The following is a 144179-nucleotide window of genomic DNA, read 5'->3' as shown; positions in this document are numbered from 1 at the left end:
AATAAATGTTTACATTCAAAAGAGAAAACATTACAAAATGACCATTTCTGACCATCTGGAGAAAGTTCGACAGTTCCGGGATCATCGTTTTTTCATAAAAAAAAATATTTTTTCAAATGTTGAAAAAATGATGCAAAATGTCAAATGGATTGTGCCTGATGTTGAATAACCACTTTTTAAAGATCCACAGTGACCAAAATTGCCATTTTTACAGACATTTCCTCCTACTCAGAAGCTTCTATTTGACCAATTTCTGGCAGAAAAATGACTCTAAACACATTTATTTTAGTTCCAAAAGTGATCATTCACATTTAATAATTGTTTACAGTCAAAAGAGAAAACATTAAAAAATGACCATTTCTGACCATCTGGAGAAAGTTCGACGTTCTGGGGTCATCGTTTTTCATCAAAAAAAATATTTTTTCAAATGTTGAAAAAATGATGCAAAATGTCAAAAGGATTGTGCCTGAAGTTGAATAACCACTTTTTAAAGCCCCACAGTGACCAAAATTGCAATTTTTACAGACTTTTCCTCCTACTCAGAAGCTTCTATTTTGACCAATTTCTGGCAGAAAAATGACTTCAAACACACTCATTTTAGATCCAAAAGTGATAATTCACATTTAATAGTCAATTACAGGCAAAAGAGAAAACATTAAAAAATGACCATTTCTGACCATCTGGAGAAAGTTCGACAGTTCCGGGGTCATCATTTTTCATCAAAAGAAATATTTTTTCAAAAGTTGAAAAAATGATTCAAAATGTCAAATGGATTGTGCCTGATGTTGAATAACCACTTTTTAAGCCCCACAGTGACCAAAATTGCCATTTTTACAGACATTTCCTCATACTCAGAAGCTTCTATTTGACACATTTCTGGCAGAAAAATGACTCTAAACACACTTATTTTAGTTCCAAAATTGAACATTCACATTTAATAAATGTTTACATTCAAAAGAGAAAACATTACAAAATGACCATTTCTGACCATCTGGAGAAAGTTCGACAGTTCCGGGATCATCGTTTTTTCATAAAAAAAAATATTTTTTCAAATGTTGAAAAAATGATGCAAAATGTCAAATGGATTGTGCCTGATGTTGAATAACCACTTTTTAAAGATCCACAGTGACCAAAATTGCCATTTTTACAGACACTTCCTCCTACTCAGAAACTTCTATTTGACCAATTTCTGGCAGAAAAATGACTCTAAACACATTTATTTTAGTTCCAAAAGTGATCATTCACATTTAATAATTGTTTACAGTCAAAAGAGAAAACATTAAAAAATGACCATTTCTGACCATCTGGAGAAAGTTCGACGTTCTGGGGTCATCGTTTTTCATCAAAAAAATATTTTTTCAAATGTTGAAAAAATGATGCAAAATGTCAAATGGATTGTGCCTGATGTTGAATAACTACTTTTTAAGCCCTACAGTGACCAAAATTGCCATTTTTACAGATATTTCCTCCTACTCAGAAGCTTCTATTTGACCAATTTCTGGCAGAAAAATGGCTCTAAACACACTTATTTTAGTTCCAAAAGTGATCATTCACATTTAATAATTGTTTACAGTCAAAAGAGAAAACATTAAAAAATGACCATTTCTGACCATCTGGAGAAAGTTTGACAGGTCCGGGGTCATCGTTTTTCATCAAAAGAAATATTTTTTCAAATGTTGAAAAAATGATTCAAAATGTCAAATGGATTGTGCCTGATGTTGAATAACCACTTTTTAAGCCCCACAGTGACCAAAATTGCCATTTTTACAGACATTTCCTCATACTCAGAAGCTTCTATTTGACACATTTCTGGCAGAAAAATGACTCTAAACACACTTATTTTAGTTCCAAAATTGAACATTCACATTTAATAATTGTTTACATTCAAAAGAGAAAACATTAAAAAATTACCATTTCTGACCATCTGGAGAAAGTTCGACAGTTCCAGGGTCATCGTTTTTCATTAAAAAAAATATTTTTTCAAATGTTGAAAAAATGATGCAAAATGTCAAATGGATTGTGCCTGATGTTGAATAACCACTTTTTAAAGCTCCACAGTGACCAAAATTGCCATTTTTACAGACATTTCCTCCTACTCAGAAGCTTCTATTTGACCAATTTCTGGCAGAAAATGACTCTAAACACACTTATTTTAGTTCCAAAAGTGATCATTCACATTTAATAATTGTTTACAGTCAAAAGAGAAAACATTAAAAAATGAGAATTTCTGACCATCTGGAGAAAGTTCAACGTTCTGTGGTCATCGTTTTTCATCAAAAAAAATATTTTTTCAAATGTTGAAAAAATTATGCAAAATGTCAAATGGATTATGCCTGATGTTGAATAACTACTTTTTAAGCCCTAATGTGACCAAAATTGCCATTTTTACAGATATTTCCTCCTACTCAGAAGCTTCTATTTGCAATTTCTGGCAGAAAAATGGCTCTAAACACACTTATTTTTGTTCCAAAAGTGATCATTCACATTTAATAGTCATTTACAGTCAAAAGAGAAAACATTAAAAAATGACCATTTCTGACCATCTGGAGAAAGTTCGACAGTTGAAGGGTCCTCGTTTTTCATCAAAAAAATATTTTTTCAAATGTTATAAAAATGATGCAAAATGTCAAATGGATTGTGCCTGATGTTGAATAACTACTTTTTAGGCCCTACAGTGACCAAAATTGCCATTTTTACAGATATTTCCTCCTACTCAGAAGCTTCTATTTGACCAATATCAGGCAGAAAAATGGCTCTAAACGCACTTATTTTAGTTCCAAAAGGGATCATTCACATTTAATAATTGTTTACAGTCAAAAGAGACAACATTAAAAAATGACCATTTCTGACCATCTGGAGAAAGTTTGACAGGTCCGGGGTCATCGTTTTTCATCAAAAAAAATAATTTTTCAAATGTTGAAAAAATTATTCAAAATGTCAAATGTATTGTGCCTGATGTTGAATAATCACTTTTTAAGCCCCACAGTGACCACAATTGCCATTTTTACAGACATTTCCTCCTACTCAGATGCTTCTATTTGACCAATTTCTGGCATAAAAATGACTCTAAACACACTCATTTTAGATCCAAAAGTGATAATTCACATTTAATAGTCATCTACAGGCAAAAGAGATAACATTAAAAAATGACCATTTCTGACCATCTGGAGAAAGTTCGACAGTTCCGGGGTCATCGTTTTTCATCAAAAAAAATATTTTTTCAAATGTTGAAAAAATGATGCAAAGAGAAAACATTAAAAAATGACCATTTCTGACCATCTGGAGAAAGTTTGACAGGTCGGGGGTCATCGTTTTTCATCAAAAAAAATATTTTTTCAAATGTTGAAAAAATGATTCAAAATGTCAAATGGATTGTGCCTGATGTTGTATAACCCTATTTAAGCCCCACAGTGACCAAAATTGCCATTTTTACAGACATTTCCTCCAACTCAGAAGCTTCTATTTGAACAATTTCTGGCAGAAAAATAACTCCAAACACACTTATTTTAGTTCCAAAAGTGATAATTCACATTTAATAGTCATTTACAGGCAAAAGAGAAAACATTAAAAAATGACCGGGGTCATCATTTTTCATGAAAAAAATATTTTTTCGAATGTTGAAAAAATGATGCAAAATGTCAAATGGATTGTGCCTGATGTTGAATAACCAGTTTTAAGCCCCACAGTGACCAAAATTGCCATTTTTACAGACATTTCCTCCTACTCAGAAGCTTCTATTTGACCAATTTCTGGCAGAAAAATTACTCTAAACACACTCATTTTAGTTCCAAAAGTGATAATTCACATTTAATACTCATTTACAGGCAAAAGAGAAAACATTAAAAAATGACCATTTCTGACCATCTGGAGAAAGTTCGACAGTTCCGGGGTCATCGTTTTTCATCCAAAAAAATATTTTTTCAAATGTTGAAAAAATGATGCAAAATGTCAAATGGATTGTGCCTGATGTTGAATAACCACTTTTTAAAGCCCCACAGTGACCAAAATTGCCATTTTTACAGACATTTCCTCCTACTCAGAAGCTTCTATTTGACCAATTTCTGGCAGAAAAATGACTCTAAACACACTTATTTTAGTTCCAAAAGTGAACATTCACATTTAATAATTGTTTACAGTCAAAAGAGAAAACATTAAAAAATGACCATTTCTAACCATCTGGAGAAAGTTCGACAGTTCCGGGGTCATCGTTTTTCATTAAAAAAAATATTTTTTCAAATTTTGAAAAAATGATGCAAAATGTCAAATGGATTGTGCCTGATGTTGAATAACAACTTTTTAAAAACCCACAGTGACCAAAATTGCCATTTTTACAGACATTTCCTCCTACTCAGAAGCTTCTATTTGACCAATTTCTGGCAGAAAAATGACTCCAAACACACTCATATTAGATCCAAAAGTGATAATTCACATTTAATAGTCATTTACTGTCAAAAGAGAAAACATTAAAAAATGACCATTTCTGACCATCTGGAGAAAGTTCGACAGTTCCGGGGTCATCGTTTTTCATCAAAAAAAATATTTTTTTAAATGTTGAAAAAATGATGCAAAATGTCAAAAGGATTGTGCCTGAAGTTGAATAACCACTTTTTAAAGCCCCACAGTGACCAAAATTGCCATTTTTACAGACATTTCCTCCTACTCAGAAGCTTCTATTTGACCAATTTCTGGCAGAAAAATTACTCTAAACACACTCATTTTAGTTCCAAAAGTGATAATTCACATTTAATAGTCATTTACAGGCAAAAGAGAAAACATTAAAAAATGACCATTTCTGACCATCTGGAGAAAGTTCGACAGTTCCGGGGTCATCGTTTTTCATCAAAAAAAATATTTTTTCAAATGTTGAAAAAATGATGCAAAATGTCAAATGGATTGTGCCTGATGTTGAATAACCACTTTTTAAAGCCCCACAGTGACCAAAATTGCCATTTTTACAGACATTTCCTCCTACTCAGAAGCTTCTATTTTCACCAATTTCTGGCAGAAAAATGACTACAAACACACTCATTTTAGATCCAAAAGTGATAATTCACATTTAATAGTCATTTACAGGCAAAAGAGAAAACATTAAAAAATGACCATTTCTGACCATCTGGAGAAAGTTCGACAGTTCCTGGGTCATCGTTTTTCATTAAAAAAAAATATTTTTTCAAATGTTGAAAAAATGATGCAAAATGTCAAAAGGATTGTGCCTGAAGTTGAATAACCACTTTTTAACCCCTTCAACGCTAATGACAAAGCCAGCTCGTCATGGGCGTTACCTGCGCTGCACTCATGACGAGCTGGCTTTGTCATGTAAAGTGTGATTTATGAACATTCAGCACACAGCGGGAAAACCCGCTAGCGCTGTAGTGGTTAAAGCCCCACAGTGACCAAACGTGCCATTTTTACAGACTTTTCCTCCTACTCAGAAGCTTCTATTTTGACCAATTTCTGGCAGAAAAATGACTCCAAACACACTCATTTTAGATCCAAAAGTGATAATTCACATTTAATAGTCATTTACAGTCAAAAGAGAAAACATTAAAAAATGACCATTTCTGACCATCTGGAGAAAGTTCGACAGTTCCGGGGTCATCGTTTTTCATTAAAAAAATATTTTTTCAAATGTTGAAAAAATGATGCAAAATGTCAAATGGATTGTGCCTGATGTTGAATAACCACTTTTTAAAGCCCCACAGTGACCAAAATTGACATTTTTACAGACATTTCCTCCTACTCAGAAGCTTCTATTTTTACCATTTTCTGGCAGAAAAAAGACTACAAACACACTCATTTTAGATCCAAAAGTGATAATTCACATTTAATAGTCATTTACAGGCAAAAGAGAAAACATTAAAAAATGACCATTTCTGACCATCTGGAGAAAGTTCGACAGTTCCGGGGTCATCGTTTTTCATCAAAAAAAATATTTTTTCAAATGTTTTAAAAATGATGCAAAATGTCAAATGGATTGTGCCTGATGTTGAATAACTACTTTTTAAGCCCTACAGTGACCACAATTGCCATTTTTACAGATATTTTCTCCTACTCAGAAGCTTCTATTTGACAAATTTCTGGCAGAAAAATGGCTTTCATCAAAATGGTTTTTCATCAAAAAAAATATTTTTTCAAATGTTGAAAAAATGATGCAAAATGTCAAATGGATTGTGCCTGATGTTTAATAACCACTTTTTAAAGCCCCACAGTGACCAAAATTGCCATTTTTACAGACATTTCCTCCTACTCAGAAGCTTCTATTTTTACCAATTTCTGGCAGAAAAAAGACTACAAACACACTCATTTTAGATCCAAAAGTGATAATTCACATTTAATAGTCATTTACTGTCAAAAGAAAAAACATTAAAAAATGACCATTTCTGACCATCTGGAGAAAGTTCGACAGTTCCGGGGTCATCGTTTTTCATCAAAAAAAATATTTTTTCAAATGTTGAAAAAATGATGCAAAATGTCAAAAGGATTGTGCCTGAAGTTGAATAACCACTTTTTAAAGCCCCACAGTGACCAAAATTGCCATTTTTACAGACATTTCCTCCTACTCAGAAGCTTCTATTTCGACCAATTTCTGGCAGAAAAATGACTCCAAACACACTAATTTTAGTTCCAAAAGTGATAATTCACATTTAATAGTCATTTACAGGCAAAAGAGAAAACATTAAAAAATGACCGGGGTCATCATTTTTCATTTAAAAAAATATTTTTTCAAATGTTGAAAAAATGATGCAAAATGTCAAATGGATTGTGCCTGATGTTGAATAACCACTTTTTAAGCCCCACAGTGACCAAAATTGACATTTTTGCAGACATTTCCTCCTACTCAGAAGCTTCTATTTGACCAATTTCTTGCAGAAAAAGGACTCTAAACACACTTATTTTAGTTCCAAAAGTGATCATTCACATTTAATATTTGTTTACAGTCAAAAGAGAAAACATTAAAAAATGACCATTTCTGACCATCTGGAGAAAGTTCGACAGTTCCGGGGTCATCGTTTTTCATCAAAAAAAATATTTTTTCAAATGTTGAAAAAATGATTCAAAATGTCAAATGGATTGTGCCTGATGTTGAATAACCACTTTTTAAGCCGCACAGTGACCAAAATTGACATTTTTGCAGACATTTTCTCCTACTCAGAAGCTTCTATTTGACCAATTTCTTGCAGAAAAATGACTCTAAACACACTTATTTTAGTTCCAAAAGTGATCATTCACATTTAATATTTGTTTACAGTCAAAAGAGAAAACATTAAAAAATGACCATTTCTGACCATCTGGAGAAAGTTCGACAGTTCCGGGGTCATCGTTTTTCATCAAAAAAAATATTTTTTCAAATGTTGAAAAAATGATGCAAAATGTCAAAAGGATTGTGCCTGAAGTTGAATAACCACTTTTAACCCCTTCCACGCTAATGACAAAGCCAGCTCATCATGGGCGTTACCTGCGCTGCACTCATGACGAGCTGGCTTTGTCATGTAAAGTGTGATTTATGAACATTCAGCACACAGCGGGAAAACCCGCTAGCGCTGTAGTGGTTAAAGCCCCACAGTGACCAAAATTGCCATTTTTACAGACTTTTCCTCCTACTCAGATGCTTCTATTTGACAAATTTCTGGCAGAAAAATGACTCCAAACACACTCATTTTAGATCCAAAAGTGATAATTCACATTTAATAGTCGTTTACAGGCAAAAGAGAAAACATTAAAAAATGACCATTTCTGACCATCTGGAGAAAGTTTGACAGGTCTGGGGTCATCGTTTTTCATCAAAAAAAATATTTTTTCAAATGTTGAAAAAATGATTCAAAATGTCAAATGGATTGTGCCTGATGTTGAATAACCACTATTTAAGCCCCACAGTGACCAAAATTGCCATTTTTACAGACATTTCCTCCTACTCAGAAGCTTCTATTTGACCAATTTCTGGCAGAAAAATGACTCTAAACACACTTATTTTAGTTCCAAAAGTGAACATTCACATTTAATAATTGTTTACAGTCAAAAGAGAAAACATAAAAAAATGACCATTTCTGACCATCTGGAGAAAGTTCGACAGTTCCGGGGTCATCGTTTTTCATTAAAAAAAATATTTTTTCAAATTTTGAAAAAATGATTCAAAATGTCAAATGGATTGTGCCTGATGTTGAATAACAACTTTTTAAAGCCCCACAGTGACCAAAATTGCCATTTTTACAGACATTTCCTCCTACTCAGAAGCTTCTATTTGACCAATTTCTGGCAGAAAAATGACTACAAACACACTCATTTTAGTTCCAAAAGTGAACATTCACATTTAATAATTGTTTACAGTCAAAAGAGAAAACATAAAAAAATGACCATTTCTGACCATCTGGAGAAAGTTCGACAGTTCCGGGGTCATCGTTTTTCATTAAAAAAAATATTTTTTCAAATTTTGAAAAAATGATTCAAAATGTCAAATGGATTGTGCCTGATGTTGAATAACAACTTTTTAAAGCCCCACAGTGACCAAAATTGCCATTTTTACAGACATTTCCTCCTACTCAGAAGCTTCTATTTGACCAATTTCTGGCAGAAAAATGACTACAAACACACTCATTTTAGTTCCAAAAGTGATAATTCACATTTAATAGTCATTTACAGGCAAAAGAGAAAACATTAAAAAATGACCATTTCTGACCATCTGGAGAAAGTTCGACAGTTCCGGGGTCATCGTTTTTCATCAAAAAAAATATTTTTTCAAATGTTGAAAAAATGATGCAAAATGTCAAATGGATTGTGCCTGATGTTGAATAACCACTTTTTAAAGCCCCACAGTGACCAAAATTGCCATTTTTACAGACATTTCCTCCTACTCAGAAGCTACTATTTTTACCAATTTCTGGCAGAAAAAAGACTACAAACACACTCATTTTAGATCCAAAAGTGATAATTCACATTTAATAGTCATACTGTCAAAAGAAAAAACATTAAAAAATGACCATTTCTGACCATCTGGAGAAAGTTCGACAGTTCCGGGGTCATCGTTTTTCATCAAAAAAAATATTTTTTCAAATGTTGAAACAATGATGCAAAATGTCAAAAGGATTGTGCCTGAAGTTGAATAACCACTTTTTAAAGCCCCACAGTGACCAAAATTGCCATTTTTACAGACATTTCCTCCTACTCAGAAGCTTCTATTTCGACCAATTTCTGGCAGAAAAATGACTCCAAACACACTAATTTTAGTTCCAAAAGTGATAATTCACATTTAATAGTCATTTACAGGCAAAAGAGAAAACATTAAAAAATGACCGGGGTCATCATTTTTCATTTAAAAAAATATTTTTTCAAATGTTGAAAAAATGATGCAAAATGTCAAATGGATTGTGCCTGATGTTGAATAACCACTTTTTAAGCCCCACAGTGACCAAAATTGCCATTTTTACAGACATTTCCTCCTACTCAGAAGCTTCTATTTGACCAATTTCTGGCAGAAAAATGGCTCTAAACACACTTATTTTAGTTCCAAAAGTGATCATTCACATTTAATAATTGTTTACAGTCAAAAGAGAAAACATTAAGAAATGACCATTTCTGACCATCTGGAGAAAGTTTGACAGGTCCGGGGTCATCGTTTTTCATCAAAAGAAATATTTTTTCAAAAGTTGAAAAAATGATTCAAAATGTCAAATGGATTGTGCCTGATGTTGAATAACCACTTTTTAAGCCCCACAGTGACCAAAATTGCCATTTTTACAGACATTTCCTCCTACTCAGAAGCTTCTATTTGACCAATTTCTGGCAGAAAAATGACTCTAAACACACTTATTTTAGTTCCAAAAGTGAACATTCACATTTAATTATTGTTTACAGTCAAAAGAGAAAACATAAAAAAATGACCATTTCTGACCATCTGGAGAAAGTTCGACAGTTCCGGGGTCATCGTTTTTCATTAAAAAAAATATTTTTTCAAATTTTGAAAAAATGATTCAAAATGTCAAATGGATTGTGCCTGATGTTGAATAACAACTTTTTAAAGCCCCACAGTGACCAAAATTGCCATTTTTACAGACATTTCCTCCTACTCAGAAGCTTCTATTTGACCAATTTCTGGCAGAAAAATGACTACAAACACACTCATTTTAGTTCCAAAAGTGATAATTCACATTTAATAGTCATTTACAGGCAAAAGAGAAAACATTAAAAAATGACCATTTCTGACCATCTGGAGAAAGTTCGACAGTTCCGGGATCATCGTTTTTTCATAAAAAATAATATTTTTTCAAATGTTGAAAAATGATGCAAAATGTCAAATGGATTGTGCCTGATGTTGAATAACCACTTTTTAAAGATCCACAGTGACCAAAATTGCCATTTTTACAGACATTTCCTCCTACTCAGAAGCTTCTATTTGACCAATTTCTGGCAGAAAAATGACTCTAAACACATTTATTTTAGTTCCAAAAGTGATCATTCACATTTAATAATTGTTTACAGTCAAAAGAGAAAACATTAAAAAATGACCATTTCTGACCATCTGGAGAAAGTTCGACGTTCTGGGGTCATCGTTTTTCATCAAAAAAAATATTTTTTCAAATGTTGAAAAAATGATGCAAAATGTCAAAAGGATTGTGCCTGAAGTTGAATAACCACTTTTTAAAGCCCCACAGTGACCAAAATTGCAATTTTTACAGACTTTTCCTCCTACTCAGAAGCTTCTATTTTGACCAATTTCTGGCAGAAAAATGACTTCAAACACACTCATTTTAGATCCAAAAGTGATAATTCACATTTAATAGTCAATTACAGGCAAAAGAGAAAACATTAAAAAAATGACCATTTCTGACCATCTGGAGAAAGTTCGACAGTTCCGGGGTCATCGTTTTTCATCAAAAGAAATATTTTTTCAAAAGTTGAAAAAATGATTCAAAATGTCAAATGGATTGTGCCTGATGTTGAATAACCACTTTTTAAGCCCCACAGTGACCAAAATTGCCATTTTTACAGACATTTCCTCATACTCAGAAGCTTCTATTTGACACATTTCTGGCAGAAAAATGACTCTAAACACACTTATTTTAGTTCCAAAATTGAACATTCACATTTAATAAATGTTTACATTCAAAAGAGAAAACATTACAAAATGACCATTTCTGACCATCTGGAGAAAGTTCGACAGTTCCGGGATCATCGTTTTTTCATAAAAAAAAATATTTTTTCAAATGTTGAAAAAATGATGCAAAATGTCAAATGGATTGTGCCTGATGTTGAATAACCACTTTTTAAAGATCCACAGTGACCAAAATTGCCATTTTTACAGACATTTCCTCCTACTCAGAAGCTTCTATTTGACCAATTTCTGGCAGAAAAATGACTCTAAACACATTTATTTTAGTTCCAAAAGTGATCATTCACATTTAATAATTGTTTACAGTCAAAAGAGAAAACATTAAAAAATGACCATTTCTGACCATCTGGAGAAAGTTCGACGTTCTGGGGTCATCGTTTTTCATCAAAAAAAATATTTTTTCAAATGTTGAAAAAATGATGCAAAATGTCAAATGGATTGTGCCTGATGTTGAATAACTACTTTTTAAGCCCTACAGTGACCACAATTGCCATTTTTACAGATATTTCCTCCTACTCAGAAGCTTCTATTTGACCAATTTCTGGCAGAAAAATGGCTCTAAACACACTTATTTTAGTTCCAAAAGTGATTATTCACATTTAATAATTGTTTACAGTCAAAAGAGAAAACATTAAAAAATGACCATTTCTGACCATCTGGAGAAAGTTTGACAGGTCCGGGGTCATCGTTTTTCATCAAAAGAAATATTTTTTCAAATGTTGAAAAAATGATTCAAAATGTCAAATGGATTGTGCCTGATGTTGAATAACCACTTTTTAAGCCCCACAGTGACCAAAATTGCCATTTTTACAGACATTTCCTCATACTCAGAAGCTTCTATTTGACACATTTCTGGCAGAAAAATGACTCTAAACACACTTATTTTAGTTCCAAAATTGAACATTCACATTTAATAATTGTTTACATTCAAAAGAGAAAACATTAAAAAAATTACCATTTCTGACCATCTGGAGAAAGTTCGACAGTTCCAGGGTCATCGTTTTTCATTAAAAAAAATATTTTTTCAAATGTTGAAAAAATGATGCAAAATGTCAAATGGATTGTGCCTGATGTTGAATAACCACTTTTTAAAGCTCCACAGTGACCAAAATTGCCAATTCTTACAGACATTTCCTCCTACTCAGAAGCTTCTATTTGACCAATATCTGGCAGAAAAATATCTCTAAACACACTTATTTTAGTTCCAAAAGTGATCATTCACATTTAATAATTGTTTACAGTCAAAAGAGAAAACATTAAAAAATGACCATTTCTGACCATCTGGAGAAAGTTTGACAGGTCCGGGGTCATCGTTTTTAATAAAAAAAAAATATTTTTTCAAATGTTGAAAAAATGATGCAAAATGTCAAATGGATTGTGCCTGATGTTGAATAACCACTTTTTAAAGATCCACAGTGACCAAAATTGCCATTTTTACAGACATTTCCTCCTACTCAGAAGCTTCTATTTGACCAATTTCTGGCAGAAAATGACTCTAAACACACTTATTTTAGTTCCAAAAGTGATCATTCACATTTAATAATTGTTTACAGTCAAAAGAGAAAACATTAAAAAATGAGAATTTCTGACCATCTGGAGAAAGTTCAACGTTCCGTGGTCATCGTTTTTCATCAAAAAAAATATTTTTTCAAATGTTGAAAAAATTATGCAAAATGTCAAATGGATTATGCCTGATGTTGAATAACTACTTTTTAAGCCCTAATGTGACCAAAATTGCCATTTTTACAGATATTTCCTCCTACTCAGAAGCTTCTATTTGCAATTTCTGGCAGAAAAATGGCTCTAAACACACTTATTTTTGTTCCAAAAGTGATCATTCACATTTAATAGTCATTTACAGTCAAAAGAGAAAACATTAAAAAATGACCATTTCTGACCATCTGGAGAAAGTTCGACAGTTGAAGGGTCCTCGTTTTTCATCAAAAAAATATTTTTTCAAATGTTATAAAAATGATGCAAAATGTCAAATGGATTGTGCCTGATGTTGAATAACTACTTTTTAGGCCCTTCAGTGACCAAAATTGCCATTTTTACAGATATTTCCTCCTACTCAGAAGCTTCTATTTGACCAATATCAGGCAGAAAAATGGCTCTAAACGCACTTATTTTAGTTCCAAAAGGGATCATTCACATTTAATAATTGTTTACAGTCAAAAGAGACAACATTAAAAAATGACCATTTCTGACCATCTGGAGAAAGTTTGACAGGTCCGGGGTCATCGTTTTTCATCAAAAAAAATTATTTTTCAAATGTTGAAAAAATTATTCAAAATGTCAAATGTATTGTGCCTGATGTTGAATAATCACTTTTTAAGCCCCACAGTGACCAAAATTGCCATTTTTACAGACATTTCCTCCTACTCAGAAGCTTCTATTTGACCAATTTCTGGCAGAAAAATGACTACAAACACACTCATTTTAGTTCCAAAAGTGATAATTCACATTTAATAGTCATTTACAGGCAAAAGAGAAAACATTAAAAAAATGACCATTTCTGACCATCTGGAGAAAGTTCGACAGTTCTGGGGTCATCGTTTTTCATCAAAAAAAATATTTTTTCAAATGTTGAAAAAATGATTCAAAATGTCAAATGGATTGTGCCTGATGTTGAATAACCACTATTTAAGCCCCACAGTGACCAAAATTGCCATTTTTACAGACATTTCCTCCTACTCAGAAGCTTCTATTTGACCAATTTCTGGCAGAAAAATGACTCTAAACACACTTATTTTAGTTCCAAAAGTGAACATTCACATTTAATAATTGTTTACAGTCAAAAGAGAAAACATAAAAAAAATGACCATTTCTGACCATCTGGAGAAAGTTCGACAGTTCCGGGGTCATCGTTTTTCATTAAAAAAAATATTTTTTCAAATTTTGAAAAAATGATTCAAAATGTCAAATGGATTGTGCCTGATGTTGAATAACAACTTTTTAAAGCCCCACAGTGACCAAAATTGCCATTTTTACAGACATTTCCTCCTACTCAGAAGCTTCTATTTGACCAATTTCTGGCAGAAAAATGACTACAAACACACTCATTTTAGTTCCAAAAGTGATAATTCACATTTAATAGTCATTTACAGGCAAAAGAGAAAACATTAAAAAATGACCATTTCTGACCATCTGGAGAAAGTTCGACAGTTCCGGGGTCATCGTTTTTCATCAAAAAAAATATTTTTTCAAATGTTGAAAAAATGATTCAAAATGTCAAATGGATTGTGCCTGCTGTTGAATAACCACTTTTTAAGCCCCACAGTGACCAAAATTGCCATTTTTACAGACATTTCCTCCTACTCAGAAGCTTCTATTTGACCAATATCTGGCAGAAAAATAACTCTAAACACACTTATTTTAGTTCCAAAAGTGATCATTCACATTTAATAATTGTTTACAGTCAAAAGAGAAAACATTAAGAAATGACCATTTCTGACCATCTGGAGAAAGTTTGACAGGTCCGGGGTCATCGTTTTTCATCAAAAGAAATATTTTTTCAAAAGTTGAAAAAATGATTCAAAATGTCAAATGGATTGTGCCTGATGTTGAATAACCACTTTTTAAGCCCCACAGTGACCAAAATTGCCATTTTTACAGACATTTCCTCATACTCAGAAGCTTCTATTTGACACATTTCTGGCAGAAAAATGACTCTAAACACACTTATTTTAGTTCCAAAATTGAACATTCACATTTAATAAATGTTTACATTCAAAAGAGAAAACATTACAAAATGACCATTTCTGACCATCTGGAGAAAGTTCGACAGTTCCGGGATCATCGTTTTTTCATAAAAAAATATATTTTTTCAAATGTTGAAAAAATGATGCAAAATGTCAAATTGATTGTGCCTGATGTTGAATAACCACTTTTTAAAGATCCACAGTGACCAAAATTGCCATTTTTACAGACATTTCCTCCTACTCAGAAGCTTCTATTTGACCAATTTCTGGCAGAAAAATGACTCTAAACACATTTATTTTAGTTCCAAAAGTGATCATTCACATTTAATAATTGTTTACAGTCAAAAGAGAAAACATTAAAAAATGACCATTTCTGACCATCTGGAGAAAGTTCGACGTTCTGGGGTCATCGTTTTTCATCAAAAAAAATATTTTTTCAAATGTTGAAAAAATGATGCAAAATGTCAAATGGATTGTGCCTGATGTTGAATAACCACTTTTTAAAGCCCCACAGTGACCAAAATTGCCATTTTTACAGACATTTCCTCCTACTCAGAAGCTTCTATGTGACCAATTTCTGGCAGAAAAATGACTCTAAACACACTTATTTTAGTTCCAAAAGTGAACATTCACATTTAATAATTGTTTACAGTCAAAAGAGAAAACATTAAAAAATGACCATTTCTAACCATCTGGAGAAAGTTCGACAGTTCCGGGGTCATCGTTTTTCATTAAAAAAAATATTTTTTCAAATTTTGAAAAAATGATGCAAAATGTCAAATGGATTGTGCCTGATGTTGAATAACAACTTTTTAAAAACCCACAGTGACCAAAATTGCCATTTTTACAGACATTTCCTCCTACTCAGAAGCTTCTATTTGACCAATTTCTGGCAGAAAAATGACTCCAAACACACTCATATTAGATCCAAAAGTGATAATTCACATTTAATAGTCATTTACTGTCAAAAGAGAAAACATTAAAAAATGACCATTTCTGACCATCTGGAGAAAGTTCGACAGTTCCGGGGTCATCGTTTTTCATCAAAAAAAATATTTTTTAAAATGTTGAAAAAATGATGCAAAATGTCAAAAGGATTGTGCCTGAAGTTGAATAACCACTTTTTAAAGCCCCACAGTGACCAAAATTGCCATTTTTACAGACATTTCCTCCTACTCAGAAGCTTCTATTTGACCAATTTCTGGCAGAAAAATTACTCTAAACACACTCATTTTAGTTCCAAAAGTGATAATTCACATTTAATAGTCATTTACAGGCAAAAGAGAAAACATTAAAAAATGACCATTTCTGACCATCTGGAGAAAGTTCGACAGTTCCGGGGTCATCGTTTTTCATCAAAAAAAATATTTTTTCAAATGTTGAAAAAATGATTCAAAATGTCAAATGGATTGTGCCTGATGTTGATTAACCACTTTTTAAGCCCCACAGTGACCAAAATTGTCATTTTTGCAGACATTTCCTCCTACTCAGAAGCTTCTATTTGACCAATTTCTTGCAGAAAAATGACTCTAAACACACTTATTTTAGTTCCAAAAGTGATCATTCACATTTAATATTTGTTTACAGTCAAAAGAGAAAACATTAAAAAATGACCATTTCTGACCATCTGGAGAAAGTTCGACAGTTCCGGGGTCATCGTTTTTCATCAAAAAAAATATTTTTTCAAATGTTGAAAAAATGATGCAAAATGTCAAAAGGATTGTGCCTGAAGTTGAATAACCACTTTTAACCCCTTCCACGCTAATGACAAAGCCAGCTCATCATGGGCGTTACCTGCGCTGCACTCATGACGAGCTGGCTTTGTCATGTAAAGTGTGATTTATGAACATTCAGCACACAGCGGGAAAACCCGCTAGCGCTGTAGTGGTTAAAGCCCCACAGTGACCAAAATTGCCATTTTTACAGACTTTTCCTCCTACTCAGAAGCTTCTATTTGACAAATTTCTGGCAGAAAAATGACTCCAAACACACTCATTTTAGTTCCAAAAGTGATAATTCACATTTAATAGTCATTTACAGGCAAAAGAGAAAACATTAAAAAATGACCATTTCTGACCATCTGGAGAAAGTTCGACAGTTCCGGGGTCATCGTTTTTCATCAAAAAAAATATTTTTTCAAATGTTGAAAAAATGATTCAAAATGTCAAATGGATTGTGCCTGATGTTGAATAATCACTTTTTAAGCCCCACAGTGACCACAATTGCCATTTTTACAGACATTTCCTCCTACTCAAATGCTTCTATTTGACCAATTTCTGGCATAAAAATGACTCTAAACACACTCATTTTAGATCCAAAAGTGATAATTCACATTTAATAGTCATTTACAGGCAAAAGAGATAACATTAAAAAATGACCATTTCTGACCATCTGGAGAAAGTTCGACAGTTCCGGGGTCATCGTTTTTCATCAAAAAAAATATTTTTTCAAATGTTGAAAAAATTATTCAAAATGTCAAATGGATTGTGCCTGATGTTGAATAACCACTTTTTAAGCCCCACAGTGACCAAAATTGCCATTTTTACAGACATTTCCTCCTACTCAGAAGCTTCTATTTGACCAATATCTGGCAGAAAAATAACTCTAAACACACTTATTTTAGTTCCAAAAGTGATCATTCACATTTAATAATTGTTTACAGTCAAAAGAGAAAACATTAAGAAATGACCATTTCTGACCATCTGGAGAAAGTTCGACAGTTCCGGGATCATCGTTTTTTCATAAAAAAAAATATTTTTTCAAATGTTGAAAAAATGATGCAAAATGTCAAATGGATTGTGCCTGATGTTGAATAACCACTTTTTAAAGATCCACAGTGACCAAAATTGCCATTTTTACAGACATTTCCTCCTACTCAGAAGCTTCTATTTGACCAATTTCTGGCAGAAAAATGACTCTAAACACATTTATTTTAGTTCCAAAAGTGATCATTCACATTTAATAATTGTTTACAGTCAAAAGAGAAAACATTAAAAAATGACCATTTCTGACCATCTGGAGAAAGTTCGACGTTCTGGGGTCATCGTTTTTCATCAAAAAAAATATTTTTTCAAATGTTGAAAAAATGATGCAAAATGTCAAAAGGATTGTGCCTGAAGTTGAATAACCACTTTTTAAAGCCCCACAGTGACCAAAATTGCAATTTTTACAGACTTTTCCTCCTACTCAGAAGCTTCTATTTTGACCAATTTCTGGCAGAAAAATGACTTTAAACACACTCATTTTAGATCCAAAAGTGATAATTCACATTTAATAGTCAATTACAGGCAAAAGAGAAAACATTAAAAAATGACCATTTCTGACCATCTGGAGAAAGTTCGACAGTTCCGGGGTCATCGTTTTTCATCAAAAGAAATATTTTTTCAAAAGTTGAAAAAATGATTCAAAATGTCAAATGGATTGTGCCTGATGTTGAATAACCACTTTTTAAGCCCCACAGTGACCAAAATTGCCATTTTTACAGACATTTCCTCATACTCAGAAGCTTCTATTTGACACATTTCTGGCAGAAAAATGACTCTAAACACACTTATTTTAGTTCCAAAATTGAACATTCACATTTAATAATTGTTTACATTCAAAAGAGAAAACATTACAAAATGACCATTTCTGACCATCTGGAGAAAGTTCGACAGTTCCGGGATCATCGTTTTTTCATAAAAAAAAATATTTTTTCAAATGTTGAAACAATGATGCAAAATGTCAAATGGATTGTGCCTGATGTTGAATAACCACTTTTTAAAGCTCCACAGTGACCAAAATTGCCATTTTTACAGACATTTCCTCCTACTCAGAAGCTTCTATTTGACCAATTTCTGGCAGAAAAATGACTCTAAACACATTTATTTTAGTTCCAAAAGTGATCATTCACATTTAATAATTGTTTACAGTCAAAAGAGAAAACATTAAGAAATGACCATTTCTGACCATCTGGAGAAAGTTTGACAGGTCCGGGGTCATCGTTTTTCATCAAAAGAAATATTTTTTCAAAAGTTGAAAAAATGATTCAAAATGTCAAATGGATTGTGCCTGATGTTGAATAATCACTTTTTAAGCCCCACAGTGACCACAATTGCCATTTTTACAGACATTTCCTCCTACTCAGATGCTTCTATTTGACCAATTTCTGGCATAAAAATGACTCTAAACACACTCATTTTAGATCCAAAAGTGATAATTCACATTTAATAGTCATTTACAGGCAAAAGAGATAACATTAAAAAATGACCATTTCTGACCATCTGGAGAAAGTTCGACAGTTCCGGGGTCATCGTTTTTCATCAAAAAAAATATTTTTTCAAATGTTGAAAAAATGATGCAAAATGTCAAATGGATTGTGCCTGATGTTGAATAACCACTTTTTAAAGCTCCACAGTGACCAAAATTGCCATTTTTACAGACATTTCCTCCTACTCAGAAGCTTCTATTTGACCAATTTCTGGCAGAAAAATGACTCTAAACACATTTATTTTAGTTCCAAAAGTGATCATTCACATTTAATAATTGTTTACAGTCAAAAGAGAAAACATTAAAAAATGACCATTTCTGACCATCTGGAGAAAGTTCGACGTTCTGGGGTCATCGTTTTTCATCAAAAAAAATATTTTTTCAAATGTTGAAAAAATGATGCAAAATGTCAAATGGATTGTGCCTGATGTTGAATAACTACTTTTTAAGCCCTACAGTGACCAAAATTGCCATTTTTACAGATATTTCCTCCTACTCAGAAGCTTCTATTTGACCAATTTCAGGCAGAAAAATGGCTCTAAACACACTTATTTTAGTTCCAAAAGTGATCATTCACATTTAATAATTGTTTACAGTCAGAAGAGAAAACAATAAAAAATGACCATTTCTGACCATCTGGAGAAAGTTTGACAGGTCCGGGGTCATCGTTTTTCATCAAAAGAAATATTTTTTCAAATGTTGAAAAAATGATTCAAAATGTCAAATGGATTGTGCCTGATGTTGAATAACCACTTTTTAAGCCCCACAGTGACCAAAATTGCCATTTTTACAGACATTTCCTCATACTCAGAAGCTTCTATTTGACACATTTCTGGCAGAAAAATGACTCTAAACACACTTATTTTAGTTCCAAAATTGAACATTCACATTTAATAATTGTTTACATTCAAAAGAGAAAACATTAAAAAATTACCATTTCTGACCATCTGGAGAAAGTTCGACAGTTCCAGGGTCATCGTTTTTCATTAAAAAAAACATTTTTTCAAATGTTGAAAAAATGATGCAAAATGTCAATGTATTGTGCCTGATGTTGAATAACCACTTTTTAAAGCTCCACAGTGACCAAAATTGCCAATTCTTACAGACATTTCCTCCTACTCAGAAGCTTCTATTTGACCAATATCTGGCAGAAAAATATCTCTAAACACACTTATTTTAGTTCCAAAAGTGATCATTCACATTTAATAATTGTTTACAGTCAAAAGAGAAAACATTAAAAAATGACCATTTCTGACCATCTGGAGAAAGTTTGACAGGTCCGGGGTCATCGTTTTTAATAAAAAAAAATATTTTTTCAAATGTTGAAAAAATGATGCAAAATGTCAAATGGATTGTGCCTGATGTTGAATAACCACTTTTTAAAGATCCACAGTGACCAAAATTGCCATTTTTACAGACATTTCCTCCTACTCAGAAGCTTCTATTTGACCAATTTCTGGCAGAAAATGACTCTAAACACACTTATTTTAGTTCCAAAAGTGATCATTCACGTTTAATAATTGTTTACAGTCAAAAGAGAAAACATTAAAAAATGAGAATTTCTGACCATCTGGAGAAAGTTCAACGTTCCGTGGTCATCGTTTTTCATCAAAAAAAATATTTTTTCAAATGTTGAAAAAATTATGCAAAATGTCAAATGGATTATGCCTGATGTTGAATAACTACTTTTTAAGCCCTAATGTGACCAAAATTGCCATTTTTACAGATATTTCCTCCTACTCAGAAGCTTCTCTTTGCAATTTCTGGCAGAAAAATGGCTCTAAACACACTTATTTTTGTTCCAAAAGTGATCATTCACATTTAATAGTCATTTACAGTCAAAAGAGAAAACATTAAAAAATGACCATTTCTGACCATCTGGAGAAAGTTCGACAGTTGAAGGGTCCTCGTTTTTCATCAAAAAAATATTTTTCAAATGTTATAAAAATGATGCAAAATGTCAAATGGATTGTGCCTGATGTTGAATAACTACTTTTTAGGCCCTACAGTGACCAAAATTGCCATTTTTACAGATATTTCCTCCTACTCAGAAGCTTCTATTTGACACATTTTTGGCAGAAAAATGACTCTAAACACACTTATTTTAGTTCCAAAAGTGAACATTCACATTTAATAATTGTTTACAGTCAAAAGAGAAAACATTAAAAAATGACCATTTCTAACCATCTGGAGAAAGTTCGACAGTTCCGGGGTCATCGTTTTTCATTAAAAAAAATATTTTTTCAAATTTTGAAAAAATGATGCAAAATGTCAAATGGATTGTGCCTGATGTTGAATAACAACTTTTTAAAAACCCACAGTGACCAAAATTGCCATTTTTACAGACATTTCCTCCTACTCAGAAGCTTCTATTTGACCAATTTCTGGCAGAAAAATGACTCCAAACACACTCATATTAGATCCAAAAGTGATAATTCACATTTAATAGTCATTTACTGTCAAAAGAGAAAACATTAAAAAATGACCATTTCTGACCATCTGGAGAAAGTTCGACAGTTCCGGGGTCATCGTTTTTCATCAAAAAAAATATTTTTTAAAATGTTGAAAAAATGATGCAAAATGACAAAAGGATTGTGCCTGAAGTTGAATAACCACTTTTTAAAGCCCCACAGTGACCAAAATTGCCATTTTTACAGACATTTCCTCCTACTCAGAAGCTTCTATTTGACCAATTTCTGGCAGAAAAATTACTCTAAACACACTCATTTTAGTTCCAAAAGTGATAATTCACATTTAATAGTCATTTACAGGCAAAAGAGAAAACATTAAAAAATGACCATTTCTGACCATCTGGAGAAAATTCGACAGTTCCGGGGTCATCGTTTTTCATCAAAAAAAATATTTTTTCAAATGTTGAAAAAATGATGCAAAATGTCAAATGGATTGTGCCTGATGTTGAATAACCACTTTTTAAAGCCCCACAGTGACCAAAATTGCCATTTTTACAGACATTTCCTCCTACTCAGAAGCTTCTATTTTGACCAATTTCTGGCAGAAAAATGACTACAAACACACTCATTTTAGATCCAAAAGTGATAATTCACATTTAATAGTCATTTACAGGCAAAAGAGAAAACATTAAAAAATGACCATTTCTGACCATCTGGAGAAAGTTCGACAGTTCCAGGGTCATCGTTTTTCATTAAAAAAAATATTTTTTCAAATGTTGAAAAAATGATGCAAAATGTCAAATGTATTGTGCCTGATGTTGAATAACCACTTTTTAAAGCTCCACAGTGACCAAAATTGCCAATTCTTACAGACATTTCCTCCTACTCAGAAGCTTCTATTTGACCAATATCTGGCAGAAAAATATCTCTAAACACACTTATTTTAGTTCCAAAAGTGATCATTCACATTTAATAATTGTTTACAGTCAAAAGAGAAAACATTAAAAAATGACCATTTCTGACCATCTGGAGAAAGTTTGACAGGTCCGGGGTCATCGTTTTTAATAAAAAAAAATATTTTTTCAAATGTTGAAAAAATGATGCAAAATGTCAAATGGATTGTGCCTGATGTTGAATAACCACTTTTTAAAGATCCACAGTGACCAAAATTGCCATTTTTACAGACATTTCCTCCTACTCAGAAGCTTCTATTTGACCAATTTCTGGCAGAAAATGACTCTAAACACACTTATTTTAGTTCCAAAAGTGATCATTCACGTTTAATAATTGTTTACAGTCAAAAGAGAAAACATTAAAAAATGAGAATTTCTGACCATCTGGAGAAAGTTCAACGTTCCGTGGTCATCGTTTTTCATCAAAAAAAATATTTTTTCAAATGTTGAAAAAATTATGCAAAATGTCAAATGGATTATGCCTGATGTTGAATAACTACTTTTTAAGCCCTAATGTGACCAAAATTGCCATTTTTACAGATATTTCCTCCTACTCAGAAGCTTCTCTTTGCAATTTCTGGCAGAAAAATGGCTCTAAACACACTTATTTTTGTTCCAAAAGTGATCATTCACATTTAATAGTCATTTACAGTCAAAAGAGAAAACATTAAAAAATGACCATTTCTGACCATCTGGAGAAAGTTCGACAGTTGAAGGGTCCTCGTTTTTCATCAAAAAAATATTTTTTCAAATGTTATAAAAATGATGCAAAATGTCAAATGGATTGTGCCTGATGTTGAATAACTACTTTTTAGGCCCTACAGTGACCAAAATTGCCATTTTTACAGATATTTCCTCCTACTCAGAAGCTTCTATTTGACACATTTCTGGCAGAAAAATGACTCTAAACACACTTATTTTAGTTCCAAAAGTGAACATTCACATTTAATAATTGTTTACAGTCAAAAGAGAAAACATTAAAAAATGACCATTTCTAACCATCTGGAGAAAGTTCGACAGTTCCGGGGTCATCGTTTTTCATTAAAAAAAATATTTTTTCAAATTTTGAAAAAATGATGCAAAATGTCAAATGGATTGTGCCTGATGTTGAATAACAACTTTTTAAAAACCCACAGTGACCAAAATTGCCATTTTTACAGACATTTCCTCCTACTCAGAAGCTTCTATTTGACCAATTTCTGGCAGAAAAATTACTCCAAACACACTCATATTAGATCCAAAAGTGATAATTCACATTTAATAGTCATTTACTGTCAAAAGAGAAAACATTAAAAAATGACCATTTCTGACCATCTGGAGAAAGTTCGACAGTTCCGGGGTCATCGTTTTTCATCAAAAAAAATATTTTTTAAAATGTTGAAAAAATGATGCAAAATGACAAAAGGATTGTGCCTGAAGTTGAATAACCACTTTTTAAAGCCCCACAGTGACCAAAATTGCCATTTTTACAGACATTTCCTCCTACTCAGAAGCTTCTATTTGACCAATTTCTGGCAGAAAAATTACTCTAAACACACTCATTTTAGTTCCAAAAGTGATAATTCACATTTAATAGTCATTTACAGGCAAAAGAGAAAACATTAAAAAATGACCATTTCTGACCATCTGGAGAAAATTCGACAGTTCCGGGGTCATCGTTTTTCATCAAAAAAAATATTTTTTCAAATGTTGAAAAAATGATGCAAAATGTCAAAAGGATTGTGCCTGAAGTTGAATAACCACTTTTTAACCCCTTCAACGCTAATGACAAAGCCAGCTCGTCATGGGCGTTACCTGCGCTGCACTCATGACGAGCTGGCTTTGTCATGTAAAGTGTGATTTATGAACATTCAGCACACAGCGGGAAAACCCGCTAGCGCTGTAGTGGTTAGCCCCACAGTGACCAAACGTGCCATTTTTACAGACTTTTCCTCCTACTCAGAAGCTTCTATTTTGACCAATTTCTGGCAGAAAAATGACTCCAAACACACTCATTTTATATCCAAAAGTGATAATTCACATTTAATAGTCATTTACAGGCAAAAGAGAAAACAATAAAAAATGACTATTTCTGACCATCTGGAGAAAGTTCGACAGTTCCGGGGTCATCGTTTTTCATAAAAAAAATATTTTTTCAAATGTTTTAAAAATGATGCAAAATGTCAAATGGATTGTGCCTGATGTTGAATAACTACTTTTTAAGCCCTACAGTGACCAAAATTGCCATTTTTACAGATATTTCCTCCTACTCATAAGCTTCTATTTGACCAATTTCTGGCAGAAAAATGACTCTAAACACACTTATTTTAGTTCCAAAAGTGAACATTCACATTTAATAATTGTTTACAGTCAAAAGAGAAAACATTAAAAAATGACCATTTCTGACCATCTGGAGAAAGTTCGACAGTTCCGGGGTCATCGTTTTTCATTAAAAAAATATTTTTTCAAATGTTGAAAAAATGATGCAAAATGTCAAATGGATTGTGCCTGATGTTGAATAACCACTTTTTAAAGCCCCACAGTGACCAAAATTGCCATTTTTACAGACATTTCCTCCTACTCAGAAGCTTCTATTTTTACCATTTTCTGGCAGAAAAAAGACTACAAACACACTCATTTTAGATCCAAAAGTGATAATTCGCATTTAATAGTCATTTACAGGCAAAAGAGAAAACATTAAAAAATGACCATTTCTGACCATCTGGAGAAAGTTCGACAGTTCCGGGGTCATCGTTTTTCATCAAAAAAAATATTTTTTCAAATGTTTTAAAAATGATGCAAAATGTCAAATGGATTGTGCCTGATGTTGAATAACTACTTTTTAAGCCCTACAGTGACCACAATTGCCATTTTTACAGATATTTTCTCCTACTCAGAAGCTTCTATTTGACAAATTTCTGGCAGAAAAATGGCTTTCATCAAAATGGTTTTTCATCAAAAAAAATATTTTTTCAAATGTTGAAAAAATGATGCAAAATGTCAAATGGATTGTGCCTGATGTTGAATAACCACTTTTTAAAGCCCCACAGTGACCAAAATTGCCATTTTTACAGACATTTCCTCCTACTCAGAAGCTTCTATTTTTACCAATTTCTGGCAGAAAAAAGACTACAAACACACTCATTTTAGATCCAAAAGTGATAATTCACATTTAATAGTCATTTACTGTCAAAAGAAAAAACATTAAAAAATGACCATTTCTGACCATCTGGAGAAAGTTCGACAGTTCCGGGGTCATCGTTTTTCATCAAAAAAAATATTTTTTCAAATGTTGAAAAAATGATGCAAAATGTCAAAAGGATTGTGCCTGAAGTTGAATAACCACTTTTTAAAGCCCCACAGTGACCAACATTGCCATTTTTACAGACATTTCCTCCTACTCAGAAGCTTCTATCTCGACCAATTTCTGGCAGAAAAATGACTCCAAACACACTAATTTTAGTTCCAAAAGTGATAATTCACATTTAATAGTCATTTACAGGCAAAAGAGAAAACATTAAAAAATGACCGGGGTCATCATTTTTCATTTAAAAAAATATTTTTTCAAATGTTGAAAAAATGATGCAAAATGTCAAATGGATTGTGCCTGATGTTGAATAACCACTTTTTAAGCCCCACAGTGACCAAAATTGACATTTTTGCAGACATTTCCTCCTACTCAGAAGCTTCTATTTGACCAATTTCTTGCAGAAAAAGGACTCTAAACACACTTATTTTAGTTCCAAAAGTGATCATTCACATTTAATATTTGTTTACAGTCATAAGAGAAAACATTAAAAAATGACCATTTCTGACCATCTGGAGAAAGTTCGACAGTTCCGGGGTCATCGTTTTTCATCAAAAAAAATATTTTTTCAAATGTTGAAAAAATGATGCAAAATGTCAAAAGGATTGTGCCTGAAGTTGAATAACCACTTTTAACCCCTTCCACGCTAATGACAAAGCCAGCTCATCATGGGCGTTACCTGCGCTGCACTCATGACGAGCTGGCTTTGTCATGTAAAGTGTGATTTATGAACATTCAGCACACAGCGGGAAAACCCGCTAGCGCTGTAGTGGTTAAAGCCCCACAGTGACCAAAATTGCCATTTTTACAGACTTTTCCTCCTACTCAGAAGCTTCTATTTGACAAATTTCTGGCAGAAAAATGACTCCAAACACACTCATTTTAGATCCAAAAGTGATAATTCACATTTAATAGTCGTTTACAGGCAAAAGAGAAAACATTAAAAAATGACCATTTCTGACCATCTGGAGAAAGTTTGACAGGTCTGGGGTCATCGTTTTTCATCAAAAAAAATATTTTTTAAATGTTGAAATAATGATTCAAAATGTCAAATGGATTGTGCCTGATGTTGAATAACCACTATTTAAGCCCCACAGTGACCAAAATTGCCATTTTTACAGACATTTCCTCCTACTCAGAAGCTTCTATTTGACCAATTTCTGGCAGAAAAATGACTCTAAACACACTTATTTTAGTTCCAAAAGTGAACATTCACATTTAATAATTGTTTACAGTCAAAAGAGAAAACATAAAAAAATGACAATTTCTGACCATCTGGAGAAAGTTCGACAGTTCCGGGGTCATCGTTTTTCATTAAAAAAAATATTTTTTCAAATGTTGAAAAAATGATTCAAAATGTCAAATGGATTGTGCCTGATGTTGAATAACCACTTTTTAAGCCCCACAGTGACCAAAATTGCCATTTTTACAGACATTTCCTCATACTCAGAAGCTTCTATTTGACACATTTCTGGCAGAAAAATGACTCTAAACACACTTATTTTAGTTCCAAAATTGAACATTCACATTTAATAATTGTTTACATTCAAAAGAGAAAACATTAAAAAATTACCATTTCTGACCATCTGGAGAAAGTTCGACAGTTCCAGGGTCATCGTTTTTCATTAAAAAAAATATTTTTTCAAATGTTGAAAAAATGATGCAAAATGTCAAATGTATTGTGCCTGATGTTGAATAACCACTTTTTAAAGCTCCACAGTGACCAAAATTGCCAATTCTTACAGACATTTCCTCCTACTCAGAAGCTTCTATTTGACCAATATCTGGCAGAAAAATATCTCTAAACACACTTATTTTAGTTCCAAAAGTGATCATTCACATTTAATAATTGTTTACAGTCAAAAGAGAAAACATTAAAAAATGACCATTTCTGACCATCTGGAGAAAGTTTGACAGGTCCGGGGTCATCGTTTTTAATAAAAAAAAATATTTTTTCAAATGTTGAAAAAATGATGCAAAATGTCAAATGGATTGTGCCTGATGTTGAATAACCACTTTTTAAAGATCCACAGTGACCAAAATTGCCATTTTTACAGACATTTCCTCCTACTCAGAAGCTTCTATTTGACCAATTTCTGGCAGAAAATGACTCTAAACACACTTATTTTAGTTCCAAAAGTGATCATTCACGTTTAATAATTGTTTACAGTCAAAAGAGAAAACATTAAAAAATGAGAATTTCTGACCATCTGGAGAAAGTTCAACGTTCCGTGGTCATCGTTTTTCATCAAAAAAAATATTTTTTCAAATGTTGAAAAAATTATGCAAAATGTCAAATGGATTATGCCTGATGTTGAATAACTACTTTTTAAGCCCTAATGTGACCAAAATTGCCATTTTTACAGATATTTCCTCCTACTCAGAAGCTTCTCTTTGCAATTTCTGGCAGAAAAATGGCTCTAAACACACTTATTTTTGTTCCAAAAGTGATCATTCACATTTAATAGTCATTTACAGTCAAAAGAGAAAACATTAAAAAATGACCATTTCTGACCATCTGGAGAAAGTTCGACAGTTGAAGGGTCCTCGTTTTTCATCAAAAAAATATTTTTTCAAATGTTATAAAAATGATGCAAAATGTCAAATGGATTGTGCCTGATGTTGAATAACTACTTTTTAGGCCCTACAGTGACCAAAATTGCCATTTTTACAGATATTTCCTCCTACTCAGAAGCTTCTATTTGACACATTTTTGGCAGAAAAATGACTCTAAACACACTTATTTTAGTTCCAAAAGTGAACATTCACATTTAATAATTGTTTACAGTCAAAAGAGAAAACATTAAAAAATGACCATTTCTAACCATCTGGAGAAAGTTCGACAGTTCCGGGGTCATCGTTTTTCATTAAAAAAAATATTTTTTCAAATTTTGAAAAAATGATGCAAAATGTCAAATGGATTGTGCCTGATGTTGAATAACAACTTTTTAAAAACCCACAGTGACCAAAATTGCCATTTTTACAGACATTTCCTCCTACTCAGAAGCTTCTATTTGACCAATTTCTGGCAGAAAAATGACTCCAAACACACTCATATTAGATCCAAAAGTGATAATTCACATTTAATAGTCATTTACTGTCAAAAGAGAAAACATTAAAAAATGACCATTTCTGACCATCTGGAGAAAGTTCGACAGTTCCGGGGTCATCGTTTTTCATCAAAAAAAATATTTTTTAAAATGTTGAAAAAATGATGCAAAATGACAAAAGCATTGTGCCTGAAGTTGAATAACCACTTTTTAAAGCCCCACAGTGACCAAAATTGCCATTTTTACAGACATTTCCTCCTACTCAGAAGCTTCTATTTGACCAATTTCTGGCAGAAAAATTACTCTAAACACACTCATTTTAGTTCCAAAAGTGATAATTCACATTTAATAGTCATTTACAGGCAAAAGAGAAAACATTAAAAAATGACCATTTCTGACCATCTGGAGAAAATTCGACAGTTCCGGGGTCATCGTTTTTCATCAAAAAAAATATTTTTTCAAATGTTGAAAAAATGATGCAAAATGTCAAATGGATTGTGCCTGATGTTGAATAACCACTTTTTAAAGCCCCACAGTGACCAAAATTGCCATTTTTACAGACATTTCCTCCTACTCAGAAGCTTCTATTTTGACCAATTTCTGGCAGAAAAATGACTACAAACACACTCATTTTAGATCCAAAAGTGATAATTCACATTTAATAGTCATTTACAGGCAAAAGAGAAAACATTAAAAAATGACCATTTCTGACCATCTGGAGAAAGTTCGACAGTTCCAGGGTCATCGTTTTTCATTAAAAAAAATATTTTTTCAAATGTTGAAAAAATGATGCAAAATGTCAAATGTATTGTGCCTGATGTTGAATAACCACTTTTTAAAGCTCCACAGTGACCAAAATTGCCAATTCTTACAGACATTTCCTCCTACTCAGAAGCTTCTATTTGACCAATATCTGGCAGAAAAATATCTCTAAACACACTTATTTTAGTTCCAAAAGTGATCATTCACATTTAATAATTGTTTACAGTCAAAAGAGAAAACATTAAAAAATGACCATTTCTGACCATCTGGAGAAAGTTTGACAGGTCCGGGGTCATCGTTTTTAATAAAAAAAAATATTTTTTCAAATGTTGAAAAAATGATGCAAAATGTCAAATGGATTGTGCCTGATGTTGAATAACCACTTTTTAAAGATCCACAGTGACCAAAATTGCCATTTTTACAGACATTTCCTCCTACTCAGAAGCTTCTATTTGACCAATTTCTGGCAGAAAATGACTCTAAACACACTTATTTTAGTTCCAAAAGTGATCATTCACGTTTAATAATTGTTTACAGTCAAAAGAGAAAACATTAAAAAATGAGAATTTCTGACCATCTGGAGAAAGTTCAACGTTCCGTGGTCATCGTTTTTCATCAAAAAAAATATTTTTTCAAATGTTGAAAAAATTATGCAAAATGTCAAATGGATTATGCCTGATGTTGAATAACTACTTTTTAAGCCCTAATGTGACCAAAATTGCCATTTTTACAGATATTTCCTCCTACTCAGAAGCTTCTCTTTGCAATTTCTGGCAGAAAAATGGCTCTAAACACACTTATTTTTGTTCCAAAAGTGATCATTCACATTTAATAGTCATTTACAGTCAAAAGAGAAAACATTAAAAAATGACCATTTCTGACCATCTGGAGAAAGTTCGACAGTTGAAGGGTCCTCGTTTTTCATCAAAAAAATATTTTTTCAAATGTTATAAAAATGATGCAAAATGTCAAATGGATTGTGCCTGATGTTGAATAACTACTTTTTAGGCCCTACAGTGACCAAAATTGCCATTTTTACAGATATTTCCTCCTACTCAGAAGCTTCTATTTGACACATTTCTGGCAGAAAAATGACTCTAAACACACTTATTTTAGTTCCAAAAGTGAACATTCACATTTAATAATTGTTTACAGTCAAAAGAGAAAACATTAAAAAATGACCATTTCTAACCATCTGGAGAAAGTTCGACAGTTCCGGGGTCATCGTTTTTCATTAAAAAAAATATTTTTTCAAATTTTGAAAAAATGATGCAAAATGTCAAATGGATTGTGCCTGATGTTGAATAACAACTTTTTAAAAACCCACAGTGACCAAAATTGCCATTTTTACAGACATTTCCTCCTACTCAGAAGCTTCTATTTGACCAATTTCTGGCAGAAAAATGACTCCAAACACACTCATATTAGATCCAAAAGTGATAATTCACATTTAATAGTCATTTACTGTCAAAAGAGAAAACATTAAAAAATGACCATTTCTGACCATCTGGAGAAAGTTCGACAGTTCCGGGGTCATCGTTTTTCATCAAAAAAAATATTTTTTAAAATGTTGAAAAAATGATGCAAAATGACAAAAGGATTGTGCCTGAAGTTGAATAACCACTTTTTAAAGCCCCACAGTGACCAAAATTGCCATTTTTACAGACATTTCCTCCTACTCAGAAGCTTCTATTTGACCAATTTCTGGCAGAAAAATTACTCTAAACACACTCATTTTAGTTCCAAAAGTGATAATTCACATTTAATAGTCATTTACAGGCAAAAGAGAAAACATTAAAAAATGACCATTTCTGACCATCTGGAGAAAATTCGACAGTTCCGGGGTCATCGTTTTTCATCAAAAAAAATATTTTTTCAAATGTTGAAAAAATGATGCAAAATGTCAAAAGGATTGTGCCTGAAGTTGAATAACCACTTTTTAACCCCTTCAACGCTAATGACAAAGCCAGCTCGTCATGGGCGTTACCTGCGCTGCACTCATGACGAGCTGGCTTTGTCATGTAAAGTGTGATTTATGAACATTCAGCACACAGCGGGAAAACCCGCTAGCGCTGTAGTGGTTAGCCCCACAGTGACCAAACGTGCCATTTTTACAGACTTTTCCTCCTACTCAGAAGCTTCTATTTTGACCAATTTCTGGCAGAAAAATGACTCCAAACACACTCATTTTATATCCAAAAGTGATAATTCACATTTAATAGTCATTTACAGGCAAAAGAGAAAACAATAAAAAATGACTATTTCTGACCATCTGGAGAAAGTTCGACAGTTCCGGGGTCATCGTTTTTCATCAAAAAAATATTTTTTCAAATGTTTTAAAAATGATGCAAAATGTCAAATGGATTGTGCCTGATGTTGAATAACTACTTTTTAAGCCCTACAGTGACCAAAATTGCCATTTTTACAGATATTTCCTCCTACTCATAAGCTTCTATTTGACCAATTTCTGGCAGAAAAATGACTCTAAACACACTTATTTTAGTTCCAAAAGTGAACATTCACATTTAATAATTGTTTACAGTCAAAAGAGAAAACATTAAAAAATGACCATTTCTGACCATCTGGAGAAAGTTCGACAGTTCCGGGGTCATCGTTTTTCATTAAAAAAATATTTTTTCAAATGTTGAAAAAATGATGCAAAATGTCAAATGGATTGTGCCTGATGTTGAATAACCACTTTTTAAAGCCCCACAGTGACCAAAATTGCCATTTTTACAGACATTTCCTCCTACTCAGAAGCTTCTATTTTTACCATTTTCTGGCAGAAAAAAGACTACAAACACACTCATTTTAGATCCAAAAGTGATAATTCGCATTTAATAGTCATTTACAGGCAAAAGAGAAAACATTAAAAAATGACCATTTCTGACCATCTGGAGAAAGTTCGACAGTTCCGGGGTCATCGTTTTTCATCAAAAAAAATATTTTTTCAAATGTTTTAAAAATGATGCAAAATGTCAAATGGATTGTGCCTGATGTTGAATAACTACTTTTTAAGCCCTACAGTGACCACAATTGCCATTTTTACAGATATTTTCTCCTACTCAGAAGCTTCTATTTGACAAATTTCTGGCAGAAAAATGGCTTTCATCAAAATGGTTTTTCATCAAAAAAAATATTTTTTCAAATGTTGAAAAAATGATGCAAAATGTCAAATGGATTGTGCCTGATGTTGAATAACCACTTTTTAAAGCCCCACAGTGACCAAAATTGCCATTTTTACAGACATTTCCTCCTACTCAGAAGCTTCTATTTTTACCAATTTCTGGCAGAAAAAAGACTACAAACACACTCATTTTAGATCCAAAAGTGATAATTCACATTTAATAGTCATTTACTGTCAAAAGAAAAAACATTAAAAAATGACCATTTCTGACCATCTGGAGAAAGTTCGACAGTTCCGGGGTCATCGTTTTTCATCAAAAAAAATATTTTTTCAAATGTTGAAAAAATGATGCAAAATGTCAAAAGGATTGTGCCTGAAGTTGAATAACCACTTTTTAAAGCCCCACAGTGACCAACATTGCCATTTTTACAGACATTTCCTCCTACTCAGAAGCTTCTATTTCGACCAATTTCTGGCAGAAAAATGACTCCAAACACACTAATTTTAGTTCCAAAAGTGATAATTCACATTTAATAGTCATTTACAGGCAAAAGAGAAAACATTAAAAAATGACCGGGGTCATCATTTTTCATTTAAAAAAATATTTTTTCAAATGTTGAAAAAATGATGCAAAATGTCAAATGGATTGTGCCTGATGTTGAATAACCACTTTTTAAGCCCCACAGTGACCAAAATTGACATTTTTGCAGACATTTCCTCCTACTCAGAAGCTTCTATTTGACCAATTTCTTGCAGAAAAAGGACTCTAAACACACTTATTTTAGTTCCAAAAGTGATCATTCACATTTAATATTTGTTTACAGTCATAAGAGAAAACATTAAAAAATGACCATTTCTGACCATCTGGAGAAAGTTCGACAGTTCCGGGGTCATCGTTTTTCATCAAAAAAAATATTTTTTCAAATGTTGAAAAAATGATGCAAAATGTCAAAAGGATTGTGCCTGAAGTTGAATAACCACTTTTAACCCCTTCCACGCTAATGACAAAGCCAGCTCATCATGGGCGTTACCTGCGCTGCACTCATGACGAGCTGGCTTTGTCATGTAAAGTGTGATTTATGAACATTCAGCACACAGCGGGAAAACCCGCTAGCGCTGTAGTGGTTAAAGCCCCACAGTGACCAAAATTGCCATTTTTACAGACTTTTCCTCCTACTCAGAAGCTTCTATTTGACAAATTTCTGGCAGAAAAATGACTCCAAACACACTCATTTTAGATCCAAAAGTGATAATTCACATTTAATAGTCGTTTACAGGCAAAAGAGAAAACATTAAAAAATGACCATTTCTGACCATCTGGAGAAAGTTTGACAGGTCTGGGGTCATCGTTTTTCATCAAAAAAAATATTTTTTAAATGTTGAAAAAATGATTCAAAATGTCAAATGGATTGTGCCTGATGTTGAATAACCACTATTTAAGCCCCACAGTGACCAAAATTGCCATTTTTACAGACATTTCCTCCTACTCAGAAGCTTCTATTTGACCAATTTCTGGCAGAAAAATGACTACAAACACACTCATTTTAGTTCCAAAAGTGATAATTCACATTTAATAGTCATTTACAGGCAAAAGAGAAAACATTAAAAAATGACCATTTCTGACCATCTGGAGAAAGTTCGACAGTTCCGGGGTCATCGTTTTTCATCAAAAAAAATATTTTTTCAAATGTTGAAAAAATGATGCAAAATGTCAAATGGATTGTGCCTGATGTTGAATAACCACTTTTTAAAGCCCCACAGTGACCAAAATTGCCATTTTTACAGACATTTCCTCCTACTCAGAAGCTTCTATTTTTACCAATTTCTGGCAGAAAAAAGACTACAAACACACTCATTTTAGATCCAAAAGTGATAATTCACATTTAATAGTCATTTACTGTCAAAAGAAAAAACATTAAAAAATGACCATTTCTGACCATCTGGAGAAAGTTCGACAGTTCCGGGGTCATCGTTTTTCATCAAAAAAAATATTTTTTCAAATGTTGAAAAAATGATGCAAAATGTCAAAAGGATTGTGCCTGAAGTTGAATAACCACTTTTTAAAGCCCCACAGTGACCAAAATTGCCATTTTTACAGACATTTCCTCCTACTCAGAAGCTTCTATTTCGACCAATTTCTGGCAGAAAAATGACTCCAAACACACTAATTTTAGTTCCAAAAGTGATAATTCACATTTAATAGTCATTTACAGGCAAAAGAGAAAACATTAAAAAATGACCGGGGTCATCATTTTTCATTTAAAAAAATATTTTTTCAAATGTTGAAAAAATGATGCAAAATGTCAAATGGATTGTGCCTGATGTTGAATAACCACTTTTTAAGCCCCACAGTGACCAAAATTGCCATTTTTACAGACATTTCCTCCTACTCAGAAGCTTCTATTTGACCAATTTCTCAGAAAAATGGCTCTAAACACACTTATTTTAGTTCCAAAAGTGATCATTCACATTTAATAATTGTTTACAGTCAAAAGAGAAAACATTAAAAAATGACCATTTCTGACCATCTGGAGAAAGTTCGACAGTTCCGGGTCATCGTTTTTCATCAAAAAAAATTTTTTTTCAAATGTTTTAAAAATGATGCAAAATGTCAAATGGATTGTGCCTGATGTTGAATAACTACTTTTTAAGCACTACAGTGACCACAATTGCCATTTTTACAGATATTTCCTCCTACTCAGAAGCTTCTATTTGACCAATTTCTGGCAGAAAAATGGCTCTAAATACACTTATTTTAGTTCCAAAAGTGATCATTCACATTTAATAATTGTTTACAGTCAAAAGAGAAAACATTAAAAAATGACAATTTCTGACCATCTGGAGAAAGTTCGACAGTTCCGGGGTCATCGTTTTTCATTAAAAAAAATATTTTTTCAAATTTTGAAAAAATGATTCAAAATGTCAAATGGATTGTGCCTGATGTTGAATAACAACTTTTTAAAGCCCCACAGTGACCAAAATTGCCATTTTTACAGACATTTCCTCCTACTCAGAAGCTTCTATTTGACCAATTTCTGGCAGAAAAATGACTACAAACACACTCATTTTAGTTCCAAAAGTGATAATTCACATTTAATAGTCATTTACAGGCAAAAGAGAAAACATAAAAAAATGACCATTTCTGACCATCTGGAGAAAGTTCGACAGTTCCGGGGTCATCGTTTTTCATCAAAAAAAATATTTTTTCAAATGTTGAAAAAATGATTCAAAATGTCAAATGGATTGTGCCTGATGTTGAATAACCACTATTTAAGCCCCACAGTGACCAAAATTGCCATTTTTACAGACATTTCCTCCTACTCAGAAGCTTCTATTTGACCAATTTCTGGCAGAAAAATGACTCTAAACACACTTATTTTAGTTCCAAAAGTGAACATTCACATTTAATAATTGTTTACAGTCAAAAGAGAAAACATAAAAAAATGACAATTTCTGACCATCTGGAGAAAGTTCGACAGTTCCGGGGTCATCGTTTTTCATTAAAAAAAATATTTTTTCAAATTTTGAAAAAATGATTCAAAATGTCAAATGGATTGTGCCTGATGTTGAATAACAACTTTTTAAAGCCCCACAGTGACCAAAATTGCCATTTTTACAGACATTTCCTCCTACTCAGAAGCTTCTATTTGACCAATTTCTGGCAGAAAAATGACTACAAACACACTCATTTTAGTTCCAAAAGTGATAATTCACATTTAATAGTCATTTACAGGCAAAAGAGAAAACATTAAAAAATGACCATTTCTGACCATCTGGAGAAAGTTCGACAGTTCCGGGGTCATCGTTTTTCATCAAAAAAAATATTTTTTCAAATGTTGAAAAAATGATGCAAAATGTCAAATGGATTGTGCCTGATGTTGAATAACCACTTTTTAAAGCCCCACAGTCACCAAAATTGCCATTTTTACAGACATTTCCTCCTACTCAGAAGCTTCTATTTTTACCAATTTCTGGCAGAAAAAAGACTACAAACACACTCATTTTAGATCCAAAAGTGATAATTCACATTTAATAGTCATTTACTGTCAAAAGAAAAAACATTAAAAAATGACCATTTCTGACCATCTGGAGAAAGTTCGACAGTTCCGGGGTCATCGTTTTTCATCAAAAAAAATATTTTTTCAAATGTTGAAAAAATGATGCAAAATGTCAAAAGGATTGTGCCTGAAGTTGAATAACCACTTTTTAAAGCCCCACAGTGACCAAAATTGCCATTTTTACAGACATTTCCTCCTACTCAGAAGCTTCTATTTCGACCAATTTCTGGCAGAAAAATGACTCCAAACACACTAATTTTAGTTCCAAAAGTGATAATTCACATTTAATAGTCATTTACAGGCAAAAGAGAAAACATTAAAAAATGACCGGGGTCATCATTTTTCATTTAAAAAAATATTTTTTCAAATGTTGAAAAAATGATGCAAAATGTCAAATGGATTGTGCCTGATGTTGAATAACCACTTTTTAAGCCCCACAGTGACCAAAATTGCCATTTTTACAGACATTTCCTCCTACTCAGAAGCTTCTATTTGACCAATTTCTCAGAAAAATGGCTCTAAACACACTTATTTTAGTTCCAAAAGTGATCATTCACATTTAATAATTGTTTACAGTCAAAAGAGAAAACATTAAAAAATGACCATTTCTGACCATCTGGAGAAAGTTCGACAGTTCCGGGTCATCGTTTTTCATCAAAAAAAATTTTTTTTCAAATGTTTTAAAAATGATGCAAAATGTCAAATGGATTGTGCCTGATGTTGAATAACTACTTTTTAAGCACTACAGTGACCACAATTGCCATTTTTACAGATATTTCCTCCTACTCAGAAGCTTCTATTTGACCAATTTCTGGCAGAAAAATGGCTCTAAATACACTTATTTTAGTTCCAAAAGTGATCATTCACATTTAATAATTGTTTACAGTCAAAAGAGAAAACATTAAAAAATGACAATTTCTGACCATCTGGAGAAAGTTCGACAGTTCCGGGGTCATCGTTTTTCATTAAAAAAAATATTTTTTCAAATTTTGAAAAAATGATTAAAAATGTCAAATGGATTGTGCCTGATGTTGAATAACAACTTTTTAAAGCCCCACAGTGACCAAAATTGCCATTTTTACAGACATTTCCTCCTACTCAGAAGCTTCTATTTGACCAATTTCTGGCAGAAAAATGACTACAAACACACTCATTTTAGTTCCAAAAGTGATAATTCACATTTAATAGTCATTTACAGGCAAAAGAGAAAACATAAAAAAATGACCATTTCTGACCATCTGGAGAAAGTTCGACAGTTCCGGGGTCATCGTTTTTCATCAAAAAAAATATTTTTTCAAATGTTGAAAAAATGATGCAAAATGTCAAATGGATTGTGCCTGATGTTGAATAACCACTTTTTAAAGCCCCACAGTGACCAAAATTGCCATTTTTACAGACATTTCCTCCTACTCAGAAGCTTCTATTTTTACCAATTTCTGGCAGAAAAAAGACTACAAACACACTCATTTTAGATCCAAAAGTGATAATTCACATTTAATAGTCATTTACTGTCAAAAGAAAAAACATTAAAAAATGACCATTTCTGACCATCTGGAGAAAGTTCGACAGTCATCGTTTTTCATCAAAAAAAATATTTTTTCAAATGTTGAAAAAATGATGCAAAATGTCAAAAGGATTGTGCCTGAAGTTGAATAACCACTTTTTAAAGCCCCACAGTGACCAAAATTGCCATTTTTACAGACATTTCCTCCTACTCAGAAGCTTCTATTTCGACCAATTTCTGGCAGAAAAATGACTCCAAACACACTAATTTTAGTTCCAAAAGTGATAATTCACATTTAATAGTCATTTACAGGCAAAAGAGAAAACATTAAAAAATGACCGGGGTCATCATTTTTCTTTTAAAAAAATATTTTTTCAAATGTTGAAAAAATGATGCAAAATGTCAAATGGATTGTGCCTGATGTTGAATAACCACTTTTTAAGCCCCACAGTGACCAAAATTGCCATTTTTACAGACATTTCCTCCTACTCAGAAGCTTCTATTTGACCAATTTCTGGCAGAAAAATGGCTCTAAACAGACTTATTTTAGTTCCAAAAGTGATCATTCACATTTAATAATTGTTTACAGTCAAAAGAGAAAACATTAAAAAATGACCATTTCTGACCATCTGGAGAAAGTTCGACAGTTCCGGGTCATCGTTTTTCATCCCAAAAATTTTTTTTTCAAATGTTTTAAAAATGATGCAAAATGTCAAATGGATTGTGCCTGATGTTGAATAACTACTTTTTAAGCACTACAGTGACCACAATTGCCATTTTTACAGATATTTCCTCCTACTCAGAAGCTTCTATTTGACCAATTTCTGGCAGAAAAATGGCTCTAAATACACTTATTTTAGTTCCAAAAGTGATCATTCACATTTAATAATTGTTTACAGTCAAAAGAGAAAACATTAAAAAATGACCATTTCTGACCATCTGGAGAAAGTTTGACAGGTCCGGGGTCATCGTTTTTCATCAAAAAAAATATTTTTTCAAATGTTGAAAAAATGATTCAAAATGTCAAATGGATTGTGCCTGATGTTGAATAACCACTTTTTAAGCCCCACAGTGACCAAAATTGACATTTTTGCAGACATTTCCTCCTACTCAGAAGCTTCTATTTGACCAATTTCTTGCAGAAAAATGACTCTAAACACACTTATTTTAGTTCCAAAAGTGATCATTCACATTTAATATTTGTTTACAGTCAAAAGAGAAAACATTAAAAAAATGACCATTTCTGACCATCTGGAGAAAGTTCAACAGTTCCGGGGTCATCGTTTTTCATCAAAAAAAATATTTTTTCAAATGTTGAAAAAATGATGCAAAATGTCAAAAGGATTGTGCCTGAAGTTGAATAACCACTTTTAACCCCTTCCACGCTAATGACAAAGCCAGCTCATCATGGGCGTTACCTGCGCTGCACTCATGACGAGCTGGCTTTGTCATGTAAAGTGTGATTTATGAACATTCAGCACACAGCGGGAAAACCCGCTAGCGCTGTAGTGGTTAAAGCCCCACAGTGACCAAAATTGCCATTTTTACAGACTTTTCCTCCTACTCAGAAGCTTCTATTTGACAAATTTCTGGCAGAAAAATGACTCCAAACACACTCATTTTAGATCCAAAAGTGATAATTCACATTTAATAGTCGTTTACAGGCAAAAGAGAAAACATTAAAAAATGACCATTTCTGACCATCTGGAGAAAAATTGACAGGTCTTCGGTCATCGTTTTTCATCCCAAAATTTTTTTTTTCAAATGTTGAAAAAATGATTCAAAATGTCAAATGGATTGTGCCTGATGTTGAATAACCACTATTTAAGCCCCACAGTGACCAAAATTGCCATTTTTACAGACATTTCCTCCTACTCAGAAGCTTCTATTTGACCAATTTCTGGCAGAAAAATGACTCTAAACACACTTATTTTAGTTCCAAAAGTGAACATTCACATTTAATAATTGTTTACAGTCAAAAGAGAAAACATAAAAAAATGACCATTTCTGACCATCTGGAGAAAGTTCGACAGTTCCGGGGTCATCGTTTTTCATTAAAAAAAATATTTTTTCAAATTTTGAAAAAATGATTCAAAATGTCAAATGGATTGTGCCTGATGTTGAATAACAACTTTTTAAAGCCCCACAGTGACCAAAATTGCCATTTTTACAGACATTTCCTCCTACTCAGAAGCTTCTATTTGACCAATTTCTGGCAGAAAAATGACTCCAAACACACTCATTTTAGATCCAAAAGTGATAATTCACATTTAATAGTCATTTACTGTCAAAAGAGAAAACATTAAAAAATGACAATTTCTGACCATCTGGAGAAAGTTCGACAGTTCCGGGGTCATCGTTTTTCATCAAAACATTTTTTTTTTCAAATGTTGAAAAAATGATACAAAATGTCAAAAGGATTGTGCCTGATGTTGAATAACCACTTTTTAAAGCCCCACAGTGACCAAAATTGCCATTTTTACAGACATTTCCTCCTACTCAGAAGCTTCTATTTTTACCAATTTCTGGCAGAAAAAAGACTACAAACACACTCATTTTAGATCCAAAAGTGATAATTCACATTTAATAGTCATTTACTGTCAAAAGAAAAAACATTAAAAAATGACCATTTCTGACCATCTGGAGAAAGTTCGACAGTCATCGTTTTTCATCAAAAAAAATATTTTTTCAAATGTTGAAAAAATGATGCAAAATGTCAAAAGGATTGTGCCTGAAGTTGAATAACCACTTTTTAAAGCCCCACAGTGACCAAAATTGCCATTTTTACAGACATTTCCTCCTACTCAGAAGCTTCTATTTCGACCAATTTCTGGCAGAAAAATGACTCCAAACACACTAATTTTAGTTCCAAAAGTGATAATTCACATTTAATAGTCATTTACAGGCAAAAGAGAAAACATAAAAAAATGACCATTTCTGACCATCTGGAGAAAGTTCGACAGTTCCGGGGTCATCGTTTTTCATTAAAAAAAATATTTTTTCAAATTTTGAAAAAATGATTCAAAATGTCAAATGGATTGTGCCTGATGTTGAATAACAACTTTTTAAAGCCCCACAGTGACCAAAATTGCCATTTTTACAGACATTTCCTCCTACTCAGAAGCTTCTATTTGACCAATTTCTGGCAGAAAAATGACTACAAACACACTCATTTTAGTTCCAAAAGTGATAATTCACATTTAATAGTCATTTACAGGCAAAAGAGAAAACATAAAAAAATGACCATTTCTGACCATCTGGAGAAAGTTCGACAGTTCCGGGGTCATCGTTTTTCATCAAAAAAAATATTTTTTCAAATGTTGAAAAAATGATGCAAAATGTCAAATGGATTGTGCCTGATGTTGAATAACCACTTTTTAAAGCCCCACAGTGACCAAAATTGCCATTTTTACAGACATTTCCTCCTACTCAGAAGCTTCTATTTTTACCAATTTCTGGCAGAAAAAAGACTACAAACACACTCATTTTAGATCCAAAAGTGATAATTCACATTTAATAGTCATTTACTGTCAAAAGAAAAAACATTAAAAAATGACCATTTCTGACCATCTGGAGAAAGTTCGACAGTCATCGTTTTTCATCAAAAAAAATATTTTTTCAAATGTTGAAAAAATGATGCAAAATGTCAAAAGGATTGTGCCTGAAGTTGAATAACCACTTTTTAAAGCCCCACAGTGACCAAAATTGCCATTTTTACAGACATTTCCTCCTACTCAGAAGCTTCTATTTGACCAATTTCTGGCAGAAAAATGGCTCTAAACAGACTTATTTTAGTTCCAAAAGTGATCATTCACATTTAATAATTGTTTACAGTCAAAAGAGAAAACATTAAAAAATGACCATTTCTGACCATCTGGAGAAAGTTCGACAGTTCCGGGTCATCGTTTTTCATCCCAAAAATTTTTTTTTCAAATGTTTTAAAAATGATGCAAAATGTCAAATGGATTGTGCCTGATGTTGAATAACTACTTTTTAAGCACTACAGTGACCACAATTGCCATTTTTACAGATATTTCCTCCTACTCAGAAGCTTCTATTTGACCAATTTCTGGCAGAAAAATGGCTCTAAATACACTTATTTTAGTTCCAAAAGTGATCATTCACATTTAATAATTGTTTACAGTCAAAAGAGAAAACATTAAAAAATGACCATTTCTGACCATCTGGAGAAAGTTTGACAGGTCCGGGGTCATCGTTTTTCATCAAAAAAAATATTTTTTCAAATGTTGAAAAAATGATTCAAAATGTCAAATGGATTGTGCCTGATGTTGAATAACCACTTTTTAAGCCCCACAGTGACCAAAATTGACATTTTTGCAGACATTTCCTCCTACTCAGAAGCTTCTATTTGACCAATTTCTTGCAGAAAAATGACTCTAAACACACTTATTTTAGTTCCAAAAGTGATCATTCACATTTAATATTTGTTTACAGTCAAAAGAGAAAACATTAAAAAATGACCATTTCTGACCATCTGGAGAAAGTTCAACAGTTCCGGGGTCATCGTTTTTCATCAAAAAAAATATTTTTTCAAATGTTGAAAAAATGATGCAAAATGTCAAAAGGATTGTGCCTGAAGTTGAATAACCACTTTTAACCCCTTCCACGCTAATGACAAAGCCAGCTCATCATGGGCGTTACCTGCGCTGCACTCATGACGAGCTGGCTTTGTCATGTAAAGTGTGATTTATGAACATTCAGCACACAGCGGGAAAACCCGCTAGCGCTGTAGTGGTTAAAGCCCCACAGTGACCAAAATTGCCATTTTTACAGACTTTTCCTCCTACTCAGAAGCTTCTATTTGACAAATTTCTGGCAGAAAAATGACTCCAAACACACTCATTTTAGATCCAAAAGTGATAATTCACATTTAATAGTCGTTTACAGGCAAAAGAGAAAACATTAAAAAATGACCATTTCTGACCATCTGGAGAAAGTTTGACAGGTCTTCGGTCATCGTTTTTCATCCCAAAATTTTTTTTTTTCAAATGTTGAAAAAATGATTCAAAATGTCAAATGGATTGTGCCTGATGTTGAATAACCACTATTTAAGCCCCACAGTGACCAAAATTGCCATTTTTACAGACATTTCCTCCTACTCAGAAGCTTCTATTTGACCAATTTCTGGCAGAAAAATGACTCTAAACACACTTATTTTAGTTCCAAAAGTGAACATTCACATTTAATAATTGTTTACAGTCAAAAGAGAAAACATAAAAAAATGACCATTTCTGACCATCTGGAGAAAGTTCGACAGTTCCGGGGTCATCGTTTTTCATTAAAAAAATATTTTTTCAAATTTTGAAAAAATGATTCAAAATGTCAAATGGATTGTGCCTGATGTTGAATAACAACTTTTTAAAGCCCCACAGTGACCAAAATTGCCATTTTTACAGACATTTCCTCCTACTCAGAAGCTTCTATTTGACCAATTTCTGGCAGAAAAATGACTCCAAACACACTCATTTTAGATCCAAAAGTGATAATTCACATTTAATAGTCATTTACTGTCAAAAGAGAAAACATTAAAAAATGACAATTTCTGACCATCTGGAGAAAGTTCGACAGTTCCGGGGTCATCGTTTTTCATCAAAAAATTTTTTTTTTCAAATGTTGAAAAAATGATGCAAAATGTCAAAAGGATTGTGCTGAAGTTGAATAACCACTTTTTAAAGCCCCACAGTGACCAAAATTGCCATTTTTACAGGCATTTCCTCCTACTCAGAAGCTTCTATTTGACCAATTTCTGGCAGAAAAATGACTACAAACACACTCATTTTAGTTCCAAAAGTGATAATTCACATTTAATAGTCATTTACAGGCAAAAGAGAAAACATTAAAAAATGACCATTTCTGACCATCTGGAGAAAGTTCGACAGTTCCGGGGTCATCGTTTTTCATCAAAAAAAATATTTTTTCAAATGTTGAAAAAATGATGCAAAATGTCAAATGGATTGTGCCTGATGTTGAATAACCACTTTTTAAAGCCCCACAGTGACCAAAATTGCCATTTTTACAGACATTTCCTCCTACTCAGAAGCTTCTATTTTGACCAATTTCTGGCAGAAAAATGACTACAAACACACTCATTTTAGATCCAAAAGTGATAATTCACATTTAATAGTCATTTACAGGCAAAAGAGAAAACATTAAAAAATGACCATTTCTGACCATCTGGAGAAAGTTCGACAGTTCCGGGGTCATCGTTTTTCATCAAAAAAAATATTTTTTCAAATGTTTTAAAAATGATGCAAAATGTCAAATGGATTGTGCCTGATGTTGAATAACTACTTTTTAAGCACTACAGTGACCACAATTGCCATTTTTACAGATATTTCCTCCTACTCAGAAGCTTCTATTTGACCAATTTCTGGCAGAAAAATGGCTCAAACACACTTATTTTAGTTCCAAAAGTGATCATTCATATTTAATAATTGTTTACAGTCAAAAGAGAAAACATTAAAAAATGACCATTTCTGACCATCTGGAGAAAGTTTGACAGGTCCGGGGTCATCGTTTTTCATCAAAAAAAATATTTTTTCAAATGTTGAAAAAATGATTCAAAATGTCAAATGGATTGTGCCTGATGTTGAATAACCACTTTTTAAGCCCCACAGTGACCAAAATTGCCATTTTTGCAGACATTTCCTCCTACTCATAAGCTTCTATTTGACCAATTTCTGGCAGACAAATGACTCTAAACACACTTATTTTAGTTCCAAAAGTGAACATTCACATTTAATAATTGTTTACAGTCAAAAGAGAAAACATTAAAAAATGACCATTTCTGACCATCTGGAGAAAGTACAACAGTTCCTGGGTCATCGTTTTTCATAAAAAAAAAATATTTTTTCAAATGTTGAAAAAATGATGCAAAATGTCAAAAGGATTGTGCCTGAAGTTGAATATCCACTTTTTAACCCCTTCAACGCTAATGACAAAGCCAGCTCGTCATGGGCGTTACCTGCGCTGCACTCATGACGAGCTGGCTTTGTCATGTAAAGTGTGATTTATGAACATTCAGCACACAGCGGGAAAACCCGCTAGCGCTGTAGTGGTTAGCCCCACAGTGACCAAACGTGCCATTTTTACAGACTTTTCCTCCTACTCAGAAGCTTCTATTTTGACCAATTTCTGGCAGAAAAATGACTCCAAACACACTCATTTTAGATCCAAAAGTGATAATTCACATTTAATAGTCATTTACAGGCAAAAGAGAAAACAATAAAAAATGACTATTTCTGACCATCTGGAGAAAGTTCGACAGTTCCGGGGTCATCGTTTTTCATCAAAAAAATATTTTTTCAAATGTTTTAAAAATGATGCAAAATGTCAAATGGATTGTGCCTGATGTTGAATAACTACTTTTTAAGCCCTACAGTGACCAAAATTGCCATTTTTACAGATATTTCCTCCTACTCATAAGCTTCTATTTGACCAATTTCTGGCAGAAAAATTACTCTAAACACACTTATTTTAGTTCCAAAAGTGAACATTCACATTTAATAATTGTTTACAGTCAAAAGAGAAAACATTAAAAAATGACCATTTCTGACCATCTGGAGAAAGTTCGACAGTTCCGGGGTCATCGTTTTTCATCAAAAAATTTTTTTTTCAAATGTTGAAAAAATGATGCAAAATGTCAAAAGGATTGTGCCTGAAGTTGAATAACCACTTTTTAAAGCCCCACAGTGACCAAAATTGCCATTTTTACAGACATTTCCTCCTACTCAGAAGCTTCTATTTGACCAATTTCTGGCAGAAAAATGACTACAAACACACTCATTTTAGTTCCAAAAGTGATAATTCACATTTAATAGTCATTTACAGGCAAAAGAGAAAACATTAAAAAACTGACCATTTCTGACCATCTGGAGAAAGTTCGACAGTTCCGGGGTCATCGTTTTTCATCAAAAAAAATATTTTTTCAAATGTTGAAAAAATGATGCAAAATGTCAAATGGATTGTGCCTGATGTTGAATAACCACTTTTTAAAGCCCCACAGTGACCAAAATTGCCATTTTTACAGACATTTCCTCCTACTCAGAAGCTTCTATTTTGACCAATTTCTGGCAGAAAAATGACTACAAACACACTCATTTTAGATCCAAAAGTGATAATTCACATTTAATAGTCATTTACAGGCAAAAGAGAAAACATTAAAAAATGACCATTTCTGACCATCTGGAGAAAGTTCGACAGTTCCGGGGTCATCGTTTTTCATCAAAAAAAATATTTTTTCAAATGTTTTAAAAATGATGCAAAATGTCAAATGGATTGTGCCTGATGTTGAATAACCACTTTTTAAAGCCCCACAGTGACCAAAATTGCCATTTTTACAGACATTTCCTCCTACTCAGAAGCTTCTCTTTTGACCAATTTCTGGCAGAAAAATGACTACAAACACACTCATTTTAGATCCAAAAGTGATAATTCACATTTAATAGTCATTTACAGGCAAAAGAGAAAACATTAAAAAATGACCATTTCTGACCATCTGGAGAAAGTTCGACAGTTCCGGGGTCATCGTTTTTCATCAAAAAAAATATTTTTTCAAATGTTTTAAAAATGAAGCAAAATGTCAAATGGATTGTGCCTGATGTTGAATAACTACTTTTTAAGCACTACAGTGACCACAATTGCCATTTTTACAGATATTTCCTCCTACTCAGAAGCTTCTATTTGACCAATTTCTGGCAGAAAAATGGCTCAAACACACTTATTTTAGTTCCAAAAGTGATCATTCATATTTAATAATTGTTTACAGTCAAAAGAGAAAACATTAAAAAATGACCATTTCTGACCATCTGGAGAAAGTTTGACAGGTCCGGGGTCATCGTTTTTCATCAAAAAAAATATTTTTTCAAATGTTGAAAAAATGATTCAAAATGTCAAATGGATTGTGCCTGATGTTGAATAACCACTTTTTAAGCCCCACAGTGACCAAAATTGCCATTTTTGCAGACATTTCCTCCTACTCATAAGCTTCTATTTGACCAATTTCTGGCAGACAAATGACTCTAAACACACTTATTTTAGTTCCAAAAGTGAACATTCACATTTAATAATTGTTTACAGTCAAAAGAGAAAACATTAAAAAATGACCATTTCTGACCATCTGGAGAAAGTTCAACAGTTCCTGGGTCATCGTTTTTCATAAAAAAAAAAATATTTTTTCAAATGTTGAAGAAATGATGCAAAATGTCAAAAGGATTGTGCCTGAAGTTGAATATCCACTTTTTAACCCCTTCAACGCTAATGACAAAGCCAGCTCGTCATGGGCGTTACCTGCGCTGCACTCATGACGAGCTGGCTTTGTCATGTAAAGTGTGATTTATGAACATTCAGCACACAGCGGGAAAACCCGCTAGCGCTGTAGTGGTTAGCCCCACAGTGACCAAACGTGCCATTTTTACAGACTTTTCCTCCTACTCAGAAGCTTCTATTTTGACCAATTTCTGGCAGAAAAATGACTCCAAACACACTCATTTTAGATCCAAAAGTGATAATTCACATTTAATAGTCATTTACAGGCAAAAGAGAAAACAATAAAAAATGACTATTTCTGACCATCTGGAGAAAGTTCGACAGTTCCGGGGTCATCGTTTTTCATCAAAAAAATATTTTTTCAAATGTTTTAAAAATGATGCAAAATGTCAAATGGATTGTGCCTGATGTTGAATAACTACTTTTTAAGCCCTACAGTGACCAAAATTGCCATTTTTACAGATATTTCCTCCTACTCATAAGCTTCTATTTGACCAATTTCTGGCAGAAAAATTACTCTAAACACACTTATTTTAGTTCCAAAAGTGAACATTCACATTTAATAATTGTTTACAGTCAAAAGAAAAAACATTAAAAAATGACCATTTCTGACCATCTGGAGAAAGTTCGACAGTTCCGGGGTCATCGTTTTTCATCAAAAATTTTTTTTCAAATGTTGAAAAAATGATGCAAAATGTCAAAAGGATTGTGCCTGAAGTTGAATAACCACTTTTTAAAGCCCCACAGTGACCAAAATTGCCATTTTTACAGACATTTCCTCCTACTCAGAAGCTTCTATTTGACCAATTTCTGGCAGAAAAATGACTACAAACACACTCATTTTAGTTCCAAAAGTGATAATTCACATTTAATAGTCATTTACAGGCAAAAGAGAAAACATTAAAAAACTGACCATTTCTGACCATCTGGAGAAAGTTCGACAGTTCCGGGGTCATCGTTTTTCATCAAAAAAAATATTTTTTCAAATGTTGAAAAAATGATGCAAAATGTCAAATGGATTGTGCCTGATGTTGAATAACCACTTTTTAAAGCCCCACAGTGACCAAAATTGCCATTTTTACAGACATTTCCTCCTACTCAGAAGCTTCTATTTTGACCAATTTCTGGCAGAAAAATGACTACAAACACACTCATTTTAGATCCAAAAGTGATAATTCACATTTAATAGTCATTTACAGGCAAAAGAGAAAACATTAAAAAATGACCATTTCTGACCATCTGGAGAAAGTTCGACAGTTCCGGGGTCATCGTTTTTCATCAAAAAAAATATTTTTTCAAATGTTTTAAAAATGATGCAAAATGTCAAAAGGATTGTGCCTGAAGTTGAATATCCACTTTTTAACCCCTTCAACGCTAATGACAAAGCCAGCTCGTCATGGGCGTTACCTGCGCTGCACTCATGACGAGCTGGCTTTGTCATGTAAAGTGTGATTTATGAACATTCAGCACACAGCGGGAAAACCCGCTAGCGCTGTAGTGGTTAGCCCCACAGTGACCAAACGTGCCATTTTTACAGACTTTTCCTCCTACTCAGAAGCTTCTATTTTGACCAATTTCTGGCAGAAAAATGACTCCAAACACACTCATTTTAGATCCAAAAGTGATAATTCACATTTAATAGTCATTTACAGGCAAAAGAGAAAACAATAAAAAATGACTATTTCTGACCATCTGGAGAAAGTTCGACAGTTCCGGGGTCATCGTTTTTCATCAAAAAAATATTTTTTCAAATGTTTTAAAAATGATGCAAAATGTCAAATGGATTGTGCCTGATGTTGAATAACTACTTTTTAAGCCCTACAGTGACCAAAATTGCCATTTTTACAGATATTTCCTCCTACTCATAAGCTTCTATTTGACCAATTTCTTGCAGAAAAATTACTCTAAACACACTTATTTTAGTTCCAAAAGTGAACATTCACATTTAATAATTGTTTACAGTCAAAAGAAAAAACATTAAAAAATGACCATTTCTGACCATCTGGAGAAAGTTCGACAGTTCCGGGGTCATCGTTTTTCATCAAAAATTTTTTTTTTCAAATGTTGAAAAAATGATGCAAAATGTCAAAAGGATTGTGCCTGAAGTTGAATAACCACTTTTTAAAGCCCCACAGTGACCAAAATTGCCATTTTTACAGACATTTCCTCCTACTCAGAAGCTTCTATTTGACCAATTTCTGGCAGAAAAATGACTACAAACACACTCATTTTAGTTCCAAAAGTGATAATTCACATTTAATAGTCATTTACAGGCAAAAGAGAAAACATTAAAAAACTGACCATTTCTGACCATCTGGAGAAAGTTCGACAGTTCCGGGGTCATCGTTTTTCATCAAAAAAAATATTTTTTCAAATGTTGAAAAAATGATGCAAAATGTCAAATGGATTGTGCCTGATGTTGAATAACCACTTTTTAAAGCCCCACAGTGACCAAAATTGCCATTTTTACAGACATTTCCTCCTACTCAGAAGCTTCTATTTTGACCAATTTCTGGCAGAAAAATGACTACAAACACACTCATTTTAGATCCAAAAGTGATAATTCACATTTAATAGTCATTTACAGGCAAAAGAGAAAACATTAAAAAATGACCATTTCTGACCATCTGGAGAAAGTTCGACAGTTCCGGGGTCATCGTTTTTCATCAAAAAAAATATTTTTTCAAATGTTTTAAAAATGATGCAAAATGTCAAATGGATTGTGCCTGATGTTGAATAACTACTTTTTAAGCACTACAGTGACCACAATTGCCATTTTTACAGATATTTCCTCCTACTCAGAAGCTTCTATTTGACCAATTTCTGGCAGAAAAATGGCTCAAACACACTTATTTTAGTTCCAAAAGTGATCATTCACATTTAATAATTGTTTACAGTCAAAAGAGAAAACATTAAAAAATGACCATTTCTGACCATCTGGAGAAAGTCATCGTTTTTTATCAAAAAAAATATTTTTTCAAATGTTGAAAAAATGATTCAAAATGTCAAATGGATTGTGCCTGATGTTGAATAACCACTTTTTAAGCCCCACAGTGACCAAAATTGCCATTTTTGCAGACATTTCCTCCTACTCAGAAGCTTCTATTTGACCAATTTCTGGCAGAAAAATGACTCTAAACACACTTATTTTAGTTCCAAAAGTGAACATTCACATTTAATAATTGTTTACAGTCAAAAGAGAAAACATGAAAAAATGACCATTTCTGACCAATCGGAGAAAGTTCAACAGTTCCTGGGTCATTGTTTTTCATAAAAAAAAATATTTTTTCAAATGTTGAAAAAATGATGCAAAATGTCAAAAGGATTGTGCCTGAAGTTGAATAACCACTTTTAACCCCTTCCACGCTAATGACAAAGCCAGCTCATCATGGGCGTTACCTGCGCTGCACTCATGACGAGCTGGCTTTGTCATGTAAAGTGTGATTTATGAACATTCAGCACACAGCGGGAAAACCCGCTAGCGCTGTAGTGGTTAAAGCCCCACAGTGACCAAAATTGCCATTTTTACAGACTTTTCCTCCTACTCAGAAGCTTCTATTTGACAAATTTCTGCAGAAAAATGACTCCAAACACACTCATTTTAGATCCAAAAGTGATAATTCACATTTAATAGTCGTTTACAGGCAAAAGAGAAAACATTAAAAAATGACCATTTCTGACCATCTGGAGAAAGTTTGACAGGTCTTCGGTCATCGTTTTTCATCCCAAAATTTTTTTTTTCAAATGTTGAAAAAATGATTCAAAATGTCAAATGGATTGTGCCTGATGTTGAATAACCACTATTTAAGCCCCACAGTGACCAAAATTGCCATTTTTACAGACATTTCCTCCTACTCAGAAGCTTCTATTTGACCAATTTCTGGCAGAAAAATGACTCTAAACACACTTATTTTAGTTCCAAAAGTGAACATTCACATTTAATAATTGTTTACAGTCAAAAGAGAAAACATAAAAAAATGACCATTTCTGACCATCTGGAGAAAGTTCGACAGTTCCGGGGTCATCGTTTTTCATTAAAAAAAATATTTTTTCAAATTTTGAAAAAATGATTCAAAATGTCAAATGGATTGTGCCTGATGTTGAATAACAACTTTTTAAAGCCCCACAGTGACCAAAATTGACATTTTTACAGACATTTCCTCCTACTCAGAAGCTTCTATTTGACCAATTTCTGGCAGAAAAATGACTCCAAACACACTCATTTTAGATCCAAAAGTGATAATTCACATTTAATAGTCATTTACTGTCAAAAGAGAAAACATTAAAAAATGACAATTTCTGACCATCTGGAGAAAGTTCGACAGTTCCGGGGTCATCGTTTTTCATCAAAAATTTTTTTTTTTCAAATGTTGAAAAAATGATGCAAAATGTCAAAAGGATTGTGCTGAAGTTGAATAACCACTTTTTAAAGCCCCACAGTGACCAAAATTGCCATTTTTACAGACATTTCCTCCTACTCAGAAGCTTCTATTTGACCAATTTCTGGCAGAAAAATGACTACAAACACACTCATTTTAGTTCCAAAAGTGATAATTCACATTTAATAGTCATTTACAGGCAAAAGAGAAAACATTAAAAAATGACCATTTCTGACCATCTGGAGAAAGTTCGACAGTTCCGGGGTCATCGTTTTTCATCAAAAAAAATATTTTTTCAAATGTTGAAAAAATGATGCAAAATGTCAAATGGATTGTGCCTGATGTTGAATAACCACTTTTTAAAGCCCCACAGTGACCAAAATTGCCATTTTTACAGACATTTCCTCCTACTCAGAAGCTTCTATTTTGACCAATTTCTGGCAGAAAAATGACTACAAACACACTCATTTTAGATCCAAAAGTGACAATTCACATTTAATAGTCATTTACAGGCAAAAGAGAAAACATTAAAAAATGACCATTTCTGACCATCTGGAGAAAGTTCGACAGTTCCGGGGTCATCGTTTTTCATCAAAAAAAATATTTTTTCAAATGTTTTAAAAATGATGCAAAATGTCAAATGGATTGTGCCTGATGTTGAATAACTACTTTTTAAGCACTACAGTGACCACAATTGCCATTTTTACAGATATTTCCTCCTACTCAGAAGCTTCTATTTGACCAATTTCTGGCAGAAAAATGGCTCAAACACACTTATTTTAGTTCCAAAAGTGATCATTCATATTTAATAATTGTTTACAGTCAAAAGAGAAAACATTAAAAAATGACCATTTCTGACCATCTGGAGAAAGTTTGACAGGTCCGGGGTCATCGTTTTTCATCAAAAAAAATATTTTTTCAAATGTTGAAAAAATGATTCAAAATGTCAAATGGATTGTGCCTGATGTTGAATAACCACTTTTTAAGCCCCACAGTGACCAAAATTGCCATTTTTGCAGACATTTCCTCCTACTCATAAGCTTCTATTTGACCAATTTCTGGCAGACAAATGACTCTAAACACACTTATTTTAGTTCCAAAAGTGAACATTCACATTTAATAATTGTTTACAGTCAAAAGAGAAAACATTAAAAAATGACCATTTCTGACCATCTGGAGAAAGTACAACAGTTCCTGGGTCATCGTTTTTCATAAAAAAAAAAATTTTTTTTCAAATGTTGAAAAAATGATGCAAAATGTCAAAAGGATTGTGCCTGAAGTTGAATATCCACTTTTTAACCCCTTCAACGCTAATGACAAAGCCAGCTCGTCATGGGCGTTACCTGCGCTGCACTCATGACGAGCTGGCTTTGTCATGTAAAGTGTGATTTATGAACATTCAGCACACAGCGGGAAAACCCGCTAGCGCTGTAGTGGTTAGCCCCACAGTGACCAAACGTGCCATTTTTACAGACTTTTCCTCCTACTCAGAAGCTTCTATTTTGACCAATTTCTGGCAGAAAAATGACTCCAAACACACTCATTTTAGATCCAAAAGTGATAATTCACATTTAATAGTCATTTACAGGCAAAAGAGAAAACAATAAAAAATGACTATTTCTGACCATCTGGAGAAAGTTCGACAGTTCCGGGGTCATCGTTTTTCATCAAAAAAATATTTTTTCAAATGTTTTAAAAATGATGCAAAATGTCAAATGGATTGTGCCTGATGTTGAATAACTACTTTTTAAGCCCTACAGTGACCAAAATTGCCATTTTTACAGATATTTCCTCCTACTCATAAGCTTCTATTTGACCAATTTCTGGCAGAAAAATTACTCTAAACACACTTATTTTAGTTCCAAAAGTGAACATTCACATTTAATAATTGTTTACAGTCAAAAGAGAAAACATAAAAAAATGACCATTTCTGACCATCTGGAGAAAGTTCGACAGTTCCGGGGTCATCGTTTTTCATCAAAAAAATTTTTTTTCAAATGTTGAAAAAATTATGCAAAATGTCAAAAGGATTGTGCCTGAAGTTGAATAACCACTTTTTAAAGCCCCACAGTGACCAAAATTGCCATTTTTACAGACATTTCCTCCTACTCAGAAGCTTCTATTTGACCAATTTCTGGCAGAAAAATGACTACAAACACACTCATTTTAGTTCCAAAAGTGATAATTCACATTTAATAGTCATTTACAGGCAAAAGAGAAAACATTAAAAAACTGACCATTTCTGACCATCTGGAGAAAGTTCGACAGTTCCGGGGTCATCGTTTTTCATCAAAAAAAATATTTTTTCAAATGTTGAAAAAATGATGCAAAATGTCAAATGGATTGTGCCTGATGTTGAATAACCACTTTTTAAAGCCCCACAGTGACCAAAATTGCCATTTTTACAGACATTTCCTCCTACTCAGAAGCTTCTATTTTGACCAATTTCTGGCAGAAAAATGACTACAAACACACTCATTTTAGATCCAAAAGTGATAATTCACATTTAATAGTCATTTACAGGCAAAAGAGAAAACATTAAAAAATGACCATTTCTGACCATCTGGAGAAAGTTCGACAGTTCCGGGGTCATCGTTTTTCATCAAAAAAGATATTTTTTCAAATGTTTTAAAAATGATGCAAAATGTCAAATGGATTGTGCCTGATGTTGAATAACCACTTTTTAAAGCCCCACAGTGACCAAAATTGCCATTTTTACAGACATTTCCTCCTACTCAGAAGCTTCTATTTTGACCAATTTCTGGCAGAAAAATGACTACAAACACACTCATTTTAGATCCAAAAGTGATAATTCACATTTAATAGTCATTTACAGGCAAAAGAGAAAACATTAAAAAATGACCATTTCTGACCATCTGGAGAAAGTTCGACAGTTCCGGGGTCATCGTTTTTCATCAAAAAAAATATTTTTTCAAATGTTTTAAAAATGAAGCAAAATGTCAAATGGATTGTGCCTGATGTTGAATAACTACTTTTTAAGCCCCACAGTGACCAAAATTGCCATTTTTGCAGACATTTCCTCCTACTCATAAGCTTCTATTTGACCAATTTCTGGCAGACAAATGACTCTAAACACACTTATTTTAGTTCCAAAAGTGAACATTCACATTTAATAATTGTTTACAGTCAAACGAGAAAACATTAAAAAATGACCATTTCTGACCATCTGGAGAAAGTTCGACAGTTCCGGGGTCATCGTTTTTCATCAAAAATTTTTTTTTTCAAATGTTGAAAAAATGATGCAAAATGTCAAAAGGATTGTGCCTGAAGTTGAATAACCACTTTTTAAAGCCCCACAGTGACCAAAATTGCCATTTTTACAGACATTTCCTCCTACTCAGAAGCTTCTATTTGACCAATTTCTGGCAGAAAAATGACTACAAACACACTCATTTTAGTTCCAAAAGTGATAATTCACATTTAATAGTCATTTACAGGCAAAAGAGAAAACATTAAAAAACTGACCATTTCTGACCATCTGGAGAAAGTTCGACAGTTCCGGGGTCATCGTTTTTCATCAAAAAAAATATTTTTTCAAATGTTGAAAAAATGATGCAAAATGTCAAATGGATTGTGCCTGATGTTGAATAACCACTTTTTAAAGCCCCACAGTGACCAAAATTGCCATTTTTACAGACATTTCCTCCTACTCAGAAGCTTCTATTTTGACCAATTTCTGGCAGAAAAATGACTACAAACACACTCATTTTAGATCCAAAAGTGATAATTCACATTTAATAGTCATTTACAGGCAAAAGAGAAAACATTAAAAAATGACCATTTCTGACCATCTGGAGAAAGTTCGACAGTTCCGGGGTCATCGTTTTTCATCAAAAAACATATTTTTTCAAATGTTTTAAAAATGATGCAAAATGTCAAATGGATTGTGCCTGATGTTGAATAACTACTTTTTAAGCACTACAGTGACCACAATTGCCATTTTTACAGATATTTCCTCCTACTCAGAAGCTTCTATTTGACCAATTTCTGGCAGAAAAATGGCTCAAACACACTTATTTTAGTTCCAAAAGTGATCATTCACATTTAATAATTGTTTACAGTCAAAAGAGAAAACATTAAAAAATGACCATTTCTGACCATCTGGAGAAAGTTTGACAGGTCCGGGGTCATCGTTTTTTATCAAAAAAAATATTTTTTCAAATGTTGAAAAAATGATTCAAAATGTCAAATGGATTGTGCCTGATGTTGAATAACCACTTTTTAAGCCCCACAGTGACCAAAATTGCCATTTTTGCAGACATTTTCTCCTACTCAGAAGCTTCTATTTGACCAATTTCTGGCAGAAAAATGACTCTAAACACACTTATTTTAGTTCCAAAAGTGAACATTCACATTTAATAATTGTTTACAGTCAAAAGAGAAAACATTAAAAAATGACCATTTCTGACCAATCGGAGAAAGTTCAACAGTTCCTGGGTCATCGTTTTTCATAAAAAAAAATATTTTTTCAAATGTTGAAAAAATTATGCAAAATGTCAAAAGGATTGTGCCTGAAGTTGAATATCCACTTTTTAACCCCTTCAACGCTAATGACAAAGCCAGCTCGTCATGGGCGTTACCTGCGCTGCACTCATGACGAGCTGGCTTTGTCATGTAAAGTGTGATTTATGAACATTCAGCACACAGCGGGAAAACCCGCTAGCGCTGTAGTGGTTAAAGCCCGACAGTGACCAAAATTGCCATTTTTACAGACTTTTCCTCCTACTCAGAAGCTTCTATTTTGACCAATTTCTGGCAGAAAAATGACTCCAAACACACTCATTTTAGATCCAAAAGTGATAATTCACATTTAATAGTCATTTACAGGCAAAAGAGAAAACATTAAAAAATGACTATTTCTGACCATCTGGAGAAAGTTCGACAGTTCCGGGGTCATCGTTTTTCATCAAAAAAATATTTTTTCAAATGTTTTAAAAATGATGCAAAATGTCAAATGGATTGTGCCTGATGTTGAATAACCACTTTTTAAGCCCCACAGTGACCAAAATTGCCATTTTTGCAGACATTTCCTCCTACTCAGAAGCTTCTATTTGACCAATTTCTGGCAGAAAAATGACTCTAAACACACTTATTTTAGTTCCAAAAGTGAACATTCACATTTAATAATTGTTTACAGTCAAAAGAGAAAACATTAAAAAATGACCATTTCTGACCAATCGGAGAAAGTTCAACAGTTCCTGGGTCATCGTTTTTCATAAAAAAAAAATATTTTTTCAAATGTTGAAAAAATGATGCAAAATGTCAAAAGGATTGTGCCTGTAGTTGAATATCCACTTTTTAACCCCTTCAACGCTAATGACAAAGCCAGCTCGTCATGGGCGTTACCTGCGCTGCACTCATGACGAGCTGGCTTTGTCATGTAAAGTGTGATTTATGAACATTCAGCACACAGCGGGAAAACCCGCTAGCGCTGTAGTGGTTAAAGCCCCACAGTGACCAAAATTGCCATTTTTACAGACTTTTCCTCCTACTCAGAAGCTTCTATTTTGACCAATTTCTGGCAGAAAAATGACTCCAAACACACTCATTTTAGATCCAAAAGTGATAATTCACATTTAATAGTCATTTACAGGCAAAAGAGAAAACATTAAAAAATGACTATTTCTGACCATCTGGAGAAAGTTCGACAGTTCCGGGGTCATCGTTTTTCATCAAAAAAATATTTTTTCAAATGTTTTAAAAATGATGCAAAATGTCAAATGGATTGTGCCTGATGTTGAATAACTACTTTTTAAGCCCCACAGTGACCAAAATTGCCATTTTTACAGATATTTCCTCCTACTCAGAAGCCTCTTTTTGACCAATATCAGGCAGAAAAATGTCTCTAAACACACCTATTTTAGTTCCAAAAGTGATCATTCACATTTAATAATTGTTTACAGTCAAAAGAGAAAACATTAAAAAATGACCATTTCTGACCATCTGGAGAAAGTTTGACAGGTCCGGTGTCATCATTTTTCATCAAAAAAATATTTTTTCAAATATTGAAAAAATGATTCAAAATGTCAAATGGATTGTGCCTGATGTTGAATAACCACTTTTTAAGACCCACAGTGACCACAATTGCCATTTTTACAGACATTTCCTCCTACTCATAAGCTTCTATTTGACCAATTTCTGGCAGAAAAATGACTCTAAACACACTTATTTTAGTTCCAAAAGTGAACATTCACATTTAATAATTGTTTACAGTCAAAAGAGAAAACATTAAAATATGACCATTTCTGACCATCTGGAGAAAGTTCGACAGTTCCGGGGTCATCGTTTTTCATCAAAAAAAATATTTTTTCAGATGTTGAAAAAATGATGCAAAATGTCAAATGGATTGTGCCTGATGTTGAATAACCACTTTTTAAAGCCCCACAGTGACCAAAATTGCCATTTTTACAGACATTTCCTCCTACTCAGAAGCTTCTATTTTTACCAATTTCTGGCAGAAAAAAGACTACAAACACACTCATTTTAGATCCAAAAGTGATAATTCACATTTAATAGTCATTTACAGGCAAAAGAGAAAACATTAAAAAATGACCATTTCTGACCATCTGGAGAAAGTTCGACAGTTCCGGGGTCATCGTTTTTCATCAAAAAAAATATTTTTTCAAATGTTGAAAAAATGATGCAAAATGTCAAATGGATTGTGCCTGATGTTGAATAACCACTTTTTAAAGCCCCACAGTGACCAAAATTGCCATTTTTACAGACATTTCCTCCTACTCAGAAGCTTCTATTTTGACCAATTTCTGGCAGAAAAATGACTACAAACACACTCATTTTAGATCCAAAAGTGATAATTCACATTTAATAGTCATTTACAGGCAAAAGAGAAAACATTAAAAAATGACCATTTCTGACCATCTGGAGAAAGTTCGACAGTTCCGGGGTCATCGTTTTTCATCAAAAAAAATATTTTTTCAAATGTTTTAAAAATGATGCAAAATGTCAAATGGATTGTGCCTGATGTTGAATAACTACTTTTTAAGCACTACAGTGACCACAATTGCCATTTTTACAGATATTTCCTCCTACTCAGAAGCTTCTATTTGACCAATTTCTGGCAGAAAAATGGCTCAAACACACTTATTTTAGTTCCAAAAGTGATCATTCACATTTAATAATTGTTTACAGTCAAAAGAGAAAACATTAAAAAATGACCATTTCTGACCATCTGGAGAAAGTTTGACAGGTCCGGGGTCATCGTTTTTCATCAAAAAAAATATTTTTTCAAATGTTGAAAAAATGATTCAAAATGTCAAATGGATTGTGCCTGATGTTGAATAACTACTTTTTAAGCCCCACAGTAACCAAAATTGCCATTTTTGCAGACATTTCCTCCTACTCAGAAGCTTCTATTTGACCAATTTCTGGCAGAAAAATGACTCTAAACACACTTATTTTAGTTCCAAAAGTGAACATTCACATTTAATAATTGTTTACAGTCAAAAGAGAAAACATTAAAAAATGACCATTTCTGACCAATCGGAGAAAGTTCAACAGTTCCTGGGTCATCGTTTTTCATTAAAAAAAAATATTTTTTCAAATGTTGAAAAAATGATGCAAAATGTCAAAAGGATTGTGCCTGAAGTTGAATATCCACTTTTTAACCCCTTCAACGCTAATGACAAAGCCAGCTCGTCATGGGCGTTACCTGCGCTGCACTCATGACGAGCTGGCTTTGTCATGTAAAGTGTGATTTATGAACATTCAGCACACAGCGGGAAAACCCGCTAGCGCTGTAGTGGTTAAAGCCCCACAGTGACCAAAATTGCCATTTTTACAGACTTTTCCTCCTACTCAGAAGCTTCTATTTTGACCAATTTCTGGCAGAAAAATGACTCCAAACACACTCATTTTAGATCCAAAAGTGATAATTCACATTTAATAGTCATTTACAGGCAAAAGAGAAAACATTAAAAAATGACTATTTCTGACCATCTGGAGAAAGTTCGACAGTTCCGGGGTCATCGTTTTTCATCAAAAAAATATTTTTTCAAATGTTTTAAAAATGATGCAAAATGTCAAATGGATTGTGCCTGATGTTGAATAACTACTTTTTAAGCCCCACAGTGGCCAAAATTGCCATTTTTACAGATATTTCCTCCTACTCAGAAGCCTCTATTTGACCAATATCAGGCAGAAAAATGTCTCTAAACACACCTATTTTAGTTCCAAAAGTGATCATTCACATTTAATAATTGTTTACAGTCAAAAGAGAAAACATTAAAAATGACCATTTCTGACCATCTGGAGAAAGTTTGACAGGTCCGGTGTCATCGTTTTTCATCAAAAAAATATTTTTTCAAATGTTGAAAAAATGATTCAAAATGTCAAATGGATTGTGCCTGATGTTGAATAACCACTTTTTAAAGCCCCACAGTGACCAAAATTGCCATTTTTACAGACATTTCCTCCTACTCAGAAGCTTCTATTTTTACCAATTTCTGGCAGAAAAAAGACTACAAACACACTCATTTTAGATCCAAAAGTGATAATTCACATTTAATAGTCATTTACAGGCAAAAGAGAAAACATTAAAAAATGACCATTTCTGACCATCTGGAGAAAGTTCGACAGTTCCGGGGTCATCGTTTTTCATCAAAAAAAATATTTTTTCAAATGTTTTAAAAATGATGCAAAATGTCAAAAAGATTGTGCCTGAAGTTGAATAACCACTTTTTAAAGCCCCACAGTGACCAAAATTGCCATTTTTACAGACTTTTCCTCCTACTCAGAAGCTTCTATTTTGACCAATTTCTGACAGAAAAATGACTCCAAACACACTCATTTTAGATCCAAAAGTGATAATTCACATTTAATAGTCATTTACTGTCAAAAGAGAAAACATTAAAAAATGACCGGGGTCATCATTTTTCATTAAAAAAATATTTTTTCAAATGTTGAAAAAATGATGCAAAATGTCAAATGGATTGTGCCTGATGTTGAATAACCACTTTTTAAGCCCCACAGTGACCAAAAATGCCATTTTTACAGACATTTCCTCCTACTCAGAAGCTTCTATTTGACCAATTTCTGGCAGAAAAATGGCTCTAAACACACTTATTTTAGTTCCAAAAGTGATCATTCACATTTAATAATTGTTTACAGTCAAAAGAGAAAACATTAAAAAATGACCATTTCTGACCATCTGGAGAAAGTTCGACAGTTCCGGGGTCATCTTTTTTCATCAAAAGAATTTTTTTTTCAAACGTTTTAAAAATGATGCAAAATGTCAAATGGATTGTGCCTGATGTTGAATAACCACTTTTTAAAGCCCCACAGTGACCAAAATTGCCATTTTTACAGACATTTCCTCCTACTCAGAAGCTTCTATTTTGACCAATTTCTGGCAGAAAAATGACTACAAACACACTCATTTAAGATCCAAAAGTGATAATTCACATTTAATAGTCATTTACAGGCAAAAGAGAAAACATTAAAAAATGACCATTTCTGACCATCTGGAGAAAGTTCGACAGTTCCGGGGTCATCGTTTTTCATCAAAAAAAATATTTTTTCAAATGTTTTAAAAATGATGCAAAATGTCAAATGGATTGTGCCTGATGTTGAATAACTACTTTTTAAGCACTACAGTGACCACAATTGCCATTTTTACAGATATTTCCTCCTACTCAGAAGCTTCTATTTGACCAATTTCTGGCAGAAAAATGGCTCAAACACACTTATTTTAGTTCCAAAAGTGATCATTCATATTTAATAATTGTTTACAGTCAAAAGAGAAAACATTAAAAAATGACCATTTCTGACCATCTGGAGAAAGTTTGACAGGTCCGGGGTCATCGTTTTTCATCAAAAAAAATATTTTTTCAAATGTTGAAAAAATGATTCAAAATGTCAAATGGATTGTGCCTGATGTTGAATAACCACTTTTTAAGCCCCACAGTGACCAAAATTGCCATTTTTGCAGACATTTCCTCCTACTCAGAGGCTTCTATTTGACCAATTTCTGGCAGAAAAATGACTCTAAACACACTTATTTTAGTTCCAAAAGTGAACATTCACATTTAATAATTGTTTACAGTCAAAAGAGAAAACATTAAAAAATGACCATTTCTGACCATCTGGAGAAAGTTCAACAGTTCCTGGGTCATCGTTTTTCATAAAAAAAAAATATTTTTTCATATGTTGAAAAAATGATGCAAAATGTCAAAAGGATTGTGCCTGAAGTTGAATATCCACTTTTTAACCCCTTCAACGCTAATGACAAAGCCAGCTCGTCATGGGCGTTACCTGCGCTGCACTCATGACGAGCTGGCTTTGTCATGTAAAGTGTGATTTATGAACATTCAGCACACAGCGGGAAAACCCGCTAGCGCTGTAGTGGTTAAAGCCCCACAGTGACCAAAATTGCCATTTTTACAGACTTTTCCTCCTACTCAGAAGCTTCTATTTGACACATTTCTGGCAGAAAAATGATTCTAAACACACTTATTTTAGTTCCAAAAGTGAACATTCACATTTAATAATTGTTTACAGTCAAAAGAGAAAACATTAAAAAATGACCATTTCTGACCATCTGGAGAAAGTTCGACAGTTCCGGGGTCATCGTTTTTCATCAAAAAATTTTTTTTTCAAATGTTGAAAAAATGATGCAAAATGTCAAAAGGATTGTGCCTGAAGTTGAATAACCACTTTTTAAAGCCCCACAGTGACCAAAATTGCCATTTTTACAGACATTTCCTCCTACTCAGAAGCTTCTATTTGACCAATTTCTGGCAGAAAAATGACTACAAACACACTCATTTTAGTTCCAAAAGTGATAATTCACATTTAATAGTCATTTACAGGCAAAAGAGAAAACATTAAAAAACTGACCATTTCTGACCATCTGGAGAAAGTTCGACAGTTCCGGGGTCATCGTTTTTCATCAAAAAAAATATTTTTTCAAATGTTGAAAAAATGATGCAAAATGTCAAATGGATTGTGCCTGATGTTGAATAACCACTTTTTAAAGCCCCACAGTGACCAAAATTGCCATTTTTACAGACATTTCCTCCTACTCAGAAGCTTCTATTTTGACCAATTTCTGGCAGAAAAATGACTACAAACACACTCATTTTAGATCCAAAAGTGATAATTCACATTTAATAGTCATTTACAGGCAAAAGAGAAAACATTAAAAAATGACCATTTCTGACCATCTGGAGAAAGTTCGACAGTTCCGGGGTCATCGTTTTTCATCAAAAAAAATATTTTTTCAAATGTTTTAAAAATGATGCAAAATGTCAAATGGATTGTGCCTGATGTTGAATAACTACTTTTTAAGCACTACAGTGACCACAATTGCCATTTTTACAGATATTTCCTCCTACTCAGAAGCTTCTATTTGACCAATTTCTGGCAGAAAAATGGCTCAAACACACTTATTTTAGTTCCAAAAGTGATCATTCACATTTAATAATTGTTTACAGTCAAAAGAGAAAACATTAAAAAATGACCATTTCTGACCATCTGGAGAAAGTTTGACAGGTCCGGGGTCATCGTTTTTTATCAAAAAAAATATTTTTTCAAATGTTGAAAAAATGATTCAAAATGTCAAATGGATTGTGCCTGATGTTGAATAACCACTTTTTAAGCCCCACAGTGACCAAAATTGCCATTTTTGCAGACATTTCCTCCTACTCAGAAGCTTCTATTTGACCAATTTCTGGCAGAAAAATGCCTCTAAACACACTTATTTTAGTTCCAAAAGTGAACATTCACATTTAATAATTGTTTACAGTCAAAAGAGAAAACATTACAAAATGACCATTTCTGACCAATCGGAGAAAGTTCAACAGTTCCTGGGTCATCGTTTTTCATTAAAAAAAAATATTTTTTCAAATGTTGAAAAAATGATGCAAAATGTCAAAAGGATTGTGCCTGTAGTTGAATATCCACTTTTTAACCCCTTCAACGCTAATGACAAAGCCAGCTCGTCATGGGCGTTACCTGCGCTGCACTCATGACGAGCTGGCTTTGTCATGTAAAGTGTGATTTATGAACATTCAGCACACAGCGGGAAAACCCGCTAGCGCTGTAGTGGTTAAAGCCCCACAGTGACCAAAATTGCCATTTTTACAGACTTTTCCTCCTACTCAGAAGCTTCTATTTTGACCAATTTCTGGCAGAAAAATGACTCCAAACACACTCATTTTAGATCCAAAAGTGATAATTCACATTTAATAGTCATTTACAGGCAAAAGAGAAAACATTAAAAAATGACTATTTCTGACCATCTGGAGAAAGTTCGACAGTTCCGGGGTCATCGTTTTTCATCAAAAAAAATATTTTTTCAAATGTTTTAAAAATGATGCAAAATGTCAAATGGATTGTGCCTGATGTTGAATAACTACTTTTTAAGCACTACAGTGACCACAATTGCCATTTTTACAGATATTTCCTCCTACTCAGAAGCTTCTATTTGACCAATTTCTGGCAGAAAAATGGCTCAAACACACTTATTTTAGTTCCAAAAGTGATCATTCATATTTAATAATTGTTTACAGTCAAAAGAGAAAACATTAAAAAATGACCATTTCTGACCATCTGGAGAAAGTTTGACAGGTCCGGGGTCATCGTTTTTCATCAAAAAAAATATTTTTTCAAATGTTGAAAAAATGATTCAAAATGTCAAATGGATTGTGCCTGATGTTGAATAACCACTTTTTAAGCCCCACAGTGACCAAAATTGCCATTTTTGCAGACATTTCCTCCTACTCAGAGGCTTCTATTTGACCAATTTCTGGCAGAAAAATGACTCTAAACACACTTATTTTAGTTCCAAAAGTGAACATTCACATTTAATAATTGTTTACAGTCAAAAGAGAAAACATTAAAAAATGACCATTTCTGACCATCTGGAGAAAGTTCAACAGTTCCTGGGTCATCGTTTTTCATTAAAAAAAAATATTTTTTCATATGTTGAAAAAATGATGCAAAATGTCAAAAGGATTGTGCCTGAAGTTGAATATCCACTTTTTAACCCCTTCAACGCTAATGACAAAGCCAGCTCGTCATGGGCGTTACCTGCGCTGCACTCATGACGAGCTGGCTTTGTCATGTAAAGTGTGATTTATGAACATTCAGCACACAGCGGGAAAACCCGCTAGCACTGTAGTGGTTAAAGCCCCACAGTGACCAAAATTGCCATTTTTACAGACTTTTCCTCCTACTCAGAAGCTTCTATTTGACACATTTCTGGCAGAAAAATGATTCTAAACACACTTATTTTAGTTCCAAAAGTGAACATTCACATTTAATAATTGTTTACAGTCAAAAGAGAAAACATTAAAAAATGACCATTTCTGACCATCTGGAGAAAGTTCGACAGTTCCGGGGTCATCGTTTTTCATCAAAAATTTTTTTTTTCAAATGTTGAAAAAATGATGCAAAATGTCAAAAGGATTGTGCCTGAAGTTGAATAACCACTTTTTAAAGCCCCACAGTGACCAAAATTGCCATTTTTACAGACATTTCCTCCTACTCAGAAGCTTCTATTTGACCAATTTCTGGCAGAAAAATGACTACAAACACACTCATTTTAGTTCCAAAAGTGATAATTCACATTTAATAGTCATTTACAGGCAAAAGAGAAAACATTAAAAAACTGACCATTTCTGACCATCTGGAGAAAGTTCGACAGTTCCGGGGTCATCGTTTTTCATCAAAAAAAATATTTTTTCAAATGTTGAAAAAATGATGCAAAATGTCAAATGGATTGTGCCTGATGTTGAATAACCACTTTTTAAAGCCCCACAGTGACCAAAATTGCCATTTTTACAGACATTTCCTCCTACTCAGAAGCTTCTATTTTGACCAATTTCTGGCAGAAAAATGACTACAAACACACTCATTTTAGATCCAAAAGTGATAATTCACATTTAATAGTCATTTACAGGCAAAAGAGAAAACATTAAAAAATGACCATTTCTGACCATCTGGAGAAAGTTCGACAGTTCCGGGGTCATCGTTTTTCATCAAAAAAAATATTTTTTCAAATGTTTTAAAAATGATGCAAAATGTCAAATGGATTGTGCCTGATGTTGAATAACTACTTTTTAAGCACTACAGTGACCACAATTGCCATTTTTACAGATATTTCCTCCTACTCAGAAGCTTCTATTTGACCAATTTCTGGCAGAAAAATGGCTCAAACACACTTATTTTAGTTCCAAAAGTGATCATTCACATTTAATAATTGTTTACAGTCAAAAGAGAAAACATTAAAAAATGACCATTTCTGACCATCTGGAGAAAGTTTGACAGGTCCGGGGTCATCGTTTTTTATCAAAAAAAATATTTTTTCAAATGTTGAAAAAATGATTCAAAATGTCAAATGGATTGTGCCTGATGTTGAATAACCACTTTTTAAGCCCCACAGTGACCAAAATTGCCATTTTTGCAGACATTTCCTCCTACTCAGAAGCTTCTATTTGACCAATTTCTGGCAGAAAAATGCCTCTAAACACACTTATTTTAGTTCCAAAAGTGAACATTCACATTTAATAATTGTTTACAGTCAAAAGAGAAAACATTACAAAATGACCATTTCTGACCAATCGGAGAAAGTTCAACAGTTCCTGGGTCATCGTTTTTCATTAAAAAAAAATATTTTTTCAAATGTTGAAAAAATGATGCAAAATGTCAAAAGGATTGTGCCTGTAGTTGAATATCCACTTTTTAACCCCTTCAACGCTAATGACAAAGCCAGCTCGTCATGGGCGTTACCTGCGCTGCACTCATGACGAGCTGGCTTTGTCATGTAAAGTGTGATTTATGAACATTCAGCACACAGCGGGAAAACCCGCTAGCGCTGTAGTGGTTAAAGCCCCACAGTGACCAAAATTGCCATTTTTACAGACTTTTCCTCCTACTCAGAAGCTTCTATTTTGACCAATTTCTGGCAGAAAAATAACTCCAAACACACTCATTTTAGATCCAAAAGTGATAATTCACATTTAATAGTCATTTACAGGCAAAAGAGAAAACATTAAAAAATGACTATTTCTGACCATCTGGAGAAAGTTCGACAGTTCCGGGGTCATCGTTTTTCATCAAAAAAATATTTTTTCAAATGTTTTAAAAATGATGCAAAATGTCAAATGGATTGTGCCTGATGTTGAATAACTACTTTTTAAGCCCCACAGTGACCAAAATTGCCATTTTTACAGATATTTCCTCCTACTCAGAAGCCTCTATTTGACCAATATCAGGCAGAAAAATGTCTCTAAACACACCTATTTTAGTTCCAAAAGTGATCATTCACATTTAATAATTGTTTACAGTCAAAAGAGAAAACATTAAAAAATGACCATTTCTGACCATCTGGAGAAAGTTTGACAGGTCCGGTGTCATCGTTTTTCATCAAAAAAATATTTTTTCAAATGTTGAAAAAATGATTCAAAATGTCAAATGGATTGTGCCTGATGTTGAATAACCACTTTTTAAGACCCACAGTGACCACAATTGCCATTTTTACAGACATTTCCTCCTACTCATAAGCTTCTATTTGACCAATTTCTGGCAGAAAAATGACTCTAAACACACTTATTTTAGTTCCAAAAGTGAACATTCACATTTAATAATTGTTTACAGTCAAAAGAGAAAACATTAAAAAATGACCATTTCTGACCATCTGGAGAAAGTTCGACAGTTCCGGGGTCATCGTTTTTCATCAAAAAATTTTTTTTTTCAAATGTTGAAAAAATGATGCAAAATGTCAAATGGATTGTGCCTGATGTTGAATAACCACTTTTTAAAGCCCCACAGTGACCAAAATTGCCATTTCTACAGACATTTCCTCCTACTCAGAAGCTTCTATTTTTACCAATTTCTGGCAGAAAAAAGACTACAAACACACTCATTTTAGATCCAAAAGTGATAATTCACATTTAATAGTCATTTACAGGCAAAAGAGAAAACATTAAAAAATGACCATTTCTGACCATCTGGAGAAAGTTCGACAGTTCCGGAGTCATCGTTTTTCATCAAAAAAAATATTTTTTCAAATGTTGAAAAAATGATGCAAAATGTCAAATGGATTGTGCCTGATGTTGAATAACCACTTTTTAAAGCCCCACAGTGACCAAAATTGCCATTTTTACAGACATTTCCTCCTACTCAGAAGCTTCTATTTTGACCAATTTCTGGCAGAAAAATGACTACAAACACACTCATTTTAGATCCAAAAGTGATAATTCACATTTAATAGTCATTTACAGGCAAAAGAGAAAACATTAAAAAATGACCATTTCTGACCATCTGGAGAAAGTTCGACAGTTCCGGGGTCATCGTTTTTCATCAAAAAAAATATTTTTTCAAATGTTTTAAAAATGATGCAAAATGTCAAATGGATTGTGCCTGATGTTGAATAACTACTTTTTAAGCACTACAGTGACCACAATTGCCATTTTTACAGATATTTCCTCCTACTCAGAAGCTTCTATTTGACCAATTTCTGGCAGAAAAATAGCTCAAACACACTTATTTTAGTTCCAAAAGTGATCATTCACATTTAATAATTGTTTACAGTCAAAAGAGAAAACATTAAAAAATGACCATTTCTGACCATCTGGAGAAAGTTTGACAGGTCCGGGGTCATCGTTTTTCATCAAAAAAAATATTTTTTCAAATGTTGAAAAAATGATTCAAAATGTCAAATGGATTGTGCCTGATGTTGAATAACCACTTTTTAAGCCCCACAGTGACCAAAATTGCCATTTTTGCAGACATTTCCTCCTACTCAGAAGCTTCTATTTGACCAATTTCTGGCAGAAAAATGACTCTAAACACACTTATTTTAGTTCCAAAAGTGAACATTCACATTTAATAATTGTTTACAGTCAAAAGAGAAAACATTAAAAAATGACCATTTCTGACCAATCAGAGAAAGTTCAACAGTTCCTGGGTCATCGTTTTTCATTAAAAAAAAATATTTTTTCAAATGTTGAAAAAATGATGCAAAATGTCAAAAGGATTGTGCCTGAAGTTGAATATCCACTTTTTAACCCCTTCAACGCTAATGACAAAGCCAGCTCGTCATGGGCGTTACCTGCGCTGCACTCATGACGAGCTGGCTTTGTCATGTAAAGTGTGATTTATGAACATTCAGCACACAGCGGGAAAACCCGCTAGCGCTGTAGTGGTTAAAGCCCCACAGTGACCAAAATTGCCATTTTTACAGACTTTTCCTCCTACTCAGAAGCTTCTATTTTGACCAATTTCTGGCAGAAAAATGACTCCAAACACACTCATTTTAGATCCAAAAGTGATAATTCACATTTAATAGTCATTTACAGGCAAAAGAGAAAACATTAAAAAATGACTATTTCTGACCATCTGGAGAAAGTTCGACAGTTCCGGGGTCATCGTTTTTCATCAAAAAAATATTTTTTCAAATGTTTTAAAAATGATGCAAAATGTCAAATGGATTGTGCCTGATGTTGAATAACTACTTTTTAAGCCCCACAGTGGCCAAAATTGCCATTTTTACAGATATTTCCTCCTACTCAGAAGCCTCTATTTGACCAATATCAGGCAGAAAAATGTCTCTAAACACACCTATTTTAGTTCCAAAAGTGATCATTCACATTTAATAATTGTTTACAGTCAAAAGAGAAAACATTAAAAAATGACCATTTCAGACCATCTGGAGAAAGTTCGACAGTTCCGGGGTCATCGTTTTTCATCAAAAAAAATATTTTTTCAAATGTTGAAAAAATGATGCAAAATGTCAAATGGATTGTGCCTGATGTTGAATAACCACTTTTTAAAGCCCCACAGTGACCAAAATTGCCATTTTTACAGACATTTCCTCCTACTCAGAAGCTTCTATTTTTACCAATTTCTGGCAGAAAAATGACTCCAAACACACTAATTTTAGTTCCAAAAGTGATAATTCACATTTAATAGTCATTTACAGGCAAAAGAGAAAACATTAAAAAATGACCGGGGTCATCATTTTTCATTAAAAAAAATATTTTTTCAAATGTTGAAAAAATGATGCAAAATGTCAAATGGATTGTGCCTGATGTTGAATAACCACTTTTTAAGCCCCACAGTGACCAAAATTGCCATTTTTACAGACATTTCCTCCTACTCAGAAGCTTCTATTTGACCAATTTCTGGCAGAAAAATGGCTCTAAACACACTTATTTTAGTTCCAAAAGTGATCATTCACATTTAATAATTGTTTACAGTCAAAAGAGAAAACATTAAAAAATGACCATTTCTGACCATCTGGAGAAAGTTCGACAGTTCCGGGGTCATCGTTTTTCATCAAAAAAAAAATATTTTCAAATGTTTTAAAAATGATGCAAAATGTCAAATGGATTGTGCCTGATGTTGAATAACCACTTTTTAAAGCCCCACAGTGACCAAAATTGCCATTTTTACAGACATTTCCTCCTACTCAGAAGCTTCTATTTTGACCAATTTCTGGCAGAAAAATGACTACAAACACACTCATTTAAGATCCAAAAGTGATAATTCACATTTAATAGTCATTTACAGGCAAAAGAGAAAACATTAAAAAATGACCATTTCTGACCATCTGGAGAAAGTTCGACAGTTCCGGGGTCATCGTTTTTCATCAAAAAAAATATTTTTTCAAATGTTTTAAAAATGATGCAAAATGTCAAATGGATTGTGCCTGATGTTGAATAACTACTTTTTAAGCACTACAGTGACCACAATTGCCATTTTTACAGATATTTCCTCCTACTCAGAAGCTTCTATTTGACCAATTTCTGGCAGAAAAATGGCTCAAACACACTTATTTTAGTTCCAAAAGTGATCATTCACATTTAATAATTGTTTACAGTCAAAAGAGAAAACATTAAAAAATGACCATTTCTGACCATCTGGAGAAAGTTTGACAGGTCCGGGGTCATCGTTTTTTATCAAAAAAAATATTTTTTCAAATGTTGAAAAAATGATTCAAAATGTCAAATGGATTGTGCCTGATGTTGAATAACCACTTTTTAAGCCCCACAGTGACCAAAATTGCCATTTTTGCAGACATTTCCTCCTACTCAGAAGCTTCTATTTGACCAATTTCTGGCAGAAAAATGCCTCTAAACACACTTATTTTAGTTCCAAAAGTGAACATTCACATTTAATAATTGTTTACAGTCAAAAGAGAAAACATTACAAAATGACCATTTCTGACCAATCGGAGAAAGTTCAACAGTTCCTGGGTCATCGTTTTTCATTAAAAAAAAATATTTTTTCAAATGTTGAAAAAATGATGCAAAATGTCAAAAGGATTGTGCCTGTAGTTGAATATCCACTTTTTAACCCCTTCAACGCTAATGACAAAGCCAGCTCGTCATGGGCGTTACCTGCGCTGCACTCATGACGAGCTGGCTTTGTCATGTAAAGTGTGATTTATGAACATTCAGCACACAGCGGGAAAACCCGCTAGCGCTGTAGTGGTTAAAGCCCCACAGTGACCAAAATTGCCATTTTTACAGACTTTTCCTCCTACTCAGAAGCTTCTATTTTGACCAATTTCTGGCAGAAAAATAACTCCAAACACACTCATTTTAGATCCAAAAGTGATAATTCACATTTAATAGTCATTTACAGGCAAAAGAGAAAACATAAAAAAATGACTATTTCTGACCATCTGGAGAAAGTTCGACAGTTCCGGGGTCATCGTTTTTCATCAAAAAAATATTTTTTCAAATGTTTTAAAAATGATGCAAAATGTCAAATGGATTGTGCCTGATGTTGAATAACTACTTTTTAAGCCCCACAGTGACCAAAATTGCCATTTTTACAGATATTTCCTCCTACTCAGAAGCCTCTATTTGACCAATATCAGGCAGAAAAATGTCTCTAAACACACCTATTTTAGTTCCAAAAGTGATCATTCACATTTAATAATTGTTTACAGTCAAAAGAGAAAACATTAAAAAATGACCATTTCTGACCATTTGGAGAAAGTTTGACAGGTCCGGTGTCATCGTTTTTCATCAAAAAAATATTTTTTCAAATGTTGAAAAAATGATTCAAAATGTCAAATGGATTGTGCCTGATGTTGAATAACCACTTTTTAAGACCCACAGTGACCACAATTGCCATTTTTACAGACATTTCCTCCTACTCATAAGCTTCTATTTGACCAATTTCTGGCAGAAAAATGACTCTAAACACACTTATTTTAGTTCCAAAAGTGAACATTCACATTTAATAATTGTTTACAGTCAAAAGAGAAAACATTAAAAAATGACCATTTCTGACCATCTGGAGAAAGTTCGACAGTTCCGGGGTCATCGTTTTTCATCAAAAAAATTTTTTTTTCAAATGTTGAAAAAATGATGCAAAATGTCAAATGGATTGTGCCTGATGTTGAATAACCACTTTTTAAAGCCCCACAGTGACCAAAATTGCCATTTCTACAGACATTTCCTCCTACTCAGAAGCTTCTATTTTTACCAATTTCTGGCAGAAAAAAGACTACAAACACACTCATTTTAGATCCAAAAGTGATAATTCACATTTAATAGTCATTTACAGGCAAAAGAGAAAACATTAAAAAATGACCATTTCTGACCATCTGGAGAAAGTTCGACAGTTCCGGAGTCATCGTTTTTCATCAAAAAAAATATTTTTACAAATGTTGAAAAAATGATGCAAAATGTCAAATGGATTGTGCCTGATGTTGAATAACCACTTTTTAAAGCCCCACAGTGACCAAAATTGCCATTTTTACAGACATTTCCTCCTACTCAGAAGCTTCTATTTTGACCAATTTCTGGCAGAAAAATGACTACAAACACACTCATTTTAGATCCAAAAGTGATAATTCACATTTAATAGTCATTTACAGGCAAAAGAGAAAACATTAAAAAATGACCATTTCTGACCATCTGGAGAAAGTTCGACAGTTCCGGGGTCATCGTTTTTCATCAAAAAAAATATTTTTTCAAATGTTTTAAAAATGATGCAAAATGTCAAATGGATTGTGCCTGATGTTGAATAACTACTTTTTAAGCACTACAGTGACCACAATTGCCATTTTTACAGATATTTCCTCCTACTCAGAAGCTTCTATTTGACCAATTTCTGGCAGAAAAATGGCTCAAACACACTTATTTTAGTTCCAAAAGTGATCATTCACATTTAATAATTGTTTACAGTCAAAAGAGAAAACATTAAAAAATGACCATTTCTGACCATCTGGAGAAAGTTTGACAGGTCCGGGGTCATCGTTTTTCATCAAAAAAAATATTTTTTCAAATGTTGAAAAAATGATTCAAAATGTCAAATGGATTGTGCCTGATGTTGAATAACCACTTTTTAAGCCCCACAGTGACCAAAATTGCCATTTTTGCAGACATTTCCTCCTACTCAGAAGCTTCTATTTGACCAATTTCTGGCAGAAAAATGACTCTAAACACACTTATTTTAGTTCCAAAAGTGAACATTCACATTTAATAATTGTTTACAGTCAAAAGAGAAAACATTAAAAAATGACCATTTCTGACCAATCAGAGAAAGTTCAACAGTTCCTGGGTCATCGTTTTTCATTAAAAAAAAATATTTTTTCAAATGTTGAAAAAATGATGCAAAATGTCAAAAGGATTGTGCCTGAAGTTGAATATCCACTTTTTAACCCCTTCAACGCTAATGACAAAGCCAGCTCGTCATGGGCGTTACCTGCGCTGCACTCATGACGAGCTGGCTTTGTCATGTAAAGTGTGATTTATGAACATTCAGCACACAGCGGGAAAACCCGCTAGCGCTGTAGTGGTTAAAGCCCCACAGTGACCAAAATTGCCATTTTTACAGACTTTTCCTCCTACTCAGAAGCTTCTATTTTGACCAATTTCTGGTAGAAAAATGACTCCAAACACACTCATTTTAGATCCAAAAGTGATAATTCACATTTAATAGTCATTTACAGGCAAAAGAGAAAACATTAAAAAATGACTATTTCTGACCATCTGGAGAAAGTTCGACAGTTCCGGGGTCATCGTTTTTCATCAAAAAAATATTTTTTCAAATGTTTTAAAAATGATGCAAAATGTCAAATGGATTGTGCCTGATGTTGAATAACTACTTTTTAAACCCCACAGTGGCCAAAATTGCCATTTTTACAGATATTTCCTCCTACTCAGAAGCCTCTATTTGACCAATATCAGGCAGAAAAATGTCTCTAAACACACCTATTTTAGTTCCAAAAGTGATCATTCACATTTAATAATTGTTTACAGTCAAAAGAGAAAACATTAAAAAATGACCATTTCAGACCATCTGGAGAAAGTTCGACAGTTCCGGGGTCATCGTTTTTCATCAAAAAAAATATTTTTTCAAATGTTGAAAAAATGATGCAAAATGTCAAATGGATTGTGCCTGATGTTGAATAACCACTTTTTAAAGCCCCACAGTGACCAAAATTGCCATTTTTACAGACATTTCCTCCTACTCAGAAGCTTCTATTTTTACCAATTTCTGGCAGAAAAATGACTCCAAACACACTAATTTTAGTTCCAAAAGTGATAATTCACATTTAATAGTCATTTACAGGCAAAAGAGAAAACATTAAAAAATGACCGGGGTCATCATTTTTCATTAAAAAAAATATTTTTTCAAATGTTGAAAAAATGATGCAAAATGTTAAATGGATTGTGCCTGATGTTGAATAACCACTTTTTAAGCCCCACAGTGACCAAAATTGCCATTTTTACAGACATTTCCTCCTACTCAGAAGCTTCTATTTGACCAATTTCTGGCAGAAAAATGGCTCTAAACACACTTATTTTAGTTCCAAAAGTGATCATTCACATTTAATAATTGTTTACAGTCAAAAGAGAAAACATTAAAAAATGACCATTTCTGACCATCTGGAGAAAGTTCGACAGTTCCGGGGTCATCGTTTTTCATCAAAAAAAAAATATTTTCAAATGTTTTAAAAATGATGCAAAATGTCAAATGGATTGTGCCTGATGTTGAATAACCACTTTTTAAAGCCCCACAGTGACCAAAATTGCCATTTTTACAGACATTTCCTCCTACTCAGAAGCTTCTATTTTGACCAATTTCTGGCAGAAAAATGACTACAAACACACTCATTTAAGATCCAAAAGTGATAATTCACATTTAATAGTCATTTACAGGCAAAAGAGAAAACATTAAAAAATGACCATTTCTGACCATCTGGAGAAAGTTCGACAGTTCCGGGGTCATCGTTTTTCATCAAAAAAAATATTTTTTCAAATGTTTTAAAAATGATGCAAAATGTCAAATGGATTGTGCCTGATGTTGAATAACTACTTTTTTAGCACTACAGTGACCACAATTGCCATTTTTACAGATATTTCCTCCTACTCAGAAGCTTCTATTTGACCAATTTCTGGCAGAAAAATGGCTCAAACACACTTATTTTAGTTCCAAAAGTGATCATTCATATTTAATAATTGTTTACAGTCAAAAGAGAAAACATTAAAAAATGACCATTTCTGACCATCTGGAGAAAGTTCAACAGTTCCTGGGTCATCGTTTTTCATTAAAAAAAAATATTTTTTCATATGTTGAAAAAATGATGCAAAATGTCAAAAGGATTGTGCCTGAAGTTGAATATCCACTTTTTAACCCCTTCAACGCTAATGACAAAGCCAGCTCGTCATGGGCGTTACCTGCGCTGCACTCATGACGAGCTGGCTTTGTCATGTAAAGTGTGATTTATGAACATTCAGCACACAGCGGGAAAACCCGCTAGCGCTGTAGTGGTTAAAGCCCCACAGTGACCAAAATTGCCATTTTTACAGACTTTTCCTCCTACTCAGAAGCTTCTATTTGACACATTTCTGGCAGAAAAATGATTCTAAACACACTTATTTTAGTTCCAAAAGTGAACATTCACATTTAATAATTGTTTACAGTCAAAAGAGAAAACATTAAAAAATGACCATTTCTGACCATCTGGAGAAAGTTCGACAGTTCCGGGGTCATCGTTTTTCATCAAAATTTTTTTTTTTCAAATGTTGAAAAAATGATGCAAAATGTCAAAAGGATTGTGCCTGAAGTTGAATAACCACTTTTTAAAGCCCCACAGTGACCAAAATTGCCATTTTTACAGACATTTCCTCCTACTCAGAAGCTTCTATTTGACCAATTTCTGGCAGAAAAATGACTACAAACACACTCATTTTAGTTCCAAAAGTGATAATTCACATTTAATAGTCATTTACAGGCAAAAGAGAAAACATTAAAAAACTGACCATTTCTGACCATCTGGAGAAAGTTCGACAGTTCCGGGGTCATCGTTTTTCATCAAAAAAAATATTTTTTCAAATGTTGAAAAAATGATGCAAAATGTCAAATGGATTGTGCCTGATGTTGAATAACCACTTTTTAAAGCCCCACAGTGACCAAAATTGCCATTTTTACAGACATTTCCTCCTACTCAGAAGCTTCTATTTTGACCAATTTCTGGCAGAAAAATGACTACAAACACACTCATTTTAGATCCAAAAGTGATAATTCACATTTAATAGTCATTTACAGGCAAAAGAGAAAACATTAAAAAATGACCATTTCTGACCATCTGGAGAAAGTTCGACAGTTCCGGGGTCATCGTTTTTCATCAAAAAAAATATTTTTTCAAATGTTTTAAAAATGATGCAAAATGTCAAATGGATTGTGCCTGATGTTGAATAACTACTTTTTAAGCACTACAGTGACCACAATTGCCATTTTTACAGATATTTCCTCCTACTCAGAAGCTTCTATTTGACCAATTTCTGGCAGAAAAATGGCTCAAACACACTTATTTTAGTTCCAAAAGTGATCATTCACATTTAATAATTGTTTACAGTCAAAAGAGAAAACATTAAAAAATGACCATTTCTGACCATCTGGAGAAAGTTTGACAGGTCTGGGGTCATCGTTTTTTATCAAAAAAAATATTTTTTCAAATGTTGAAAAAATGATTCAAAATGTCAAATGGATTGTGCCTGATGTTGAATAACCACTTTTTAAGCCCCACAGTGACCAAAATTGCCATTTTTGCAGACATTTCCTCCTACTCAGAAGCTTCTATTTGACCAATTTCTGGCAGAAAAATGCCTCTAAACACACTTATTTTAGTTCCAAAAGTGAACATTCACATTTAATAATTGTTTACAGTCAAAAGAGAAAACATTACAAAATGACCATTTCTGACCAATCGGAGAAAGTTCAACAGTTCCTGGGTCATCGTTTTTCATTAAAAAAAATATTTTTTCAAATGTTGAAAAAATGATGCAAAATGTCAAAAGGATTGTGCCTGTAGTTGAATATCCACTTTTTAACCCCTTCAACGCTAATGACAAAGCCAGCTCGTCATGGGCGTTACCTGCGCTGCACTCATGACGAGCTGGCTTTGTCATGTTGTGGTAAATAAATAAATAATACCCTATTTTTGACTAGGCATATAGCATAACAGATAGCTCAATAAATAAGAGTCAAGATTCGAGGTAGTAGGAGTTTCTGCAGGTTTAATACAGCATAAGGACAAGATCAGGACAACCTGCATAGGATGACCCAGCAGCTGCTGGGACCGGGTCTGGGATGAGCGCGCTAACTTTTAATAACAATACATGAGCATTTATACATAGCGCGAACACATAGCATTACATTGCAGTAGGCGTAGCAGTGGGTGGAGCAGAAGGCGTGACGCGTAGCAGTCGCGAAAGATAACAGTAAAAGTAGGTGTAACTGGGAGTATACATAGACATGTGATGCGAACGTAACAGAATATGTCATGAATGGGCGGAAACATAGGAGGGGGCTACCTAAGGAGCCGGGACCTCTAACCTGGTGGTGCGCGCAAACTGGCAATGACGTGTTACGAGGAGAAGCTGGGGGCTATGAACTCTGTGCTAGGAGCAGAGACTAAAGTCTGGAGGGTCGGAGCGACATGTACCTAAACCCTATCTAGTATCTGATGTTTAGGGAACATGTTGATATAAACTAGAAGTCATGAGGGGAAAAGCTAACTTGACTCTAAGACTGGACCATGCATTATTCTACATGTAGTGCGTGATGAAGAATATTAAATGACCATTAAATACAGTATTTCTCTAACATGGAGACGCGAAGGCTAGACAATGACGGAAACTATTGATGCAGTTCAGTAGCTTAGGAATGCAGAGAAGGAGGACTAAACTGATAGCTGGAATCATAACATACTCTTGGCAGACCCAGAGGCAGAGCCGAGCTGCACCGGGCACTGCGAGGCAGGAAGTAAGTGAAAGGTCGAGGATACAGGTGGGGGCTGTATCGCTCCTTAGCGAGGCTTCAGGAGACAGGAGCTGAATCTGTGGTCCGGGCCCTGTTGAGGCCTGGAAACGGGAACTTTATAATGAAATAACGTGCACACTGAGAAACGTGGCAACGTAGCTTTACATAGGCCTGATATTCGTAGTATTCACGAGGACTGGAAACTAACATACTAAAGGTGGACACAACTGGAATTGCGTCATTAATCGGACATGGGGAATAACATATGCATATTGGTCATGCACACATAACATATGATGGATGAGGCGTAGGGACACAGAACATGGCAAAATTTACTTTTCCACATTCCCTCCTTGTCACTACGTTTCCATCAGGAAACATCAATTTTCATGATACCATCTATCATTTCATACAGTACCATTTGCTCGTCTCGAATTGTCTTGGAACGGGATTTAGAACGGGGCTTGGGACTAGGAATACAAGAGGTAGCACACATGCTGCAAATCGCAGGGCCACATTGTATACAGAGGCAGCAGCTAAATATGATCGCTACTGCAATGCCTAAAAAGGACAGGACTTTCCATCCCCATGCGGAAATTATATTCCAGAACCAACCGGACCATGTCCAGGTGCCTGGGTCTTGGTGTAACAGATGTGCCATTTTATGGAGTCTGGTTATAGCTGAATAAACAGACGGCGCGTTATTTGGAATGAAAATGCAGCAACTAGATCCGATGACTCTACAGGCCCCGCCCCTATCGGCCAGTATGACGTCAAGGACGAGACGATTCTGTAAAACGACAATTCTCATAAAGGATTGCTCTTCAGTTAAGTTACCTAGAGCGGAGGCAGTCTCATCTACTACTGCTTCAAGGGTTCTTGTTAACCTACGGATTAGCTTACTATTTACAACTGTACCTAAATAAGGGAAGACACCTTTATCTATATCAATGAATTGCTCTGCGGCAGTTTCAGTATAATCGACAATCGGGAGATTTCTCTTGTGTCTAGTGTGTACTAGATGTGTGTTTCTATGATAGTCAGGTGGGGCTAGGAAAACGGGTGGCAGTAGGAAAGCAATGTAACAGGTTCCCTCCCAATCGAGGGGCAGACGGACATATGCGGTTTGACCACAAATAAAATAAGAATGACGTGAAGCTTTGAAAACAGATTTCCCACTGTCACTATACTGGATAACAGTAGTACATTCACTATGTCCTACATGTACAGAACCATAACTACGGACACATAATTCGCCTTTGACTGGTAGTACTGAAATAGCAGGCAAGTCTGGAGTAGTATCAGACTGAACATTCAGGACCATAAAATTCGACGAATAATTACCTAAATTATATACTTCATTTTCTAGATCTAAACCTGTTCTGTGGGGGAGACCTTGCTTGTCTGGGAAACATGTACTGTTAAGAAAAGACATATCTGTTGAGGATGACGTTAACGTGGACCATGCTCCACATGAACCATTATGTGAGAATGGATAAGGAAAGAGTGGCAGAACTCCCTTCGGTGTCTGGAAAGGGGGGAGTCGACCACACACCCAACAACTAGTGGCATTGCTGGTCTGGTGTGAGTAATGTAACATACGGATAAATGAGTTGTTGCGCATAGCAAGGCGGTAAGAATATTCGTGAGGAGGCAGATCACTAAACGTGTGCTCTACTGTAGCATTAGCAGACATATTAGCATGAGGAACTGGAAAATACAGATAGAACGCATAGCTGGTGCAGGAAATCAAAATGCTGATGAATAATATGAAACTTAGAAAAACGATACATCTGATTGAACTTTGACTGACTCTCTCACTATGGGGGTCTATTTTATACATGTCAGAAACAGTCTAACCGTTTCACCTAGGGGAGGACTTATACAATCAAACTGACTGACTTATTTTACTAGACCTGAGCTTTAACTTATACTCCTGTTGCGGAGTTTTCTCTAACAAGGGAGGGGTTGTAGTAATGTCTTTTGCGGGACAGTCCTTTAAAACAATGTCTTGACAGTTTTTAAAATCCTGGAAATCCTGGGAAATGTTCTTGGAGACGGGTTTCAATCCATTGAAAAGCTTTACATGAGAAAGATGGACCCACCCCTTCCTGCCTTCCAGCTTGACGGCAGTACGGGTGGTCAAGAGGACCTGACGTGGCTCCTTCCAACGTGGTTCCAGCGGACTTGATCTGTCAAAATTTCTGATCATCACCAAGGAGCCTGGAACGATCTCGTGCGGTGCCACCTCGGTATTGTCTGGAAATGCGGCGGCAACCTGTGAACGACATGAGTTGAGGGCAGACATCAAGGAAGCTAGGTAATCTGTCAGCATATTACATGAAACATCGGTAATACTTCGGGGTCTAGGAGTACCCCACATATTAGGGGGGCGGCCGAATACGACCTCATACGGGGACAGACCTGATCTAGAATGTGCGACCATGCGCATATAAAATAAAGCGACTGGCAGAGCTACTAGCCAGTCCACACCCTTGTCTTTACATATTTTAGCAATTCGGATTTTCAGAGTCTGATTATGTCTCTCAACTAGACCGGCTGCTTCAGGATGGCGTACACAATGGAACTTCCACTGGTACCCTAACAAAAGGGAAACGTGCTTCATGAGTTCAGATGAGAATGGCTGACCGTTATCAGAATATACGACTCTAGGAAGTCCATACCTAGGGAAAAATTCACGAACCAACTGCTTGGCAGTGGTCGCGGCTGTGTAATCTGGGACTGGATATGCTTCTGTCCACCTGGACAAAGCGCATACAACTACAAGGACATACTTGAAACCTCGACATCGCTCCATCTGAATATAATCCATCTGGAGGACCTCAAAAGGGTGGTCAGGAGGCTGGAAACCACCTTGTTTCACCGGAACACTTTTACCTGGATTGAACTGACAACATATCATACAGGTACGGACTTTCTGCTTGGCTGCAGCTCGTAAATGCTTGTTGAACCAAATGTTCTGGATACTGTCTAACATAGCTTTTTCTCCTAAATGTGCTGGACTATGTGCGGTATTAATAATGACTTGAACCATAGAGTCGGGGAGAAACCATGTGGCTCTACCCTTCGTTAACCATCCTTGATCTGTCTGGACCCCTCCTTGTTCAGACCATTTCTTGATTTCATCGGGAGTAGCATGTAACTGGATATCTATGACGTCTTGAGTAGGGTCCTTAACTGTCATGCATGTAGTCGGATCTGGAGTATGTGTCTGATTAACTGGAATGTCTGGAGTCTGTGCTGTAAGCTTGGCTGTGCGGTCTGCTAGATCGTTACCTTGGGAAATAATGTCAGTAATTTTCGTATGTGCTTTGCACTTCATGATAGCAATAGATGTCGGTAAATGTATGGCATCTAACAGGGCTTGAATAAGGAGACCATGCTGAATCTTGGTTCCATGAGAAGTCATGAAACCTCTCTCCTGCCAGAGCACTCCGAAGTCGTGTACAACTCCGAATGCGTAACGTGAATCTGTGTAAACATTAACTTTCAGATTCTTGGCGTGTATACAGGCTTGTGTCAGAGCAACTAGCTCTGCTGCTTGAGCGGACAGGGTATCAATACGGTGTGTTTCAATAACTTCGGTGTCAGTAGTCACTGCATACGCGGCGACTAGTTCTCCTGTACTAGTTCTCATACATGAACCATCCACATAAAGTGTCAGGTCAGGATCTGGTAACGGAATGTCTGTCAGGTCTTGTCTTGGCTTTGTCGTAATGTTAACTACTTCCACACAATCATGTGGGTCAGGGTTTGAATTAACTGATGGTAACAGGGTAGCAGGATTCAGAGCGTTGCAGCGTCTAATTTCTATGTGTGGCTGGAACAGAGTCAATTCATAACCTGTTAAACGTGCAATTGTCAAGTGCTGAGTTTGTGTTCGGTTTAAAAGAACTTCCACGGAATGTGGAACTTGTACTGTCAGGGAGTGTCCTAAAACTATGGAATCACTTTGTCTGATAGCTAGTGCTGTGGCTGCAACTGACTTGAGGCACGCAGGCAACGCCTGGGCGACTGGATCTAGTGTGCTCGAAAAATAAGCACAGGGCTTGTATTGACCTGCTTGATCTTGTGTGAGAACAGATAATGCTGTACCTTCGCGTTCAGTAACGAAAAGTGTAAAAGGCTTACTGTAGTTCGGTGTAGCTAGAACTGGAGCTTGACATAGGGCTTTCTTTAACTCGTTGAAACTAAGTGTATGTTCAGATGTCCAAGGGAGGACAGTCGATACGGCTGCCTCCTGTGTCGTTAACTGTATCAGTGGCTTAGCTAGAAATGCATACTGGGGAATCCATTGTCTACAATAAGAAGTAAGGCCGATAAAGGCACGTACCTCCTTCTGGGTTCTGGGCTGGGAAAGACTCGCTATTAACTGGATACGGTCTGGTGTCAACTGCCTACCCCTCTTGGACAGCAAGTGACCTAAGTATACCACTTGCTGGACACAGAATTGAAGCTTCGAAGGTGACACCTTGTGCCCCATCTCGGCTAGAAAATACAGGACTGTAAGTGATGCTCGCTCGCAAGCACGTTCAGAACGGGCTGTGATCAGTAGATCATCGACATACTGGAGCAGGGCAGTGTCAGTTGGCATGTGAATGTTGTCTAGTTGTCTCTTGAGTGCTTGACTGTAAATACTAGGGCTTTCTGTGAAACCTTGAGGAGCGCGTGTAAACATATAGCTCCTTCCATTTAAACAAAATCCGAAAAGAAACTGGCTGTCTGGATGAATCGGAACACTGAAAAATGCATTCTTGAGGTCTATGACAGTGAAGAACATGGCTTCGGAATCAATAGCAGTTAACAGGGAAGAGATATCTGGAACAACTGGGTACTGAGGAATAATACATTTGTTAAGCTCTCGTAAATCAATCACTAATCGATATACTGGGGGTGCATTTGGATCAGTACGTTTCATGACTGGAATGATCGGAGAATTGCATACATTGGAGTCAGTTTCTACAACTACTCCTTGAGCCATGAGCTCGTCAATAATCGTGGATAAGGCTGCTACAGCCTCAGGTGGCAATCTGTACTGTCTGATTCGGGGTAACACTACACCTGGCTTGAGAGTCACACGATGCGGTGTGATTTGCATGTAACCTACATCAGTTGGACCTTGCGCCCATAAATGCTGCGGAACATTAGACAATCTTGAATCAAAATCTCGTAATACATAGTGACCCTTAAAGTCACGTAGGAACAATCGTATTCCTTCTGGGGAGCAGCAAATAACTGCACCTAATTCTTTCAGTGTCTTAATGCCTAATAGATTTTCTGGACATGACTTAGTAAGTAACAGATCAGTAGTACGGGACAATGGACCTACTTCTAGAGTAACTGGCTTAGATATCTCGTTAACGATAGGTTTTCCTGAAAATCCAAGGGAAACATTTCTTGAGCCTGAGAGCGGAGCCCCTGGAACTTCGGCGTGACTAATTGTGGTCCTACTTGCCCCTGTATCGATCAAAAACTTTCTGTCTTTCCCTAATACTTGACTGTGAACATAGGGACCTTCTTGATCTATAGGTATCTCGATGAGAGGCAAGCCTACCTCCCTCTCTAGGCTGTTTCATGAATATGGCTGATACTCTGGATACTCAGACTGCGCATACTGGTACATCTGCGATGTAACGTGCTGTGTTGCAGCAATAGGCTGCGGTGCTGTAACTGTCTGTTGTGCATTCTGTGACTGAGGAATCTGTGAAACTTGTTCTTGTCTAGGCGGACGTGGTCTTTCTTTAGTCTTACCAGTAGCTATGTTATGTTTCAGAACTGCACACTCGTTTATAAAATGACCTGGCTGTTTACAATAATTGCAGTTCCCTTTAACGGGAGCTGCAGGATGACTGGCTTGATTCGGACCCCTCTTCTGACTGTCTTGAGGAACAGATTGTGCAACTAGCACTTTCATTTTCGTGTCTTTCATACGTTTTCTTTCGTGTTCTTGCTCTTCTCTGATTCTATTCTGGTGATACTGGAGCATCTGGAGCATCTGGGACGGAGTATTTGCTTGCCAGGTGCTTTCAACTTTCAAAACTCGGTTTTTAATTTGTGGACTTGAATTCTCGACTAATTTAGTAACGAAAAGGTGAGGGTATGACTCACTACTTGTCTTGAGACCACTATTGATACTGAAACATTTTTCAAATCTAGAATAAAAATCACTAATATCTTCGTCTTGTTTCTGTTTACAGGCTGAGATTGCATCCCAGTCTTCCTTTCTCGTTGTCAATAATCTGGGTAAGACTTGAATCAATAATTCTGGTAATTCTTTACATTTATCTCCAAGACCGGTACCTGGTACTCGTGCCTTGTCTTCAGCTTCTAGAGCTGCCCAATCGATCTTTTTCTCTCCCACCTCCCATTCTTTTTCCTTTAACTTTTCATACACCCCTGCGGGTAACAGGACCTTTAACATTTTAATGATATCTGGGTAAGTGTATTCTCCCATACGGAGCATGTCTTTTAATTCTCTATGGAACCCTGCTGGATCTTTGTCATGACAGGGAATTAATTTCTTCATTTCAAGAAGTTCCATCTTTGATATTGGAGTGTATACAAACACTCGTTGCATTTCGCCACCCGTCCCTCTGACTGGGTGGACTTCTCGTAACGGATTCTGTCTGTCTATGTAAAATGATTTACTTTCTGGGGGTGAGACATGAACAAAATGCGGGTTCAAAAACGTTCTATATTTGTGGCGCTGTTCTAGAATGACACTAATTAAATCGGTACCTAGACCTCTCCATCTATACTGGAGTAACTCGTTCAGGATATCGTGTAACGGACCTGGATCAGAATGTTGACCCTCATACAAAGTAATGAGGTGCTGGATCATATACATACCCACCAGTCGTTGCTCGGCTGGGGGCAGTTTCAGAAACATTTGTGCCACTATTTCGTCTGGAAAAGTGGTAGAATCAGTAATCCATCGGACTGCTGATCGGGCTAGTTCTTGTTCATGCATAGTATTTAACTCACTGTAACCGATTCGTGATTTCAGAATGTGATCGGTAACTTGAAATACTTGTTCTAGAGAACCTTGTTCTGGTGCTGGATGATGAAAAATAGACTTGTGTTCTAGACGTAAATGGCGATCTGGGAATCTAGATTTTCCTACATACGCTATTCTGACGGGATTCTCGTCTTCCTCTTCAGGATCAGAGATACTTTCTTTCTCGCTTACTTGTGCTGCTTTACGCTGTTCGTGTAACCTTATTATTTCTTTACGAATTTTCTTGTACATACTCTCCATGGCACCGACGGTCTTGTGCTTACCCTCGGCTATATTATCACTCCACCTTGTCAGGATTCTCATTTCGGCGGAATCTTTAGACGGGTAATCTTGTTCTCTTATTAGACAATTGATCAGGAACTTTAATATCATGAGCTGGATCTCGGCTTTCCTTTGAGACATAATCTCGCCAATACTTTCTGGATCATCCCCTGTACGGATGAAACGATATATTCTGTCTAGATCTTCTTTCATATTCGGCAAGGTGACTAGATACTCGGTCACCCTCCTTACACGTACGGAATATAAAACCATATTATACTCGCCTGGGACTGCGTCATAAACACATTCGCCAAGGGCTTGTCTGATTTCTGTGACGGACTTATTACTTTTAGGAGTACGCTGTGATGCTTGAGCATGTAATTCGAGTGCTGATAAACGTTTGTGTGGCGGTGGGGTTTGAGGAGTAGCTCCTCCTGCGGCCCCTAGACTGGAGTCGTCTACTGAGGCTCTACGTCCTGGCAGAGTGGGAAATGGAACTGTAGGCTGGACCGGGGGTACCGTAACAGGTACTCCGGTGTCTGGAGGAGCGGGAAGTGCCTGATTTGCAGGGACTGGCGGAGCGCGAACAGGATTTGCATATTCTGGGACTGTGTCGTCCAGATAGGACGAAATAAAAATATCAGCTGCGGTCGGTTTGTGACGTAGCTTGGTCGGAACTAATGGTGGCGGGAAATTACTAGATGCCTCTGGGGTCGCTTTTGGCAAGCCTTCGGCAAGGAGAGGATACATACCCTTAATAAGGGCATGCCTCTGTCTGTCTGACTGTTCGGTTTTGACTTGTTCACCTATCTCGATTAATTCTCTTTCTTGGGCTCGTTCTTGGGATTCTCTACTTAACTCTGACTTTCTGACTTCCTTTTCAGTTCTTCTATGAGCTTCTTTACGCCATAACTCGATGGCATCTTTCTGTGACTGTCTGGCTTTCTTTTTCCATAATGCTTCTTCTACTCGCATGATACATTCGGCATCCCATGTACCCGATACGGGCCATCTATACTTTTCTTCTAACTGTTTGGTATACTCTACCCATAAATCTAGATATAATATGGCGCTTATGCCATGTTTCTGATACATAAAGTGACCTGGACTGTCCCTAGGCGGGACAGGAACTGCTGCTTCCAGCAGACCCTTTCTAGTTTTTAACTGACGTAACTTGGAAAATATAGGCATGACTGAACTGTAATCTGGACACAATACAATACACAATAAAAACACGAAATCACATCACACTCATACCACAACATTAAAATACATAAAGAACATTATAAATAACAGTTCGAGCAGAATATTACCTGAAATACTGAGAACGGAAACAGAACAGAATTTCTCGAGAACGGAACAGACTAGAATTACTGGATGCACTGCTGTAACAGTACGGAACATACCGGTCCCATAGAGGGACGCATCAAGACCCGTATCCACCTAGGTGAACACTTCGTTTGTGAGTCTGGGCACCACCAACCCACGGACCAGGAGTCAATTTAGATTGGTCCTGTCTAGATACTACCCCAGCAATGGTACTCACCGGGCAGCACGGAACGGAAGGCCTCGGACTGGACTGGACTTCTACGACCACGAACTATGAACTTCGGACTTCAGTTACGGGTGGGCCTCCGGATACCTCGGACCTTGGACTCTCGGCTTGGGCTCTGGTCGGGACTCGCCGCGTTCCTCCACCGTCTCGTTTGGATGCTGGACCGCCTCCTCCGTCTCCTCCGTGGGCCTGAGGGATACTTGGAGCAGAAATATCTGCCAGTGCACGGTATGGTTCCGTCACGACTGCAGAGGGTCAGGGGGTCGGCGTGGCTTCACCGACGCGTGGGGAAAGGGCAAGTCCCTATTCGGGCGCCATTATGTGGTAAATAAATAAATAATACCCTATTTTTGACTAGGCATATAGCATAACAGATAGCTCAATAAATAAGAGTCAAGATTCGAGGTAGTAGGAGTTTCTGCAGGTTTAATACAGCATAAGGACAAGATCAGGACAACCTGCATAGGATGACCCAGCAGCTGCTGGGACCGGGTCTGGGATGAGCGCGCTAACTTTTAATAACAATACATGAGCATTTATACATAGCGCGAACACATAGCATTACATTGCAGTAGGCGTAGCAGTGGGTGGAGCAGAAGGCGTGACGCGTAGCAGTCGCGAAAGATAACAGTAAAAGTAGGTGTAACTGGGAGTATACATAGACATGTGATGCGAACGTAACAGAATATGTCATGAATGGGCGGAAACATAGGAGGGGGCTACCTAAGGAGCCGGGACCTCTAACCTGGTGGTGCGCGCAAACTGGCAATGACGTGTTACGAGGAGAAGCTGGGGGCTATGAACTCTGTGCTAGGAGCAGAGACTAAAGTCTGGAGGGTCGGAGCGACATGTACCTAAACCCTATCTAGTATCTGATGTTTAGGGAACATGTTGATATAAACTAGAAGTCATGAGGGGAAAAGCTAACTTGACTCTAAGACTGGACCATGCATTATTCTACATGTAGTGCGTGATGAAGAATATTAAATGACCATTAAATACAGTATTTCTCTAACATGGAGACGCGAAGGCTAGACAATGACGGAAACTATTGATGCAGTTCAGTAGCTTAGGAATGCAGAGAAGGAGGACTAAACTGATAGCTGGAATCATAACATACTCTTGGCAGACCCAGAGGCAGAGCCGAGCTGCACCGGGCACTGCGAGGCAGGAAGTAAGTGAAAGGTTGAGGATACAGGTGGGGGCTGTATCGCTCCTTAGCGAGGCTTCAGGAGACAGGAGCTGAATCTGTGGTCCGGGCCCTGTTGAGGCCTGGAAACGGGAACTTTATAATGAAATAACGTGCACACTGAGAAACGTGGCAACGTAGCTTTACATAGGCCTGATATTCGTAGTATTCACGAGGACTGGAAACTAACATACTAAAGGTGGACACAACTGGAATTGCGTCATTAATCGGACATGGGGAATAACATATGCATATTGGTCATGCACACATAACATATGATGGATGAGGCGTAGGGACACAGAACATGGCAAAATTTACTTTTCCACAATGTAAAGTGTGATTTATGAACATTCAGCACACAGCGGGAAAACCCGCTAGCGCTGTAGTGGTTAAAGCCCCACAGTGACCAAAATTGCCATTTTTACAGACTTTTCCTCCTACTCAGAAGCTTCTATTTTGACCAATTTCTGGCAGAAAAATGACTCCAAACACACTCATTTTAGATCCAAAAGTGATAATTCACATTTAATAGTCATTTACAGGCAAAAGAGAAAACATTAAAAAATTACTATTTCTGACCATCTGGAGAAAGTTCGACAGTTCCGGGGTCATCGTTTTTCATCAAAAAAATATTTTTTCAAATGTTTTAAAAATGATGCAAAATGTCAAATGGATTGTGCCTGATGTTGAATAACTACTTTTTAAGCCCCACAGTGACCAAAATTGCCATTTTTACAGATATTTCCTCCTACTCAGAAGCCTCTATTTGACCAATATCAGGCAGAAAAATGTCTCTAAACACACCTATTTTAGTTCCAAAAGTGATCATTCACATTTAATAATTGTTTACAGTCAAAAGAGAAAACATTAAAAAATGACCATTTCTGACCATCTGGAGAAAGTTTGACAGGTCCGGTGTCATCGTTTTTCATCAAAAAAATATTTTTTCAAATGTTGAAAAAATGATTCAAAATGTCAAATGGATTGTGCCTGATGTTGAATAACCACTTTTTAAGACCCACAGTGACCACAATTGCCATTTTTACAGACCTTTCCTCCTACTCATAAGCTTCTATTTGACCAATTTCTGGCAGAAAAATGACTCTAAACACACTTATTTTAGTTCCAAAAGTGAACATTCACATTTAATAATTGTTTACAGTCAAAAGAGAAAACATTAAAAAATGACCATTTCTGACCATCTGGAGAAAGTTCGACAGTTCCGGGGTCATCGTTTTTCATCAAAAAAAATATTTTTTCAAATGTTGAAAAAATGATGCAAAATGTCAAATGGATTGTGCCTGATGTTGAATAACCACTTTTTAAAGCCCCACAGTGACCAAAATTGCCATTTTTACAGACATTTCCTCCTACTCAGAAGCTTCTATTTTTACCAATTTCTGGCAGAAAAAAGACTACAAACACACTCATTTTAGATCCAAAAGTGATAATTCACATTTAATAGTCATTTACAGGCAAAAGAGAAAACATTAAAAAATGACCATTTCTGACCATCTGGAGAAAGTTCGACAGTTCCGGGGTCATCGTTTTTCATCAAAAAAAATATTTTTTCAAATGTTGAAAAAATGATGCAAAATGTCAAATGGATTGTGCCTGATGTTGAATAACCACTTTTTAAAGCCCCACAGTGACCAAAATTGCCATTTTTACAGACATTTCCTCCTACTCAGAAGCTTCTATTTTGACCAATTTCTGGCAGAAAAATGACTACAAACACACTCATTTTAGATCCAAAAGTGATAATTCACATTTAATAGTCAATTACAGGCAAAAGAGAAACCATTAAAAAATGACCATTTCTGACCATCTGGAGAAAGTTCGACAGTTCCGGGGTCATCGTTTTTCATCAAAAAAAATATTTTTTCAAATGTTTTAAAAATGATGCAAAATGTCAAATGGATTGTGCCTGATGTTGAATAACTACTTTTTAAGCACTACAGTGACCACAATTGCCATTTTTACAGATATTTCCTCCTACTCAGAAGCTTCTATTTGACCAATTTCTGGCAGAAAAATGGCTCAAACACACTTATTTTAGTTCCAAAAGTGATCATTCACATTTAAAAATTGTTTACAGTCAAAAGAGAAAACATTAAAAAATGACCATTTCTGACCATCTGGAGAAAGTTTGACAGGTCCGGGGTCATCGTTTTTCATCAAAAAAAATATTTTTTCAAATGTTGAAAAAATGATTCAAAATGTCAAATGGATTGTGCCTGATGTTGAATAACCACTTTTTAAGCCCCACAGTGACCAAAATTGCCATTTTTGCAGACATTTCCTCCTACTCAGAAGCTTCTATTTGACCAATTTCTGGCAGAAAAATGCCTCTAAACACACTTATTTTAGTTCCAAAAGTGAACATTCACATTTAATAATTGTTTACAGTCAAAAGAGAAAACATTACAAAATGACCATTTCTGACCAATCAGAGAAAGTTCAACAGTTCCTGGGTCATCGTTTTTCATTAAAAAAAAATATTTTTTCAAATGTTGAAAAAATGATGCAAAATGTCAAAAGGATTGTGCCTGTAGTTGAATATCCACGTTTTAACCCCTTCAACGCTAATGACAAAGCCAGCTTGTCATGGGCGTTACCTGCGCTGCACTCATGACGAGCTGGCTTTGTCATGTAAAGTGTGATTTATGAACATTCAGCACACAGCGGGAAAACCCGCTAGCGCTGTAGTGGTTAAAGCCCCACAGTGACCAAAATTGCCATTTTACAGACTTTTCCTCCTACTCAGAAGCTTCTATTTTGACCAATTTCTGGCAGAAAAATGACTCCAAACACACTCATTTTAGATCCAAAAGTGATAATTCACATTTAATAGTCATTTACAGGCAAAAGAGAAAACATTAAAAAATGACTATTTCTGACCATCTGGAGAAAGTTCGACAGTTCCGGGGTCATCGTTTTTCATCAAAAAAATATTTTTTCAAATGTTTTAAAAATGATGCAAAATGTCAAATGGATTGTGCCTGATGTTGAATAACTACTTTTTAAGCCCCACAGTGACCAAAATTGCCATTTTTACAGATATTTCCTCCTACTCAGAAGCCTCTATTTGACCAATATCAGGCAGAAAAATGTCTCTAAACACACCTATTTTAGTTCCAAAAGTGATCATTCACATTTAATAATTGTTTACAGTCAAAAGAGAAAACATTAAAAAATGACCATTTCTGACCATCTGGAGAAAGTTTGACAGGTCCGGTGTCATCGTTTTTCATCAAAAAAATATTTTTTCAAATGTTGAAAAAATGATTCAAAATGTCAAATGGATTGTGCCTGATGTTGAATAACCACTTTTTAAGACCCACAGTGACCACAATTGCCATTTTTACAGACATTTCCTCCTACTCATAAGCTTCTATTTGACCAATTTCTGGCAGAAAAATGACTCTAAACACACTTATTTTAGTTCCAAAAGTGAACATTCACATTTAATAATTGTTTACAGTCAAAAGAGAAAACATTAAAAAATGACCATTTCTGACCATCTGGAGAAAGTTCGACAGTTCCGGGGTCATCGTTTTTCATCAAAAAAAATATTTTTTCAAATGTTGAAAAAATGATGCAAAATGTCAAATGGATTGTGCCTGATGTTGAATAACCACTTTTTAAAGCCCCACAGTGACCAAAATTGCCATTTTTACAGACATTTCCTCCTACTCAGAAGCTTCTATTTTTACCAATTTCTGGCAGAAAAGAGACTACAAACACACTCATTTTAGATCCAAAAGTGATAATTCACATTTAATAGTCATTTACAGGCAAAAGAGAAAACATTAAAAAATGACCATTTCTGACCATCTGGAGAAAGTTCGACAGTTCCGGGGTCATCGTTTTTCATCAAAAAAAATATTTTTTCAAATGTTGAAAAAATTATGCAAAATGTCAAATGGATTGTGCCTGATGTTGAATAACCACTTTTTAAAGCCCCACAGTGACCAAAATTGCCATTTTTACAGACATTTCCTCCTACTCAGAAGCTTCTATTTTGACCAATTTATGGCAGAAAAATGACTACAAACACACTCATTTTAGATCCAAAAGTGATAATTCACATTTAATAGTCATTTACAGGCAAAAGAGAAAACATTAAAAAATGACCATTTCTGACCATCTGGAGAAAGTTCGACAGTTCCGGGGTCATCGTTTTTCATCAAAAAAAATATTTTTTCAAATGTTTTAAAAATGATGCAAAATGTCAAATGGATTGTGCCTGATGTTGAATAACTACTTTTTAAGCACTACAGTGACCACAATTGCCATTTTTACAGATATTTCCTCCTACTCAGAAGCTTCTATTTGACCAATTTCTGGCAGAAAAATGGCTCAAACACACTTATTTTAGTTCCAAAAGTGATCATTCACATTTAATAATTGTTTACAGTCAAAAGAGAAAACATTAAAAAATGACCATTTCTGACCATCTGGAGAAAGTTTGACAGGTCCGGGGTCATCGTTTTTCATCAAAAAAAATATTTTTTCAAATGTTGAAAAAATGATTCAAAATGTCAAATGGATTGTGCCTGATGTTGAATAACCACTTTTTAAGCCCCACAGTGACCAAAATTGCCATTTTTGCAGACATTTCCTCCTACTCAGAAGCTTCTATTTGACCAATTTCTGGCAGAAAAATGACTCTAAACACACTTATTTTAGTTCCAAAAGTGAACATTCACATTTAATAATTGTTTACAGTCAAAAGAGAAAACATTAAAAAATGACCATTTCTGACCAATCAGAGAAAGTTCAACAGTTCCTGGGTCATCGTTTTTCATTAAAAAAAAATATTTTTTCAAATGTTGAAAAAATGATGCAAAATGTCAAAAGGATTGTGCCTGAAGTTGAATATCCACTTTTTAACCCCTTCAACGCTAATGACAAAGCCAGCTCGTCATGGGCGTTACCTGCGCTGCACTCATGACGAGCTGGCTTTGTCATGTAAAGTGTGATTTATGAACATTCAGCACACAGCGGGGAAAACCCGCTAGCGCTGTAGTGGTTAAAGCCCCACAGTGACCAAAATTGCCATTTTTACAGACTTTTCCTCCTACTCAGAAGCTTCTATTTTGACCAATTTCTGGCAGAAAAATGACTCCAAACACACTCATTTTAGATCCAAAAGTGATAATTCACATTTAATAGTCATTTACAGGCAAAAGAGAAAACATTAAAAAATGACTATTTCTGACCATCTGGAGAAAGTTCGACAGTTCCGGGGTCATCGTTTTTCATCAAAAAAATATTTTTTCAAATGTTTTAAAAATGATGCAAAATGTCAAATGGATTGTGCCTGATGTTGAATAACTACTTTTTAAGCCCCACAGTGGCCAAAATTGCCATTTTTACAGATATTTCCTCCTACTCAGAAGCCTCTATTTGACCAATATCAGGCAGAAAAATGTCTCTAAACACACCTATTTTAGTTCCAAAAGTGATCATTCACATTTAATAATTGTTTACAGTCAAAAGAGAAAACATTAAAAAATGACCATTTCTGACCATCTGGAGAAAGTTTGACAGGTCCGGTGTCATCGTTTTTCATCAAAAAAATATTTTTTCAAATGTTTTAAAAATGATGCAAAATGTCAAATGGATTGTGCCTGATGTTGAATAACTACTTTTTAAGCACTACAGTGACCACAATTGCCATTTTTACAGATATTTCCTCCTACTCAGAAGCTTCTATTTGACCAATTTCTGGCAGAAAAATGGCTCAAACACACTTATTTTAGTTCCAAAAGTGATCATTCACATTTAATAATTGTTTACAGTCAAAAGAGAAAACATTAAAAAATGACCATTTCTGACCATCTGGAGAAAGTTTGACAGGTCCGGGGTCATCGTTTTTCATCAAAAAATATATTTTTTCAAATGTTGAAAAAATGATTCAAAATGTCAAATGGATTGTGCCTGATGTTGAATAACCACTTTTTAAGCCCCACAGTGACCAAAATTGCCATTTTTGCAGACATTTCCTCCTACTCAGAAGCTTCTATTTGACCAATTTCTGGCAGAAAAATGCCTCTAAACACACTTATTTTAGTTCCAAAAGTGAACATTCACATTTAATAATTGTTTACAGTCAAAAGAGAAAACATTACAAAATGACCATTTCTGACCAATCGGAGAAAGTTCAACAGTTCCTGGGTCATCGTTTTTCATTAAAAAAAAATATTTTTTCAAATGTTGAAAAAATGATGCAAAATGTCAAAAGGATTGTGCCTGTAGTTGAATATCCACGTTTTAACCCCTTCAACGCTAATGACAAAGCCAGCTTGTCATGGGCGTTACCTGCGCTGCACTCATGACGAGCTGGCTTTGTCATGTAAAGTGTGATTTATGAACATTCAGCACACAGCGGGAAAACCCGCTAGCGCTGTAGTGGTTAAAGCCCCACAGTGACCAAAATTGCCATTTTACAGACTTTTCCTCCTACTCAGAAGCTTCTATTTTGACCAATTTCTGGCAGAAAAATGACTCCAAACACACTCATTTTAGATCCAAAAGTGATAATTCACATTTAATAGTCATTTACAGGCAAAAGAGAAAACATTAAAAAATGACTATTTCTGACCATCTGGAGAAAGTTCGACAGTTCCGGGGTCATCGTTTTTCATCAAAAAAATATTTTTTCAAATGTTTTAAAAATGATGCAAAATGTCAAATGGATTGTGCCTGATGTTGAATAACTACTTTTTAAGCCCCACAGTGACCAAAATTGCCATTTTTACAGATATTTCCTCCTACTCAGAAGCCTCTATTTGACCAATATCAGGCAGAAAAATGTCTCTAAACACACCTATTTTAGTTCCAAAAGTGATCATTCACATTTAATAATTGTTTACAGTCAAAAGAGAAAACATTAAAAAATGACCATTTCTGACCATCTGGAGAAAGTTTGACAGGTCCGGTGTCATCGTTTTTCATCAAAAAAATATTTTTTCAAATGTTGAAAAAATGATTCAAAATGTCAAATGGATTGTGCCTGATGTTGAATAACCACTTTTTAAGACCCACAGTGACCACAATTGCCATTTTTACAGACATTTCCTCCTACTCATAAGCTTCTATTTGACCAATTTCTGGCAGAAAAATGACTCTAAACACACTTATTTTAGTTCCAAAAGTGAACATTCACATTTAATAATTGTTTACAGTCAAAAGAGAAAACATTAAAAAATGACCATTTCTGACCATCTGGAGAAAGTTCGACAGTTCCGGGGTCATCGTTTTTCATCAAAAAAAATATTTTTTCAAATGTTGAAAAAATGATGCAAAATGTCAAATGGATTGTGCCTGATGTTGAATAACCACTTTTTAAAGCCCCACAGTGACCAAAATTGCCATTTTTACAGACATTTCCTCCTACTCAGAAGCTTCTATTTTTACCAATTTCTGGCAGAAAAGAGACTACAAACGCACTCATTTTAGATCCAAAAGTGATAATTCACATTTAATAGTCATTTACAGGCAAAAGAGAAAACATTAAAAAATGACCATTTCTGACCATCTGGAGAAAGTTCGACAGTTCCGGGGTCATCGTTTTTCATCAAAAAAAATATTTTTTCAAATGTTGAAAAAATGATGCAAAATGTCAAATGGATTGTGCCTGATGTTGAATAACCACTTTTTAAAGCCCCACAGTGACCAAAATTGCCATTTTTACAGACATTTCCTCCTACTCAGAAGCTTCTATTTTGACCAATTTCTGGCAGAAAAATGACTACAAACACACTCATTTTAGATCCAAAAGTGATAATTCACATTTAATAGTCATTTACAGGCAAAAGAGAAAACATTAAAAAATGACCATTTCTGACCATCTGGAGAAAGTTCGACAGTTCCGGGGTCATCGTTTTTCATCAAAAAAAATATTTTTTCAAATGTTTTAAAAATGATGCAAAATGTCAAATGGATTGTGCCTGATGTTGAATAACTACTTTTTAAGCACTACAGTGACCACAATTGCCATTTTTACAGATATTTCCTCCTACTCAGAAGCTTCTATTTGACCAATTTCTGGCAGAAAAATGGCTCAAACACACTTATTTTAGTTCCAAAAGTGATCATTCACATTTAATAATTGTTTACAGTCAAAAGAGAAAACATTAAAAAATGACCATTTCTGACCATCTGGAGAAAGTTTGACAGGTCCGGGGTCATCGTTTTTCATCAAAAAAAATATTTTTTCAAATGTTGAAAAAATGATTCAAAATGTCAAATGGATTGTGCCTGATGTTGAATAACCACTTTTTAAGCCCCACAGTGACCAAAATTGCCATTTTTGCAGACATTTCCTCCTACTCAGAAGCTTCTATTTGACCAATTTCTGGCAGAAAAATGACTCTAAACACACTTATTTTAGTTCCAAAAGTGAACATTCACATTTAATAATTGTTTACAGTCAAAAGAGAAAACATTAAAAAATGACCATTTCTGACCAATCAGAGAAAGTTCAACAGTTCCTGGGTCATCGTTTTTCATTAAAAAAAAATATTTTTTCAAATGTTGAAAAAATGATGCAAAATGTCAAAAGGATTGTGCCTGAAGTTGAATATCCACTTTTTAACCCCTTCAACGCTAATGACAAAGCCAGCTCGTCATGGGCGTTACCTGCGCTGCACTCATGACGAGCTGGCTTTGTCATGTAAAGTGTGATTTATGAACATTCAGCACACAGCGGGGAAAACCCGCTAGCGCTGTAGTGGTTAAAGCCCCACAGTGACCAAAATTGCCATTTTTACAGACTTTTCCTCCTACTCAGAAGCTTCTATTTTGACCAATTTCTGGCAGAAAAATGACTCCAAACACACTCATTTTAGATCCAAAAGTGATAATTCACATTTAATAGTCAATTACAGGCAAAAGAGAAACCATTAAAAAATGACCATTTCTGACCATCTGGAGAAAGTTCGACAGTTCCGGGGTCATCGTTTTTCATCAAAAAAAATATTTTTTCAAATGTTTTAAAAATGATGCAAAATGTCAAATGGATTGTGCCTGATGTTGAATAACTACTTTTTAAGCACTACAGTGACCACAATTGCCATTTTTACAGATATTTCCTCCTACTCAGAAGCTTCTATTTGACCAATTTCTGGCAGAAAAATGGCTCAAACACACTTATTTTAGTTCCAAAAGTGATCATTCACATTTAAAAATTGTTTACAGTCAAAAGAGAAAACATTAAAAAATGACCATTTCTGACCATCTGGAGAAAGTTTGACAGGTCCGGGGTCATCGTTTTTCATCAAAAAAAATATTTTTTCAAATGTTGAAAAAATGATTCAAAATGTCAAATGGATTGTGCCTGATGTTGAATAACCACTTTTTAAGCCCCACAGTGACCAAAATTGCCATTTTTGCAGACATTTCCTCCTACTCAGAAGCTTCTATTTGACCAATTTCTGGCAGAAAAATGCCTCTAAACACACTTATTTTAGTTCCAAAAGTGAACATTCACATTTAATAATTGTTTACAGTCAAAAGAGAAAACATTACAAAATGACCATTTCTGACCAATCGGAGAAAGTTCAACAGTTCCTGGGTCATCGTTTTTCATTAAAAAAAAATATTTTTTCAAATGTTGAAAAAATGATGCAAAATGTCAAAAGGATTGTGCCTGTAGTTGAATATCCACGTTTTAACCCCTTCAACGCTAATGACAAAGCCAGCTTGTCATGGGCGTTACCTGCGCTGCACTCATGACGAGCTGGCTTTGTCATGTAAAGTGTGATTTATGAACATTCAGCACACAGCGGGAAAACCCGCTAGCGCTGTAGTGGTTAAAGCCCCACAGTGACCAAAATTGCCATTTTACAGACTTTTCCTCCTACTCAGAAGCTTCTATTTTGACCAATTTCTGGCAGAAAAATGACTCCAAACACACTCATTTTAGATCCAAAAGTGATAATTCACATTTAATAGTCATTTACAGGCAAAAGAGAAAACATTAAAAAATGACTATTTCTGACCATCTGGAGAAAGTTCGACAGTTCCGGGGTCATCGTTTTTCATCAAAAAAATATTTTTTCAAATGTTTTAAAAATGATGCAAAATGTCAAATGGATTGTGCCTGATGTTGAATAACTACTTTTTAAGCCCCACAGTGACCAAAATTGCCATTTTTACAGATATTTCCTCCTACTCAGAAGCCTCTATTTGACCAATATCAGGCAGAAAAATGTCTCTAAACACACCTATTTTAGTTCCAAAAGTGATCATTCACATTTAATAATTGTTTACAGTCAAAAGAGAAAACATTAAAAAATGACCATTTCTGACCATCTGGAGAAAGTTTGACAGGTCCGGTGTCATCGTTTTTCATCAAAAAAATATTTTTTCAAATGTTGAAAAAATGATTCAAAATGTCAAATGGATTGTGCCTGATGTTGAATAACCACTTTTTAAGACCCACAGTGACCACAATTGCCATTTTTACAGACATTTCCTCCTACTCATAAGCTTCTATTTGACCAATTTCTGGCAGAAAAATGACTCTAAACACACTTATTTTAGTTCCAAAAGTGAACATTCACATTTAATAATTGTTTACAGTCAAAAGAGAAAACATTAAAAAATGACCATTTCTGACCATCTGGAGAAAGTTCGACAGTTCCGGGGTCATCGTTTTTCATCAAAAAAAATATTTTTTCAAATGTTGAAAAAATGATGCAAAATGTCAAATGGATTGTGCCTGATGTTGAATAACCACTTTTTAAAGCCCCACAGTGACCAAAATTGCCATTTTTACAGACATTTCCTCCTACTCAGAAGCTTCTATTTTTACCAATTTCTGGCAGAAAAGAGACTACAAACACACTCATTTTAGATCCAAAAGTGATAATTCACATTTAATAGTCATTTACAGGCAAAAGAGAAAACATTAAAAAATGACCATTTCTGACCATCTGGAGAAAGTTCGACAGTTCCGGGGTCATCGTTTTTCATCAAAAAAAATATTTTTTCAAATGTTGAAAAAATGATGCAAAATGTCAAATGGATTGTGCCTGATGTTGAATAACCACTTTTTAAAGCCCCACAGTGACCAAAATTGCCATTTTTACAGACATTTCCTCCTACTCAGAAGCTTCTATTTTGACCAATTTATGGCAGAAAAATGACTACAAACACACTCATTTTAGATCCAAAAGTGATAATTCACATTTAATAGTCATTTACAGGCAAAAGAGAAAACATTAAAAAATGACCATTTCTGACCATCTGGAGAAAGTTCGACAGTTCCGGGGTCATCGTTTTTCATCAAAAAAAATATTTTTTCAAATGTTTTAAAAATGATGCAAAATGTCAAATGGATTGTGCCTGATGTTGAATAACTACTTTTTAAGCACTACAGTGACCACAATTGCCATTTTTACAGATATTTCCTCCTACTCAGAAGCTTCTATTTGACCAATTTCTGGCAGAAAAATGGCTCAAACACACTTATTTTAGTTCCAAAAGTGATCATTCACATTTAATAATTGTTTACAGTCAAAAGAGAAAACATTAAAAAATGACCATTTCTGACCATCTGGAGAAAGTTTGACAGGTCCGGGGTCATCGTTTTTCATCAAAAAAAATATTTTTTCAAATGTTGAAAAAATGATTCAAAATGTCAAATGGATTGTGCCTGATGTTGAATAACCACTTTTTAAGCCCCACAGTGACCAAAATTGCCATTTTTGCAGACATTTCCTCCTACTCAGAAGCTTCTATTTGACCAATTTCTGGCAGAAAAATGACTCTAAACACACTTATTTTAGTTCCAAAAGTGAACATTCACATTTAATAATTGTTTACAGTCAAAAGAGAAAACATTAAAAAATGACCATTTCTGACCAATCAGAGAAAGTTCAACAGTTCCTGGGTCATCGTTTTTCATTAAAAAAAAATATTTTTTCAAATGTTGAAAAAATGATGCAAAATGTCAAAAGGATTGTGCCTGAAGTTGAATATCCACTTTTTAACCCCTTCAACGCTAATGACAAAGCCAGCTCGTCATGGGCGTTACCTGCGCTGCACTCATGACGAGCTGGCTTTGTCATGTAAAGTGTGATTTATGAACATTCAGCACACAGCGGGGAAAACCCGCTAGCGCTGTAGTGGTTAAAGCCCCACAGTGACCAAAATTGCCATTTTTACAGACTTTTCCTCCTACTCAGAAGCTTCTATTTTGACCAATTTCTGGCAGAAAAATGACTCCAAACACACTCATTTTAGATCCAAAAGTGATAATTCACATTTAATAGTCATTTACAGGCAAAAGAGAAAACATTAAAAAATGACTATTTCTGACCATCTGGAGAAAGTTCGACAGTTCCGGGGTCATCGTTTTTCATCAAAAAAATATTTTTTCAAATGTTTTAAAAATGATGCAAAATGTCAAATGGATTGTGCCTGATGTTGAATAACTACTTTTTAAGCCCCACAGTGGCCAAAATTGCCATTTTTACAGATATTTCCTCCTACTCAGAAGCCTCTATTTGACCAATATCAGGCAGAAAAATGTCTCTAAACACACCTATTTTAGTTCCAAAAGTGATCATTCACATTTAATAATTGTTTACAGTCAAAAGAGAAAACATTAAAAAATGACCATTTCTGACCATCTGGAGAAAGTTTGACAGGTCCGGTGTCATCGTTTTTCATCAAAAAAATATTTTTTAAATGTTTTAAAAATGATGCAAAATGTCAAATGGATTGTGCCTGATGTTGAATAACTACTTTTTAAGCACTACAGTGACCACAATTGCCATTTTTACAGATATTTCCTCCTACTCAGAAGCTTCTATTTGACCAATTTCTGGCAGAAAAATGGCTCAAACACACTTATTTTAGTTCCAAAAGTGATCATTCACATTTAATAATTGTTTACAGTCAAAAGAGAAAACATTAAAAAATGACCATTTCTGACCATCTGGAGAAAGTTTGACAGGTCCGGGGTCATCGTTTTTCATCAAAAAAAATATTTTTTCAAATGTTGAAAAAATGATTCAAAATGTCAAATGGATTGTGCCTGATGTTGAATAACCACTTTTTAAGCCCCACAGTGACCAAAATTGCCATTTTTGCAGACATTTCCTCCTACTCAGAAGCTTCTATTTGACCAATTTCTGGCAGAAAAATGCCTCTAAACACACTTATTTTAGTTCCAAAAGTGAACATTCACATTTAATAATTGTTTACAGTCAAAAGAGAAAACATTACAAAATGACCATTTCTGACCAATCGGAGAAAGTTCAACAGTTCCTGGGTCATCGTTTTTCATTAAAAAAAAATATTTTTTCAAATGTTGAAAAAATGATGCAAAATGTCAAAAGGATTGTGCCTGTAGTTGAATATCCACGTTTTAACCCCTTCAACGCTAATGACAAAGCCAGCTTGTCATGGGCGTTACCTGCGCTGCACTCATGACGAGCTGGCTTTGTCATGTAAAGTGTGATTTATGAACATTCAGCACACAGCGGGAAAACCCGCTAGCGCTGTAGTGGTTAAAGCCCCACAGTGACCAAAATTGCCATTTTACAGACTTTTCCTCCTACTCAGAAGCTTCTATTTTGACCAATTTCTGGCAGAAAAATGACTCCAAACACACTCATTTTAGATCCAAAAGTGATAATTCACATTTATTAGTCATTTACAGGCAAAAGAGAAAACATTAAAAAATGACTATTTCTGACCATCTGGAGAAAGTTCGACAGTTCCGGGGTCATCGTTTTTCATCAAAAAAATATTTTTTCAAATGTTTTAAAAATGATGCAAAATGTCAAATGGATTGTGCCTGATGTTGAATAACTACTTTTTAAGCCCCACAGTGACCAAAATTGCCATTTTTACAGATATTTCCTCCTACTCAGAAGCCTCTATTTGACCAATATCAGGCAGAAAAATGTCTCTAAACACACCTATTTTAGTTCCAAAAGTGATCATTCACATTTAATAATTGTTTACAGTCAAAAGAGAAAACATTAAAAAATGACCATTTCTGACCATCTGGAGAAAGTTTGACAGGTCCGGTGTCATCGTTTTTCATCAAAAAAATATTTTTTCAAATGTTGAAAAAATGATTCAAAATGTCAAATGGATTGTGCCTGATGTTGAATAACCACTTTTTAAGACCCACAGTGACCACAATTGCCATTTTTACAGACATTTCCTCCTACTCATAAGCTTCTATTTGACCAATTTCTGGCAGAAAAATGACTCTAAACACACTTATTTTAGTTCCAAAAGTGAACATTCACATTTAATAATTGTTTACAGTCAAAAGAGAAAACATTAAAAAATGACCATTTCTGACCATCTGGAGAAAGTTCGACAGTTCCGGGGTCATCGTTTTTCATCAAAAAAAATATTTTTTCAAATGTTGAAAAAATGATGCAAAATGTCAAATGGATTGTGCCTGATGTTGAATAACCACTTTTTAAAGCCCCACAGTGACCAAAATTGCCATTTTTACAGACATTTCCTCCTACTCAGAAGCTTCTATTTTTACCAATTTCTGGCAGAAAAGAGACTACAAACGCACTCATTTTAGATCCAAAAGTGATAATTCACATTTAATAGTCATTTACAGGCAAAAGAGAAAACATTAAAAAATGACCATTTCTGACCATCTGGAGAAAGTTCGACAGTTCCGGGGTCATCGTTTTTCATCAAAAAAAATATTTTTTCAAATGTTGAAAAAATGATGCAAAATGTCAAATGGATTGTGCCTGATGTTGAATAACCACTTTTTAAAGCCCCACAGTGACCAAAATTGCCATTTTTACAGACATTTCCTCCTACTCAGAAGCTTCTATTTTGACCAATTTCTGGCAGAAAAATGACTACAAACACACTCATTTTAGATCCAAAAGTGATAATTCACATTTAATAGTCATTTACAGGCAAAAGAGAAAACATTAAAAAATGACCATTTCTGACCATCTGGAGAAAGTTCGACAGTTCCGGGGTCATCGTTTTTCATCAAAAAAAATATTTTTTCAAATGTTTTAAAAATGATGCAAAATGTCAAATGGATTGTGCCTGATGTTGAATAACTACTTTTTAAGCACTACAGTGACCACAATTGCCATTTTTACAGATATTTCCTCCTACTCAGAAGCTTCTATTTGACCAATTTCTGGCAGAAAAATGGCTCAAACACACTTATTTTAGTTCCAAAAGTGATCATTCACATTTAATAATTGTTTACAGTCAAAAGAGAAAACATTAAAAAATGACCATTTCTGACCATCTGGAGAAAGTTTGACAGGTCCGGGGTCATCGTTTTTCATCAAAAAAAATATTTTTTCAAATGTTGAAAAAATGATTCAAAATGTCAAATGGATTGTGCCTGATGTTGAATAACCACTTTTTAAGCCCCACAGTGACCAAAATTGCCATTTTTGCAGACATTTCCTCCTACTCAGAAGCTTCTATTTGACCAATTTCTGGCAGAAAAATGACTCTAAACACACTTATTTTAGTTCCAAAAGTGAACATTCACATTTAATAATTGTTTACAGTCAAAAGAGAAAACATTAAAAAATGACCATTTCTGACCAATCAGAGAAAGTTCAACAGTTCCTGGGTCATCGTTTTTCATTAAAAAAAAATATTTTTTCAAATGTTGAAAAAATGATGCAAAATGTCAAAAGGATTGTGCCTGAAGTTGAATATCCACTTTTTAACCCCTTCAACGCTAATGACAAAGCCAGCTCGTCATGGGCGTTACCTGCGCTGCACTCATGACGAGCTGGCTTTGTCATGTAAAGTGTGATTTATGAACATTCAGCACACAGCGGGGAAAACCCGCTAGCGCTGTAGTGGTTAAAGCCCCACAGTGACCAAAATTGCCATTTTTACAGACTTTTCCTCCTACTCAGAAGCTTCTATTTTGACCAATTTCTGGCAGAAAAATGACTCCAAACACACTCATTTTAGATCCAAAAGTGATAATTCACATTTAATAGTCATTTACAGGCAAAAGAGAAAACATTAAAAAATGACTATTTCTGACCATCTGGAGAAAGTTCGACAGTTCCGGGGTCATCGTTTTTCATCAAAAAAATATTTTTTCAAATGTTTTAAAAATGATGCAAAATGTCAAATGGATTGTGCCTGATGTTGAATAACTACTTTTTAAGCCCCACAGTGGCCAAAATTGCCATTTTTACAGATATTTCCTCCTACTCAGAAGCCTCTATTTGACCAATATCAGGCAGAAAAATGTCTCTAAACACACCTATTTTAGTTCCAAAAGTGATCATTCACATTTAATAATTGTTTACAGTCAAAAGAGAAAACATTAAAAAATGACCATTTCTGACCATCTGGAGAAAGTTTGACAGGTCCGGTGTCATCGTTTTTCATCAAAAAAATATTTTTTCAAATGTTGAAAAAATGATTCAAAATGTCAAATGGATTGTGCCTGATGTTGAATAACCACTTTTTAAGACCCACAGTGACCACAATTGCCATTTTTACAGACATTTCCTCCTACTCATAAGCTTCTATTTGACCAATTTCTGGCAGAAAAATGACTCTAAACACACTTATTTTAGTTCCAAAAGTGAACATTCACATTTAATAATTGTTTACAGTCAAAAGAGAAAACATTAAAAAATGACCATTTCTGACCATCTGGAGAAAGTTCGACAGTTCCGGGGTCATCGTTTTTCATCAAAAAAAATATTTTTTCAAATGTTGAAAAAATGATGCAAAATGTCAAATGGATTGTGCCTGATGTTGAATAACCACTTTTTAAAGCCCCACAGTGACCAAAATTGCCATTTTTACAGACATTTCCTCCTACTCAGAAGCTTCTATTTTTACCAATTTCTGGCAGAAAAAAGACTACAAACACACTCATTTTAGATCCAAAAGTGATAATTCACATGTAATAGTCATTTACAGGCAAAAGAGAAAACATTAAAAAATGACCATTTCTGACCATCTGGAGAAAGTTCGACAGTTCCGGGGTCATCGTTTTTCATCAAAAAAAATATTTTTTCAAATGTTTTAAAAATGATGCAAAATGTCAAAAAGATTGTGCCTGAAGTTGAATAACCACTTTTTAAAGCCCCACAGTGACCAAAATTGCCATTTTTACAGACTTTTTCTCCTACTCAGAAGCTTCTATTTTGACCAATTTCTGACAGAAAAATGACTCCAAACACACTCATTTTAGATCCAAAAGTGATAATTCACATTTAATAGTCATTTACTGTCAAAAGAGAAAACATTAAAAAATGACCATTTCTGACCATCTGGAGAAAGTTCGACAGTTCCGGGGTCATCGTTTTTCATTAAAAAAAAATACTTTTTCAAATGTTGAAAAAATGATGCAAAATGTCAAAAGGATTGTGCCTGAAGTTGAATAACCATTCTTTAAAGCCACACAGTGACCAAAATTGCCATTTTTACAGACATTTCCTCCTACTCAGAAGCTTCTATTTCGACCAATTTCTGGCAGAAAAATGACTCCAAACACACTAATTTTAGTTCCAAAAGTGATAATTCACATTTAATAGTCATTTACAGGCAAAAGAGAAAACATTAAAAAATGACCAGGGTCATCATTTTTCATTAAAAAAAATATTTTTTCAAATGTTGAAAAAATGATGCAAAATGTCAAATGGATTGTGCCTGATGTTGAATAACCACTTTTTAAGCCCCACAGTGACCAAAATTGCCATTTTTACCTACATTTCCTCCTACTCAGAAGCTTCTATTTGACCAATTTCTGGCAGAAAAATGGCTCTAAACACACTTATTTTAGTTCCAAAAGTGATCATTCACATTTAATAATTGTTTACAGTCAAAAGAGAAAACATTAAAAAATGACCATTTCTGACCATCTGGAGAAAGTTCGACAGTTCCGGGGTCATCGTTTTTCATCAAAAAAAATATTTTTTCAAATGTTTTAAAAATGATGCAAAATGTCAAATGGATTGTGCCTGATGTTGAATAACTACTTTTTAAGCACTACAGTGACCACAATTGCCATTTTTACAGATATTTCCTCCTACTCAGAAGCTTCTATTTGACCAATTTCTGGCAGAAAAATGGCTCTAAACACACTTATTTTAGTTCCAAAAGTGATCATTCACATTTAATATTTGTTTACAGTCAAAAGAGAAAACATTAAAAAATGACCATTTCTGACCATCTGGAGAAAGTTCGACAGTTCCGGGGTCATCGTTTTTCATCAAAAAAAATATTTTTTCAAATGTTGAAAAAATGATGCAAAATGTCAAAAGGATTGTGCCTGAAGTTGAATAACCACTTTTAACCCCTTCCACGCTAATGACAAAGCCAGCTCATCATGGGCGTTACCTGCGCTGCACTCATGACGAGCTGGCTTTGTCATGTAAAGTGTGATTTATGAACATTCAGCACACAGCGGGAAAACCCGCTAGCGCTGTAGTGGTTAAAGCCCCACAGTGACCAAAATTGCCATTTTTACAGACTTTTCCTCCTACTCAGAAGCTTCTATTTGACAAATTTCTGGCAGAAAAATGACTCCAAACACACTCATTTTAGATCCAAAAGTGATAATTCACATTTAATAGTCGTTTACAGTCAAAAGAGAAAACATAAAAAAATGACCATTTCTGACCATCTGGAGAAAGTTCGACAGTTCCGGGGTCATCGTTTTTCATTAAAAAAAATATTTTTTCAAATGTTGAAAAAATGATGCAAAATGTCAAATGGATTGTGCCTGATGTTGAATAACCACTTTTTAAAGCCCCACAGTGACCAAAATTGCCATTTTTACAGACATTTCCTCCTACTCAGAAGCTTCTATTTTGACCAATTTCTGGCAGAAAAATGACTACAAACACACTCATTTTAGATCCAAAAGTGATAATTCACATTTAATAGTCATTTACAGGCAAAAGAGAAAACATTAAAAAAATGACTATTTCTGACCATCTGGAGAAAGTTCGACAGTTCCGGGGTCATCGTTTTTCATCAAAAAAAATATTTTTTCAAATGTTTTAAAAATGATGCAAAATGTCAAATGGATTGTGCCTGATGTTGAATAACCACTTTTTAAGCCCCACAGTGACCAAAATTGCCATTTTTGCAGACATTTCCTCCTACTCAGAAGCTTCTATTTGACCAATTTCTGGCAGAAAAATGACTCTAAACACACTTATTTTAGTTCCAAAAGTGAACATTCACATTTAATATTTGTTTACAGTCAAAAGAGAAAACATTAAAAAATGACCATTTCTGACCATCTGGACAAAGTTCAACAGTTCCTGGGTCATCGTTTTTCATTAAAAAAAAATATTTTTTCAAATGTTGCAAAAATGATGCAAAATGTCAAAAGGATTGTGCCTGAAATTGAATAACCACTTTTTAACCCCTTCAACGCTAATGACAAAGCCAGCTCGTCATGGGCGTTACCTGCGCTGCACTCATGACAAGCTGGCTTTGTCATGTAAAGTGTGATTTATGAACATTCAGCACACAGCGGGAAAACTCGCTAGCGCTGTAGTGGTTAAAGCCCCACAGTGACCAAAATTGCCATTTTTACAGACTTTTCCTCCTACTCAGAAGCTTCTATTTTGACCAATTTCTGGCAGAAAAATGACTCCAAACACACTCATTTTAGATCCAAAAGTGATAATTCACATTTAATAGTCATTTACAGGCAAAAGAGAAAACATTAAAAAATGACTATTTCTGACCATCTGGAGAAAGTTCGACAGTTCCGGGGTCATCGTTTTTCATCAAAAAAATATTTTTTCAAATGTTTTAAAAATGATGCAAAATGTCAAATGGATTGTGCCTGATGTTGAATAACTACTTTTTAAGCCCTACCAGTGACCAAAATTGCCATTTTTACAGATATTTCCTCCTACTCAGAAGCCTCTATTTGACCAATATCAGGCAGAAAAATGTCTCTGAACACACCTATTTTAGTTCCAAAAGTGATCATTCACATTTAATAATTGTTTACAGTCAAAAGAGAAAACATTAAAAAATTACCATTTCTGACCATCTGGAGAAAGTTTGACAGGTCCGGTGTCATCGTTTTTCATCAAAAAAAATATTTTTTCAAATGTTGAAAAAATGATTCAAAATGTCAAATGGATTGTGCCTGATGTTGAATAACCACTTTTTAAGACCCACAGTGACCACAATTGCCATTTTTACAGACATTTCCTCCTACTCATAAGCTTCTATTTAACCAATTTCTGGCAGAAAAATGACTCTAAACACACTTATTTTAGTCCCAAAAGTGATCATTCACATTTAACAATTGTTTACAGTCAAAAGAGAAAACATTAAAAAATGACCATTTCTGACCATCTGGAGAAAGTTTGACAGGTCCGGTGTCATCGTTTTTCATCAAAAAAATATTTTTTCAAATGTTGAAAAAATGATTCAAAATGTCAAATGGATTGTGCCTGATGTTGAATAACCACTTTTTAAGACCCACAGTGACCACAATTGCCATTTTTACAGACATTTCCTCCTACTCATAAGCTTCTAAGCTTCTATTTGACCAATTTCTGGCAGAAAAATGACTCTAAACACACTTATTTTAGTTCCAAAAGTGAACATTCACATTTAATAATTGTTTACAGTCAAAAGAGAAAACTTTAAAAAATGACCATTTCTGACCATCTGGAGAAAGTTCGACAGTTCCGGGGTCATCGTTTTTCATCAAAAAAAATATTTTTTCAAATGTTGAAAAAATGATGCAAAATGTCAAATGGATTGTGCCTGATGTTGAATAACCACTTTTTAAAGCCCCACAGTGACCAAAATTGCCATTTTTACAGACATTTCCTCCTACTCAGAAGCTTCTATTTTTACCAATTTCTGGCAGAAAAAAGACTACAAACACACTCATTTTAGATCCAAAAGTGATAATTCACATTTAATAGTCATTTACAGGCAAAAGAGAAAACATTAAAAAATGACTATTTCTGACCATCTGGAGAAAGTTCGACAGTTCCGGGGTCATCGTTTTTCATCAAAAAAATATTTTTTCAAATGTTTTAAAAATGATGCAAAATGTCAAATGGATTGTGCCTGATGTTGAATAACTACTTTTTAAGCCCCACAGTGGCCAAAATTGCCATTTTTACAGATATTTCCTCCTACTCAGAAGCCTCTATTTGACCAATATCAGGCAGAAAAATGTCTCTAAACACACCTATTTTAGTTCCAAAAGTGATCATTCACATTTAATAATTGTTGACAGTCAAAAGAGAAAACATTAAAAAATGACCATTTCTGACCATCTGGAGAAAGTTTGACAGGTCCGGTGTCATCGTTTTTCATCAAAAAAATATTTTTTCAAATGTTGAAAAAATGATTCAAAATGTCAAATGGATTGTGCCTGATGTTGAATAACCACTTTTTAAGACCCACAGTGACCACAATTGCCATTTTTACAGACATTTCCTCCTACTCATAAGCTTCTATTTGACCAATTTCTGGCAGAAAAATGACTCTAAACACACTTATTTTAGTTCCAAAAGTGAACATTCACATTTAATAATTGTTTACAGTCAAAAGAGAAAACATTAAAAAATGACCATTTCTGACCATCTGGAGAAAGTTCGACAGTTCCGGGGTCATCGTTTTTCATCAAAAAAAATATTTTTTCAAATGTTGAAAAAATGATGCAAAATGTCAAATGGATTGTGCCTGATGTTGAATAACCACTTTTTAAAGCCCCACAGTGACCAAAATTGCCATTTTTACAGACATTTCCTCCTACTCAGAAGCTTCTATTTTTACCAATTTCTGGCAGAAAAAAGACTACAAACACACTCATTTTAGATCCAAAAGTGATAATTCACATTTAATAGTCATTTACAGGCAAAAGAGAAAACATTAAAAAATGACCATTTCTGACCATCTGGAGAAAGTTCGACAGTTCCGGGGTCATCGTTTTTCATCAAAAAAAATATTTTTTCAAATGTTTTAAAAATGATGCAAAATGTCAAAAAGATTGTGCCTGAAGTTGAATAACCACTTTTTAAAGCCCCACAGTGACCAAAATTGCCATTTTTACAGACTTTTTCTCCTACTCAGAAGCTTCTATTTTGACCAATTTCTGACAGAAAAATGACTCCAAACACACTCATTTTAGATCCAAAAGTGATAATTCACATTTAATAGTCATTTACTGTCAAAAGAGAAAACATTAAAAAATGACCATTTCTGACCATCTGGAGAAAGTTCGACAGTTCCGGGGTCATCGTTTTTCATTAAAAAAAAATACTTTTTCAAATGTTGAAAAAATGATGCAAAATGTCAAAAGGATTGTGCCTGAAGTTGAATAACCATTCTTTAAAGCCACACAGTGACCAAAATTGCCATTTTTACAGACATTTCCTCCTACTCAGAAGCTTCTATTTCGACCAATTTCTGGCAGAAAAATGACTCCAAACACACTAATTTTAGTTCCAAAAGTGATAATTCACATTTAATAGTCATTTACAGGCAAAAGAGAAAACATTAAAAAATGACCAGGGTCATCATTTTTCATTAAAAAAAATATTTTTTCAAATGTTGAAAAAATGATGCAAAATGTCAAATGGATTGTGCCTGATGTTGAATAACCACTTTTTAAGCCCCACAGTGACCAAAATTGCCATTTTTACCTACATTTCCTCCTACTCAGAAGCTTCTATTTGACCAATTTCTGGCAGAAAAATGGCTCTAAACACACTTATTTTAGTTCCAAAAGTGATCATTCACATTTAATAATTGTTTACAGTCAAAAGAGAAAACATTAAAAAATGACCATTTCTGACCATCTGGAGAAAGTTCGACAGTTCCGGGGTCATCGTTTTTCATCAAAAAAAATATTTTTTCAAATGTTTTAAAAATGATGCAAAATGTCAAATGGATTGTGCCTGATGTTGAATAACTACTTTTTAAGCACTACAGTGACCACAATTGCCATTTTTACAGATATTTCCTCCTACTCAGAAGCTTCTATTTGACCAATTTCTGGCAGAAAAATGGCTCTAAACACACTTATTTTAGTTCCAAAAGTGATCATTCACATTTAATATTTGTTTACAGTCAAAAGAGAAAACATTAAAAAATGACCATTTCTGACCATCTGGAGAAAGTTCGACAGTTCCGGGGTCATCGTTTTTCATCAAAAAAAATATTTTTTCAAATGTTGAAAAAATGATGCAAAATGTCAAAAGGATTGTGCCTGAAGTTGAATAACCACTTTTAACCCCTTCCACGCTAATGACAAAGCCAGCTCATCATGGGCGTTACCTGCGCTGCACTCATGACGAGCTGGCTTTGTCATGTAAAGTGTGATTTATGAACATTCAGCACACAGCGGGAAAACCCGCTAGCGCTGTAGTGGTTAAAGCCCCACAGTGACCAAAATTGCCATTTTTACAGACTTTTCCTCCTACTCAGAAGCTTCTATTTGACAAATTTCTGGCAGAAAAATGACTCCAAACACACTCATTTTAGATCCAAAAGTGATAATTCACATTTAATAGTCGTTTACAGTCAAAAGAGAAAACATAAAAAAATGACCATTTCTGACCATCTGGAGAAAGTTCGACAGTTCCGGGGTCATCGTTTTTCATTAAAAAAAATATTTTTTCAAATGTTGAAAAAATGATGCAAAATGTCAAATGGATTGTGCCTGATGTTGAATAACCACTTTTTAAAGCCCCACAGTGACCAAAATTGCCATTTTTACAGACATTTCCTCCTACTCAGAAGCTTCTATTTTGACAAATTTCTGGCAGAAAAATGACTACAAACACACTCATTTTAGATCCAAAAGTGATAATTCACATTTAATAGTCATTTACAGGCAAAAGAGAAAACATTAAAAAATGACTATTTCTGACCATCTGGAGAAAGTTCGACAGTTCCGGGGTCATCGTTTTTCATCAAAAAAAATATTTTTTCAAATGTTTTAAAAATGATGCAAAATGTCAAATGGATTGTGCCTGATGTTGAATAACCACTTTTTAAGCCCCACAGTGACCAAAATTGCCATTTTTGCAGACATTTCCTCCTACTCAGAAGCTTCTATTTGACCAATTTCTGGCAGAAAAATGACTCTAAACACACTTATTTTAGTTCCAAAAGTGAACATTCACATTTAATATTTGTTTACAGTCAAAAGAGAAAACATTAAAAAATGACCATTTCTGACCATCTGGACAAAGTTCAACAGTTCCTGGGTCATCGTTTTTCATTAAAAAAAAATATTTTTTCAAATGTTGCAAAAATGATGCAAAATGTCAAAAGGATTGTGCCTGAAATTGAATAACCACGTTTTAACCCCTTCAACGCTAATGACAAAGCCAGCTTGTCATGGGCGTTACCTGCGCTGCACTCATGACGAGCTGGCTTTGTCATGTAAAGTGTGATTTATGAACATTCAGCACACAGCGGGAAAACCCGCTAGCGCTGTAGTGGTTAAAGCCCCACAGTGACCAAAATTGCCATTTTACAGACTTTTCCTCCTACTCAGAAGCTTCTATTTTGACCAATTTCTGGCAGAAAAATGACTCCAAACACACTCATTTTAGATCCAAAAGTGATAATTCACATTTAATAGTCATTTACAGGCAAAAGAGAAAACATTAAAAAATGACTATTTCTGACCATCTGGAGAAAGTTCGACAGTTCCGGGGTCATCGTTTTTCATCAAAAAAATATTTTTTCAAATGTTTTAAAAATGATGCAAAATGTCAAATGGATTGTGCCTGATGTTGAATAACTACTTTTTAAGCCCCACAGTGACCAAAATTGCCATTTTTACAGATATTTCCTCCTACTCAGAAGCCTCTATTTGACCAATATCAGGCAGAAAAATGTCTCTAAACACACCTATTTTAGTTCCAAAAGTGATCATTCACATTTAATAATTGTTTACAGTCAAAAGAGAAAACATTAAAAAATGACCATTTCTGACCATCTGGAGAAAGTTTGACAGGTCCGGTGTCATCGTTTTTCATCAAAAAAATATTTTTTCAAATGTTGAAAAAATGATTCAAAATGTCAAATGGATTGTGCCTGATGTTGAATAACCACTTTTTAAGACCCACAGTGACCACAATTGCCATTTTTACAGACATTTCCTCCTACTCATAAGCTTCTATTTGACCAATTTCTGGCAGAAAAATGACTCTAAACACACTTATTTTAGTTCCAAAAGTGAACATTCACATTTAATAATTGTTTACAGTCAAAAGAGAAAACATTAAAAAATGACCATTTCTGACCATCTGGAGAAAGTTCGACAGTTCCGGGGTCATCGTTTTTCATCAAAAAAAATATTTTTTCAAATGTTGAAAAAATGATGCAAAATGTCAAATGGATTGTGCCTGATGTTGAATAACCACTTTTTAAAGCCCCACAGTGACCAAAATTGCCATTTTTACAGACATTTCCTCCTACTCAGAAGCTTCTATTTTTACCAATTTCTGGCAGAAAAAAGACTACAAACACACTCATTTTAGATCCAAAAGTGATAATTCACATTTAATAGTCATTTACAGGCAAAAGAGAAAACATTAAAAAATGACCATTTCTGACCATCTGGAGAAAGTTCGACAGTTCCGGGGTCATCGTTTTTCATCAAAAAAAATATTTTTTCAAATGTTTTAAAAATGATGCAAAATGTCAAAAAGATTGTGCCTGAAGTTGAATAACCACTTTTTAAAGCCCCACAGTGACCAAAATTGCCATTTTTACAGACTTTTTCTCCTACTCAGAAGCTTCTATTTTGACCAATTTCTGACAGAAAAATGACTCCAAACACACTCATTTTAGATCCAAAAGTGATAATTCACATTTAATAGTCATTTACTGTCAAAAGAGAAAACATTAAAAAATGACCATTTCTGACCATCTGGAGAAAGTTCGACAGTTCCGGGGTCATCGTTTTTCATTAAAAAAAAATACTTTTTCAAATGTTGAAAAAATGATGCAAAATGTCAAAAGGATTGTGCCTGAAGTTGAATAACCATTCTTTAAAGCCACACAGTGACCAAAATTGCCATTTTTACAGACATTTCCTCCTACTCAGAAGCTTCTATTTCGACCAATTTCTGGCAGAAAAATGACTCCAAACACACTAATTTTAGTTCCAAAAGTGATAATTCACATTTAATAGTCATTTACAGGCAAAAGAGAAAACATTAAAAAATGACCAGGGTCATCATTTTTCATTAAAAAAAATATTTTTTCAAATGTTGAAAAAATGATGCAAAATGTCAAATGGATTGTGCCTGATGTTGAATAACCACTTTTTAAGCCCCACAGTGACCAAAATTGCCATTTTTACCTACATTTCCTCCTACTCAGAAGCTTCTATTTGACCAATTTCTGGCAGAAAAATGGCTCTAAACACACTTATTTTAGTTCCAAAAGTGATCATTCACATTTAATAATTGTTTACAGTCAAAAGAGAAAACATTAAAAAATGACCATTTCTGACCATCTGGAGAAAGTTCGACAGTTCCGGGGTCATCGTTTTTCATCAAAAAAAATATTTTTTCAAATGTTTTAAAAATGATGCAAAATGTCAAATGGATTGTGCCTGATGTTGAATAACTACTTTTTAAGCACTACAGTGACCACAATTGCCATTTTTACAGATATTTCCTCCTACTCAGAAGCTTCTATTTGACCAATTTCTGGCAGAAAAATGGCTCTAAACACACTTATTTTAGTTCCAAAAGTGATCATTCACATTTAATATTTGTTTACAGTCAAAAGAGAAAACATTAAAAAATGACCATTTCTGACCATCTGGAGAAAGTTCGACAGTTCCGGGGTCATCGTTTTTCATCAAAAAAAATATTTTTTCAAATGTTGAAAAAATGATGCAAAATGTCAAAAGGATTGTGCCTGAAGTTGAATAACCACTTTTAACCCCTTCCACGCTAATGACAAAGCCAGCTCATCATGGGCGTTACCTGCGCTGCACTCATGACGAGCTGGCTTTGTCATGTAAAGTGTGATTTATGAACATTCAGCACACAGCGGGAAAACCCGCTAGCGCTGTAGTGGTTAAAGCCCCACAGTGACCAAAATTGCCATTTTTACAGACTTTTCCTCCTACTCAGAAGCTTCTATTTGACAAATTTCTGGCAGAAAAATGACTCCAAACACACTCATTTTAGATCCAAAAGTGATAATTCACATTTAATAGTCGTTTACAGTCAAAAGAGAAAACATAAAAAAATGACCATTTCTGACCATCTGGAGAAAGTTCGACAGTTCCGGGGTCATCGTTTTTCATTAAAAAAAATATTTTTTCAAATGTTGAAAAAATGATGCAAAATGTCAAATGGATTGTGCCTGATGTTGAATAACCACTTTTTAAAGCCCCACAGTGACCAAAATTGCCATTTTTACAGACATTTCCTCCTACTCAGAAGCTTCTATTTTGACAAATTTCTGGCAGAAAAATGACTACAAACACACTCATTTTAGATCCAAAAGTGATAATTCACATTTAATAGTCATTTACAGGCAAAAGAGAAAACATTAAAAAATGACTATTTCTGACCATCTGGAGAAAGTTCGACAGTTCCGGGGTCATCGTTTTTCATCAAAAAAAATATTTTTTCAAATGTTTTAAAAATGATGCAAAATGTCAAATGGATTGTGCCTGATGTTGAATAACCACTTTTTAAGCCCCACAGTGACCAAAATTGCCATTTTTGCAGACATTTCCTCCTACTCAGAAGCTTCTATTTGACCAATTTCTGGCAGAAAAATGACTCTAAACACACTTATTTTAGTTCCAAAAGTGAACATTCACATTTAATATTTGTTTACAGTCAAAAGAGAAAACATTAAAAAATGACCATTTCTGACCATCTGGACAAAGTTCAACAGTTCCTGGGTCATCGTTTTTCATTAAAAAAAAATATTTTTTCAAATGTTGCAAAAATGATGCAAAATGTCAAAAGGATTGTGCCTGAAATTGAATAACCACGTTTTAACCCCTTCAACGCTAATGACAAAGCCAGCTTGTCATGGGCGTTACCTGCGCTGCACTCATGACGAGCTGGCTTTGTCATGTAAAGTGTGATTTATGAACATTCAGCACACAGCGGGAAAACCCGCTAGCGCTGTAGTGGTTAAAGCCCCACAGTGACCAAAATTGCCATTTTACAGACTTTTCCTCCTACTCAGAAGCTTCTATTTTGACCAATTTCTGGCAGAAAAATGACTCCAAACACACTCATTTTAGATCCAAAAGTGATAATTCACATTTAATAGTCATTTACAGGCAAAAGAGAAAACATTAAAAAATGACTATTTCTGACCATCTGGAGAAAGTTCGACAGTTCCGGGGTCATCGTTTTTCATCAAAAAAATATTTTTTCAAATGTTTTAAAAATGATGCAAAATGTCAAATGGATTGTGCCTGATGTTGAATAACTACTTTTTAAGCCCCACAGTGACCAAAATTGCCATTTTTACAGATATTTCCTCCTACTCAGAAGCCTCTATTTGACCAATATCAGGCAGAAAAATGTCTCTAAACACACCTATTTTAGTTCCAAAAGTGATCATTCACATTTAATAATTGTTTACAGTCAAAAGAGAAAACATTAAAAAATGACCATTTCTGACCATCTGGAGAAAGTTTGACAGGTCCGGTGTCATCGTTTTTCATCAAAAAAATATTTTTTCAAATGTTGAAAAAATGATTCAAAATGTCAAATGGATTGTGCCTGATGTTGAATAACCACTTTTTAAGACCCACAGTGACCACAATTGCCATTTTTACAGACATTTCCTCCTACTCATAAGCTTCTATTTGACCAATTTCTGGCAGAAAAATGACTCTAAACACACTTATTTTAGTTCCAAAAGTGAACATTCACATTTAATAATTGTTTACAGTCAAAAGAGAAAACATTAAAAAATGACCATTTCTGACCATCTGGAGAAAGTTCGACAGTTCCGGGGTCATCGTTTTTCATCAAAAAAAATATTTTTTCAAATGTTGAAAAAATGATGCAAAATGTCAAATGGATTGTGCCTGATGTTGAATAACCACTTTTTAAAGCCCCACAGTGACCAAAATTGCCATTTTTACAGACATTTCCTCCTACTCAGAAGCTTCTATTTTTACCAATTTCTGGCAGAAAAGAGACTACAAACACACTCATTTTAGATCCAAAAGTGATAATTCACATTTAATAGTCATTTACAGGCAAAAGAGAAAACATTAAAAAATGACCATTTCTGACCATCTGGAGAAAGTTCGACAGTTCCGGGGTCATCGTTTTTCATCAAAAAAAATATTTTTTCAAATGTTGAAAAAATGATGCAAAATGTCAAATGGATTGTGCCTGATGTTGAATAACCACTTTTTAAAGCCCCACAGTGACCAAAATTGCCATTTTTACAGACATTTCCTCCTACTCAGAAGCTTCTATTTTGACCAATTTATGGCAGAAAAATGACTACAAACACACTCATTTTAGATCCAAAAGTGATAATTCACATTTAATAGTCATTTACAGGCAAAAGAGAAAACATTAAAAAATGACCATTTCTGACCATCTGGAGAAAGTTCGACAGTTCCGGGGTCATCGTTTTTCATCAAAAAAAATATTTTTTCAAATGTTTTAAAAATGATGCAAAATGTCAAATGGATTGTGCCTGATGTTGAATAACTACTTTTTAAGCACTACAGTGACCACAATTGCCATTTTTACAGATATTTCCTCCTACTCAGAAGCTTCTATTTGACCAATTTCTGGCAGAAAAATGGCTCAAACACACTTATTTTAGTTCCAAAAGTGATCATTCACATTTAATAATTGTTTACAGTCAAAAGAGAAAACATTAAAAAATGACCATTTCTGACCATCTGGAGAAAGTTTGACAGGTCCGGGGTCATCGTTTTTCATCAAAAAAAATATTTTTTCAAATGTTGAAAAAATGATTCAAAATGTCAAATGGATTGTGCCTGATGTTGAATAACCACTTTTTAAGCCCCACAGTGACCAAAATTGCCATTTTTGCAGACATTTCCTCCTACTCAGAAGCTTCTATTTGACCAATTTCTGGCAGAAAAATGACTCTAAACACACTTATTTTAGTTCCAAAAGTGAACATTCACATTTAATAATTGTTTACAGTCAAAAGAGAAAACATTAAAAAATGACCATTTCTGACCAATCAGAGAAAGTTCAACAGTTCCTGGGTCATCGTTTTTCATTAAAAAAAAATATTTTTTCAAATGTTGAAAAAATGATGCAAAATGTCAAAAGGATTGTGCCTGAAGTTGAATATCCACTTTTTAACCCCTTCAACGCTAATGACAAAGCCAGCTCGTCATGGGCGTTACCTGCGCTGCACTCATGACGAGCTGGCTTTGTCATGTAAAGTGTGATTTATGAACATTCAGCACACAGCGGGGAAAACCCGCTAGCGCTGTAGTGGTTAAAGCCCCACAGTGACCAAAATTGCCATTTTTACAGACTTTTCCTCCTACTCAGAAGCTTCTATTTTGACCAATTTCTGGCAGAAAAATGACTCCAAACACACTCATTTTAGATCCAAAAGTGATAATTCACATTTAATAGTCATTTACAGGCAAAAGAGAAAACATTAAAAAATGACTATTTCTGACCATCTGGAGAAAGTTCGACAGTTCCGGGGTCATCGTTTTTCATCAAAAAAATATTTTTTCAAATGTTTTAAAAATGATGCAAAATGTCAAATGGATTGTGCCTGATGTTGAATAACTACTTTTTAAGCCCCACAGTGGCCAAAATTGCCATTTTTACAGATATTTCCTCCTACTCAGAAGCCTCTATTTGACCAATATCAGGCAGAAAAATGTCTCTAAACACACCTATTTTAGTTCCAAAAGTGATCATTCACATTTAATAATTGTTTACAGTCAAAAGAGAAAACATTAAAAAATGACCATTTCTGACCATCTGGAGAAAGTTTGACAGGTCCGGTGTCATCGTTTTTCATCAAAAAAATATTTTTTCAAATGTTTTAAAAATGATGCAAAATGTCAAATGGATTGTGCCTGATGTTGAATAACTACTTTTTAAGCACTACAGTGACCACAATTGCCATTTTTACAGATATTTCCTCCTACTCAGAAGCTTCTATTTGACCAATTTCTGGCAGAAAAATGGCTCAAACACACTTATTTTAGTTCCAAAAGTGATCATTCACATTTAATAATTGTTTACAGTCAAAAGAGAAAACATTAAAAAATGACCATTTCTGACCATCTGGAGAAAGTTTGACAGGTCCGGGGTCATCGTTTTTCATCAAAAAAAATATTTTTTCAAATGTTGAAAAAATGATTCAAAATGTCAAATGGATTGTGCCTGATGTTGAATAACCACTTTTTAAGCCCCACAGTGACCAAAATTGCCATTTTTGCAGACATTTCCTCCTACTCAGAAGCTTCTATTTGACCAATTTCTGGCAGAAAAATGCCTCTAAACACACTTATTTTAGTTCCAAAAGTGAACATTCACATTTAATAATTGTTTACAGTCAAAAGAGAAAACATTACAAAATGACCATTTCTGACCAATCGGAGAAAGTTCAACAGTTCCTGGGTCATCGTTTTTCATTAAAAAAAAATATTTTTTCAAATGTTGAAAAAATGATGCAAAATGTCAAAAGGATTGTGCCTGTAGTTGAATATCCACGTTTTAACCCCTTCAACGCTAATGACAAAGCCAGCTTGTCATGGGCGTTACCTGCGCTGCACTCATGACGAGCTGGCTTTGTCATGTAAAGTGTGATTTATGAACATTCAGCACACAGCGGGAAAACCCGCTAGCGCTGTAGTGGTTAAAGCCCCACAGTGACCAAAATTGCCATTTTACAGACTTTTCCTCCTACTCAGAAGCTTCTATTTTGACCAATTTCTGGCAGAAAAATGACTCCAAACACACTCATTTTAGATCCAAAAGTGATAATTCACATTTAATAGTCATTTACAGGCAAAAGAGAAAACATTAAAAAATGACTATTTCTGACCATCTGGAGAAAGTTCGACAGTTCCGGGGTCATCGTTTTTCATCAAAAAAATATTTTTTCAAATGTTTTAAAAATGATGCAAAATGTCAAATGGATTGTGCCTGATGTTGAATAACTACTTTTTAAGCCCCACAGTGACCAAAATTGCCATTTTTACAGATATTTCCTCCTACTCAGAAGCCTCTATTTGACCAATATCAGGCAGAAAAATGTCTCTAAACACACCTATTTTAGTTCCAAAAGTGATCATTCACATTTAATAATTGTTTACAGTCAAAAGAGAAAACATTAAAAAATGACCATTTCTGACCATCTGGAGAAAGTTTGACAGGTCCGGTGTCATCGTTTTTCATCAAAAAAATATTTTTTCAAATGTTGAAAAAATGATTCAAAATGTCAAATGGATTGTGCCTGATGTTGAATAACCACTTTTTAAGACCCACAGTGACCACAATTGCCATTTTTACAGACATTTCCTCCTACTCATAAGCTTCTATTTGACCAATTTCTGGCAGAAAAATGACTCTAAACACACTTATTTTAGTTCCAAAAGTGAACATTCACATTTAATAATTGTTTACAGTCAAAAGAGAAAACATTAAAAAATGACCATTTCTGACCATCTGGAGAAAGTTCGACAGTTCCGGGGTCATCGTTTTTCATCAAAAAAAATATTTTTTCAAATGTTGAAAAAATGATGCAAAATGTCAAATGGATTGTGCCTGATGTTGAATAACCACTTTTTAAAGCCCCACAGTGACCAAAATTGCCATTTTTACAGACATTTCCTCCTACTCAGAAGCTTCTATTTTTACCAATTTCTGGCAGAAAAGAGACTACAAACGCACTCATTTTAGATCCAAAAGTGATAATTCACATTTAATAGTCATTTACAGGCAAAAGAGAAAACATTAAAAAATGACCATTTCTGACCATCTGGAGAAAGTTCGACAGTTCCGGGGTCATCGTTTTTCATCAAAAAAAATATTTTTTCAAATGTTGAAAAAATGATGCAAAATGTCAAATGGATTGTGCCTGATGTTGAATAGCCCCACAGTGACCAAAATTGTCATTTTTACAGACATTTCCTCCTACTCAGAAGCTTCTATTTTGACCAATTTCTGGCAGAAAAATGACTACAAACACACTCATTTTAGATCCAAAAGTGATAATTCACATTTAATAGTCATTTACAGGCAAAAGAGAAAACATTAAAAAATGACCATTTCTGACCATCTGGAGAAAGTTCGACAGTTCCGGGGTCATCGTTTTTCATCAAAAAAAATATTTTTTCAAATGTTTTAAAAATGATGCAAAATGTCAAATGGATTGTGCCTGATGTTGAATAACTACTTTTTAAGCACTACAGTGACCACAATTGCCATTTTTACAGATATTTCCTCCTACTCAGAAGCTTCTATTTGACCAATTTCTGGCAGAAAAATGGCTCAAACACACTTATTTTAGTTCCAAAAGTGATCATTCACATTTAATAATTGTTTACAGTCAAAAGAGAAAACATTAAAAAATGACCATTTCTGACCATCTGGAGAAAGTTTGACAGGTCCGGGGTCATCGTTTTTCATCAAAAAAAATATTTTTTCAAATGTTGAAAAAATGATTCAAAATGTCAAATGGATTGTGCCTGATGTTGAATAACCACTTTTTAAGCCCCACAGTGACCAAAATTGCCATTTTTGCAGACATTTCCTCCTACTCAGAAGCTTCTATTTGACCAATTTCTGGCAGAAAAATGACTCTAAACACACTTATTTTAGTTCCAAAAGTGAACATTCACATTTAATAATTGTTTACAGTCAAAAGAGAAAACATTAAAAAATGACCATTTCTGACCAATCAGAGAAAGTTCAACAGTTCCTGGGTCATCGTTTTTCATTAAAAAAAAATATTTTTTCAAATGTTGAAAAAATGATGCAAAATGTCAAAAGGATTGTGCCTGAAGTTGAATATCCACTTTTTAACCCCTTCAACGCTAATGACAAAGCCAGCTCGTCATGGGCGTTACCTGCGCTGCACTCATGACGAGCTGGCTTTGTCATGTAAAGTGTGATTTATGAACATTCAGCACACAGCGGGGAAAACCCGCTAGCGCTGTAGTGGTTAAAGCCCCACAGTGACCAAAATTGCCATTTTTACAGACTTTTCCTCCTACTCAGAAGCTTCTATTTTGACCAATTTCTGGCAGAAAAATGACTCCAAACACACTCATTTTAGATCCAAAAGTGATAATTCACATTTAATAGTCATTTACAGGCAAAAGAGAAAACATTAAAAAATGACTATTTCTGACCATCTGGAGAAAGTTCGACAGTTCCGGGGTCATCGTTTTTCATCAAAAAAATATTTTTTCAAATGTTTTAAAAATGATGCAAAATGTCAAATGGATTGTGCCTGATGTTGAATAACTACTTTTTAAGACCCACAGTGGCCAAAATTGCCATTTTTACAGATATTTCCTCCTACTCAGAAGCCTCTATTTGACCAATATCAGGCAGAAAAATGTCTCTAAACACACCTATTTTAGTTCCAAAAGTGATCATTCACATTTAATAATTGTTTACAGTCAAAAGAGAAAACATTAAAAAATGACCATTTCTGACCATCTGGAGAAAGTTTGACAGGTCCGGTGTCATCGTTTTTCATCAAAAAAATATTTTTTCAAATGTTGAAAAAATGATTCAAAATGTCAAATGGATTGTGCCTGATGTTGAATAACCACTTTTTAAGACCCACAGTGACCACAATTGCCATTTTTACAGACATTTCCTCCTACTCATAAGCTTCTATTTGACCAATTTCTGGCAGAAAAATGACTCTAAACACACTTATTTTAGTTCCAAAAGTGAACATTCACATTTAACAATTGTTTACAGTCAAAAGAGAAAACATTAAAAAATGACCATTTCTGACCATCTGGAGAAAGTTCGACAGTTCCGGGGTCATCGTTTTTCATCAAAAAAAATATTTTTTCAAATGTTGAAAAAATGATGCAAAATGTCAAATGGATTGTGCCTGATGTTGAATAACCACTTTTTAAAGCCCCACAGTGACCAAAATTGCCATTTTTACAGACATTTCCTCCTACTCAGAAGCTTCTATTTTTACCAATTTCTGGCAGAAAAAAGACTACAAACACACTCATTTTAGATCCAAAAGTGATAATTCACATTTAATAGTCATTTACAGGCAAAAGAGAAAACATTAAAAAATGACCATTTCTGACCATCTGGAGAAAGTTCGACAGTTCCGGGGTCATCGTTTTTCATCAAAAAAAATATTTTTTCAAATGTTTTAAAAATGATGCAAAATGTCAAAAAGATTGTGCCTGAAGTTGAATAACCACTTTTTAAAGCCCCACAGTGACCAAAATTGCCATTTTTACAGACTTTTTCTCCTACTCAGAAGCTTCTATTTTGACCAATTTCTGACAGAAAAATGACTCCAAACACACTCATTTTAGATCCAAAAGTGATAATTCACATTTAATAGTCATTTACTGTCAAAAGAGAAAACATTAAAAAATGACCATTTCTGACCATCTGGAGAAAGTTCGACAGTTCCGGGGTCATCGTTTTTCATTAAAAAAAAATACTTTTTCAAATGTTGAAAAAATGATGCAAAATGTCAAAAGGATTGTGCCTGAAGTTGAATAACCATTCTTTAAAGCCACACAGTGACCAAAATTGCCATTTTTACAGACATTTCCTCCTACTCAGAAGCTTCTATTTCGACCAATTTCTGGCAGAAAAATGACTCCAAACACACTAATTTTAGTTCCAAAAGTGATAATTCACATTTAATAGTCATTTACAGGCAAAAGAGAAAACATTAAAAAATGACCAGGGTCATCATTTTTCATTAAAAAAAATATTTTTTCAAATGTTGAAAAAATGATGCAAAATGTCAAATGGATTGTGCCTGATGTTGAATAACCACTTTTTAAGCCCCACAGTGACCAAAATTGCCATTTTTACCTACATTTCCTCCTACTCAGAAGCTTCTATTTGACCAATTTCTGGCAGAAAAATGGCTCTAAACACACTTATTTTAGTTCCAAAAGTGATCATTCACATTTAATAATTGTTTACAGTCAAAAGAGAAAACATTAAAAAATGACCATTTCTGACCATCTGGAGAAAGTTCGACAGTTCCGGGGTCATCGTTTTTCATCAAAAAAAATATTTTTTCAAATGTTTTAAAAATGATGCAAAATGTCAAATGGATTGTGCCTGATGTTGAATAACTACTTTTTAAGCACTACAGTGACCACAATTGCCATTTTTACAGATATTTCCTCCTACTCAGAAGCTTCTATTTGACCAATTTCTGGCAGAAAAATGGCTCTAAACACACTTATTTTAGTTCCAAAAGTGATCATTCACATTTAATATTTGTTTACAGTCAAAAGAGAAAACATTAAAAAATGACCATTTCTGACCATCTGGAGAAAGTTCGACAGTTCCGGGGTCATCGTTTTTCATCAAAAAAAATATTTTTTCAAATGTTGAAAAAATGATGCAAAATGTCAAAAGGATTGTGCCTGAAGTTGAATAACCACTTTTAACCCCTTCCACGCTAATGACAAAGCCAGCTCATCATGGGCGTTACCTGCGCTGCACTCATGACGAGCTGGCTTTGTCATGTAAAGTGTGATTTATGAACATTCAGCACACAGCGGGAAAACCCGCTAGCGCTGTAGTGGTTAAAGCCCCACAGTGACCAAAATTGCCATTTTTACAGACTTTTCCTCCTACTCAGAAGCTTCTATTTGACAAATTTCTGGCAGAAAAATGACTCCAAACACACTCATTTTAGATCCAAAAGTGATAATTCACATTTAATAGTCGTTTACAGTCAAAAGAGAAAACATAAAAAAATGACCATTTCTGACCATCTGGAGAAAGTTCGACAGTTCCGGGGTCATCGTTTTTCATTAAAAAAAATATTTTTTCAAATGTTGAAAAAATGATGCAAAATGTCAAATGGATTGTGCCTGATGTTGAATAACCACTTTTTAAAGCCCCACAGTGACCAAAATTGCCATTTTTACAGACATTTCCTCCTACTCAGAAGCTTCTATTTTGACCAATTTCTGGCAGAAAAATGACTACAAACACACTCATTTTAGATCCAAAAGTGATAATTCACATTTAATAGTCATTTACAGGCAAAAGAGAAAACATTAAAAAATGACTATTTCTGACCATCTGGAGAAAGTTCGACAGTTCCGGGGTCATCGTTTTTCATCAAAAAAAATATTTTTTCAAATGTTTTAAAAATGATGCAAAATGTCAAATGGATTGTGCCTGATGTTGAATAACCACTTTTTAAGCCCCACAGTGACCAAAATTGCCATTTTTGCAGACATTTCCTCCTACTCAGAAGCTTCTATTTGACCAATTTCTGGCAGAAAAATGACTCTAAACACACTTATTTTAGTTCCAAAAGTGAACATTCACATTTAATATTTGTTTACAGTCAAAAGAGAAAACATTAAAAAATGACCATTTCTGACCATCTGGACAAAGTTCAACAGTTCCTGGGTCATCGTTTTTCATTAAAAAAAAATATTTTTTCAAATGTTGCAAAAATGATGCAAAATGTCAAAAGGATTGTGCCTGAAATTGAATAACCACTTTTTAACCCCTTCAACGCTAATGACAAAGCCAGCTCGTCATGGGCGTTACCTGCGCTGCACTCATGACAAGCTGGCTTTGTCATGTAAAGTGTGATTTATGAACATTCAGCACACAGCGGGAAAACTCGCTAGCGCTGTAGTGGTTAAAGCCCCACAGTGACCAAAATTGCCATTTTTACAGACTTTTCCTCCTACTCAGAAGCTTCTATTTTGACCAATTTCTGGCAGAAAAATGACTCCAAACACACTCATTTTAGATCCAAAAGTGATAATTCACATTTAATAGTCATTTACAGGCAAAAGAGAAAACATTAAAAAATGACTATTTCTGACCATCTGGAGAAAGTTCGACAGTTCCGGGGTCATCGTTTTTCATCAAAAAAATATTTTTTCAAATGTTTTAAAAATGATGCAAAATGTCAAATGGATTGTGCCTGATGTTGAATAACTACTTTTTAAGCCCTACCAGTGACCAAAATTGCCATTTTTACAGATATTTCCTCCTACTCAGAAGCCTCTATTTGACCAATATCAGGCAGAAAAATGTCTCTGAACACACCTATTTTAGTTCCAAAAGTGATCATTCACATTTAATAATTGTTTACAGTCAAAAGAGAAAACATTAAAAAATTACCATTTCTGACCATCTGGAGAAAGTTTGACAGGTCCGGTGTCATCGTTTTTCATCAAAAAAAATATTTTTTCAAATGTTGAAAAAATGATTCAAAATGTCAAATGGATTGTGCCTGATGTTGAATAACCACTTTTTAAGACCCACAGTGACCACAATTGCCATTTTTACAGACATTTCCTCCTACTCATAAGCTTCTATTTAACCAATTTCTGGCAGAAAAATGACTCTAAACACACTTATTTTAGTCCCAAAAGTGATCATTCACATTTAATAATTGTTTACAGTCAAAAGAGAAAACATTAAAAAATGACCATTTCTGACCATCTGGAGAAAGTTTGACAGGTCCGGTGTCATCGTTTTTCATCAAAAAAATATTTTTTCAAATGTTGAAAAAATGATTCAAAATGTCAAATGGATTGTGCCTGATGTTGAATAACCACTTTTTAAGACCCACAGTGACCACAATTGCCATTTTTACAGACATTTCCTCCTACTCATAAGCTTCTAAGCTTCTATTTGACCAATTTCTGGCAGAAAAATGACTCTAAACACACTTATTTTAGTTCCAAAAGTGAACATTCACATTTAATAATTGTTTACAGTCAAAAGAGAAAACTTTAAAAAATGACCATTTCTGACCATCTGGAGAAAGTTCGACAGTTCCGGGGTCATCGTTTTTCATCAAAAAAAATATTTTTTCAAATGTTGAAAAAATGATGCAAAATGTCAAATGGATTGTGCCTGATGTTGAATAACCACTTTTTAAAGCCCCACAGTGACCAAAATTGCCATTTTTACAGACATTTCCTCCTACTCAGAAGCTTCTATTTTTACCAATTTCTGGCAGAAAAAAGACTACAAACACACTCATTTTAGATCCAAAAGTGATAATTCACATTTAATAGTCATTTACAGGCAAAAGAGAAAACATTAAAAAATGACTATTTCTGACCATCTGGAGAAAGTTCGACAGTTCCGGGGTCATCGTTTTTCATCAAAAAAATATTTTTTCAAATGTTTTAAAAATGATGCAAAATGTCAAATGGATTGTGCCTGATGTTGAATAACTACTTTTTAAGCCCCACAGTGGCCAAAATTGCCATTTTTACAGATATTTCCTCCTACTCAGAAGCCTCTATTTGACCAATATCAGGCAGAAAAATGTCTCTAAACACACCTATTTTAGTTCCAAAAGTGATCATTCACATTTAATAATTGTTTACAGTCAAAAGAGAAAACATTAAAAAATGACCATTTCTGACCATCTGGAGAAAGTTTGACAGGTCCGGTGTCATCGTTTTTCATCAAAAAAATATTTTTTCAAATGTTGAAAAAATGATTCAAAATGTCAAATGGATTGTGCCTGATGTTGAATAACCACTTTTTAAGACCCACAGTGACCACAATTGCCATTTTTACAGACATTTCCTCCTACTCAGAAGCTTCTATTTTTACCAATTTCTGGCAGAAAAAAGACTACAAACACACTCATTTTAGATCCAAAAGTGATAATTCACATTTAATAGTCATTTACAGGCAAAAGAGAAAACATTAAAAAATGACCATTTCTGACCATCTGGAGAAAGTTCGACAGTTCCGGGGTCATCGTTTTTCATCAAAAAAAATATTTTTTCAAATGTTTTAAAAATGATGCAAAATGTCAAAAAGATTGTGCCTGAAGTTGAATAACCACTTTTTAAAGCCCCACAGTGACCAAAATTGCCATTTTTACAGACTTTTTCTCCTACTCAGAAGCTTCTATTTTGACCAATTTCTGACAGAAAAATGACTCCAAACACACTCATTTTAGATCCAAAAGTGATAATTCACATTTAATAGTCATTTACTGTCAAAAGAGAAAACATTAAAAAATGACCATTTCTGACCATCTGGAGAAAGTTCGACAGTTCCGGGGTCATCGTTTTTCATTAAAAAAAAATACTTTTTCAAATGTTGAAAAAATGATACAAAATGTCAAAAGGATTGTGCCTGAAGTTGAATAACCATTCTTTAAAGCCACACAGTGACCAAAATTGCCATTTTTACAGACATTTCCTCCTACTCAGAAGCTTCTATTTCGACCAATTTCTGGCAGAAAAATGACTCCAAACACACTAATTTTAGTTCCAAAAGTGATAATTCACATTTAATAGTCATTTACAGGCAAAAGAGAAAACATTAAAAAATGACCAGGGTCATCATTTTTCATTAAAAAAAATATTTTTTCAAATGTTGAAAAAATGATGCAAAATGTCAAATGGATTGTGCCTGATGTTGAATAACCACTTTTTAAGCCCCACAGTGACCAAAATTGCCATTTTTACCTACATTTCCTCCTACTCAGAAGCTTCTATTTGACCAATTTCTGGCAGAAAAATGGCTCTAAACACACTTATTTTAGTTCCAAAAGTGATCATTCACATTTAATAATTGTTTACAGTCAAAAGAGAAAACATTAAAAAATGACCATTTCTGACCATCTGGAGAAAGTTCGACAGTTCCGGGGTCATCGTTTTTCATCAAAAAAAATATTTTTTCAAATGTTTTAAAAATGATGCAAAATGTCAAATGGATTGTGCCTGATGTTGAATAACTACTTTTTAAGCACTACAGTGACCACAATTGCCATTTTTACAGATATTTCCTCCTACTCAGAAGCTTCTATTTGACCAATTTCTGGCAGAAAAATGGCTCTAAACACACTTATTTTAGTTCCAAAAGTGATCATTCACATTTAATATTTGTTTACAGTCAAAAGAGAAAACATTAAAAAATGACCATTTCTGACCATCTGGAGAAAGTTCGACAGTTCCGGGGTCATCGTTTTTCATCAAAAAAAATATTTTTTCAAATGTTGAAAAAATGATGCAAAATGTCAAAAGGATTGTGCCTGAAGTTGAATAACCACTTTTAACCCCTTCCACGCTAATGACAAAGCCAGCTCATCATGGGCGTTACCTGCGCTGCACTCATGACGAGCTGGCTTTGTCATGTAAAGTGTGATTTATGAACATTCAGCACACAGCGGGAAAACCCGCTAGCGCTGTAGTGGTTAAAGCCCCACAGTGACCAAAATTGCCATTTTTACAGACTTTTCCTCCTACTCAGAAGCTTCTATTTGACAAATTTCTGGCAGAAAAATGACTCCAAACACACTCATTTTAGATCCAAAAGTGATAATTCACATTTAATAGTCGTTTACAGTCAAAAGAGAAAACATAAAAAAATGACCATTTCTGACCATCTGGAGAAAGTTCGACAGTTCCGGGGTCATCGTTTTTCATTAAAAAAAATATTTTTTCAAATGTTGAAAAAATGATGCAAAATGTCAAATGGATTGTGCCTGATGTTGAATAACCACTTTTTAAAGCCCCACAGTGACCAAAATTGCCATTTTTACAGACATTTCCTCCTACTCAGAAGCTTCTATTTTGACCAATTTCTGGCAGAAAAATGACTACAAACACACTCATTTTAGATCCAAAAGTGATAATTCACATTTAATAGTCATTTACAGGCAAAAGAGAAAACATTAAAAAATGACTATTTCTGACCATCTGGAGAAAGTTCGACAGTTCCGGGGTCATCGTTTTTCATCAAAAAAAATATTTTTTCAAATGTTTTAAAAATGATGCAAAATGTCAAATGGATTGTGCCTGATGTTGAATAACCACTTTTTAAGCCCCACAGTGACCAAAATTGCCATTTTTGCAGACATTTCCTCCTACTCAGAAGCTTCTATTTGACCAATTTCTGGCAGAAAAATGACTCTAAACACACTTATTTTAGTTCCAAAAGTGAACATTCACATTTAATATTTGTTTACAGTCAAAAGAGAAAACATTAAAAAATGACCATTTCTGACCATCTGGACAAAGTTCAACAGTTCCTGGGTCATCGTTTTTCATTAAAAAAAAATATTTTTTCAAATGTTGCAAAAATGATGCAAAATGTCAAAAGGATTGTGCCTGAAATTGAATAACCACTTTTTAACCCCTTCAACGCTAATGACAAAGCCAGCTCGTCATGGGCGTTACCTGCGCTGCACTCATGACAAGCTGGCTTTGTCATGTAAAGTGTGATTTATGAACATTCAGCACACAGCGGGAAAACTCGCTAGCGCTGTAGTGGTTAAAGCCCCACAGTGACCAAAATTGCCATTTTTACAGACTTTTCCTCCTACTCAGAAGCTTCTATTTTGACCAATTTCTGGCAGAAAAATGACTCCAAACACACTCATTTTAGATCCAAAAGTGATAATTCACATTTAATAGTCATTTACAGGCAAAAGAGAAAACATTAAAAAATGACTATTTCTGACCATCTGGAGAAAGTTCGACAGTTCCGGGGTCATCGTTTTTCATCAAAAAAATATTTTTTCAAATGTTTTAAAAATGATGCAAAATGTCAAATGGATTGTGCCTGATGTTGAATAACTACTTTTTAAGCCCTACCAGTGACCAAAATTGCCATTTTTACAGATATTTCCTCCTACTCAGAAGCCTCTATTTGACCAATATCAGGCAGAAAAATGTCTCTGAACACACCTATTTTAGTTCCAAAAGTGATCATTCACATTTAATAATTGTTTACAGTCAAAAGAGAAAACATTAAAAAATTACCATTTCTGACCATCTGGAGAAAGTTTGACAGGTCCGGTGTCATCGTTTTTCATCAAAAAAAATATTTTTTCAAATGTTGAAAAAATGATTCAAAATGTCAAATGGATTGTGCCTGATGTTGAATAACCACTTTTTAAGACCCACAGTGACCACAATTGCCATTTTTACAGACATTTCCTCCTACTCATAAGCTTCTATTTAACCAATTTCTGGCAGAAAAATGACTCTAAACACACTTATTTTAGTCCCAAAAGTGATCATTCACATTTAATAATTGTTTACAGTCAAAAGAGAAAACATTAAAAAATGACCATTTCTGACCATCTGGAGAAAGTTTGACAGGTCCGGTGTCATCGTTTTTCATCAAAAAAATATTTTTTCAAATGTTGAAAAAATGATTCAAAATGTCAAATGGATTGTGCCTGATGTTGAATAACCACTTTTTAAGACCCACAGTGACCACAATTGCCATTTTTACAGACATTTCCTCCTACTCATAAGCTTCTAAGCTTCTATTTGACCAATTTCTGGCAGAAAAATGACTCTAAACACACTTATTTTAGTTCCAAAAGTGAACATTCACATTTAATAATTGTTTACAGTCAAAAGAGAAAACTTTAAAAAATGACCATTTCTGACCATCTGGAGAAAGTTCGACAGTTCCGGGGTCATCGTTTTTCATCAAAAAAAATATTTTTTCAAATGTTGAAAAAATGATGCAAAATGTCAAATGGATTGTGCCTGATGTTGAATAACCACTTTTTAAAGCCCCACAGTGACCAAAATTGCCATTTTTACAGACATTTCCTCCTACTCAGAAGCTTCTATTTTTACCAATTTCTGGCAGAAAAAAGACTACAAACACACTCATTTTAGATCCAAAAGTGATAATTCACATTTAATAGTCATTTACAGGCAAAAGAGAAAACATTAAAAAATGACCATTTCTGACCATCTGGAGAAAGTTCGACAGTTCCGGGGTCATCGTTTTTCATCAAAAAAAATATTTTTTCAAATGTTGAAAAAATGATGCAAAATGTCAAATGGATTGTGCCTGATGTTGAATAACCACTTTTTAAAGCCCCACAGTGACCAAAATTGCCATTTTTACAGACATTTCCTCCTACTCAGAAGCTTCTATTTTGACCAATTTCTGGCAGAAAAATGACTACAAACACACTCATTTTAGATCCAAAAGTGATAATTCACATTTAATAGTCATTTACAGGCAAAAGAGAAAACATTAAAAAATGACCATTTCTGACCATCTGGAGAAAGTTCGACAGTTCCGGGGTCATCGTTTTTCATCAAAAAAATATTTTTTCAAATGTTTTAAAAATGATGCAAAATGTCAAATGGATTGTGCCTGATGTTGAATAACTACTTTTTAAGCCCCACAGTGGCCAAAATTGCCATTTTTACAGGTATTTCCTCCTACTCAGAAGCCTCTATTTGACCAATATCAGGCAGAAAAATGTCTCTAAACACACCTATTTTAGTTCCAAAAGTGATCATTCACATTTAATAATTGTTTACAGTCAAAAGAGAAAACATTAAAAAATGACCATTTCTGACCATCTGGAGAAAGTTTGACAGGTCCGGTGTCATCGTTTTTCATCAAAAAAATATTTTTTCAAATGTTGAAAAAATGATTCAAAATGTCAAATGGATTGTGCCTGATGTTGAATAACCACTTTTTAAGACCCACAGTGACCACAATTGCCATTTTTACAGACATTTCCTCCTACTCATAAGCTTCTATTTGACCAATTTCTGGCAGAAAAATTACTCTAAACACACTTATTTTAGTTCCAAAAGTGAACATTCACATTTAATAATTGTTTACAGTCAAAAGAGAAAACATTAAAAAATGACCATTTCTGACCATCTGGAGAAAGTTCGACAGTTCCGGGGTCATCGTTTTTCATCAAAAAAAATATTTTTTCAAATGTTGAAAAAATGATGCAAAATGTCAAATGGATTGTGCCTGATGTTGAATAACCACTTTTTAAAGACCCACAGTGACCAAAATTGCCATTTTTACAGACATTTCCTCCTACTCAGAAGCTTCTATTTTTACCAATTTCTGGCAGAAAAAAGACTACAAACACACTCATTTTAGATCCAAAAGTGATAATTCACATTTAATAGTCATTTACAGGCAAAAGAGAAAACATTAAAAAATGACCATTTCTGACCATCTGGAGAAAGTTCGACAGTTCCGGGGTCATCGTTTTTCATCAAAAAAAATATTTTTTCAAATGTTTTAAAAATGATGCAAAATGTCAAAAAGATTGTGCCTGAAGTTGAATAACCACTTTTTAAAGCCCCACAGTGACCAAAATTGCCATTTTTACAGACTTTTCCTCCTACTCAGAAGCTTCTATTTTGACCAATTTCTGACAGAAAAATGACTCCAAACACACTCATTTTAGATCCAAAAGTGATAATTCACATTTAATAGTCATTTACTGTCAAAAGAGAAAACATTAAAAAATGACCATTTCTGACCATCTGGAGAAAGTTCGACAGTTCCGGGGTCATCGTTTTTCATCAAAAAAAATACTTTTTCAAATGTTGAAAAAATGATGCAAAATGTCAAAAGGATTGTGCCTGAAGTTGAATAACCACTTTTTAAAGCCACACAGTGACCAAAATTGCCATTTTTACAGACATTTCCTCCTACTCAGAAGCTTCTATTTCGACCAATTTCTGGCAGAAAAATGACTCCAAACACACTAATTTTAGTTCCAAAAGTGATAATTCACATTTAATAGTCATTTACAGGCAAAAGAGAAAACATTAAAAAATGACCGGAGTCATCATTTTTCATTAAAAAAAATATTTTTTCAAATGTTGAAAAAATGATGCAAAATGTCAAATGGATTGTGCCTGATGTTGAATAACCACTTTTTAAGCCCCACAGTGACCAAAATTGCCATTTTTACAGACATTTCCTCCTACTCAGAAGCTTCTATTTGACCAATTTCTGGCAGAAAAATGGCTCTAAACACACTTATTTTAGTTCCAAAAGTGATCATTCACATTTAATAATTGTTTACAGTCAAAAGAGAAAACATTAAAAAATGACCATTTCTGACCATCTGGAGAAAGTTCGACAGTTCCGGGGTCATCGTTTTTCATCAAAAAAAATATTTTTTCAAATGTTTTAAAAATGATGCAAAATGTCAAATGGATTGTGCCTGATGTTGAATAACTACTTTTTAAGCACTACAGTGACCGCAATTGCCATTTTTACAGATATTTCCTCCTACTCAGAAGCTTCTATTTGACCAATTTCTGGCAGAAAAATGGCTCTAAACACACTTATTTTAGTTCCAAAAGTGATAATTCACATTTAATAGTCGTTTACAGTCAAAAGAGAAAACATTAAAAAATGACCATTTCTGACCATCTGGAGAAAGTTCGACAGTTCCGGGGTCATCGTTTTTCATCAAAAAAAATATTTTTTCAAATGTTGAAAAAATGATGCAAAATGTCAAATGGATTGTGCCTGATGTTGAATAACCACTTTTTAAAGCCCCACAGTGACCAAAATTGCCATTTTTACAGACATTTCCTCCTACTCAGAAGCTTCTATTTTTACCAATTTCTGGCAGAAAAAAGACTACAAACACACTCATTTTAGATCCAAAAGTGATAATTCACATTTAATAGTCATTTACAGGCAAAAGAGAAAACATTAAAAAATGACCATTTCTGACCATCTGGAGAAAGTTCGACAGTTCCGGGGTCATCGTTTTTCATCAAAAAAAATATTTTTTCAAATGTTGAAAAAATGATGCAAAATGTCAAATGGATTGTGCCTGATGTTGAATAACCACTTTTTAAAGCCCCACAGTGACCAAAATTGCCATTTTTACAGACATTTCCTTCTACTCAGAAGCTTCTATTTTGACCAATTTCTGGCAGAAAAATGACTACAAACACACTCATTTTAGATCCAAAAGTGATAATTCACATTTAATAGTCATTTACAGGCAAAAGAGAAAACATTAAAAAATGACCATTTCTGACCATCTGGAGAAAGTTCGACAGTTCCGGGGTCATCGTTTTTCATCAAAAAAAATATTTTTTCAAATGTTTTAAAAATGATGCAAAATGTCAAATGGATTGTGCCTGATGTTGAATAACTACTTTTTAAGCACTACAGTGACCACAATTGCCATTTTTACAGATATTTCCTCCTACTCAGAAGCTTCTATTTGACCAATTTCTGGCAGAAAAATGGCTCAAACACACTTATTTTAGTTCCAAAAGTGATCATTCACATTTAATAATTGTTTACAGTCAAAAGAGAAAACATTAAAAAATGACCATTTCTGACCATCTGGAGAAAGTTTGACAGGTCCGGGGTCATCGTTTTTCATCAAAAAAAATATTTTTTCAAATGTTGAAAAAATGATTCAAAATGTCAAATGGATTGTGCCTGATGTTGAATAACCACTTTTTAAGCCCCACAGTGACCAAAATTGCCATTTTTGCAGACATTTCCTCCTACTCAGAAGCTTCTATTTGACCAATTTCTGGCAGAAAAATGACTCTAAACACACTTATTTTAGTTCCAAAAGTGAACATTCACATTTAATAATTGTTTACAGTCAAAAGAGAAAACATTAAAAAATGACCATTTCTGACCAATCGGAGAAAGTTCAACAGTTCCTGGGTCATCGTTTTTCATTAAAAAAAAATATTTTTTCAAATGTTGAAAAAATGATGCAAAATGTCAAAAGGATTGTGCCTGAAGTTGAATATCCACTTTTTAACCCCTTCAACGCTAATGACAAAGCCAGCTCGTCATGGGCGTTACCTGCGCTGCACTCATGACGAGCTGGCTTTGTCATGTAAAGTGTGATTTATGAACATTCAGCACACAGCGGGAAAACCCGCTAGCGCTGTAGTGGTTAAAGCCCCACAGTGACCAAAATTGCCATTTTTACAGACTTTTCCTCCTACTCAGAAGCTTCTATTTTGACCAATTTCTGGCAGAAAAATGACTCCAAACACACTCATTTTAGATCCAAAAGTGATAATTCACATTTAATAGTCATTTACAGGCAAAAGAGAAAACATTAAAAAATGACTATTTCTGACCATCTGGAGAAAGTTCGACAGTTCCGGGGTCATCGTTTTTCATCAAAAAAATATTTTTTCAAATGTTTTAAAAATGATGCAAAATGTCAAATGGATTGTGCCTGATGTTGAATAACTACTTTTTAAGCCCCACAGTGGCCAAAATTGCCATTTTTACAGATATTTCCTCCTACTCAGAAGCCTCTATTTGACCAATATCAGGCAGAAAAATGTCTCTAAACACACCTATTTTAGTTCCAAAAGTGATCATTCACATTTAATAATTGTTTACAGTCAAAAGAGAAAACATTAAAAAATGACCATTTCTGACCATCTGGAGAAAGTTTGACAGGTCCGGTGTCATCGTTTTTCATCAAAAAAATATTTTTTCAAATGTTGAAAAAATGATTCAAAATGTCAAATGGATTGTGCCTGATGTTGAATAACCACTTTTTAAGACCCACGGTGGCCAAAATTGCCATTTTTACAGATATTTCCTCCTACTCAGAAGCCTCTATTTGACCAATATCAGGCAGAAAAATGTCTCTAAACACACCTATTTTAGTTCCAAAAGTGATCATTCACATTTAATAATTGTTTACAGTCAAAAGAGAAAACATAAATAAATGACCATTTCTGACCATCTGGAGAAAGTTCGACAGTTCCGGGGTCATCGTTTTTCATTAAAAAAAATATTTTTTCAAATGTTGAAAAAATGATGCAAAATGTCAAATGGATTGTGCCTGATGTTGAATAACCACTTTTTAAAGCCCCACAGTGACCAAAATTGCCATTTTTACAGACATTTCCTCCTTCTCAGAAGCTTCTATTTTGACCAATTTCTGGCAGAAAAATGACTACAAACACACTCATTTTAGATCCAAAAGTGATAATTCACATTTAATAGTCATTTACAGGCAAAAGAGAAAACATTAAAAAATGACCATTTCTGACCATCTGGAGAAAGTTCGACAGTTCCGGGGTCATCGTTTTTCATCAAAAAAAATATTTTTTCAAATGTTTTAAAAATGATGCAAAATGTCAAATGGATTGTGCCTGATGTGGAATAACTACTTTTTAAACACTACAGTGACCACAATTGCCATTTTTACAGATATTTCCTCCTACTCAGAAGCTTCTATTTGACCAATTTCTGGCAGAAAAATGACTCTAAACACACTTATTTTAGTTCCAAAAGTGAACATTCACATTTAATATTTGTTTACAGTCAAAAGAGAAAACATTAAAAAATGACCATTTCTGACCATCTGGACAAAGTTCAACAGTTCCTGGGTCATCGTTTTTCATTAAAAAAAAATATTTTTTCAAATGTTGCAAAAATGATGCAAAATGTCAAAAGGATTGTGCCTGAAATTGAATAACCACTTTTTAACCCCTTCAACGCTAATGACAAAGCCAGCTCGTCATGGGCGTTACCTGCGCTGCACTCATGACAAGCTGGCTTTGTCATGTAAAGTGTAATTTATGAACATTCAGCACACAGCGGGAAAACCCGCTAGCGCTGTAGTGGTTAAAGCCCCACAGTGACCAAAATTGCCATTTTTACAGACTTTTCCTCCTACTCAGAAGCTTCTATTTTGACCAATTTCTGGCAGAAAAATGACTCCAAACACACTCATTGTAGATCCAAAAGTGATAATTCACATTTAATAGTCATTTACAGGCAAAAGAGAAAACATTAAAAAATGACTATTTCTGACCATCTGGAGAAAGTTCGACAGTTCCGGGGTCATCGTTTTTCATCAAAAAAATATTTTTTCAAATGTTTTAAAAATGATGCAAAATGTCAAATGGATTGTGCCTGATGTTGAATAACTACTTTTTAAGCCCTACAGTGACCAAAATTGCCATTTTTACAGATATTTCCTCCTACTCAGAAGCCTCTATTTGACCAATATCAGGCAGAAAAATGTCTCTGAACACACCTATTTTAGTTCCAAAAGTGATCATTCACATTTAATAATTGTTTACAGTCAAAAGAGAAAACATTAAAAAATTACCATTTCTGACCATCTGGAGAAAGTTTGACAGGTCCGGTGTCATCGTTTTTCATCAAAAAAAATATTTTTTCAAATGTTGAAAAAATGATTCAAAATGTCAAATGGATTGTGCCTGATGTTGAATAACTACTTTTTAAGACCCACAGGGGTATATTACCAACAACTAGCGATAATTTTTGTCTCTAACTTGTTTAGAGACAAAAATTATCGCCGCACATCGGCGATTTTTATCGCAGATAAACCTTGCTATTAGCAAGGTTTATCGCAAATGCGATAAAAAACGCCCGCAATGCATGAATATCGCTGAAAAGTCAGCGATATTCATGCATTATCGAGCAAATGCTCTTAGCCATGTTATCCACCTCCCGTTGGATAACATGGTGAAGAACTGCTCAGGGCAGGTGTTAGCTTTTGGAGATATTCGCGCTTAGCGCGAATATCTCCAAAAGTTGGTAATAGGAGTTAGCGATGTTAGCGACTGTTTCCAGTCGCTAACATCTTGGCACGCCCACTTTGCATGTCATTAGTGATAAATATCACTGACATGCAAAGCGGGGCCCAAGATGGTCGCTATCTCCTATTAGCTGTCACTAACTGGTGTTAGCGACAGCTTGGTAATAGGGAGATAATTTTATCTCCGCTTTCTTGGCTTTTAAAGCCAAAAAAGCGGAGATAAAACCCCTTGATAATATACCCCTAAGTGACCACAATTGCCATTTTTACAGACATTTCCTCCTACTCATAAGCTTCTATTTAACCAATTTCTGGCAGAAAAATGACTCTAAACACACTTATTTTAGTCCCAAAAGTGATCATTCACATTTAATAATTGTTTACAGTCAAAAGAGAAAACATTAAAAAATGACCATTTCTGACCATCTGGAGAAAGTTTGACAGGTCCGGTGTCATCGTTTTTCATCAAAAAAATATTTTTTCAAATGTTGAAAAAATGATTCAAAATGTCAAATGGATTGTGCCTGATGTTGAATAACCACTTTTTAAGACCCACAGTGACCACAATTGCCATTTTTACAGACATTTCCTCCTACTCATAAGCTTCTATTTGACCAATTTCTGGCAGAAAAATGACTCTAAACACACTTATTTTAGTTCCAAAAGTGAACATTCACATTTAATAATTGTTTACAGTCAAAAGAGAAAACTTTAAAAAATGACCATTTCTGACCATCTGGAGAAAGTTCGACAGTTCCGGGGTCATCGTTTTTCATCAAAAAAAATATTTTTTCAAATGTTGAAAAAATGATGCAAAATGTCAAATGGATTGTGCCTGATGTTGAATAACCACTTTTTAAAGCCCCACAGTGACCAAAATTGCCATTTTTACAGACATTTCCTCCTACTCAGAAGCTTCTATTTTTACCAATTTCTGGCAGAAAAAAGACTACAAACACACTCATTTTAGATCCAAAAGTGATAATTCACATTTAATAGTCATTTACAGGCAAAAGAGAAAACATTAAAAAATGACCATTTCTGACCATCTGGAGAAAGTTCGACAGTTCCGGGGTCATCGTTTTTCATCAAAAAAAATATTTTTTCAAATGTTTTAAAAATGATGCAAAATGTCAAATGGATTGTGCCTGATGTTGAATAACTACTTTTTAAGCACTACAGTGACCACAATTGCCATTTTTACAGATATTTCCTCCTACTCAGAAGCTTCTATTTGACCAATTTCTGGCAGAAAAATGGCTCAAACACACTTATTTTAGTTCCAAAAGTGATCATTCACATTTAATAATTGTTTACAGTCAAAAGAGAAAACATTAAAAAATGACCATTTCTGACCATCTGGAGAAAGTTTGACAGGTCCGGGGTCATCGTTTTTCATCAAAAAAAATATTTTTTCAAATGTTGAAAAAATGATTCAAAATGTCAAATGGATTGTGCCTGATGTTGAATAACCACTTTTTAAGCCCCACAGTGACCACAATTGCCATTTTTACAGACATTTCCTCCTACTCATAAGCTTCTATTTGACCAATTTCTGGCAGAAAAATGACTCTAAACACACTTATTTTAGTTCCAAAAGTGAACATTCACATTTAATAATTGTTTACAGTCAAAAGAGAAAACTTTAAAAAATGACCATTTCTGACCATCTGGAGAAAGTTCGACAGTTCCGGGGTCATCGTTTTTCATCAAAAAAAATATTTTTTCAAATGTTGAAAAAATGATGCAAAATGTCAAATGGATTGTGCCTGATGTTGAATAACCACTTTTTAAAGACCCACAGTGACCAAAATTGCCATTTTTACAGACATTTCCTCCTACTCAGAAGCTTCTATTTTTACCAATTTCTGGCAGAAAAAAGACTACAAACACACTCATTTTAGATCCAAAAGTGATAATTCACATTTAATAGTCATTTACAGGCAAAAGAGAAAACATTAAAAAATGACCATTTCTGACCATCTGGAGAAAGTTCGACAGTTCCGGGGTCATCGTTTTTCATCAAAAAAAATATTTTTTCAAATGTTGAAAAAATGATGCAAAATGTCAAATGGATTGTGCCTGATGTTGAATAACCACTTTTTAAAGCCCCACAGTGACCAAAATTGCCATTTTTACAGACATTTCCTCCTACTCAGAAGCTTCTATTTTGACCAATTTCTGGCAGAAAAATGACTACAAACACACTCATTTTAGATCCAAAAGTGATAATTCACATTTAATAGTCATTTACAGGCAAAAGAGAAAACATTAAAAAATGACTATTTCTGACCATCTGGAGAAAGTTCGACAGTTCCGGGGTCATCGTTTTTCATCAAAAAAATATTTTTTCAAATGTTTTAAAAATGATGCAAAATGTCAAATGGATTGTGCCTGATGTTGAATAACTACTTTTTAAGCCCCACAGTGGCCAAAATTGCCATTTTTACAGATATTTCCTCCTACTCAGAAGCCTCTATTTGACCAATATCAGGCAGAAAAATGTCTCTAAACACACCTATTTTAGTTCCAAAAGTGATCATTCACATTTAATAATTGTTTACAGTCAAAAGAGAAAACATTAAAAAATGACCATTTTTGACCATCTGGAGAAAGTTTGACAGGTCCGGTGTCATCGTTTTTCATCAACAAAATATTTTTTCAAATGTTGAAAAAATGATTCAAAATGTCAAATGGATTGTGCCTGATGTTGAATAACCACTTTTTAAGACCCACAGTGACCACAATTGCCATTTTTACAGACATTTCCTCCTACTCATAAGCTTCTATTTGACCAATTTCTGGCAGAAAAATGACTCTAAACACACTTATTTTAGTTCCAAAAGTGAACATTCACATTTAATAATTGTTTACAGTCAAAAGAGAAAACATTAAAAAATGACCATTTCTGACCATCTGGAGAAAGTTCGACAGTTCCGGGGTCATCGTTTTTCATCAAAAAAAATATTTTTTCAAATGTTGAAAAAATGATGCAAAATGTCAAATGGATTGTGCCTGATGTTGAATAACCACTTTTTAAAGCCCCACAGTGACCAAAATTGCCATTTTTACAGACATTTCCTCCTACTCAGAAGCTTCTATTTTTACCAATTTCTGGCAGAAAAAAGACTACAAACACACTCATTTTAGATCCAAAAGTGATAATTCACATTTAATAGTCATTTACAGGCAAAAGAGAAAACATTAAAAAATGACCATTTCTGACCATCTGGAGAAAGTTCGACAGTTCCGGGGTCATCGTTTTTCATCAAAAAAAATATTTTTTCAAATGTTTTAAAAATGATGCAAAATGTCAAAAAGATTGTGCCTGAAGTTGAATAACCACTTTTTAAAGCCCCACAGTGACCAAAATTGCCATTTTTACAGACTTTTTCTCCTACTCAGAAGCTTCTATTTTGACCAATTTCTGACAGAAAAATGACTCCAAACACACTCATTTTAGATCCAAAAGTGATAATTCACATTTAATAGTCATTTACTGTCAAAAGAGAAAACATTAAAAAATGACCATTTCTGACCATCTGGAGAAAGTTCGACAGTTCCGGGGTCATCGTTTTTCATAAAAAAAAAATACTTTTTCAAATGTTGAAAAAATGATGCAAAATGTCAAAAGGATTGTGCCTGAAGTTGAATAACCATTCTTTAAAGCCACACAGTGACCAAAATTGCCATTTTTACAGACATTTCCTCCTACTCAGAAGCTTCTATTTCGACCAATTTCTGGCAGAAAAATGACTCCAAACACACTAATTTTAGTTCCAAAAGTGATAATTCACATTTAATAGTCATTTACAGGCAAAAGAGAAAACATTAAAAAATGACCAGGGTCATCATTTTTCATTAAAAAAAATATTTTTTCAAATGTTGAAAAAATGATGCAAAATGTCAAATGGATTGTGCCTGATGTTGAATAACCACTTTTTAAGCCCCACAGTGACCAAAATTGCCATTTTTACCTACATTTCCTCCTACTCAGAAGCTTCTATTTGACCAATTTCTGGCAGAAAAATGGCTCTAAACACACTTATTTTAGTTCCAAAAGTGATCATTCACATTTAATAATTGTTTACAGTCAAAAGAGAAAACATTAAAAAATGACCATTTCTGACCATCTGGAGAAAGTTCGACAGTTCCGGGGTCATCGTTTTTCATCAAAAAAAATATTTTTTCAAATGTTTTAAAAATGATGCAAAATGTCAAATGGATTGTGCCTGATGTTGAATAACTACTTTTTAAGCACTACAGTGACCACAATTGCCATTTTTACAGATATTTCCTCCTACTCAGAAGCTTCTATTTGACCAATTTCTGGCAGAAAAATGGCTCTAAACACACTTATTTTAGTTCCAAAAGTGATCATTCACATTTAATATTTGTTTACAGTCAAAAGAGAAAACATTAAAAAATGACCATTTCTGACCATCTGGAGAAAGTTCGACAGTTCCGGGGTCATCGTTTTTCATCAAAAAAAATATTTTTTCAAATGTTGAAAAAATGATGCAAAATGTCAAAAGGATTGTGCCTGAAGTTGAATAACCACTTTTAACCCCTTCCACGCTAATGACAAAGCCAGCTCATCATGGGCGTTACCTGCGCTGCACTCATGACGAGCTGGCTTTGTCATGTAAAGTGTGATTTATGAACATTCAGCACACAGCGGGAAAACCCGCTAGCGCTGTAGTGGTTAAAGCCCCACAGTGACCAAAATTGCCATTTTTACAGACTTTTCCTCCTACTCAGAAGCTTCTATTTGACAAATTTCTGGCAGAAAAATGACTCCAAACACACTCATATTAGATCCAAAAGTGATAATTCACATTTAATAGTCGTTTACAGTCAAAAGAGAAAACATAAAAAAATGACCATTTCTGACCATCTGGAGAAAGTTCGACAGTTCCGGGGTCATCGTTTTTCATTAAAAAAAATATTTTTTCAAATGTTGAAAAAATGATGCAAAATGTCAAATGGATTGTGCCTGATGTTGAATAACCACTTTTTAAAGCCCCACAGTGACCAAAATTGCCATTTTTACAGACATTTCCTCCTACTCAGAAGCTTCTATTTTGACCAATTTCTGGCAGAAAAATGACTACAAACACACTCATTTTAGATCCAAAAGTGATAATTCACATTTAATAGTCATTTACAGGCAAAAGAGAAAACATTAAAAAATGACTATTTCTGACCATCTGGAGAAAGTTCGACAGTTCCGGGGTCATCGTTTTTCATCAAAAAAAATATTTTTTCAAATGTTTTAAAAATGATGCAAAATGTCAAATGGATTGTGCCTGATGTTGAATAACCACTTTTTAAGCCCCACAGTGACCAAAATTGCCATTTTTGCAGACATTTCCTCCTACTCAGAAGCTTCTATTTGACCAATTTCTGGCAGAAAAATGACTCTAAACACACTTATTTTAGTTCCAAAAGTGAACATTCACAT

The sequence above is a fragment of the Lissotriton helveticus genome, chromosome 3_1, assembly GCF_964261635.1.
Source record: "Lissotriton helveticus chromosome 3_1, aLisHel1.1, whole genome shotgun sequence".
NCBI lineage: Eukaryota > Metazoa > Chordata > Amphibia > Caudata > Salamandridae > Lissotriton > Lissotriton helveticus.
The sequence above is the reverse complement of the archived record's forward strand: the minus strand, read 5'-3'. Positions refer to the sequence as shown.